The following is a 125998-nucleotide window of genomic DNA, read 5'->3' as shown; positions in this document are numbered from 1 at the left end:
TTACTAAAAAAAAAAAAAAGCTAAAGTGAAAAATTTTTTAATGTATTGGCCACTGTATTTATAGGACATAGTTGCAGAACACAGGCATGAGTAACAAGCAACTGATTCTTTTATATTTGATAAAGGACCTGGTAATGCGTTTGTCACATTCAGCTTCACTATATAATTGTGAATGTACCCTGAAATAAATACTACATCTTTTCAGCTCTGCTATCCAACAGGAACAATTGATAGTTGGAGAAAACTCTGCAAGTTCGTAGGGATAAAATTAGAGAATTAGGGTTGTTACTTTATTAAGACAGAATCATTAAGTTTCTAAAACTCACAATTTTTTTTTAACATCTTTACTGCAGTATAATTGCTTTACAATGGTGTGTTAGTTTCTGCTTTATAACAAAGTGAATCAGCTATACATATACATATATCCCCATATCTCCTCCCTCTTGCGTCTCCCTCCCACCCTCCCTATCCCACACCTTTAGGTGGACTCAAAGCACCGAGCTGATCTCCCTATGCTATGCGGCTGCTTCCCACTAGCTATCTATTTTACATTTGGTAGTGTATATATGTCCATGCCACCCTCTCACTTCATCCCAGCTTACCCTTCCCCCTCCCTGTGTCCTCAAGTCTATTCCCTATGTCTGCGTCTTTATTCCTGTCCTGCCCCTAGCTTCTTCAGAATCATTTTTTTTTTTAGATTCCATATATATGTGTTAGCATACAGTATTTGTTTTTCTCTTTCTGACTTACTTCACTCTGTATGACAGACTCTAGGTTCATCCACCTCACTACAAATAACTCAATTTCGTTTCTTTTTATGGCTGAGTAATATTCCATTGTATATATATGCCACACTTCTTTATCCATTCATCTGTTGATGGACACTTAGGTTGCTTCCATGTCCTGACTATTGTAAATAGAGCTGCAATGAACATTGTGGTACATGACTCTTTTTGAATTATGGTTTTCTCAGGGTATATGCCTCTCACTTACAATTATTGATGGTAACTCCATTAATTCCAGATGAAGAGGTCTTTTTCTTCTACATTTTTCCAAATCACGTCTATGAATAGCAGGCCAATTAAAGCTTGAAAGGAAAAGAGACCATTAATATATATCCATCCTTTATTTTCCAAAGAAAATTGTACAATTTTGGGCTTCCCTGGTGGCACAGTGGTTAAGAATCTGCCCGCCAATGCAGGGGACACAGGTTTGCGTCCTGGTCTGGGAAGATCCCACATGCTGTGGAGCAACTAAGCCTGTGCACCACAACTACTGAGCCTGTGCTCTAGAGCCCACAAGCCACAACTACTGAGCCCGCAGGCCACAACTACTGAAGACTGCACGCCTAAAACCCATGCTCTGCAACAAGAGAAGCCACTGCAATGAGAAGCCCGTGCACTGCAGCAAAGAGTAGCCCCCGCTCACCGCAACTAGAGAAAGCCCGCACGCAGCAACGAAGACCCAATGCAGCCAAAAATAAAATAAATAAAATAAATTTTTTAAAAAAGAAAATTGTACAATTTTGCCATAAATTGCTTTCAACAAAGGCTTAGTCTACACATAAAAAGATGGTAGGGAGGTGAGCACGGGGGTGGGTTGGGGGTGGGAATAAAGAGATTAACTAATAAAAGAAACCCAAAGACTATATCTAGAAAAGCTACATGGCAGAAGAAAGAAAATATAAACACTGACCTTTCTCTTTAAGAGTAAAGCTTCCACTGACTTCTTACGTCCATCAGTCAATGCTTATCCAAACTCCAGGCTGAAGTATTATCTCATATAAGTCTCACCTACCAATAGAAGGCCAATTTTTCCCAAAGTAGGTAAAGCACCCAAAACCAAATTTCTGGGCTGCAAGATGCAAATGCTGACTAAATAAGGTGTTTAGCTAAGTCTTTGAAGGTAGAGAAGGGACTTCCCCTGGTGGTCCAGTGGGTAAGACTCCGTGCTCCCAGTGCAGGGGGCCTGGGTTCAATCCCTGGTCCAGGAACTAGATCCCGCATGCATGCCACAACTAAGAAGCCCACATGCCGCAACTAAAAGATCCTGCATGCCACAACGAAGATCCCACATGCTGCAACTAAGGCCTGGAACAGCCTAAATAAATAAATAAATATTTTTAAAATAATAATAATAATAATAAATAATAAAATAATAATAATAATAAAAATAAGATAAAGGTAGAGAAAACCTGAGATACTCCTCAAAGTACCAGATTCACACACCAAACATTCACTCTGAAGTTTTTCTACTTATTGGCTGAGTCTCTATCTGAACTGTCTTAAAAATATATGTTATAAAAAAGCAATTGCCTCTGCTCTGCCCTTTAAAAATTGTTACAGTATTCCTAGGACCCAAAGACTTGTCCATTACCCTAAAATCTTCTGCTTCCCTCATGCTAAATAATTTTTTCTTGATATTTTACTCTGCTCCCCTGAACATGATTCCCAAAGATCTTTTCAAATAAACAATTCAGTATTTTAGGAATAAAGATAGGGTATATTTTCAGCAGAGTCAAAAGGTAATTCAAACACTACTTTGTGAGGTTTAACAAAACATCACTCATTCATTCAAAAAAAAAAATTATAATTCCGATTCCTTTCCATTGTTTCCATTGGGCTATGGTAGTTTCTATTGTAAAGACAGATATTATCAATCACTATTTTTTCGTAAATTATTTTCAAAGTATTCTGTAAGTATAAAATAATACACGGGCTTCCCTGGTGGTGAAGTGGTTAAGAATCCGCCTGCCAATGCAGGGGAAATGGGTTTGAGCCCTGGTCCAGGAAGATCCCACATGCCGTGGAGCAACTAAATCCGTGCGCCACAACTACTGAGCCTGCGCTCTAGAGCCTGCGAGCCACAACTACTGAGCCCACGTGCCACAACTACTGAGCCCACGTGCCACAACTACTGAAGCCCGTGCGCCTAGAGCCCGTGCTCCGCAACAAAGAGAAGCCACCGCAATGAGAAGCCCGCACACTGCAAGGAAGACAGGCCCCCGCTTGCCGCAACTAGAGAAAGCCTGTGCACAGCAACGAGGACCCAACGCAGCCAAAAATAAATAAATAAATAAATTTATTTTAAAAAAATAATAAACACACAAATATACAAGGGTATCTTTCATTATCTTAAAATAAAACTATCCCAGCTACTCCCCCATGGTATCACCCCAGGAAGTAAAAATCAGGAAATACAATTATTTTTTCACCATTCATCAATGGCAAAGATGGAAAGAGAAAGAGAGAGAGTGCACAAGCTAAAGTTGTTCTTGAATGGTAAAAAGGCAAAAATGAGGAAATAAAGAAGATCCAGGTGACTGACTGACACGAACTGAGAGCTAAGAAAAAGATAAAGGGAGGAAAGAGAGAGTGAGGTTGACAGATAGACCCAAGTCCATAAATTGGGCTGTAGAAAATATAAGGTAGAACATGGTAGAACATGGATACTGAGATGGAAAGACCAGTATCCTGGGAGTCAGGATATTGCATTCATGCCACATCTCTGAGATATCAGCTTTATGATATTAGCCTCTGTTTCCTCATCTGAAGTATAAGGAGACTGAACAAACTGCTTCTGATATTCTATCTCTAACTTTCTATGAATTGCTGGATGGATCCCAGGTGGCAGAAGCTAATATAAGCCAAGATGGAAATTTGGAGTAATTTGAAGCCTAGAAAGAATCTCACAGAGAGTGACAGGACAGAGGAACAGCCAGGGTAGGAAAAGAAAGTGAGAAGTTGAAGATTCAAGAGCAGAAACCACATGAACTATCTCCATTTTTCTACCAATTCCATAAGAGACGAGAAAACACATCACTACCTAATAATATGCTTACTGCTATCAGGTTGAGCCATATGAAATTGTTGACATTTAATTGTTACTTAATATTTTCCATTATCTCACTTGGAGACAAGGCATCCTCACACTGATGACAATTAGCTGATTTACACTGATTTACATGGAAAATGATAGATCTGATTTCTTAATTTTTTGATAAAGCTGATTTACTCAGTAACTAGTAAAACTAGTAAATGGCCCCCACCATCTATACTCGTGGTTAGATTAATCTCCATATTTTAAGACTATAATTCTGAAATGCTATATTCCCTTTTTTTTTGGCATATTATGTCTTAATTTTCCACCAATTAAGGAAACTGAGTCATAGAACCACAGAAATGAAAACATACAATTTTATTTAGAATAGATAATATTGAAGAGACCTTGAAATGGAGTGGCCTATGGAAAGAAGTTTAAACAATAATACACCATCACTCTATGGGGGACAGGGTACAAATAATACCATATAAAAGAAGCTGACCATGTACAGAAAAAGACTGGTGATAAGAAAGATGTTAAACCTACAAGAGGAAAGAGATATCCCAACTGTACAGCTCAAAAATTTCAGATTGATCCTTGCCTAATCATGAAGGAACTGAAAGAAGCATTTAGTTATGTTAGTCTGGTTCTCTAGTAGAAGGAACTAGCTCTAAGGAACCAAGAAACTAAAAAGAGAAGTAAAAAAGGGGTGGCTCAACCTTTGCCATCCAAACAGAAACACCAAACAATTCAGTTGGTGTTGTAAAAAGACGACTGACATCTGGAGATCTGAGTTTTGGCCCTAACTCTGTCACTAACTTGTTGTGTGACCTTGAGCAGTCTTCACCTTCCCAGATCTCAACTTTCACCTCTTCAAAGTGAGAGGGTGGAACAAATGATCTAAAGTAATGTAATTTCAAACTTACAGAAAAATTTCAAGAGTAGCAGAAGGAACTCCCCTAAGTCCTTTATCCAAATTTTAAAATTATTTACATTTTTTCCATTTACTTTATTATTCCCTCTTTACATATAGACTTACATGTATTTTTTCCTAAACCATCTGAGACTTACAGACATCATACACTTTTTAAACCTAAATACTTCAGTGTGTTATTTATTAAGAACAAGGCCATTCTCTTATGTAACTACAGTGTGTGTGTGCGTGTGCGTGTGTGTGTGCGCACGTGTGTGTGTATATACAAATTAGGACATTTAACATTGATACAATATTATTGTCTAACTTACAGTCTATATTAAATTGTGTAAATTATCCTAAAAACATTATGTAGAGATATATTTTTTCCTAGTTCAGGATCAAATCTAAGGTCACACACTGCATTTAGTTGTCGTGTCTCTTTTGTCTCTTTTAATCTGGATCAGTTCCTCAGGCTTTCTTTTGTTTCCTGACCTTGACATTTTTGAAGAGTACAGGCTAGTTATTTTGTAAAATGGCCCTCCATTTGGGTTTGTCTGACATTTCCTCATGATTAGATTCAGTTTGTGCATTTTTGGCAGGATGACCACTGAAGTAATGTTTGGTCCTCAGTGCTTTTTTTTTACATCTTTGCTTTTTATTTACTTGTTTATTTATCAATGCATAGAACTGATTAGCTTTTATTCATGTTACAAAGAGTTTTCTTTACAAAAATTACCTTTCTGTCTTCTTTTTTTTTTAACATCTTTATTGGAGTATAATTGCTTTACAATGGTATGTTAGTTTCTGCTTTACAACAAAGTGAATCAGCTATACATATACATTTATAGCCATATCTCTTCCCTCTATGTCTCCCTCCCTCCCACCCTCCCTATCCCACCCCCCTAGGTGGTCACAAAGCACCGAGCTGATCTCCCTGTGCTATGCGGCTGCTTCCCACTAGCTATCGGTTTTACATTTGGTAGTGTAAGTAGTCCATGCCACTCTCTCACTTTGTCCCAGCTTACCCTTCCCCCTCCCCGTGTCCTCAAGTCTATTCTCTAGCAGGTCTGCGTCTTTATTCCCGTCCTGCCCCTAGGTTCTTCATGACCTTTTTTTTTTTTTTTTTTGGATTCCATACATATGTGTTAGCATATGGTATTTGTTTTTCTCTTCCTGACTTACTTCACTCTGTATGACAGACTCTAGGTCCATCCACCTCACTACAAATAACTCAATTTCGTTTCTTTTTTATGGCTGAGTAATATTCCATTGTATATATGTGTCACATCTTCCTTATCCATTCATCTGTCGATGGACACTTAGGTTGCTTCCATGTCCTGGCTATTGTAAATAGTGCTGCAATGAATATTGTGGTACATGACTCTTTTTGAATTATGGTTTTCTCAAGTAATATGCCCAGTAGTGGGATTGCTGGGTCATATGGTAGTTCTATTTTTAGTTTTTTAAGGAACCTCCATACTGTTCTCCATAGTGGCTGTATCAATTTACATTCCCACCAGCAGTGCAAGAGGGTTCCCTTTTCTCCACACCCTCTCCAGCATTTATTGTTTGTAGATTTTTTTAAATTTTTATTTTATTTATTTATTTTTGGCTGCATTGGGTCTTTGTTGCTGTGCGCAGGCTTTCTCTAGTTGCGGTGAGTGGGGGCTACTCTTGTTGTGGTGCACAGGCTTCTCATTGCGGTGGCTTCTCTTGTTGCAGAGCACAGGCTCTAGGCACACGGGCTTCAGTAGTTGTGGCTCGCAGGCTCTAGAGCGCAGGCTCAGTAGTTGTGGCACACAGGCTTAGTTGCTCCACAGCATGTGGGATCTTCCTGGACCAGGGCTCGAACCCATGTCCCCTGCATTGGCAGGCAGATTCTTAACCACTGTGCCACCAGGGAAACCCTGTTTGTAGATTTTTTGGTGATGGCCATTCTGACTGGTGTGAGATGATATCTCATTGTAGTTTTGATTTGCATTTCTCTAATGATTAATGATGTTGAGCATTCTTTCATGTGTTTGTTGACAATCTGTATACCTTCTTTGGAGAAATGTCTATTTAGGTCTTCTGCCCATTTTTGGATTGGGTTGTTTGTTTTTTTGATATTGAGCTGCATGAGTTGCTTGTAAATTTTGGAGATTAATCCTTTGTCAGTTGCTTCATTTGCAAATATTTTCTCTCATTCTGAGGGTTGTCTTTTTGTGTTGTTTATGGTTTCCTTTGCTGTGCAAAAGCTTTTAAGTTTCATTAGGTCCACTTGTTTATTTTTGTTTTTATTTCCATTTCTCTAGGAGGTGGGTCAAAAAACATCTTGCTGTGATTTATGTCATAGACTGTACTGCCTATGTTTTCCTCTAAGAGTTTTATAGTGTCTGGCCTTACATTTAGGTCTTTAATCCATTTGGAGTTTATTTTTGTGCGTGGTGTTAGGGAGTGTTCTAATTTCATTCTTTTACATGTAGCTGTCCAGTTTTCCCAGCACCACTTATTGAAGAGGCTGTCCTTTCTCCATTGTATATTCTTGCTCCTTTATCAAAGATAAGGTGACCATATGTGCGTGGGTTTATCTCTGGGCTTTCTATCCTGTTCCATTGATCTATATTTCTGTTTTTATGCCAGTACCATACTGTCTTGATTACTGTAGCTTTGTAGTATAGTCTGAAGTCTGGGAGCCTGATTCCTCCAGCTCCGTTTTTCTTTCTCAAGATTGCTTTGGCTATTCGGGGTCTTTTGTGTTTCCATACAAATTGTGCAATTTTTTGTTCTAGTTCTGTGAAAAATGCCATTGGCAGTTTGATAGGGATTGCATTGAATCTGTAGATTGCTTTGGTTAGTATAGTCATTTTCACAATGTTGATTCTTCCGATCCAAGAACATGGTATATCTCTCCATCTGTTTGTATCATCTTTAATTTCTTTCATCAGTGTCTTATAGTTTTCTGCATACAGGTCTTTTTTCTCCTTACGTAGGTTTATTCCTAGTTATTTTATTCTTTCTGTTGCAATGGTAAATGGGAGTGTTTCCTTAATTTCTCTTTCAGATTTTTCATCATTAGTGTAAAGGAATGCAAGAGATTTCTGTGCATTAATTTTGTATCCTGCTACTTTACCAAATTCATTGATTAGCTCTAGTAGTTTTCTGGTAGCATCTTTAGGATTCCTCAGTGCTTTTTATTAAGAGGTACATGCAGTCAGTTTATCCCAGTATCAGTGATGTAGGCTTGATGACTTGGTTAAAGTGGTGTGATGAGGTTCCTCCACTATTGCTCTGTAACTATTAAATAATTTATGGAGAGATACTTTGCCATGTAAATATCCTGCTCCTCATCAAACTTTCACCCACTAGTTTTAGCGTCCATGAATGAGTTTCTTACTCCATCATCCCATCTGTATTTATTAGTTGTCATCCTCCTAAAAGGAAACGCTTTCACTTTTCCTACATTTATGTAATGATTCATTTACTTATTTATAACAGTGTGGACTCAGGGATTCTTATTTTATTCAGTGGTTTATAACCCATTACTAATAGTATTTATTTTGATTAAAGCAGGGGTTCTTAATCTTTCTTTGTACCATGGATCCCTTTAGCAGTGTGGAGAAACCTATAGACCTTTTCTCAGAATAATGTTTTTAAATGCATAAAATAATTACAGAGGATATTACATTGGTTTACAGAGGAAACCTAATATATTGAAATAGTTATCAAAAATTTTTAAATGTATGATACATTAATAAATGTATTTCTTTTTATTCAAACTAATTTATTTATTTTTGGCTACGTTGGTTCTTCATTGCTGTGTGCAGGCTTTCTCTAGTTGTGGCAAGCGGGGGCTACTCTTCGTTGTGGTGCGCGGGCTTCCCATTGCGGTGGCTTCTCTTGTTGCAGAGCACGGGCTCTAGGTGCGCGGGCTTCAGTAGTTGTGGCACACGGGCTCAGTAGTTGTGGCTCGTGGGTTCCAGAGCGCAGGCTCAGTAGTTGTGGCACACAGGCTTAGTTGCTCTGCAGCATGTGGGATCTTCCTGGACCAGGGCTCGAACCCATGTCCCCTGCATTGGCAGGTGGATTCTTAAACACTGCGCCATCCGGGAAGCCCAATAAATGTATGTCTTTATTAACACATTAAATAACAAGATCTCCTAGTAATGAGTACAAACTATATCAATGTGTCTGCAACAACCGCAGTGTGATATGAAATTATCTGTGATTTCTATCAATGACAGTCACAAGTACGGTACTGCTAATACAGTAGTGCTGTGGTTTTGTTACTAACATTCAAACTAAAAAGAAATGTTAAATTTCAATTACAAATTAGTGAAAATAAAGATGTGATTTCCCCCAATCCATGTTCATGGACCCAATGCATTCTCTCCTGGATGCCAGGTTAAGAATCCCTGAAATAGTCTCTTTGTTCCCCTAACCTCTCTAAGACCTTCCCTTAACATCACATTATTTTTGGAGCCCAAAATTTCAATCCCTCAGTGTAAAACTTCTCTCATCAATGTATAAAAGCTAAATAAGACTAGAAAAGACAGATTTGAGTAAAAGAAGAAATTACTTTAAAAGTCCAGGGTCCTGCAGCACTAAAGCAAGGAAGTAACCTTCTGGAGAATGACCTGGAGCAGGTTGTGGGTTCAGCAAGACCCAAGGTAGAGAAACTGAAGCCCGAATAAGAGGAATGACTTACCCAGGATCCCAGAAAGAATGGAGTCAGAGGCAGTGGCCAGAAAAATCATCTTTAGAAAGCTTGATGATAAAAAGATTTAGCAGGCATCTATTCAAACTGTGGCTTCTAAAATGACTAAAGAAATGGAAGCCTTATGACTTCCAGCTTGGATGCAAGACCGACAATAAGGATCTATTTATGCTCTATGACACAGAGGTTGACAATAAAGGGGAAAGCAAGGCCTGAATTCCATTATGATAAAGCTGATGACTGTGTCAATTTTTATATAGGTTTTAGTCTATAGTATGATTTTCCCTTAAGAAATCAGATAGTGCCACTGTTCTCCCAGTTCAGTGACAATAACCCACAGCAGTTTGACTCTAATGCCTATGGGGCACTGCTGCAGGTTATGAATAGCAATACAGTCACATACAAGAGTTCAGAGAATTATCCCTAGATTTAATAAGAAGTAGTACATTTTCACATGTAATTTCTTCATTTTACTTAAGAAAGACTATGTTCTTGGGGTTCTTACAATTTAACTTCTGAATCTAAATGTTAGAATAGGATTGAGCTGAAAACCTAGTTACACTATCTTATAGCACCAACACCATGAAAGGCATCAGTTTGCAGACCAGGATGTAACAGCAAGGTTGCAGTACCTCTGGAAGCAGAAGCAGGAGCCCAGCAGAAACATTTAGAGTAGCAGAATGAAGCTAAAGCTTATAAAATCACTGTAGAAGGGAAATTTGAATAATAAAGTTCAAATGCAAGGCTTTCTAAATTGGTCAAAAATTATTTAGATTTAAGTTATATGTTTAATCTCAACTGTAAGTGATTTTCTTTAGGGGTGGGGTGGGTAAGAGTTTTGGTTCTGTCTAACCTAAATCAAAGGATTCTCCCCTTCTCCTACTATAGGAAGTTTGAATTCCATTGCAAACTAGATTTTTTCTTCTCTATCACTAGTCTTGCTTAAAACTCCTCACCAAGGAATTCCCTGGCGGTCCAGTGGTTAGGACTCCACACTTCCACTGTGGGGGGCACGGGTTCATCCCTGGTTGGGGAATTAAGATCCCACATGCTGCGAGGCACGGCCAAAAAAAAAATTTTCTCACCCAATCTGTGCACCTAGGCAAGTGCTTAGACTTAGATGCAAGACTATTTCATCCTTCCAGAAATAAAAGCTACATTTGTGAACACTCACACAAAGTTAAACAGCACATAATTGCTAAGGCCTTCCATCCTTTTTCAGTATTTAAAATCTGAAGACCTGGACATCCTTACACTTACACTTCTCTTTCTTGCCATTCCTACAGTCTTATTTTTCAGTATTGAACTGTGTGATTATTCATATTCCCATTAAATCACTGCCCACTCCTGATCCTTTCTGTTTAGATGCTTCTTAGCTCTTCATTTCTCCCATCCCTCAATCTATATGTTCAGAACCTGAGAACTGCACATGAACAAGGGGAAAAATTTGGGGAAACCTCAAATCAATATATAACTTAAGTGGTTAAAAAAAAAAGTTAATCTAGAAATAACAATGACTTTCTACTGATTTGAGCCTGTGGTGAAGAATTTTATCTCCACTACTAGGTTGCTTCTTAAGAATAGCCTTATCTTGTCCACCTTTATATCTCACAAAAGACCTAATATAGTGCTATGCACATAGAAAACATTTATTTACTGAACAAAAGTTCAGAAACTGTTATCATGCAACACTCAGTCAACTTAACAAAAAAATTGCCTTGTAACAAACATGGACTGGTTCTTCAGACCATCATTGTGCTTAGAAGACATCAGTCCAATAGATTATTCAGAAATATTTGCAATAGAGGAAAATCATGATAAAAGTCATTTAAAAGAAAACAAAGTAACAAAACAGACCCATATTTACAATGCTTGGAATGAGGCTCAAAACATTTGAATCTGAAATAATGAATCGTTAGATATACATAAAAGTACACGTCTATTTCCTTTCATTCCCACTTATAGCTTTAAAGTTTGTGATACACAAAAAGTTTACAGAAGCAGTACCTCAAGATTCTCTATGACATCTCTTGCAAGCCTCTCATCGACTGAAGGTAACTTTAATTAGAGCTGAAGCCCAGGGAAGAATTGACTTTGGGGATTGAGGTGTGGAATTTAGGAATAATAATCAACCATATTAACAAAAAGGAAAAGTTATCCTTTAAAATGAAATGGTAATTTTTTTTTACTGGAGGAGACAAATTACGTCAAAATGTTTTCAAAACCAAAAGAACGATCTCGAATGGGGGAAGGAATAAAAGAATTACAAAATCTAAAACATTAAACATCGTGTTAAAAAACGACTTCACATTGCATAAATAACCTGCAGCACCTCTAAAAGCCTCTGTGCCTGCTAAGATCTCCAACTGGCCCTTCTAATTCAGTAATCGCTACATAGTTCATTTGGGATCAATCGTTTCTCTGGCTTTTGCCAACTGGGCTGGCCTGCAGGATTGAGCGTGCAAAGGAAAAGACTGGGGACTGGCTTCCCACGGCTGCTTAAATTGTAGGAAGTCAAGGGTTACTCTTAACAGTGTCAATTACCGTGTTTGATTTTGGGGACAACTCAAGGAGCCTTTAGAGTCCAGCCTGTCCGAGCTCTGGACCTTAACTTCCTCATCTGTAAAATGGAGCAGGCGCTAGCCTGCTGAAGGAAAAATACAGGATTACTACCCGCAGCCCCACCAACGTGAAAGCAGCCACCCAGTTAGGGCCGGGAGGAGGCGGCGCCGAGAGGAGCGAGAACAGGGCAGTTTGCAGGAAGCGCTTCAGGCTTGGGAGGGGACGTAGAAGGCGGAGGCGGGAATGTGAAAGCTGAGTCCTAGCTGCGGAGTTTGTACCGAAGCTCCGGGGAGGCGGGGCGAAGCTGGGGTGAAGGGGTTAGTCAGTGGATGGGCAAGACGGGCCACCTCCCCCGAAAAGAGAGGGCTGGGTGCGGGGGAGGCTCTGAGGTGGCGGCTGAGGAACGTGGGGGGAGGGGGGAAGCTAACGCGCTCAGGAAAGGGGCGGAAAGCGCGCGCCCAGTGCACGCATGCGCGCGCCTAGCTCCTCCAGGTCGCAGGCCTGGGCTTACAGACCGCACGCCCAGCGCCGACGGCGCGGACGTTACAGGAGGAGGAGACTTGCGGCCCCTCCCCGCCGGGACCTGACGGTCCTTCTGCGCGTCTCTCGAGGTGGCGGGTCGCCACTTGTTTCTTCAGTGGGGATTTAGGAAGCACGGAAAGGGAACACGTTTCTCTCCCTTGCTCTTTTCGTTCCCCTCCCCCACGAAGAGTGGGGCGGGAGGTTCTGGGCGTGTCAAGGAGAGTCCGCTCCGGGTTTTCCCGCCCACATTAACTCTGTGAGCGCTTTACTCCACCCGGCGCGTCCGAGCCCTCCGCCGGAACTCGTTCCGCCTCCCCCACACATCTTTCTCCAGGAATGGAAAGTGGGAGCTCGGACCTCCTTGCTTGAGCTCCTTAGACCAGGCAGCCACTCCTTATCTTTTCGGAGTTTCAACTCCGACAGCCCCTGGTAGCTAGAATTCTCCTCTAATCCGGTCGCTCTGAGGGACTACTTGACGTCTTCGTGCGCTCGGTGGTGCGGCCGCGCTCTGAGCTCTTCCTGGAAACTCCCGCCTCGGGGAGCCAGGAGAGCCCGGCCGGGGGGGGTGGGGCGGAGGGAACGCACACGCCCCCTGTCCCGGGGGAGGGCTCCGCGCCCCCGCCCTCCTCCCCGCGGGGAGGGGAGGGAAGGCGCGAGAGGGGGAGGGGAGGGCTCGGGGCAAGGAAACGGGGGGGGGGGGAGCGGCTTCCCGCCCCACCCTACCCCCGCCTCGAGAACAACGGGTTCCCGCTGCTGCCCCCTGCCGCCCACAGAGCCCCGCACCCCGCGGTCCTGCCCGGCCCCTAGAGGGGCGTCGGGGGAGCCGCAGCCTCCGGGGCCGTGGGAACCCGAGCCGAGGCTTATAAGAACTGACCGGTTTCCTGTCAGAAAACTTCCAGTTACTTTAGAGAAGCCCTTTGGGCCAACTTGGTCCCAGCCGGAACTGGCCACATTTCACTACAGCCCGGTGACCTCCCTTCTACTTTAAAACAACGGGGAATAATCTTGGGGGAAGCAGTCGGTTGGTAAAACCAAGAGCAACATTACGTTGCACCGCTCTGACTCAAAGGAAATTAAAATACTGATTGTGGGGAATTTTTAAAGGACTACCAACAGAAGGGACTCGGGTTTTTGAAGTGAAAGCTTTTTTCCCTTCTGTATGTACACAAAGATTTAAGTCATGAGAGTTTATTACAGCAGTACATCTGCTTGTAAGCGTACTTGAGTTTGTGGTTTAAAAAAACCTTCCTGAACTTTTTAAAAGAGAGGGGTTTGTTTCTGAATCCAACAGGAAAAAAACCAATTCGAAAAAGCCTAAAAAAGTTCAATTAGAATAGCAGCCACATTTCAACATTTCCCAGATTTTGCAATATTAAACTGTGAGGGTTTGTGCCAAGTTTTAAGGCAAGAATTCTTGCTGCCAAATTACAAATTTCTCAAAATGAGGGGTGTTCAACCAAATTGCTGCCAGACCCCATAAACAGGCACTAACAGCACTGCTATAATTACACCTTATTATCTCCCTCGCAGCCTTATTTGATTCACTGCCGGATAGAATCCTCATCCCGGGTGTCACTAGCTGGCCTTTTTCTGGGGCTGAACAATCACACACCTCCCATGCCTCAGTTCCTCCAACGCCTCTCTAGCTGTACAACCAATCGCCTTCTAGTTCATTCTTTATGGTCCATCTCTTCCAAAAATGCAACCCAATCAGATAGGTTATTTTCACCCCAGCTTCCCTAGAGACTAAGAAATGAAGAAGATGAAAACACATTTATCAGAGTTACTCACAAGAAAAATTTCTTCTTTGAAGAAAAGGATTTAGGCCAAGAAACCAAATTTGTTGTTTAACTCGAGCCCCCTACGGGGATTTAGCATAGTGGGTTGAATGCAGTTAAATCAGCTTAATCACTTTCTTTGTTCTGGGCTCTTTGCATTTATTTAATGTTGTATTTTAACATGATTTGACACAACCTAAACTAATTTCTTCTGTTAGTGTAGAGTCTACACTGTAGACCGTGTAACTTAACCAACCATAGCTTTCTGTGGAACCTTTGACGTTTTTGTAGAATTCTGTACGAAACTGCTATATGACTAAGACTAAAAAAGTGGGGGTTTGGTGGAGGAGGGGTGGGGAGGAAGTCATGTTTTCTTTTTTTTTTTAATCCAGAGATTTTAAAAACACAAAAGCGTGGCCATTGTAGACCACTTAATTCTTTGGTAAGATCTATAGCTCCACAGCCCTTTCTAGGAGCCTTTACTCATTTTTGTCTGAAAGTGGGTTTGTTTATTTGTTTGTTTGTTTCAATAGGTAAAAAAGGAAGAGACCATGCTGGATCTCATGCCCAATAGATTCTAATTCTAGCCTTTACTCTCCCTCTTTAACAATTCTACCCTGCTTCTCATCAGCCCCAGATTGAGGGGCATTCATTCACAAATGACTCTTGAGCTTCCTTCTGAGTGTCTGCTTCCTTATAAAGCCAAAACCTCAATACTAAGACTCAATGAATTAAGGCTTGTAAAGATTCAGGCAGAAAACCTAAGTGCCTGCGAGAAATAATCTCTTTTCTGTTCTAACTTTAAATTATTTTGCAACGTGCAGGAATAATAATATCTGTCCTTTACTGTGTGCGAGACAAGCACTCTTCTAAGCTTTTTCCATGAATTAACTCCTTACAACAGGCCTAAGAAGTGGATACAGTTTTGCCACTATTTTACGGATGAGGAAATTGAGTCATAGAAGTTAAGTAACTGGCACAGGATCACCCAGGCTGAAACCTACAGAACTAGGATTTAAACCCAAGCTGTTTCCATTGTGCTCCTCATCATCCAAGCTGGTTATCAGCTCGACTGTCCATAAAGTGAAGAGTCATCATTAATTCACCATTGTTTGCTTTCAGGGTGTCCCCTTTATGACCAAGTCTTGGGCTATGCTTTTTCCTCTGGAACTCCAGGAGAGTGAAATTGTTGAGATCTGCTTAGGAAAAGCATTCCCAAAGCAGATTACTCTCTTGGAAGGCAGCCTCAAACTGTCAGCATATGCATTGTAAATGCTAACCAGGACAGACACATCCAACCTCACCAGATGCAGAAAGAAGCAAGATGGTTAGAAAGTGATTTGGATTCTCTGATGTTGAAACAGGTAGAAACAAGGAGATGAAGTGGAAAGAGATAAGACAATGGAAACTGAGAGAAAATAAATGTAACATATGTGCACAGGGAGAGATCAGTCTGACACTGCAAAGAATGAGGATCGAGGTCATGCAGAAAAGAAGTGTATGGGCGTGTTATGAGAGAACTAGAAGAAGAACGTGAACATGAAAAACAAGTACATAGCAAGGAGAGGTGGTGGGGAGTCAGGTTGGTTTTTTCCACATATGGAGCTTCAGATGAATTAAATACAGTTTTAGGCTGGATTAATAGAAATATAGCAACTGGAACAGGGAAAGAAAGAACTCCATTTCATTCTATGTTAGACCACATCTAAGTAATGTGTTCACTTTTAGAGGGAGGTAAGAAAGACAGCAACCAACCAAGATGGTGAGGAGACTTGAAACCTTGGCTTACAAGGAAGAATTGAAGAATTCATAAGTGATCGAAGAGCCATCTTGAAATACCTGAAGAGCTATTGTGTAAAAAAAGAATTAGACTTGTCCTGGGAGGCTCCAAGATTCTAGAACTGATGGTTAGGAGCTTTAGCTCAGAATACAGAAGAAGTCACGTAAACATGAAATAGATTGTCTTAGAATGTAAGAAGCTCCACGTCCATCACTAGAAGCATTCAAAATATATGTGGTGGCTGGACCGTACAATGTTGAGGTGCCTTTCATCCTTGCTACCATTCACTTGGACACTGTAAAAAGGGGGAAAACAATATAACCCACCTCATTAGTTTGTTGAAAAGCACTTAGCACATAGTGATAAGTGATAGCACTCACTAGAAGTCAGCTGATAATAACATCCCTGAAGTTCTAAGATTCAGGATTTCTCAATTTATCAGTGGGCAATTATCTAAGTCCTGTGTTTATAGATGACTTCTTTGGCATTATCAATACTATCCTGAATGATGGCTTGGGTATCAACTGTCACCTTTAGGAGATCTTGGTGCAACTAAAACTTATTTAGTAGCATCCAGGGGCAATATTGTGAGTTCTACACCATGAGGATCTTTAAAATTGAATTGTAGTGCCACACAGCAATTCCAGAGGCAAACAACACAGTAAGATAATGTGGGGTGACTGTAGGAAGGGTGGATAAAATAAACTTAATAAAATCTGGCAGACCAAGAGAAGTCAAGCGGTACAGCTTTGTTTTGATGGTTGAAAAGCAATAGCAGCTGAGGTCAGCCTTACATCTCACGTACAAGAGTCAGATGAGATGGCTCATCTTGAGGAAAACATGTCATGAAACCCATGAAACCAACTGGGAAAGCTGGGTACAGAGACAAAGACAAGCCAACTAGTGAGCTGGTTACCTGCTCACCCCAGGAAAGTAGTTTGGTAAAGACGTTGCTATTTCATGTAGAGTAAGGCTGACCTCAGCCACATCTTCAAACAAAAAGAAAGCATACATGACTGTTAAAAGGGACAATGAAGCTGTCTTAGCAATCAGACTTACTTAAATTATTTTTTCCTCCAACCAAAAAGGAAAAATGGAAAGGAGACAGGACTGCTGCAGAGTAGGACAAAACTGGAACTAGAATCCCAGCTCTGCCTCTGCTAGATGAGCAACTAGAGCAAATGACTTTACCTTTCTAAGCCTCAGTTTTCTCATCTGTAGAATGGGAATAATAGTAACACCCACCTCATGGCATTGTTGTGAGGATTATATAATATATTACCAGTAAAATATAGTTAGGACAATGCCTGACACATAGTGCCTAATGTATTACCAGAATAAATGTTATTGGAGAAGCAGGGAAGAAGCTGTGGCCATCTTAGTATCTGTGATATAGATTCTGCCATACAGAGATAGTGACATTATACAAAGGGAATGAAAAGCCATGACCACTGCACAACCCTCCCATCTTAGGTGGTTACTAAAGGGCCTAAAGCTTAGAACTTGCGTAACTTATAGGAGAAAGCCAGCTGGAATGGAATTGCAAGTGTCCTTGCTCCAAATGCAAGGTAAATTATTTCCCTTTTCTCTCCTTTGGTTCTGCTTTTCTCTTCATGCTTTAATCATTTTGACACCAAGCTGTACAAAAGTAATTTAAAATTAACATGTCTGACACTTGGAAGCTAGCAGAACCTGATTCTGAACCCTGCCCCCTCTCCAGGGCAGCCAAAAGTCTTCTTTGATTGGCTACTGGTCCTGCAGCAGCTGATGAAGGGCCCAGGAAAACACATCCAACAATTAATTTGCTAATTTAGTTTTCTGTTTAATTTGAAACCAGAAAATCCTCAATAACCCAAGAGCTTGGCTTTCTGGCTTGCGCATCGGCTTCTGAAACTTCTTTTTCAGTAGCGAGCAAAGAAACAGAAGAGAAAGGGAGAAAGCTTACCTACTTAGGTACATACCATACCTCCTGTGCCCTTCTGTCTTCACAATGGTTTTCTATAGGATCACAGTTCGCAACTCCTTTCACCAGGAGAATTGGGAGCAAAACATTAATACTCAGTGTAGGTAAACTGCTTCATGAGTTACAAGGAATTTCCAGGCCAATATGTGTTCAGAATTTAGAAAACTACCTTAGGGTGACAGACAGACCCAGATGGGTGTCTAGCATTAGAAGTAAGCATTGCTCTAAATTTTGAAGCAGCTTTCAGGTTCCCTGGGAACTTTTCTGCTGATTTCAAAAGGAAGGGGCAAAGGGAATTTGTATCAGAGATTGAAAAGATTTATATTAGAGAGTTGGGTGAGAAGAAGGACACAAGTTTCTTCCCACAGATCCCTCTGATAGCTTGCTCTTGCTGGAGAGAGTCTCAGAATTAAGAGGCAGAGGGGTAGGCTTAACCCTCGAGTATGCACCAGAACCCATACCCTTTCTGCCACTCAGAGTGGATTTTGCTCAGCTGGTGGTTTAATTTTACTCCCAGTTTTCCCACCTCAGGCAGGTTAAACTCTTCTGCCTGACTTCCAAGACCTTCTGTAATCTGGCCTCACCCTACCTATCAATCCCTGTTTCTAACTCTTCATCAAAGTGTATTTTCTAATTTGGCCAGACTCAATGTTCTGAAAACATGCTGCTATGTTCCTGCCTCTGAACCTTCGTTCATTTCGCCACTGATTTTCCCCCCACATGCTCCTCTCCCCCTTATTTAAATCCTATCCAAACCTCAAGGCCCACCAAGATATTATTTACTCCATTCAATTTTCCCCACCACTAACTTCTCCCCGTCTGTCTTCAAATTGGTAACATTTATATAATGTACCACATGTTGACCACTCTGATGAAACCATATTCAGTTACTTCTTATCTCAGTTCTAACTTTCCATGTAAACTGTCAAGTTCTGAAAGCCAGGGTCCATATCATATACTTCCTTGGTATCCCTAAATGGCCATCCATGATAATCATCAGTGCTTGTTTAAAAACACAGATTATCAGGTTGTACCCTCCCTGAGATTCTGTTTTGTTAGGTCACAGATGGGACCCAGGAGTCTGTATATTTTACAAGTGCTTCAGGTATAGCCAGTCCCTGATAGTAGAGAATCACTGCTCACAGCACATGGCATGGCAGTCACTCAACTTGACTATGAACATTTGGGTATAAACTACAGTATATGTAGTTATTAATATCACATGGTGACCTAATTGATGGGCACTCCCACTGCCAAATTACACCTCAGGGCACAGGTTTGGAGGCAGATAATCTGGTATATCTTTGGTGGCATCAGTTTGGTATGTTTAGAATCCAGATCTCCTCTCCACCTTATGATCTCTTTGTAATTACAATTACAGAGATTAGGTTGACTGAATTGATGGAATTGTAGCTGGTTAGAAACATTCCCATCTTCATTGCCCATCCTCTTCAATCAGTTGCAATCTATAGTATTTGTTTGTGGAGTACTATTTATGGGCAAGGGGACTTTGGTGTGTGAAAAAAGCTCCAGGCACAACTGCAAAATTGGTAAAATACCCCATATCCTAAATCCAACTCAAGTGTTAAATGATGAAGGATTAAGCTGTGATCCCCTCCTGGGGTATTTGTGTTTCAGAGGGAATCCTCTGGAAGTAAGAGGAGGGGATTATCTTAATGACTCCCAATCTTACTTGACAGGCAAGCTGCCAGAGCCCAAGATTTGGGTGCGCATTTTCTTAGCAGATGACCCCCTGGGCACCCCTCTGCTTCTTCCTGTACTCTACCATCTTCGATAAAGTAAACAGTGACCATAAAAGTTTCCGATCATTGTTCTCAGAGCTGAGAACAGTTTAAATGTGGACATGTTGGTCTGCTGTGGCTGGTGTTAGAAGAAGCATCTGAGACAGAGTCCCATCTCTGTTTTGACAAAACACCATATTCTGGATTTTTCACATTCTTACATTATTAAATTCAAAAGAGAAAACCCTTGAAGTCTTCTTTTATTCATCCAACAAATGTTGATCTAGTGCCAAGTACTGTCCTATATTCTAGAGATACAGTAATGAACAGATAAAACTCATAGGGGTTACATTATAGTGAAGAACAGGGGTGGTGAAGGGCAAGATATAAACTAAATAAATAATTATATTTTAAATGATGAATGCTGTGGAGAAAAAAATAATCAGAGAATGGAAATGAGAAGTGTTGGGGGAAGGGTTAAATTTTAAATCGAATGGACAAGGACGTTCTGAGAGGGTGTCATTGGAGTAAAGACCTAAAGGAGGTGAGGAAGCAAGCCGTGTAGATATCTGGGAAAAGAGAATTCCCAATAACTGGTTTAATACCTCTCAAATCATAGGTTAAGAGTTAAGTCTTGCAAATTCTAACCAAACTCTAGTGCCTTTGCTAAATGCACAATAACTTCCCCTTGAAAGTTATTCAGTCCTCAAAACTATAAAGTCTTTTAAGGCTTAGTTGAAAATTTTGTATTGAAAAGCAAAAAAAAAAAATGTTTCCTGAAAGCCAAACAGTACTACCATAGTCACTTAGCGGCATGGAAGTCCACCCAAAAACCAAACAAACCAACAAATAGTTTCTTGTAATTTTCAGCTGAAAGATTCATGTTAATTAATTACTTTAATTAAAAAAACATTATTCACATAAACAATTAGACATTGGATTTTAAATGGATTAGTTGTTTTTAAAAAATGAAAAATAGTTCTTCTCATTTGGTTCTCAGAACAAATTGTGATATAGGCAAAACAGGTATTATGCTCAGTTTACACATGAGGATGCTAAGGCTCAGAGAGATTAAGTGCCTTGCCTTAGGTCACACAGCTAATAAATGGTTGAGCTAGTGTTAAAACTCAGGTCTTTTGACTCTAAATCCCATGTTTCTTCCCTCTATCATAGCTACCATTTCAGTTCCCAAATTAGGAAAACAGCTCCAGCACAGTATTTACTTACAGAATTTAAGCAACCTCTAGATGCCCTGTGAAACCACATCTGTCATACAAAAAAGAAAAATAACAACAGTATATTGGAAAAGCTAGCTGTGAAGTTAAACTTAAAACCAAAAGGGCAGATAGCTGGCACCAGTTCCTAAGGCCTAAGTCTTAAAGGCTGGAAGTCTAAATCACAGCAGAAATATTATACCTTTCTACCACTGGGCTCTGGTACAAGAAATGCTTTCCACCTAGGGCAGAGTAGATGCTGAGAAGCAGCACAATGTTCCATTAAGTACTAAAATTTATCAATACCCTAGTTCAGGCAAAAGGAGATATAGATAAAGAAGTGGTTATATTTCTGGAATTTGGTTCTTTCCCCTCATTTCCAAAACCACTCTAGTCAGGGCCCTTGTCACTTATTTCTCATATTTCTGTAAAAGCCTACTATCTGGTTCTTTCACCCCTGTTTCTCCACTTTCCCTGACCTCTTTCCCAAACCCTTATTTTACATTCTTCAGTACTGTCACTCTTTTGCATAAAAACCTTTAATGACTCCAAAATATAGTTCATTTCAAGAAAATAAGATTCAGTCTAGCATTCAAGACGTTATCTAATACAACTTACTAAAACTGACACAAGATGAAGTAGAAAATGTGAATTGCCCTATATCTCTTAAAGAAATTGAATTTGTTATCAAAAATCTTCCCTAAAGTAAGCTCTGGGCCCAGATGGTTTCACTGGCAAATTCTATCAAACATTTAAGGGAGAAGTAACACCAATCTTACACAAATTCTTTTAGAAAATAGATGAGGAGGGAATAGTTCCAGCTCATTCGACATTATATAGCCAATCTGATCTTTGATACTCCTGCCCAACCACCAAAAACTATGCATGTTTCCTAATTATCTTCCACACAACATGCTGTTTGCCTTTGCTGACGGTTTTCGCCTTTCTTGGGATTCCCTCCCCACTCCCTTTGCCTACACAAGTACTTTGGAAGGATAAGAGTGAGGATTCTTAGATGATCTGAAACTTAGGTCTATTCTTTTGTCACCTGCCTCTAAAGACAAGTACAGCCTTGAGAAGTGAGCACAGAAAATAAAACAAATCACTGTTAGTACTATACACAGACGTTAAGCCCAGCATAGTGTACACCAAAGAAGAGTCAAGGGCTTTTCTGATTCAACAAAGTGGAGTGTTTCCACCCAGCAGTGAAATGCAATATAGAACTATGCAAAATGCAGGAAAAAATGAGACTTTTTTTTGAAGAACAGAAACAGAATACCAGTAAGAGTCTTACATGTCACTCAGCTTTTCAGCAAACATTTATTAAGAGCCTACTATGAGCCAAGATTTTGCCAGGCATTGTGTATACACTTGGTGGTCCCTGCCTTCATGGAACTCACAGTCTAGTGGAAAAGACAGACAATCAACAGGTGAACAGAATTATAAATTGTGTTGTGATTAAGTTTTCTGAATGAAAAGAACAATCCCCCGCCCCCTGCCTTTTTTTGGTCTTGCCATATAGCTTGCGGTATCTTAGTTCCCCAACCAGGGACTGAACCTGGGCCCTGGCAGTGAAAGCGCTGAGTCCTAACCACCGGACTGCCAGAGAATTCCCAGAACAAACTCTGAAAGAAAGAATAATGGTGGGAACCTATTTTAAAATTGATGGTCAGGAAAGGTCACTCTGAGGAAGTAAAGTTTCCTGCAGGATGAGAAGGCACCAGCCACTCTGGTGAGGGCCACTGCAGGCAGCGAGAAGGGAGTGTGTGATAGTTCTGAAACTGGAAAGTTGTTAAGTTCTCTTAGCAGCCGAACAGAAGGTCAATGTGGCTGGTGGGTTGGACAGGTAGTTGAGGCCAGGCCATGATGGGTCTTCCTGGTTTTGGAAAGAGTTTGAATTTTATTCTAAATATAGTGGAGCCCTTGGAGGATGATAAGTTAATGAAGAGAGAATTGAGAAGACCCCAGATCCATAATATTTCAAAAGGCATTATTTGCTCCCAGATTCAACTGGCATTTATTGAATATTTCTGTGCCAGGTACTTGTCTCAGCATTTTAATATCCCATTCAGTTCTCACCATAGACCTGTAAGTGAGGTATTACATCATTATCACTTTCTCACTTATGAAGAAACTGATGCTCAGAGAGATGCAGCGACTTGCCCAAGATTATACCAGCCCAAAGCTATGGATTTGAAATTTAGTCTCACCTCTGATTCGAGGCCCCTGTTCATTCCACCAGATTATCTAATCGTTGCTCAGGCCCAGACATCCACAGTATCCTTGACTCATCTCTATTTCTCCTATAACCCCCCAACCCCACGCTGATGTCCATCAGCAAATCCTGGTACATTTACCTCTAAAATCTAACCACTTGTCACCACCTCCACTGCTGCCATTCTGACCTGAGCCATCATTGTTTTGTGCCTAGATTCCTGCAGTTGCCTCCTAACTGTTCTCCCTGCTTCTGCCCTTGCACTCCTATCTTCTTTTTTCTACACAGCAGCCAGAATAAACCTTTTAAAACATGTCATATAGTAAAACATAAGTCATTCCTCTAGTGACTTCCCATGTCACTCAAATAAAAGCCTATAATGACTTCCAAGACCTTACAAAAGTCTGCTCCCTGCACTCCCACTTCCCTGTCCTATCTTTTAAGTCTCTCCCTGGCTCACTCTATGCAGCTACACTAGTCTCCTTCGACAAGGAAACTCTTGTCTCAAGGCCTTTGCATTTGCTGTAACTTCCACCAGGAAATCTCTTCCCTGTCATATTTATAAAGCTTCCTCCATTCTTTTAGGTCTTAGCTCAGGGAGTCCTTTCTGATTACCCTTTATAAAATAAATAACTCTGTCCAAACCATAATCCCCATCTCCCTTAACTCTGCTGTCTGATTCTCCATAACCCTTATCACTATGAGGTAGACTGTATGTTTACTTATTTGTTTATTGTTTGCCTCCTCCCACCCTTCAGAATGTAAGTTCCACGAGGACTTTATTTTCTGTTCTTAGAACAGGGTTTTCAGCTCCTAGAACACTGCCTGGCTTGATGAATAGAGGTAGGTGAGTAAAGAACAGAGCCTATTTGTTCAATGACTGAATGAACAGAAAGACAAAATCATTCTCCTGAGGATGGGAAAGCAGTTTGTAAACTAGGAAGTTATGTAGAGGTTTATTTCTTCCAGTTGGTTCTTTAGTTCCTAAGCCTTAAGAATCACTTCTGAAAGCCTTGACTAAACTGAGTGGACCGAAGTAATCTTGGTTTATGCAGTGCTGACTACCAGTGACATAGGCTACCAGTGACATAACTGGGTATCTCCAGGGAGCCCCGTCTTGCCTCATTTGCCTTCTCTGGTTCATTGGCAAAGCTAGTGAGGACCCCTTCTCTCTTCTAAGATACCCTTATATGCCTTTGGCTTTTTCGAGTTTTTATTGTAGGCAATGGGAGTGATGGTTGGTCCCTATCTGTGGTTGGGATTCCATACAGGGAAAGTCATTGAATTAAATCAAGCAGTACTGAATTCTTAATTGACACAAATGAGACAGACAGACAGCTGGAGGAGGGGGGGAGGCACAGGGAGCAGGTGCTCTGCATAACAGAGAAAGAAGAGGGGCAGAATATAAACTGAGCTCACTTGTAAGTCTAGGTTTTGTACTACAAGAAAGGTAAGTTTGCCACAACTTACTTTACATACAGCGGAAAGGATCCAGTGGTGTCTTTGCCAAGGATAAGGCAACAGGTTCCAAATGCTTGTGCCATTTTGGCTGCCCTGCTGGCCAAGTCTGCCTCTTGTCAGGTACTGTCATTTATGAGAATCACTCTGTAAAGCCCAGGTTTTTTCCAGATAACTTTATCAGATAATGTTTGAATAAAAGAAACCACTTTTTAAACTCCATTTTTCAAACAAAGGGATTCTTAACACCTGAGTTAGGAAGGTGAAGGAAAGGCTGTTTCCAAATCGTCAAGTCAAATGCCAGATATACGGGCATTCCTGCAGAGAAGGCATGTCCCTTGACAACTCTGGAATTTCCCTGAGAATGTTGGGGGCATTTTTCCTCTCAAGCCCCCTCTTGATCGGAGCTTTGACTCCCCAGCTCAGACAATTCTTCTCTGTATCCATGGGAATTGCTCCCATAATTAGCAGTGTCTCCTGCCTGGAACACAGACAAGTAAATGTTCAAACCTGGCAGCTGATCCTGGGAAGGAGAGCTGATTAAATCTTTCCTGTTGAGAGGCACCTCTTTGATTTGAATGTGACACCTACATCCTCCACCTCAGGTGTGTCTGAGGGAAGCCGTTTCATCCATACCTTCATAACCGGAGATCCTGATATTTAAAGACACATTTAATCTTAAAAAGAGCCCACTGGTTTCCTAAGTCAAGTGACCTAGGAAAAAGCACAGGTTTCCCCCCACCCCCTCTCCTGGCCACTTCCCCACAAAACACCACCCTGTATTCGGTATGATGAAAGCTCCTGCTGCATAGGTCTCATCATATGCCAGCGGCCTTGAGAAATAAAAGGAGTTCAGAACACTACTAAATACACATAAGTATTAACTACAAATGGAAGAGTGAAAGAATGGGCAAACTATTTCTTTAGAAGTTTTAGTAAGACAGGCTGGAACCATCAAGCCCCTAAGTGAATACTCTTGGTGATATTCTGTTCCAGAAAAGCTTTCTATGGGAGGAGGTGTATTCTTATCTGGATGTAGCTAGGATTATGTACTATCATTCAAATGTGTTCAGGAGAGACAATATCCATTTTCTTCTGACATCAAGGCAGCCTTTTAAGTCTATCCAGATTTATTTTGGCTAGTGTAATAAAAAAGCCAGGTTGGAGAATTATGTCTAACAACCACCACAAAAAAAGCCATTGTATGCTTAAAGTTTCCCACTGGAGGCCTGCTTTTAAAGCAGTTTGCTACTCCACAATTCCAGTCACTTCACAGTATTTGCATTCAGGCAGGTTGGCTGTAAACAAAGCAAATTTGCTTCACAGGCAACAGCCCTAAACCTACTCTCTCAAGACAAAAGTTTTTCTTAGCAATGTTTTCTACATGGCTCTGGTGAAGGGCCATTCACTTACCTCCAACCTCTTTCTCCCGGGAGACAAAGACACCTTTGGGCTGCACTGACACAGGAGAGTTAGAATCAGATTTGTTATCGACATTGCAGCCTTCAATTTCAGTAAGAGCCTGAATCTGTCTATTCCAACTACAGGAAGGCAGTCTTTATAACCCCTGGAGCACTTGGCCAATTATGCACCTGCAAATATACCATACAGGACATTTCAGGTTCCTAAGCACTTTGAAAACTGATACTAAAACAGTCTCAAGGGATCCTATCACCCACCTCAAATAATAGCTGCTTTGGAATCTGTTGTTGGCACCAGAAAGAGTCCTCTGAAGTCATTCTAAAGCCATTTTTATTGTGCATTTTCAAACAAAGAACCTCACCAAAAGAACTTCTGTTACAAAATCAGGGTAGAAAGTCAAACTCATCTAAGAGTCAATTACCCTGGCAATTTTGTGAAGGGATGGGAAATGAGGGCTAGGGGAGAGGATTGTGGGGAGGGGGTGGGATTGGCTTTATAAAATCCCCTGTGGGAGAAGTGTGTTCCCATTGGCTCTAAGCTCTAACAATTACAACAGAAGGGCCTCTGTGACTTTCTGGCTATAAACTTTTTATGATTATTAACTGGGGAAATCTAGAATATGTGGTATTTTAACAATCGGCTTTCAACCTCCATTTGCTTCTTTCTGAGAAATTTGTTTTTGCACAGAGTGTAGTAATAACCTAAGGCTCAGAATTTATGTTGACGACCTGATATTCCTTGCTGAAAAGCCACCTTCTTACATATCTTACTTCCAATAAAGAGGCAGATGCCCTGAGTGCTGTTTATCTCCGGAAAGAAATACATGTGGGAAAAGAAGCAATTTTCTTCTTGCAATTAAATTAAGTCATGACCACCTGTTGTGGGATTATCCTGCCATCTGCTGTTCAAAAGAGAAACAACAGCAGAGAAACAGGTTGAACGAGCTACAATGTCCCTCAGTTGATGAAGGGTTTCAGTACAGTTAAAATCTTCCTTCTTTTAAGGTATCACTGTCTGTTTTTATTATTGTGAGGTAGAGCAAAACTGCTGATGGAGGGTCCAAGAAATGGGGTACAATCCTTTCTGAAAACAATTGGCATTATTGTTTCGAGTCATAGAATGTTCTTTTTTTTTTTTAAACATCTTTATTGGAGTATAATTGCTTACAGTGTTGTTAGTTTCTGCTGTATAACAAAGTGAATCAGCTATACATATACATATATATATATCCCCATATCCTCTCCCTCTTGCGTCTCCCTCCCACCCTCCCTATCCCACCCCTCTAGGTGGTCACAAAGCACCGAGCTGATCTCCCTGTGCTATGCAGCTGCTTCCCACTTGCTACCTATTTTACATTTGGTAGTGTAGATATGTCAGTGCTACTCTCTCACTTCGTCCCAGCTTACCCTTCCCCCTCCCCGGGTCCTCAAGTCCACTCTCTACGAGTTGTAGAATGTTCTTTACCTTGACTTAGTCAAGCCACTCCTAGAAACCTCTTCTAATTGATGAATCCAAAATTCAGAAAAAGCCATGTGTGCAAAGATGTTTATCACAATGATCATGTTATATTGAAAAAAAAATTTAAAGACGTAACTCAAATGTCCACCAACTAGCAAATGGTTAGAACCACCTACTTGGTGGAATATTCTGAAGCTATTATAAATACTTATATTAAAAATTAGTGACATGATATAGTGTTTATATTTTAATACCACATGAAAATAAAACAGATTAAAAGAGCAGATTAAAACCTAAGCATGAAAAATAAGTATTTTTTGGGAAAAAAAGCCACACCAAAATATTACCAGTAGCTCTTTGTGAGGCCATGAGGGACTAAACATTTTTTCATACTTTTTAGTCTTTTCCCAATTGTCTTTAATCAGCATATATTAAGTTGCGGAATGGAGGAAAAACTTATTTCCCCTAAAAGATGACTGGGTTCTAATTCCATATTTTACTAAAAAACATTGAAGAAACAAACCCTGTGTGACCATGGGCAACTCACTTCAGCTCTCTGGGGCTCAAGCCTTTCATCTGTCAGTTGCTTCCCTCCCTTCCCAGGGTTGTTTGAGGATCAACCCAATAATGGTTGTGAAAGAACTTTGAAGAGTATGATATTCCATATGATTTATTATTAATAATTTACTTTGTTTACAGGTTCTCCCCAGTCTTACCCATATCCCTGGTTTCTTGTCTGGGATTAATAGGGAAACTATAAAAACTTTTATTTCCCCTCACTCTTGGCAAAATAATAATTTATAATCTTGGTAAAAGACACCACTCTCCACCCAATAATCCAAGTCCTATGGGTGTGTCCCTTGAGCTCTTGATTTGGCCACTGTAATTGTCTCCCATCTGACCTCTCTGTCTGGTCTCTCTTCCCCCGCGGCATTGCTTACACTACTGCCAGCCAGAGTGATCATTCTAAAATACAAGGTTGATCAAGCCATTCCCCAGCTCAGAATCTTTCAACAGCTCCCACTGCCTTATGGGATTAAGATCAAACTCCAGGCTATTTCACACCTCTGTGATTTGCTGTTCCCACTGCCAGGGATGCCCTTTCTCACTATCTGCCTGACAAACTCCTCCCCATCTTTTGGGACTCAGTTTAGGCACCATCCCCTTTTGAGACCTTTCCTGACACCCGGCTCCATAGGACTGGCCACACCCTCCTTTGTACCAGTGGCTCCCTTCCCCACCACACTTTAGTAATGTTGCTTATCACATAGTCAGGTAATTTTCTATTATTTCCTTATCTGACTCCCTTATTGGATTAAAAGCTCCTTGTTTATGAATCTTGTATCAAGGTGTATATCCCAGCACCTAGTACTGTGTCTGGTTTATAATAGAAGTTCTATAAACACTTGCTGAATAAAGAATTCATCTAACATTTTGTTTATTTATTTATTTTGGCCACACCATGCAGCTTGCAGGATCTCAGTTCCCCGACCAGGGATTGAACCCGGCCTCGGCAGTGAAAGCTTGGAATCCTAACCACTAGTTCACCAGGGAACTCCCACATCTAACATTTTAATTTCCAGAAGGCTTTCATTATAATGTTCCATTTGATCCTGGTAAATGGCAAAGCAAGGATTTGAACCCAGGTTTTCTAAAGGGAAGAAAAAAATCCAAACCCTGTAGCAGATACTATTCTTGCTCATCCCAGATCATCTTAGATCTCTTGCCACTTCCTCCCCACCTCCCTTGGCTGCTGTTTGTTTTTGTTTCCAATAACCAGTACCTGTGCCTCTTCTGAGGAGGATGGTCCTCAGGCTACCAGAATAGCATTGATTCTTCTCTCTTCCCTAGTCTCTAGCAAATGACTAACTGGATATGGGAATTTGCAAACCCAGTTTACTTGTCTGCAGTAGAGTTTATACTCCTGAGTTCCCTAAGGGATTAAGCTACCCTCTCTTGGACTGCCTGAAATTTCATTTTTGCTTGGCTTCTTCCCCTTCCTTGCCCTGCTTTCCCTGTGCCCTTACTGGCTTCTTGGAGGACTTCCTTAATTAATCTCCTATCCAGGAATCATTATCTCAGTGTCTGCTTCAAAGGTTCCCAAAACATCCAACTAAGCATGTCCTTAGTTCCTACTATATGTTAAAACCTGTTAGGTGCTCTTACAAAAGCTAGATTATTTATACTTCACAAACTCTCTGTGAATGAAGTACATGTATTTAATTTTTTTATATACCTGAATAAACAGGCTCAGAGAGGCTGGGTAATTTATCCAAGGTCACACAGCCATTGGAAGAGTCAGAAGTTGAACCTAGTTGCTTTTACTCCAAAGACGTGTCCTTTCCACTAAGTCTTGATGCCTCTTGTAAACTCTAAATTTAATGTTTTTCTCTTTGTGAAGACTGCATGATAGGCTGACTAAGGTAAAATCATTTGGTGGGAACTCTTATTTTGGAGCTTTATCTACACATCTAGTTGACTCATTTCCCAGTTTGTATAATTTTTAGTAATGTCAGATGAGTGGCAAAAGCAGGTAAGAGACAAAAAGACCTTCATCAAAATAGGCTCTCTCTTTTTTTCTCCTCCTACAAGATTCCCCTAGATTAACTATAAATCATTCTAATAACTTGTGATCTTTGCAAGTTTCCTAACTCTTTGGGCCTCAATTTTGTCATCTTTAAAGTGGGGAAATAAGATTATAAGAATACCCACCTTACAGGATAGTTTAATGAAAAACACTTAGAATAGTGCCTGACACAAAGTGTGCATTCAGTAAATGTTGGTTACTATTATTATTGTTATTAAAACTTCTACTTATTAAACAGGTTATTCTCCAAAAGGTTGTTTGTAAGTCCTTTTGGTCACATGTACATTGCAGTGTAGAGACTCAGGATGGACAAGACACTAACAATGGGTCAGTCACATGGCCCTGGATGTGACGTACTAAGAAGGAGCTGGTTGCTCAGATGTCAGTATTGTTATTTCCAAGTGGGTAGATAAAAAATATTTTTGAGTTGTTCTCACAGTCCACAAGAGTAAATTCCTAGTCCCTCTTGTGGTAACTCCTAGAATTACCATTACCACTTAAATAAATCATAGACTTTATAGGATCAAATTAGCAGTTGTTAGAGACCACTGAGAGACCACTTTAGTTCAGAGGTTACCAAGCTAGAGTCCCAAACCCCTACATGTCAGAGAAGGTCTAATGAATATTTTCAAAATTTCAAAAAGTCTATCTAAAATTGTTCATTTACTTATGACAGAGAAAAAATTTTTTTCACACATATTAACTCAATCCTCATAACAATCCTTTGAGGTAGGTGTCACATTATCAGTCCCATTTTACAGATGGAAAAGTTGATTCATAGAGACATTGAATAACTTGTCCAAGGAAGCAAATAGCAGAGATGGGCTTGAACCCAGGCAGTATGGCTCCAGGGCCTATCTATTCCCCTAATTGCCCAGCTGTATGGTTGCAGTAGTACTAGCTCTATTTTCCCAGTGCCGATTATATGCCAGACCACAAGTTAAGTTCACATCATACATCCTCACAACAGAGCTGCATTTTGCAGATGAAAAAGCTCAGACTCAAAGGGGCACAAGGAAGTTTTGGGCGTGAAGGATAAATACATCACCTATTTGTGAAGATGGTTTCACAGGTGTATACAAATGTCAAAACATCAAATTGTACACTGTGCAATCTATTGTATCAGGCTGTAACATTAGACTGGTAAAACTTAGAAAGCTGGGGAGTGCTAAGTGTTAGGCAAAAAGGGGGGATATAAGGACTCTAGTGGGAATGCAGATTAGTGCAGCCATTCTGGGGAGCATTTTGCCAGTACATAGTCAAATGAATTTTGGCTTTAGCCTATGTCCCAGTAATTCTGTTCTTTTTTTTTTTTTTTTTAATTTATTTATTTATTTATTTATTTTATTTTGGGCTGTGTTGGGTCTTCGTTTCTGTGCGAGGGCTTTCTCTAGTGGCGGCAAGCGGGGGCCACTCTTCATCGCGGTGCGCAGGCCTCTCACTATGGCAGCCTCTCTTGTTGTGGAGCACAGGCTCCAGACGCACAGGCTCAGTAGTTGTGGCTCACGGGCCCAGTCGTTCCGCGGCATGTGGGACCTTCCCAGACCAGGGCTCGAACCCGTGTCCCCTGCATTGGCAGGCAGATTCTCAACCACTGCACCATCAGGGAAGCCCAGTAATTCTGTTCTTGAGTCAACATTTAAAAAAGAAGAGTCACATCATAGTGAAACTGCACAAAATCAAGGAAGAGAAAATACAAAAATATTCAAGATAGGAGGACTTTAAACTACCCAATATTTAGACTTACTATAAATACTATAAAGCTATGGCAATCAAAACAGTGTGGTATTGTATTAAGACATATAGATCAATAGAATAGGGAGTTAAGGGACAGAGCCACATGTATATGGTCAATTGATTACCAACAAAAGTGCCAAAAAAGGATAGTTTTTCAAAAAATGGTGCAGAAACAACTGGATATCCATAAATAAAAAAGAAATATCAACCCTTGTCTCATACCATACAGAAAAAATTAGTTTGAAATGGATCGTAGATCATTAAAAGCTAAAAGCTAAAACTTTGCAAGAAAATAGAAGAAAATCTTTGAGACCTTGGGATAGAAAAAGCTTTCTTAGAACTAAAAAAGAAAATTAACCATAAGAGAAAAACTTGATACATTGGACTTAATCAATAGTAAAATCTTCTGCCCTTCTAAAGACACCCTTAAAAAATTAAAACGGCAAGTTGCAGAATACGGGAAAATATTTTTATTTTTAATATATATTTCTTACAAGGGAACTGTATCCAGAATATGTAAAAAAAAATCTATCAACTCAGACTTCCCTGGTAGCGCAGTGGTTAAGAATCCGCCTGCCAGTGCAGGGGACACGGGTTCGAACCCTGCTCCCGGAAGATCCCACATGCCGTGGAGCAGCTAAGCCCGTGTGCCACAACTACTGATTCTGCGCTCTAGAGCTCCGAGTCACAACTACTGAGCCCATGTGCCACAGCTACTGAAGTCCGCGTGCCTAGAGCCTGTGCTCCGCAACAAGAGAAGCCACCGCAATGAGAAGCCCTCACACCTCAACGAAGAGTAGCCCCCACTCGCCGCAACTAGAGAAAGCCCGCACTCAGCAACAAAGACCCAATGCAGCCAAAAATAAATAAATGAATAAATTAATTTTTAAAAAATCTATCAACTCAATAATAAGAAAACTCAATGAGAAAGAGCCAAAAGATTCATTCAGACTCTTTTCCAAGGAAGATATATGAACAACCAACAAGCACATGAGGAAATGCTCAGCATCATTAGGCATCAGGGGAAATGCAAATTAAAACCACAATGAGATATCTGTATGCATCGACCAGAAAAGCTGTAATTTAAACAGACATAACACCAAGTGATGTTGCTGAGCAACCAGAACCCTTATATGCTGCCGGTGGGATTATAAAGTGGTACAGACAAACATTTTGGAAAACAGTTTGATAGTTTCTTATAAAATTAATCATACACTTAACTTATGACCCAGCAATTCTACTTCTAGATACCCAGTCAAGATAAATAAAAACATGTGTCTACAAAATGTCTTGTATATGAATGTTTATAGCAGCTCTATTCATAATAGCCCCAAACTGCAAATAACCCAAACGTCTATCAACAGGTAAATGAATAAATGAATTGTGGTATAATAATACAATGGAATACTACTTGGCAATAAAAAGGAACAAACTATTGAATATGCAATACGGATGAATCTCCAAAACATCATGCTGATGAAGGAAGCTAGACAAAAAAGAGTACATACTATATTACCTTCTTTTACATGAAACTTTAGGACAGGCAAAACTATAGTAATGGAAAGCATATCAGTGATTTTCTGGGGGTGGAGAGGTTGACAGCAAAAGGGCATGAGAGGATTTGTGGGGCTAGTGTAAATGTTCTGTATCTTGATTGGGGAGATATATATACTCATATATATGAGTATATATATTTGTCAAAACTCAACCAACTGTATACTTTAAGTGGATGTATTTTATTGAATGAAAATTATAACAGGACATTTGATTTTTTTTTTTTTTTTGTCTGCGTCAGGTGTTGAGGCATGCGGGATCTTTCGCTGCGGCGCATGGTCTCTTTGTTGCAGCGCTCAGGCTTCTCTCTAGTTGTGGCGGCGGGTTTTCTCTCTTTAGTTGTCGCGCGCAGGCTCCAGGGCACATGGGCTCTGTAGTTTACATCATGCAGGCTCTCTCATTGAGGCATGCAAGTTCAGTAGTTGTGGCGCACGGGTTTAGTTGCCCCGCGGCATGTGGGATCTTAGTTCCCCAACCAGGTATCGAACCCGTGTCCCCTGCATTGGAAGGACGATTCTTTACCATTGGACCGCCAGGGAAGTCCCTCATTTTAAAAATAAAGAGGAGGGAGACTTCCCTGGCGGTCCAGTGGTTAAGACTTTGCCTTCCAATGCAGGGGGTGCGGGTTTGATCCCTGGTCGGGGAGCTAGGATCCCACATGCCTCATGGCCAAGAGACCAAAACGTAAAACAGAAGCAATATGGTAACAAAATTCAATACAGACTTTAGAAATGGTCCACATAAAAAAAAAATCTTTAAAAAAAAGAAAAAGGAAGATAAGAAGGAGACAAAAGGAGTATGAGGAGGTAGGGGAAGAGGAAAGAGAAGGTGAGGGAGAAACAGCATCACTCAGGCTCAGAAAGGGAAAGTGATTTACCTAAGGTCACACAGCTGATGAACTGTGGAGTTGAGATCCCAGTCTAGGTCTAACTGACTTCAAATCTCAGTCTCTTCCCACTGCTCCCATCAACAAATGTGGTTTGATTATAGACACAGGATTAGTGAAGGAAAAAATAACACAAAGGGGGCTTTAGTGGTTTTCAAACAAACAGTTAGAACCATTGGTTGGGTCTTAGTCCCTCATATTACAGATGGGAAACCTGAAATCCAGAGAGGGAAGTGACTTGCCCAAGGTCACACAGCTGATAAATAACAGAATTGGGACGATAATTTTGCTTCAGTGTTCTTATGATTTCTCCATGAGACACTTTTTCTCCTACCTCATTCTATTATTTTTCTCTGCCTCAAAGAGTTAAGAAAATTAGCTCATAGAGTTAAGAAAAGAGTAAAGAAAGAGTAAGAAGAAAGATGGAAAAGCAATAGTCAAATGAGTGTTGCAAGCAACAAAAATAAAAGGAGACAAGAGCAAGCAATTGGGCTCAAATGATCAAGAAAGTCTTTCTGGAGGAGGTGGGACTTGATGCAAACCTGGAAAGACAGCATAGTGATGTTTGTGAGCAAGAGAGTTTAATTACAGGGTAGTAGGTAGACTTCATGGGAATATGGTCTGGGAGGCACCCTGCCATCCCATTCAGAGTTTTTTCCTCTGGAAACCTGCCAACCCCAAAATGTTATCATTAGAGCCTTAATTTTTAGTTTGAGACCATATGTCTCCAGCAGTCCTAGGTCAGGGAAACTATCCAACACACTGAAGGCAGAGTTCAGTCATCAGCTCTTCCATTATTTGATAACTATGTCTACTTAGTGGGGTTGCAGAGTATGAGGGGGTCTGGAGTGAGCGATACTACCCTAGCTGGGCTCTCTGTGTGGGCTTCTCAGGTCCACAAAGACAGATCCTGGAAAGCTTGGAGGCTGTGGATTGCCAAAGATGAGAATAGACCCTTCCTTGATCTCTTAGGGTAGTACTTGCTGCTATAAGAAACAAAGCCACAAAACAAGTTTATTTCTGGCTAATGTAAAGTCCAGAACAGGTGTCCCTGATTGATATGTGACCTTCCTCCAAGCAGTGATTCATTAACCCAGGCTCTTTCCATCTTATGGCTCTGCCATCTTCACCACATGAAGCCCAAAGTGGCTATGTTTGTCAAACCACAGGAAGGAGAAAGAAATGGAGAAGTCTTCTTAGGAGGATTTTGTGGACAGATAATACCCGCTCATATCTCATTGGCTAGAACTCTGTCACATGGCCACATCTAACAGCAAGAGAACATGGTAAATGTAGTCTATCTGTGTGCCCAGGAAGAAGAGGAAACAGAGAGTCAGAAGTGACACAGGCAAAAGGGACCTTGCCCGCAGCACTTAATAAATAAAATAACTACCACTGATTGAATGTCTGCTTTGTGCCAGACATGGTGCTGGGCACTTTACTTAGTCAACTTAGTCCTCCGAAACACTTGTGTAAAGTAGGTATATTATACCAAAGATGAGAGAGAAAAAAACCGAGGTTCAGAAAGGCTGGATATTTTGCCCAAAGTCATACAGCTAGTGGGTGGTGGAACCAAGTTTTCAAACCTGGATCCGTCTGATACCAGAGCCCAGTCTAGTTGTGAGAATGGGATTCCTTAGACTTGTGTTCCTTATTTACATTTATATCTGATCACCTTTCTATAAACCACTAAAGAGCAACAGATTATTCATTTATGTATCCTCCCAATGCCTCCCGGTATAGGCTGTGCACATAATTGGTGATCAATAATGTTTTTTGATTAAATAATAATACATGTGTAAAGTGCCTTAAAGGTATACGAAATTCTCTTGTGACTTTAAAACAATCCTCATTAAAAAACTTAAGCAAAAAACTAAACTGAGCCTTTCAGTGGCTTGCCTAAAATCACATCGTAAAAACAAAATCTGAAAAAGGGCTACTAATGCCAAGTCCAGTACTGGTACCAGCTTTACCACTTTCTAAGAGGATGACCTTGGGTAGGTAATTTAACCTCAAAAATAATTTAACCTTGGGATTTCCTTGGCAGTCCAGCGGTTAAGACTCCATGCTTCCAATGCAGGGAGTGTGGGTTCAATCCCTGGTCTGGGAACTAAGATCCCATATGCCACGTGGCTAAAAATAATAATAATAATAATAATAATTTAACCTCATACTCATAAGTAAAATGAGTATAATCAAAGCATTCTCTCCATAAGTAAGTGAATAAAGGCAATAATACTTATAAAGCACTTAGTACAGTGGGTGGCACCGATAAGCACTCAAAAAACATGAACTATTGATTAAGGGATTTAAATTCTTCAATATTTCATCTGATTTAAGTTCTCTGACATTCCATTTTTTTCATGTGTGAAATAATAATATCTCTTTGATGTAGTTTTTGATAACTAAATGAGCTAAAGCATTTAAAGCCCCTGGTTAAGTGCTGAGCGTGTGGTAAATGTGAGGAAGGAAGAGCGATTGCCTTTTAACAAACACCAAACCAAAATCATCATTTTTTTTCCTCCAAAAAATTAGATGATGCGTGGGTGCCCAGGAAATGTTGTGGGTTTTTTAAAAAATATTTTATTATTTATTTATTTATTGGCTGCGTTGGGTCTTCGCTGCTGCGCGCAGGCTTTTCTCTAGTTGTGGCGAGCAGGGGCTACTCTTCATTGCGGTGCGCGAGCTTCTCATTGCGGTGGCTTCTCTTGTTGCGGAGCACAGGCTCTAGGCACACGGGCTTCAGTAGTTGTGGAGCACAGGCTCAGTAGTTGTGGCTCACGGGCTTAGTTGCTCCGTGGCATGTGGGATCTTCCCAGACCAGGGATTGAACCCATGTCGCCTGCATTGGCAGGCGGATTCTTAACCACTGCGCCACCAGGGAAGTCCAGAAAATGTTTGTTGACTGACAAATGAGCAGATGCCAACATCACTGCAATGTATAGTGTAATAAATAAATTTCATCTTTCTAAAACATCTTGCCTTTTAGGCAATCAGAACACTTGCCCGTCCCTACTTAGGCTTCCTTGCTTTCTGTGTTGGGGATCAGTAAATCATTTTCTTTTTGCCATAGTGTCCCTGCAAGGCCCTGGGGATTAGTTAAGACTCTCCTTTGATATCCAGATGGCAGAAAGGTGGCTCTATAGGGCTATGGTCAAGGGTACAGCAGCTACTTTTTTTTTTTTAAAACATCTTTATTGGAGTATAATTGCTTTACAATGCTGTGTTAGTTTCTGCTGTATAACAAAGTGAACCAGCTATATGCATATGTATATCCCCATATCCCCTCCCTCTTGTGTCTCCCTCCCACCCTCCTTATCCCACCCCTCTAGGTGGTCACAAAGCACTGAGCTGATCTCCCTGTGCTATGCAGCTGCTTCCCACTAGCTATCTATTTTACATTTCGTAGTGTATATATGTCAATGTTACTCTCTCACTTTGTCCCAGCTTACCCTTCCCCTTCCCCGTGTCCTCAAGTCCATTCTCTACATCTGCGTCTTTATTCCTGTCCTGCCCCTAGGTTCATAAGAACCTTTTTTTTTTAGATTCCATACATATGTGTTAGCATACGGTATTTGTTTTTCTCTGACTTACTTTGCTCTGTATTACCGACTCTAGGTCCATCCACCTCGCTACAAATAACTCAGTTTCGTTTCTTTTTATGGCTGAGTAATATTCCATTGTATGTATGTGCCACATCTTCTTTATCCATTCATCTGTGGATGGACACTTAGGTTGCTTCCATGTCCTGGCTATTGTAAATAGTGCTGCAGTGAACATTGTGGTACATGACTCATCTTGAATTATGGTTTTCTCAGTGTATATGCCCAGTAGTGGGATTGCTGGGTCATATGATAGTTTTATTTTTAGCTTTTTAAGGAACCTCCATACTGTTCTCCATAGTGGCTGTATCAATTTACATTCCCACCAACAGTGCAAGAGGGTTCCCTTTTCTCCACATCCTCTCCAGCATTTATTGTTTGTAGATTTTTTCATGATGGCCATTCTGACTGGTGTGAGGTGATACCTCATTGTAGTTTTGATTTGCATTTCTCTAATGATTAGTGATGTTGAGCATCTTTTCATGTGTTTGTTGGCCATCTGTATATCTTCTTTGGAGAAATGTCTATTTAGGTCTTCTTCCCATTTTTGGATTGGGTTGTTTGTTTTTTTGATATTGAGCTGCATGAGCTGCTTGTATATTTTTGAGATTAATCCTTTGTCAGTTGCTTCATTTGCAAATATTTTCTCCCATTCTGAGGGTTGTCTTTTTGTGTTGTTTATGGTTTCCATTGCTGTGCAAAAGCTTTTAAGTTTCATTAGGTCCCATTTGTTTATTTTTGTTTTTATTTCCATTTCTCTAGGAGGTGGGTCAAAAAGGATCTTGCTGTGATTTATGTCATAGAGTGTTCTGCCTATGTTTTCCTCTAAGAGTTTGATAGTGTCTGGCCTTACATTTAGGTCTTTAATCCATTTGGAGTTTATTTTTGTGTATGGTGTTAGGGAGTGTTCTAATTTCATTCTTTTACATGTAGCTGTCCAGTTTTCCCAGCACCACTTATTGAAGAGGCTGTCTTTTCTCTATTGTATACTCTTGCCTCCTTTATCAAAGATAAGGTGACCGTATGTGCGTGGGTTTATCTCTGGGCTTTCTATCCTGTTCCACTGATCTATATTTCTGTTTTTGTGCCAGTACCATACTGTCTTGATTACTGTAGCTTTGTAGTATAGTCTGAAGTCTGGGAGCCTGATTCCTCCAGCTCCGTTTTTCTTTCTCAAGATTGCTTTGGCTATTCGGGGTCTTTTGTGTTTCCATACAAATTGTGCAATTTTTTGTTCTAGTTCTGTGAAAAATGCCATTGGCAGTTTGATAGGGATTGCATTGAATCTTTAGATTGCTTTGGGTAGTATAGTCATTTTCACAATGTTGATTCTTCCAATCCAAGAACATGGTATATCTCTCCATCTGTTTGTATCATCTTTGATTTCTTTCATCAGTGTCTTATAGTTTTCTGCATACAGGTCTTTTGTCTCCTTAGGTAGGTTTATTCCCAGGTATTTTATTCTTTTTGTTGCAATGGTAAATGGGAGTGTTTCCTTAATTTCTCTTTCAGATGTTTCATCATTAGTGTAAAGGAATGCAAGAGATTTCTGTGCATTAATTTTGTATCCTGCTACCCTACCAAATTCATTGATTAGCTCTAGTAGTTTTCTGGTAGCATCTTCAGGATTCTCTATGTATAGTATCATGTCATCTGCAAACAATGACAGTTTTACTTCTTTTCCAATTTGGATTCCTTTTATTTCTTTTTCTTCTCTGATTGCTGTGGCTAAAACTTCCAAAAGTTATGTATTATGTTGAATAATAGTGGTGAGAGTGGGCAAACTTGTCTTGTTCCTGACCTTAGAAAAAATGGTTTCAGTTTTTCACCATTGAGAACGATGTTCAGCCAGCTAATTCTGAATCTCCCCACCTGTTTGATCCTTAGCACATGAGCTTAGGAAGGACTGGGTTCTGAAAACACGCATGCACATTTTTTAAAAAATTATTTAAATAATTTATTTATTTAATTTTGGCTGTGTTGGGTCTTTGTTGTTGTGCGTGGGCTTTCTCTAGTTGCGGCGAGCGGGGGCTACTCTTCGTTGAGGTGCACAGGCTTCTCATTGTGGTGGCTTCTTTTGTTGTGGAGCATGGGCTCTAGGCACGCCAGCTTCAGCAGTTGTGGCACGCGGGCTCAGTAGTCATGGCTCGCGGGCTCTAGAGTGCAGGCTCAGTAGTTGTGGCGCATGGGCTTAGTTGCTCCGTGGCATGTGGGATCTTCCCAGACCAGGGCTCAAACCCTTGTCCCTTGCATTGGCAGGCGGATTTTTTTTTTTTTTTTTTTTTGGCTGTGTTGGGTCTTCGTTGATGTGCACAGGCTTTCTCTAGTTGCAGTGAGCGGGGACTACTCTTCGTTGTGGTGCGCGGGCTTCTCATTGCAGTGGCTTCTCTTGTTGTGGAGCACAGGCTCTAGGCGCTCGGGCTTCAGTAGTTGTGGCGCAAGGGCTTCAGTAGTTGTGGCATGTGGGCTCTAGAGCACAGGCTCAGTAGTTGTGGCACACGGGCTTAGTTGCTCCGTGGCATGTGGGATCTTCCCGGACCAGGGATCGAACCTGTGTCCCCTGCATTGGCAGGCAGATTCTTATCCACTGCGCCACCAGGGAAGCCCCTCTTTTTTTTTTTTTTTAATTATTATTTTTTTTGATGTGGACCATTTTTTTAAAGTCTTTATTGAATTTGTTGCAATATTGCTTCTGTTTCATGTTTTGGTTTTTTGGCCACGAGGCATGTGGGATCCAGCTCCCCCACCAGGGATTGAACCCGCACCTCCTGCATTGGAAGGTGAAGTCTTAACCACTGGACTGCCAGTGAAGTCCATGCACATACTTTTTCAATGTATGAGTTTGTGACTTTTTTTTTTTCTGAAATCATAGATTCATCTTAGGAAGTTTGTCAAGTATTTAAAAAGCACAAAGAAGAATCATTGTTAATATTTTGTTGTTTATTATTTTTTTCTATTCATATAACATTAAGAAAATAAATCTATCTTATACTGTACTTACACTTGCTTTTTTAAACACATTATATCATGAATATTTCCCCATGTTCTTAATAATTTTCCCAAACAAGATTTTATTCATGTCATATATCACCATATAGCTGTACCATAGGTGCACTTGTTATCTCATTGGTGTATATTTAAGTTTCACCAATTTCCCACCAATAAAACAACACTGAGAGTACACTTGTGCATAATTTTTATATTCATCCTCAATTCTCTCTTTGACATAAATTTAGTGGGGTCCTGGATCCCATTTGTCCCAGCTCATGAGAGCCAATTGTGCCCATCTCTTCCCAACTACATGTGTGTGTTAGTGCTTGAAACTGGCTATTATGGGAGTATTTACATCACAAAATCAGTAAAGGCTACAAATTGGGGACCCCTCTCCCTGCCCCTATGAGTTGTTAAACATTTTCCAGCATGCCACTGTATAAGTTCCTCAAAGTAGTATTTCGGAAGCAATAAGTATGTGTATTTTACACACCTTTTAAACCTTTTGTTATTGCCACATTGCCCTCCAGAAAGATCAGGCACTTCTACTAGCAACTCATGAGAAAGAGGCATGACAGAGTTGGTTTTTGAGTCAGCTTCCATTGGAGGAGCCAGGATAAACCTTGCAGATTTTAAGAGTAGAAATCAATGAAATAGATGACAGAAAAACAATACGAAAAACTGATTAAGCTGAAAGCTAATTCTTTGAGAGTATCAATAGAATTGATAAACCCTAACCAGACAGATCAGGAAAAAAAAGAGAAAAGACACAATTACTGATATCTGGAATGAGAGAGGAAACATTATTATAGACACCACAGACATTAAAAGATAAGGGAATATTCTGAATAACTTTACACCAGTAAATTAGATGTCAACAATTTAGATGAAATGGACAAATTCCTTGAAAGACACAAACTACCAAAGTTCATTCAGGAAGAAAGAGATAATCTGAATAGCCGTCTATATCAGGAATGCAATGCTGGTTTAACATCTGAAATCAGTCTATGTAACTCACCACCTTAACAGATGAAAAACAACAACAATGAAAACAAACAAACAAAACATGATCATCTCAATAAGTACAGAAAAGCATTTGACAAAAATGTAACATCCATTTATGATAAAAACTCTCAGCAAACTAGGAAGAGAAGGGAACTTCTTCATCCTGATAAAGTACATCTAGGAAAAACCCACAGATAACATCATACTTAATGGTAAAAGACTGAGTGCTTTCCTCCTAAGATTGAGAACAAGGCAAGGATGTTTTTAAATTTAATATTGTACTAGAGATTCTAGCCAATGTAATAAGCAAGAAACAATATTATTTTTTAAAATATCAAATTCTTAAGGATAAAGTCAGCAAAAGATATGGAAGACCTGGACACTGAAGTCTACAAAACATTTCTGAGGGAAATTAAAGAAAACCTAAAAAGGTGAAGATATACTGCGTTCTTGAATTGGAAGACTCAAAATTGTTAAAGTGTTAATTCTCCTCAAATTAAGCTATAGATCCAATGCAATCACAATAAAAACTTCCTAGACCTTTAAAATTCCCAGATTAACCATCATTTGGGTTTAAAATTATAGAGGCATGGGACTTCCCTGGTGGCACAGTGCTTAAGAATCCGCTTGCCAATGCAGGGGACAGGGGTTGGAGCCCTGGTCCAGGAGGATCCCACATGCCGCTGAGCGCCTGGGCCCGTGCACCACAACTGCTGAGCCCGAGTGCTGCAACTACTGAAGCCCACGCGCCTAGAGCCCATGCTCCACAACAGGAGAAGCCACTGCAATAAGAAGCCGGCGCACTGCAACCAAGGGTGGCCCTGGCTCACCGCAGCTAGAGAAAGCAACGAAGACCCAAGGCAGCCAAAAATAAAACAAAATTAAAAAAAAAAAATAGAGAGAGGCAGTAAAGCAGCAAAGGTTAGGAACAGGCAGTGTCAAGTTAGATAGACCTGAATTTAATCCCAACTCTATCTCTTACTAGCTGTGTGTCCTTGAGTAAGTTATGTAACTTCTCACTGCTTAGATTTCCTCATCTTTTCTTTGTTTTTTTTAATATTTATTTATTAATTTGGCGTGCCGGGTCTTAGTTGCAGTACGTGGGATCTAGTTCCCTGACCAGGGATCGAACCTGGGCCCCCTGCATTGGGAGTGCAGAGTCTTAACCACTGGACCACCCAGATTTCCTCATCTTTTAAGTAGAGATAATAATTTACCTTATGGAGGTAACACTGATGATTTAGCATAGTGCTTGGTGACAAAGGCTCAGTGGTTGTTAAGTATAATCATGGATTAAAATTACAGATTTCCCTTAAAAGAAAATCTTTGTGACCATTAGATAGGTAAAAATATGAAATAGAAAAAAATGAAACTAAGTTGAGATTTGAGAAATAAATTATATTTCATCAAAATGAAAAACTTCTTCAAATGAAATGGCAAGCCACAGATTGCAAGAAAATATTCACAGTATATATATCTGATCAAAGATCTTGTATCCAGAATATGCAAAGAATTATTTACAATCTATAATATAAATAACCCAATTTTTTAAATGGGGCAAAAGTTTTGAACAGACAAAAGAATATATGGGGATAACCAGTAAATACATGAAAAGATATTCAGCATCAATAGTCATTAGAGAAATGTAAATTAAAACCACAAAGGGAAACCAATTCACACCCACTAGAATGACTAAAGTTAAAAAGACTAATAATACGAAAGATTGGCAAGAGTATGAAGCAACCGGAACTTTCACACATTGCTAGTCAGGGTGTAAAATGTACTTTGGAAAACAGCTTAGTTATATAATTAAACATATACCTGGGACTTCCCTGTGATCCAGTGGGTAAGACTCCTTGCTCCCAAAGCAGGGGACCCAGGTTCGATCCCTAGTCAGGGAACTAGATCCCACATGCTGTAACTAAGAGTTCACATGCTGCAACTAAAAGATCCCACATGCCACAACTAAAAGATCCTGCATGCCGCAACAAAGATTCTGCACGCGGCAGCGAAGATCCCGCATGCCGCAACTAAGACCTGAGGCAGGCAAATAAATAAATATTTTTTTAAAAAGACAAAAAAAACCCCATACACCTACCCGGGGATGCAGCAATGCCACTTCTATATGTTTACCTAAGAGAAATAAAAACATATGTCCACACAAAGATCCTACATGAATATTCATATGAGCCAAAACGGGAAAAAATGTCTAACAGCAGATGAATGGATTAAACAAATTGTGGCACATTCACTCCACGGAATGCTACTCAGCAACAAAAGGGAATGAACTCTGGACACAGGCAACAACATCCACGAATCTTCACAGACATTATGTTGAACAAAGGAAGTCAGACACAAAAGAGCACACCCTGTATGATTCCATTTATACAAGTTCTAGAACAGGCAACACTAATTTATGGTGACAAAAAATCAGAATGGTGGCTGCCTCTGACCTTGGGGGAGATTGAGAAGGGACACAGGGAAATTCTCTGGGTAATAAAAACATTCTGTGTCTTGAGAGTGGTATGGGTTTCACAGGTGTACACATTTGTCAAAACTCATCCAATTGTACACTTAAAATCTATGCATTTTATTTTCTGTGAATTAAACCTCAACATTGATATAAATATACATGTGGAATTGCTTCATGGTCTGTCAGCCTGTGTTGGAATTTAGGAAGGGAACCCCCCTCCATGAATCAGCTCAGAATAGGGCTGGTCATAGTCAAGGATTTGTCACCTGCAGGCAGCTCATCAGCACCCCCAGGAGGTGTGCCTGCACCTCAGCTCCCTCATTGTGACCCCAAGGCCTTTCTTATGGAATGCTGATCCGGCTGGTCTTGGTTAACCAGAGGGAACTTGGGCAAGCCACAGACCTGGGGGACCCCTCTACTGAGACAAAAGTGGCCAGCTTTGCAGTCAGAGATTTGGGGTTCCAATCCCAGCAGTAGGCTTCCTTCCAATCTCAGAATTCTGTGACCTTGGCTAAATCACTTATCCACTCTGAAGCCTAATGCTCCAGAAAGGCAAGTAGCATTCATCTTTGCATCTTCAGTGCCTGAAACATACATGTCTACTGAATGAACTACTGCGCCGTGCTGGGACAGGAAGGCTGTTCTACATACTTGTAAAGTAAAAGTCTAATTATCTGCTCCCCTGGACACAATGCTTCTTAACATTTTAGGGGATCACAAACCCTTCTGATAATCTGATGAAAACCCTGAACCTTCTCCCTGCAGAAAACTACACATGTGTATACCATTTTACATATCATTTCCACATTCCTGGGAAGCCCATGGACCTTGAGTTAAGATCCTTGGTTCTGGAGTGTTTCTTTCACCTCTGAAGGTTCTATCAATCATTTTTGCAACACAGCTACAATTTGTTCTGCACTTAATCTCTGCCAGAGCCTCTACTCTTATAACCCTCTGAGGATGGTTTACAGATAAGGAAAATGAAATTCAGAGAGGCCAAGTAACTTGCCCAAGATCACACAGCTAGTCATGGCTCATGTTGAGATTTGACTTCATTTGCATGCCTTCTGATTCTAACCCTCTGCTCATTCCTCCAGGTGAGGATTTAGACCCCTTCAGATGCTCTCTGAAGCTCATGCAAAGGGTCTGGGAACTGTAAAGCTCTGTAGTAACAGCAGGAATGACTGCCCCAATCCAGTCCTCTGGTAAGAAGATTCTGCAATGGGTGAGCAACTCCAGGCTCATCCCAGGTGCAGGCCTCAGGCCCAGCTCAAACGTGTGTCATCTGCCCCTTTATTTCTCAATTCAGCCCACAGCCTGGGGAGTGGGTATGGAGCGGAAGAAGGGAAGAGAAACAGAGGAAATTACTTATAAAAAGAAGTTTCAGACTGAGTCATAAACATGAGTTATAACTCAGAGAGAGGCTCTGAGGTAGGAGAGGAAAAGAGAGAGATGGTCCTTATGAGAGGGCTCCTTCTCCTCGTGGGACAAAGAGGCTTAGATGAGTTGACTGGTATCTCTGCTCTAGAGAGAGAAAGAGAGAAACTGAGAGGGTGGAGTCTGTGCTTGGGGAGGAGGGAGTGGGTAGTAGCCAACGTGTGTTAAGCATTTCCCATGTGTCAGGCCCTGTGCCTTGTGCTTCTGATACAGTGCCTAGTTTACCTTCACCAAAGAGTAGATACTACTATTAATCCCCATTTTATTTATTTATTTATTTATTTATGTAACACTTTAATGGAGTATAATTACTTTACAATGGTGTGTTAGTTTCTGCTTTATAACAAAGTGAATCAGCTATACATATACATATACATATATTCCCATATCTCCTCCCTCCTGCGTCTCCCTCCCACCCTCCCTATCCCACCCCTCTAGGTGGTCACAAAGCACCAAGCTGATCTCCTTGTGCTATGCGGCTGCTTCCCACTAGCTATCTATTTTACATTTGGTAGTGTATATATGTCCGTGCCACTCTCTCACTTCGTCCCAGCTTACCCTTCCCCCCTCCCCGTGTCCTCAAGTCCATTCTCTACGTCTGTGTCTTTATTCCTGTCCTGCCCCTAGGTTCTTCAGTTAATCCCCATTTTAAAGATAGGGAAATTGAGGCAGAAAGTTTAAGTGACTCGCCCAGTGTCACACAGACAAGGGGTCAAAATTGGATTCTAACCCAGAAATGCTTATACTTCAAGAAAAAAGTTAAACAGCAAAACCAGGACAGCCCTGACCCCAGAGTCCATGCCTAACCACAGCTCTAGACTTCTTCCTATGTCCTGGTTGCCATTTGCTTATAACCAAATGGCTCTGTAGACATACCCTCTCCTTTAGTGCTCACAGCAGCCCCATTTTGACAGTTGGGGAAACCTCAGGGCAGTGAAATGACTCTCCCAAGGTCACACAGCAGGTCAGCGCTGGGGCTGGGGTGTGACTGCAGGTCCGTCTGACTGCAGGTCCAGCACTGTTCCCACCACCACTCCTGCCTTCCCAGAGAGCTGGGGTGGGGTCCACTGCACAGCCCGAGGGACGGGGATGGCCCACAAAGCCCGCCTGCTCACCTCCACATCTTTCTCTCTTGACAGCACAGCCTTAACAGCTACCCTTTGCCTGTGGCTGCAGCTGCCTTCACTGGGGGTGGGGCTGGGAGTGTCATTTAGATTTCCCTCCTGCTACTGCTGAGTCATTTCTCCCTCGAGTCCTTGGAGTTAGTCGGAACCCCCCCAAGAAATGGAAGCTACTCAGAAGACCTCAGTTCAAAGTGGAGGAACTTTCCAGCCATACGGGGGACTGCCTTGTGATGTGGTGGGGTCTCTGTAGTGGTTGGCCGTATTTGGGCAGAAACTGGATAACCATCTATGGGAGATTCCTGTCATGGGCAGAGACTGGGTCTAGACCTTTAGAACCCTTCTAACTGTGAGATTTTATGAGTCACTGTAAGATGAAGTTTAGCCCATGCAGCAAGGTGGCTTAGTATGAGCTTTGGGGCCAAATTAGACCTGGGCTCAAAACCTGGCTCAGCCACCTCGTTGCTGGAGACCCGTGGGCAAGTTTCCTCTCTTAGCTTCAGTTTCCTTGTTATAAGCTGGAAATGATCATACCTACCTCACGAGATTGCTTTGAGTATTAGGGGTGATGTATATATTGTGCCCCGTAAAAAGTGGGAACTCAATCATGCCTACTACCATAGCCATTAAATGAATGGCCAAATCAAGGATCAAATCCATGTGTTAACCAAAGTACCAAATGTTTGGATGCATAACATTTGGGGGAAACCAGATTTTTCTCTGAGGGTGCCTGTCTCAGAAATAATCATGAAAAACACAAAACGTAAGTGGGTGAAAAGCAGGAAACAACTAGGGACTTCAATGCCTGTGCCAACAACTGAGAATTGGCATCTCTGACTCAGACGGGGTGTGTAAAATCATCTAAACAGTCCCCGACTGGGAACAGGAATATTCTCTAAGACCTTGACAAGTCTCATTAGTTCTCTGCATGTGCAGCCCAGGCGATGGGGAACTCACTACCTTATGAGACTGTCCATAGGAAACTCCTCAAATTCCCTAAGGTGTTTTCTGCTGTTTGCCAACTGGTAAATGTAACTTTCTAACAACTACATCTTCTAATTGAGACCAGACCCCAATATTATAGGAACCTTTATGACCACATGGCTGGCTGAGGGGAAAAGTGATAACCAGACAGGTCTGTGGAACATGTAAGTAGATCTTGGGCATCTTGGAAGCAGAGAGGTGGGACATCACCCTGTTAAGAGTGAGTTTCAGGGACTTCCCTGGTAGTCCATCCAGTGGGTAAGACTCCGTGCTCCCAATGCAGGGGGCCCAGGTTTGACCCCTGGTCGGGGAACTATATCCTGCATGCATGCCACAACTGAGTCCGCATGCCACAACTAAAGATCCCGCATGCTGCAACTAAGACCTGGCACAGCCAAAATAAATAGATTAAATAAACTAAAAAAAAAAAAAAAAAGGGTGAGTTTCAGAACCACACAAACCTCGATTTGAGTTCTGCTCTGCCACTTAGCTGTGTCCTTGGGCAAATCACTCAACCTCTTAGCCTCAACTTTCTCATGTGTGGAATGGAATTAATCATATCTCTGGGAAGTCCTGGTGATCCAGTGGTTAGGACTCTGCTCTTCCACTGAAGGGGGCACGGGTTCGATCCCTGGTCGGGGAATTAAGATCCTGCAAGCCACGCGGTGAGCCAAAAAAAAAAAGCATATCTCCTTCACGTGAGGATCAAATGAAATAAAGCCTGGAAAACACCTGGCATCCAGCGTCTCCACATAGTATTTGTTTAATAGACTGGAACGGGGACTTCCTGGTGGCGCAGTGGTTAAGAATCCGCCTGCCAATGCAGGGGACACGGGTTCGAGCCCTGGTCCGGGAAGATCCCACATGCCGCAGAGCAACTAAGCCCGTGTGCCACAATTACTGAGCCCGTGTGCCACAACTACTGAAGCCCGCACGCCTAGAGCCCGTGCTCCGCAACGAGAGAAGCCACCGCAATGAGAAGCCTATGCACCTCAATGAAGAGCCACTCCCGCTCCCCACAACTAGAAAAAGCCCATGCGCAGCAATGAAGACCCACTGCAGCCAAAAGTAAATTAATTAATTTAAAAATATATATATTAAAAAAAAATAGACTGGAGCGGATATTTCATGGGAAGGGGCATCCTACAGGGTGGGAGCTCAGGCATTCTTATTCGAGTGTTGAAGGGAAGAGTGACTCTGGAACTTGGGGACATCTGGACTGACAATTTGTTTCCCCAAGCCGGGTAATTTCTATTAGTGGGTTTTGCCCAAAGAGTCAGCACTCAGGGAAGTTCCTGGCTGAGATGTTGGTGGCTTGGAACTGTGTTTCTGGAGCCCATTGAGTTCCTGGGGGGCCGTCCTGACCTTATGAAAGTTAGAACAAGCTTAACTGTACAAGCCACACTTTTTACCTTCCAAAACATGTTCAGACTCACTTGCTCATTTGATCTTCAGGTTATGCTGTGAGATGAGCACAGATTATGATCCTCATTTAGCAAGTGAGGAAACTGAGGCTCAGAGAAGGGAAGTAATATTTGAGTTTTGGGGTTTAGCTGCTGAGAAAGCAGTTGTGGACTCCCACTCTACCCATCACCGTTTCCTGGTTCTTGAATCTTCCCTCTGGTGCCTGGGGCAAGACACTGCTTGGTGTCTCAGAGCATCAGCTTCCTTTCCTCCTCCCTAGATGCCTTTCCAGGCTCCTGCAACTCTGTGGGTGAAGTTTCTATACTTCCTCCAGCACTACGAAGTACACTGTTCCTGCATTCTCTCTTGCTCACCCATTCAACAAACACTAGCTGAGGACCAATATATTGTGTGCCAGGCCTGGTGCTAGGTGCTTGGGATACAGAAATGAACAAAACACAGCCCATACCTTCGAGTTCACAGACTGGGTAGGGAGAAAACACATCATCAGCTAATTCCAAAGCTGTGTGATATACAAAGAGATGGAGTGAGAGCGTCTGGGGATCCCAAAGGAGGACTGCCAAACCCTGTCTGGGATGTCCTTGTTGGCTTCCTGGAGGTGTCATTTGAATTTTCCTAAAGGATGAGTAGAAGTTAGCCAGGCAGAATCCAGTGGAGGCAGGAACATGTTCAGGTCTTGTGAGCAGTATGGGGATAAGTTATGAGAGCTGATGCTGGGGCTCAGCAGGGACCAGATCACACAGGACACTGCCTGTCAGGCTAGGATGTCTGGGCTCTCTCTGTGGGCAGAGAGGAGCCACTCCAGGACAGATGCTGGGTCAGATTTGTGATTATAATGGCGTATGCTGGGGACACAAAAGACTGAAGGGAGGACTTCCCTGGTGGTGCAGTGGTTAAGAATCCACCTGCCAATGCAGGGGACATGGGTTCAATCCCTGGTCCAGGAAGATCCCACATGCCGCGGAGGAACGAAGCCCATGCGCCACAACTACTGAGCCTGCGCTCTAGAGCCCGTGAGCCACAACTACTGAAGGCTGCGCACCTAGAGCCCGTGCTCTGCAACAAGAGAAGCCACCGCAATGAGAAGCCCACGCACCGCAACGAAGAGTAGCCCCCGCTCACCGCAACTAGAGAAAGCCTGGCCCGTGCGCAGCAACGAAGACCCAACGCAGCCAAAACTAAATAATTAAAAAAAAAAAAAAAAAGACTGAAGGGAATTAGTAGCCTGTGGCAAAGAACAAAAAATGCGGTAATCAGGGAGAATGGAGAGAATGGGATGGATCCCACAAATATTTAGGGAACGATATTGATGGGACCGGGAGGAAGACTGGATGTAGGAAGTGGGGGGAGGGGTCAGGGAGGATGCTCAGGACTCCAGCTGCGATGATGGGGTCCAGGGTGGACAACCTAGGGTGGCGGGTGGGACAGGAAATGTTGGTTTCACTGCGCAGAGAAGTGGAACGCACCCAGGTCAGGGACTCAGTACTGTGTGTGTCAGTGGTGTTCACCAGAGCTCCAGTGCAGCCTTCCCTGCTCCTGTGGGGAGGCTGCTAGCTCAGAACCTGCAAGCCGAGGCCAGCTCAGAAGCTGAGCTGCTAGAGTCACAATCTCCTTCCATCATAACAGGACTTACCTCTTGGGCCCTTACTTTCTTATCTATAAAGTGAGGAGGTTGAGAAATAACAGAAGCAAAAGACCCTGGTTCATAAAGCTTTGAATCCTGCCAGACTGGCAGGTCCCCACTCACTGACTGTTATCTCACAGTTTCTTTTGCTGGTTCTCCCTCCTCCAGGTCGCCTCTAAACGCTAGTATGTGCTAGGGCTCAGTCAGTCTCCTCCTCTGCTCTCAGTCCCTACAATAGCACTTCTCAAACTTTAACGTGCACACAAATCACATGCAGATCTCATTAAAATGTAGATTCTGACCGAGCAGGTCTGGGGATGGGCCTGAGATTCTGCACTTCTAACAAGCTCCCAGGTGATGTGGATGTTGCTGGTCCATGCACCACACTTTGAAAGTCCAGCTTCCTGGCTCTACAAACTTCCTCCAAACTAATGACTCCCAAATTTATACTTCCAATCCAGACCTCTCTCCAGAACTCCGACTTCTAATTACAACTCTTGGTTGACACCTCCATTTGGATATTTTAAGGCAACTCCCAGAGTTCTCACACCTGCTCCTTCCCAACTTCTCCTTCAGTACTCAGCTGCTCAAGTCAAAAACCTACAAGATATCTGTGCGTCTCCTTTTTCTCTTAGCCTCTACATCCAAACTGACAGCAAGCAAGTGCGGTCTACTTTACCTCCAAAGCATATCCGGACCCTGTCTACTCCCTCCCCATCTCCACTCCCACCACCCTAGTCCAGGCGGCCTCCTCTCTTGTGTGAGCTACTGCAGAAGCCACCGACCTGGCCGCCCTGCTTCCTGCCTGCCCTCTCCCTGCATCATTTCTCTACACATTAGTTAGAGTGGTCTTTTTAAAATATAAATCAAATCATGTCACTCTCCTGCTTAATTAAATTCTTTTAGGGGCTTGCATCTCATCTAGAATTAAATCCTAACTCCTTACCCTGGCCTACAAAGCCCAGCATGCCTGGCCCCTGCCCTCCTTCCGAACCTCACCTCAGGCAAACCCCTGGCCCTGACACCCCAGCCTTGTCAGCTTCTCTCCAGTCCCTGAGCATGGCCAGCCTGTTTCCTCCTTGGAGCCTTTGTCCTGACTCTGCCCTCTGCCTCCTGGTCCTGGCTGGGCCCTTCTCATCATTCAGATCTCAGCTTGTGGGTCACCTCCCCTGAGAGGCCTTCCCTGATCACCCCATCTCTCACCCCAATTTAACTCTGCATGTCTCATCAGTAGCTGACCTTTGTTTACTTGTCTGTTTCCCCACTGGAAGTAAGACCCAGGAAAACAATGACCTTGTTTTCTACTTGGTTCACCAGCATCTGGAACAGGGCCAGCACAGGTACTCAGAAAAAAATTATTGTGTTAGGAAATGTCATTCCCCCTCTGAGCCTCAGTTTCCCCATCTATTAAACAGGGATAATAATATAATAGCATCTTCCTCACAGGGTTGTTAAGATTAAATGAGAAATACATGTAAGGCCCAGGCACGGTGCCTGGCACTTGGTCACTAGTGGCTAGTAATCCCATTACTATGATCAATACCATATTGGAATCCCTGATAGGAATGTGTGGGCAGAGCCAGCGGGACTCCCACATGCTCCCCAACTGAGCTCCAAGCAGCTGGGCTAATTGGCCCTGGCCCACTACTTGTCACTGCCAAAGTCCTCAACACCCAATAGCAGAGGGAGGGCAAATCCAGGGATGACAAGTGGAGACAAGTGAGCTTCAACTCAACTGTAAGTTTATTAGAAAGGCCGTGGACAGATGAACCCTGAGTTACCAGCTGAGGAAGAAATGAAAAAAGCCCCTGCCCTCTTGGCCTGCCCCACAGGCCTCCTGTGAACTCTGTCCTGTGGCAGACTCCAACAGAAGTCAGCCAAAAAAGTGCTTTCCAGATGCTCCTTCAGGGGCTGCCCAACCTGACTGCAGAGGACCCAGTGGTACGGCCAGTGTGGATGCTGGTGCCTGGAGCTGGGAGCCACGTGGCCTTGGTCCTCTCCTCTAGCAGAAAGTGGTTCCAGAACCCCCAACAGAACAGAACAGAAAAGGAGCCGATGGGGATAGAGCAAGTTCTGCTAAACAGCCAAGGGCTCTGGAGGGTGACGCTGGACTGCCTTGGAGGTGGGTGCAGATGGCTACAGATGGCCAATTGTACGGGTCCCCCCCGGGGGGACCCTAAAGCTGCTCTAAGGAGTCTCAGCTACAGACAGCCCTGGTGTGACTCAGTGCCCCTCCTGGGGCTGCACTGGCTATTTCTGCTCCCAGAAAGGCAAATGGATCTTGTAAAAATCCATGGTGGTTGGTGCCATCTTTTCCTTAAAAAAAGACAAGAGTTTGTACAGTGAATCGATTTCAACCAGCAGAGCCTGAGCCGAGAAGAGTGCATCCTGGGGGAGGAGAAGGCACTTCTCACGCCCTCCCCGGGGTGATCTGGGCCCCCTCGGGGCTCCACTCCCTCTGGCCCTGTGACTCAGGCCCGCTCCCTCTGGGAAGTATGCTGCCTCCGTCGAGCTAGCACTGCCCTGCGGCCTGGATGCTCTGGCCCCTCACAGGGTGGTGGATGGCAGCTTCCTCACTCGCCGCTGGGCCAGGATAGACGACTCGATGGGCTTCAGCTGAGGGGTGGGCTTGGAGCTGTTGAGCGCAGAGTATGTAGCTGCCATGGCTCCCTGGGGGAGGAGGTGGGAGTCAGTTCCCGAGGGTGGGAGGGGCATGTGCTCCAGGGCCAGGCCAGCCCCTCCCAGTATTCCACAGCCCCCACAGGCCCCTGTTAATCCCGCCTTGGTGGTTCTTCATGGTCATCAGTCCTGCCTCATCCATCAGACTGGAGGCTTCAGAGCTCAGGGGCTGGGCCCCCTAGAGGACCGGGGGGGCCATGAGTGCACTGTAGACACCCCTGCATGTCAGACTGGGGCTCCCTGGGAAGAGACACACATGGCATCTCCTGGCTCTGCTGCCCCAAGTCCCTGCCCATGGAACCTTGGCCTGGCAGCCTGGGTGGCTGTACCTTCACAATCTGCAGGTCCTGGTGGGATAGCTGGCTCTGGGGGAGCTTGTCTTTCTGGGTGATCCACGGGTGCTGCAGCACCTGCTTAGCTGTGAGGCGCTGGTGCGGGTCCACATGCAGCATCTTGGATACCAGGTCCTGGGGGGACAGCAGGAAGGGGTTGGTGGGAAGGGCTAGCAGGGGCGCACACAGCTGTGTCTGTAAGGCAGCCATCTCCTGCCATCTCCCACCTGGACCCTTGCAGTGGCCCCTTCGATCCACTCTCCACCCCACTCCACGGCCTCCCCGAGCACACGCCCTTCTTCAGGACTTCTTCCTGGAAGGCCGTTTCCTTTCTCTTTCACCTTCTAGAAGCCATGCAGGAAGGTGGGAAGAACCTAAGGCTGGGGTTGGGCAGGTTCAAAACCTGACTCCCCTGCTCACAACTGCATCTCCTGGGCAAGTTACTTTAACTCTCTGAGCCTCAGTTTCACCTCTGAGAAACGGGATAACAAAAATACCTGACTCATAAGGTTAATGCAAGGTGGTACTGTTCATTAAGGGCTCAACCTCTGTCTGACACAGAGGTTCCCATGACTGGAACCCATTGCTAACAGCGAAAGCTCAAACGTACCCTCTGCTGAGAAGGCCTCTCTGCCCGGTGGCCCGGGGCTCTGCTCATGTCTCCACTGCCTGTACCCCTGACCAGGAGGACCGGCCTCTCCGCACCTGGCATCTCTGTTCCTTGCGTGCAAGCCTGTCTCTCACCTCACACTAAGTCTCCCCAAGACAGGGGCTGTGATGATGCAGCCGCTCTGTTCCCCTACAGGGCCCAGAACACGGGACGGGCCAGTAAATGATCACCAAGTTGTGTCCAAACAAGGTGTGGGGGGCAGTTTGCCTGGGAATCTTCCACTTGGAGAAATATGGCAACAGAGATTTGTGGGACATTCCACTTGGAGAAATGAGACTGCAGGTCACCTGTTCGGGAAATGCTGAAAAGCCCTGGGATGGGACCCTGCCTCCCCACCCCTAAATGAGCAGGGTCCAGGCCTTACAGACTCACCTTGGCTGTGTCTGAAACCGTGTTCCAATTTCCCCCGCTGAGGGTGAACTTCCCACTGCCGATCCGGGTCAGGATTTCCTCTGGTGTGTCACTGGGTCCATTGGCAAATGGAGTGTATCTGGGGAAAAGTCCACCCAGTCTGGGTATAGCCTCTGGCCTCCATCCTGGGGCCAGGGGTGGGGAGGGGTGGGGGACTGTGTCTCCCCCTTCAGACGGGGTGCTCCTAAGGGTGGCACTTCCTCCTCAAGGTGGAGCTCCCGAAGGCAGGGCCATGTCCCTGTCTTCAGGTCTTCCTGAGGCAGGGCTGAGTCTCTCCCATCAGACAAGAACCACCCCAGCTACACTAGGGCTGGAGGAAGGGGCGGGGGACCGAGGGGGGCAGGCCAGCGGGGTACTCACCCTGCCAGCATGGTGTACAGCAGAATGCCCAGGCTCCAGATGTCGCAGCCCTCATCATAGCCCTGGCGCTTCAGTACCTGGCAGGAAGGCAGGCAGGGGAGGGTGGTCAGTCCGAGGGGCAGTGGCGAGCGGCCCCATATGCTTGCCTGCTCCTCCCCAAAGGGTAGGACAAGGGTCCCAGGCCTGGGCTGATCCTCCCTTGGTACCTGGGCCAAGGCCACAGAGACGGGTTCTGGACAGCGTGGGGCCTCTGGAAGGGACACAAGGCTCCCCGTGCCAGGTCCCCTCACTCTTGCAGCTGAGGAGGCCAGGCCACTCACCTCAGGCGCCACGAAGTTGGCGGTGTAGCAAGGTGTCATGAGGAGCCCATTCTCAGCCCGCAGCTGCTTGGCAAAGCCGAAGTCGCAGATGCGCAGGCACTCAGGGTTCCCAGACTCGTCCACATACAGGATGTTGCTGGGCTTGAGATCCCTGTGCACAACCTGGGGGCAGAGGGCCTGGGTCAGTTCTCCATGTGGGCAGGCTGCCGGTGGCCCAGGTCAACTGCCAGGGATGGGAGAGTTAGAAGATGGGCCCAGAGAGGGGGCAGAAGGACCCAGAATCTGAGAGGGGAAGGGGCTACAAAGGGGTCTTAGTGCTGCTGGTATTGCCGACTTGAAACTTCTAGGTCAATGTCTGTGAGGCAGCTCTAACTTCACTGTCCACACGGAATTCCTCAAATCTGCCATCACACAATCTTACCTAATGGCAACTCCATCCTTCCCATTGCTTGGGTTGAAATCTTAAGAGTCATTCTCAATTCCTCTTTTTTTCTCGTATTCCTCAATCAATCCATTAGCAAACTCTGCTGGCTCTACCATTAAAATACATCCAGAGCCCAAGCACTTCTCAGCCCCTCTCCTGGCAGCACGCTGATCCCAGCCACTACCATCCCTCCCCTGGGTTATGGCAACAACCTCCTAACTGGTCTTCCTGCTTCTGACCTCACCCCCTACAGCCTGTTCTAAACAGAGCAGCCAGAGTGATCCTATTAAATGTAAGCCAGATCATGTCCTCTCCAAGGGTTCCACTCTCAAAAGGAAAAGTCTTTACGATGGCCTGATGGCCCCACCTCATCTCTCCCCTGCCCCCTACCCACGTCGCTTGCGCTCGCTGGTCCTCTAGCGCTCTCCTCCTTGCTCAGTTGGCTTCGGCCACACCAGCCTCTTTGCTCTTCCTTCAACATGCCAAGCACACTCCTGCCTCAGGGCCTTTGCACTTGCTGTTCCCGCTTTCTGGAATACTCTTCCCTTAAGCATCTGCCTGGCTCATTCTCATTTCTTTCAGGTTTCAGCTCAAATGTCACCTTATCAGTGAGGCCTTCCCTAGACCATTCCATATAAAATAGCAATCACGGACCAGTACTCCTTAGTCTCCTCACCCTGCTTTATCTTTATCCACAGCATTTACCACCATTGGATATTTACTTAATTGTCTTCTGAACCCACCCACTGGAATGTAAGCTCCACGGGTGTTTGGCTCACTGCTGCATCCCAGCATTTAGAATAGTTCCCAGCACAGAGTAGGTATTCAATAAATAACTGCTGAATGAATGGATGAATGACACTTAACTACTGAGGCCTTAAGCAAACGACTTTCCTCTGGCCCCATTTGCTCATCTGTAACCTGAGGGGGCTGAACCACTCCACGTACTTTTCATCCACCCCCTCTCCCTTGGCATGGTTCTATTCATAGTCATTCCTCTAACTATCACCTAATTATCGACAACTCTCAGATCTCTGACACTAACCCATAGCTTTCCAGAGTCCAGGCTCATATAGCTGCTTACCAGATGGCAACCACTGAAGGTCCCATAGACCCTCAAACCCAACACATCCCAGACGAAACTCATTCTCACCCTCCTTCTCCTCCTCCCATGAGCTCATGGTACCTCCTTGAGCACTGTCAAAGACCTTCAATGGCTCCCTACTACTTGCAAGATAAAGCCTGAAGTCCCCATCCTGGTGTGGAAGGCTCAGCTGTCCGTTCCAGCCTTTGTCCACCACATCCCTCAAGCGCCCTGAGCTCAGGCCAGTGGGGGTTCCTTCAGCCATAAATAGCCGTATCTCTCTGTGGAACGCTGGCTCACCCCCAGCACCCAGCACAGGGACTTGCACAGAGCAAGTGCTACGTGAACTCTGTGCAATGAATGAATGAATCACACCTCTGAAACACACAGAGACCTTGCAGGTTAGATCAGCTGAGTCTCGCAGGTTAGTTGGCTTTATGAGATGGTCCTTGCATATTCCCCGTAGAGCCAGGCCAACAGGCTCAAGGGGCAGCTGCTGCTCACTCCAGCTGACAGTCATCATACAGCAACTCGGGCCCAGGTTTCAAAAGCAGCCAAATTACCAAACCAAACCAAATCCCAAACAAGAAAACACCCGCACTGTGGAGGCCAAATGCAGCCACCGAGTCAACAGGCTGTGGCTCTGGTAGAGTTGTGATTTCAGTCAGGAGGCAGATGGGCCAGAGTGGCTTTACCAGCAGTAGCTGTGTGATCTTGATGTGTCACTTAACCGCTTTAGTCCTTGGTTTTCTCACCTGTAAAATGGGGCTGATAAGAGTGCTCGGCCCCCAGGGTTACAGGAAGGAGCATATGAGTTATGTACCAGAAATATCTAGCACAGGGCTTGGAAAATGGCAGCTGCTGTCATAGTAACGCCAGCACTCCCTGGGGCTGAACCCCACCATCATGCTGGACATTAAGATACAGTGAGTGCTTGTTAAGAAGCCCTTAAAAATTAGAAGACAAGAAGGGTAGGAAAATGAAGGGACAGATGCTGTCCAAAGCAGCATCTGATCACACACAAGTTAGGGGCACAGACTCTGGGGCCAGTGTAGCGATGAAACTTTTACTTAAGCTCCCAGAGCCTCAGCTCCCTCACTTATAAAATGGGCAGAATAATACTAATAACTTCTTCATAGGTTCGTTGGAACAGTTCAGTGAGTTGATGTGCAAAGTGCTTAGACTCTGTCTGGCCTGTGGAAAGCGCTACGTGGTACAGCAGCAGCATGTCTGTCATCACCAGCACCATCGGAGGATGTGCATTAGGGTGCCTGTGACCAGCCACACACACACAAAAGGGTGAAGTTCTTCTACATAAATCATCTGGCTAAACAGAGAAGTCAAAGTGTGAAGAAGCCCTGCTGAGTTCTCAGACAAGCTGTCCCCGGCACGCTGGGGCCCTTACAGAAACAATATGAGGGAAGCAAGAGACCTGAAAGGGCCCACTATTAAACAAAGAACTCTTGCAAAATAGATGAAAAAGGCAGACAACCCAATTTCTTTAAATGGACAAAAGACTTGAACAGACATTCCATAAAAGAGGCTGTCCAAATGGCAATAAACCCACGAAGAAGTGATCAACTTCATCAGTCATCAGGAAAATGCAAATTAAAACCACTATGAGATACCATTCCTCATCTCCTAGAATGGCTGTGATTAAAAAGATGGAAAATACCAAGTGTTGGAGAGTACCAGAACTCTCACACGCTTCTGGGAGGAGTGTAAGTAGGTAAAACAACTTTGAAAAACTGGCAGCATCTACTAAAGATGAATATACACTGCACTATGACCCAGCAATTCCACCGTTAGGTTTACACCCAGCGTTCAAATGGGCAAGTGTTCACGAAAGACAAGTGTAAGAATGTCACGGCAGCATTATTTGTCACAGTCAAAAAACTGGTAACAACTCCATGTCCATTAACGGTAGAAAGGACAGTTAAATTGTGGTCTATTCATACAGTAGAAACCACACAGCAACGAGGAGTGAACTGCAGTCACACAACATCGCAGGTGAATCTCAGAGAGTGCTGAGTGGCAGAAGTGAGATATGAAAGAGTACGTTTATATAAAATTAGAAGTTCACTTAGAATGGTTATCCTTGGGGAGGGTGCAGGGACTGGAAAGGCTCATGGCGGTTGGGGGGAAATGGAAATCCTTCAGTTCTTGATCTGGGTGCTCGGTTATGTGGGTGTATTCACTTTTTGAAGATTTATTGAATTATACATGATGATTTGTTTATGTGATATTTCAATAGGAAGATAACATTAAAACAAACAGGAGGTCCCAGTGGACCCTGCTCCTGGTCAGCCCCTGCCCATTCCTCGGCTGTTATGAGATTCCCAGCTTCTAGACCACAGATGCCGCCAAAGTATAATCAGCCCCGAGAATCTCCCTCCAAATACCTCCAAGAGAGCTTCCCATTTCCTCATCATCTACCCCTGGTATTTGGAAAGGGCCAGAAACTTTACAGCCCACAGATTCCAAAATCCCAAAGATTTTCTTTGGGCAAGAAACAATATTCTCCCATGACACCCCGCCGAGCAGACGTCTGTACTGGAGCTCACTACTCCTCACGGAGGGGCTCACGACCCCTCACGGAGGGGCTCACGACCCCTCATGGAGGGGCTCACTACCCCTCACGGAGGGGCTCACTACTTTTGGAGGCAGCTCCCACTCTATAAAGCCCTTCCCTGCTCTGAGTTTAGGGGGCCCACTGGAAACGCACTGCTTCAGCTCTGTCTTCTAAACCTTCTTTGGGTAACATCAGCTAGTACTCACGTGAGAATAAAACAGGAAAAGGAAGCACATTTACTGTCTGACCTGCCATGTTTCCGTATCAGTCTGTTTGCACTGGCCATTTCAAAAACAAAACCACTTCAAACACGACCATTAACAGTACATGTGGTAAACAAACTGAAGCTCTGGTTATGAGGTAAAGATCTTTTTCACAAAACTTTTACTTTATTTTTACAAACCCTAATGAAAGGATTGATTCAGGCCAAGGTCCTGAAAGGCTGAAACCATTGCATGAAGGGCTGGTGAGGACCTTTATGATACACCTCAGGCCCACCCACTGCCTGCCACCCATTCACGCATCCCCAGACTGTGACCACCGACACGACTGATGACTAACGGGGGCAACGAGACGCTGGCTCACGGACATGATGCTTTGTGAAGTACACTGTGCCTCCCATGGAGTGTTTATTGACTCCTTGCTCCCAAAAAGAAGTTGAAGCTAAACCTAATTAAGACTTTGGAGCACCTTGCAGTTTACAGGAAATATAGGCAATAGAGAAACAATTAAAATGATGCCACGAGGAAGCAAACAGACACATTCAGAATGTGGGACAGGGACTTCCCTGGCGGTCCAGTGGTTAGGACTCCACGCTCTCACTGTCAAGGGCCCAGTTTCGATCCCTTGTCGGGGAACTAAGATCCCGCATGCCATGCAGCACAGCCAAAAAAAAAAAAACCAAAAAAGATTTGGTGAATCTTGGGACTTCCCTTGCAGTCCAGTGGTTAAGACTCCGTGCTTCCACTGCAGGGGGTGCAGGTTCAATCCCTGGTCAGGGAACTAAGATCCCCCATGCCTTGTGGCTCGGCCAAAAAAAAAAACAAAAAGGATTTGATGAATCTTAAAGGGAAATGTTTTTCCTTGTACTATTCTCTTTTTTTTTTTTTAAACTTTTTATTTCATATTGGCGTATAGTTGATTAACAATGTGTTAGTTTCAGGTGTTCAGCAAAGTGATTCAGTTATACACATACATGTATCTATTCTTTTTCAAATTCTTTTCCCATTTAGGTTTTTACATTATATTGAGCAGAGTTCCCTGTGCTATACAGTAGGTCCTTGTTGGTTATCCATTTTCAATATAGTGGTGTGTACATCCCTTGTACTATTCTTTTAACTTTTATATAGGTTTGAACTTTTTCCTCAATAAAAAGTGGGGAAAAATACTCCAGCAACAACAAAAAAGAAAGTAAGAAATTGAAAGAGGGAGAAGGAGGGAGAAGGAGAGGGAAGGAAGAAAAGAGGGAGGGAGCGGGGTAAAAATCTTGACAATTCTTGAATCTGGTTACCAGGGTGTTCGTTATTCTATTCTTGTACTTTTTGTATATGTTTGAAATTTTTCAAACTAAAAAGTTAATGTTAAAAAAAAAAAAGGCATGGCAATGATCTGTTCTTATTTCCCTGTAATGCTTATGTGGCCTTTTCCGGGGGCCTGCGCTGGACCATGGTGCTTCCCCAGCACAGCACCTCACTTCATGCCTCATCCAACCAGTGAAGGGGCAGCTCTTACTGCCATGAGTTTGCAGATGAGGAAATGGCTCAGAGAGGTGGGAGGCTTTCCCAACCTAACACGCAGAACTGGACACAGCCAGTCTCATTCCAGAGCCTGCGTCCTTAACCCCCATACTGCCTGACCAGAAGCACCCTAAAACATCATCTCGTCCAGAGAGAGAGAAACTCACGCTGACTCTGTTTTCAGCTTCGATACCCTATAAGGACCTTCTCTAGCTCCGCCTTGTGCAATGATAAGGACAAGTCCTACGGCTCGGACACACACTCTTCTGTAGCGCCTGCTGTGTTCCCAGAAGCATTTCCTCTTGCATCCACTTCCTCTGTCCTAATAGCCGAACCCATGGCCGGATTCACCTCCCTGAAGCCTTGCAGCTCCCACAGTGATCCTGCTCCTTCCTCACTTAAAGCCCCACTCCCCATCTGTAGCCCTGCACCCAAATTCCCCAGTCAGACATTCTGGCTCCATTCTTCCTGGACTGTGTGACCTTGGGCAAGTGAGCTCACATCTCTGAGCCTCGGCCTTCTTACCTGTAAAGTGAGGCCAATAACAGCACCTACCTCACAGGGTTATTGTGAAAATCAACTGAGATAATGCAAGGAAAGAACTCAGCATGACGCCTGCCTAGGTCCTGAATAAATGTTCCTTTTCACGGTTTGGCCTCATCTCTCCCTCCCTCCCTTCCTTATGTCCATCCACTCGCCCCCTCACCCATCCCAAGTCTCCCCTCTGTCTGGCTGGTTGAGGACTGCCTGGGCCAGTCATGGTTCATACACTCTGTTTATGGTATGACCCTTGGCCGCCCCCCACGCCCACTTGGTGCCCCCTACCCAAGACTTACCCCCTGGGAGTGCAGATACTCCACGGTCTTGCCGATGGTGTGCAGGACGAAGCTGGCCTCACGCTCCGAGAAGAATTTCTGCCGTAGGATCTTATCCAGCAGCTCCCCTCCCCGCATCAGCTCTGTCACCAGGTACACGTGTTTGCCATCATCGTACACCTGCCAGAGACCTCACCATCAGGCCCCTCCCCTTGATGCCAGGCCTGGGCCCCTTGGCCACCAGCTCACCAGGACAGGAAGGAAGGAATGACATGAGGCTTGCGCGTGTGTTCTGCTCTATGCTTCAGTCACCCTGGCAGGGCCTTCACCTATCTGGGCCCCTGGACAGGATGCTGGCTCTGTCCTGATGGGCAGGAAAGCTCTCAGAGACTGCCTGGGTCTGAAGCGGAGGGCACTTGGGTGCAGCCGGATCAGAGGCACTAAGGGGTCCCCCCATCCATAAGCAGAGGAGGAGGATCAGAAGTCAAAAGAATGGCAGCCCTGAGACCAGTCCTAGAGTCGAGGGCCCCCGTCCCCAGCCCACTCTCAAGGACCCCCACTTACATCTTTCAGAGTGATGATGTTGGGGTGCTGCCCGTACCGCAGAAGAATCTCAATCTCTTCCGAGGGATCTCGCTTGCTCTTGTCGATGACCTGAGGAGAGGGGTGCGTGTGGTGTCGTCCGAGGGACCGACTCCAGACTCCCTTCCCGCCACAGAGCCCACGCTGCAGGGCGTGGAGTCTCAGCCGCACACCTTTCACCCATCCACAGAGCCTCAGGCACCAACCCTCCCCCACCAATGGGCCAGGGCTACATAGCCCCCCACCTCCACCCCGCCGAGCGGCCTCGGCCGAGACAAGGTCGAGAGGCCTACCTTGACGGCATACTCCATGGTGGTGGCCTTGTGGACACAGCGCTTGCACTCGGAGTAGGAGCCCACACCGATCGTCTCTTTTACCACATAGCCGTCGCTAAAAACCAGGTTCTTTCCGTGTAGTTGCTGCAGGAGACCAACAGGTGGGACTGACCCCGAGCTCTAGTATGCAGAGGTCATCCCCCCAGAACCCAAGGCCTTGGCACTGTGGAGATGGCACCGGGCAAGAGGCTGGAGGCCCAGGGTAGAATGTTGGCTGTGTCACCCCGGGCAAGAATCTGCCCCTCTCTGGGCCTGTTTTCTACACTATATGATGGGCACACTCACTCTCTCCAGGGTGCCTGGCTGCAGTCTGTGGTTAGTGGGTGCTGGAGGGGGCAGGCAATAGGCCACAACACACATGGAGTGGTCTGAAGCTCCGAGAAGCCCAGGCAGGACTGAGAGGGATGCAGGAGTCCTGAGCCAGGTTCCAGCTCTGCCACTTACGTGGCCTTCAGTGAGTTGCCTCCCCTTTCTGGGTGACACAGCCCACCTCAAGGGGTGTCTCGAGGCTCTGGGACATTAACAGTATCAGATGCTGCTACGGTGCTGAGAGTGTGGCAGGCACTATTCCGAGCACTTTTCACCAGGTGACCCACAGCCCGTGGACGGCCCTGGTTCATGTCTGTTGTCCTCACATCCAGTCTGGTTTAACGTTTGTCCGTGACCAAGATATCCCAGGTGGATAATAAATCACATAGTCACCTTAACTTTACACACATTAACTCACATAATCCTCGGAGAAAGGTTTTATCATCACCCCCATTTACAGATGAGGAAACTGAGGCACTGGGAAGGTGAATGTCCCCTCCACAGTCCCTGACCTTGGAAGCTCTGACCCAGGCAGGGAGCTCCAAAGTCTACATTCTTTTTTATTTTGTTTGTTTGTTGTTGTTGTTGCTGTCGGTTTTTTTTGTTTTTGATTTTGTTTGTTTTGTTGCTGTCGTTTTGTGGCCGCACGGCGCAGCATGCAGGATTCTAGTTCCCCGACCAGGGATTAAACCCACAAACCCCTGCAGTGGAAGCATGGAGTCTCAACCCCTGAACCACCAGGGAAGTTCCCGAAGTTCACCTTCTTGCCTCTCGACTCTAAATTTCCTACAGAGCCGGGAAAGTGTGCAAATGGGGGACAAGTGGAAGGAGACCTGAGTGGCACGCCACCCACCCCCGTCAGGACCAGCCACTCCCCAGCAGCACCACCCTGGGCACTCCCTGGCATTTACCCAGGCCCTACAATGTCCTGGCTCTGTGTCAGGAACCTCATAACCGTGTTGTTATCCCTGTTTTACAAATGGGGAAACTGAGGCTCAAGGAGGCTGGAGGCCCAATGGGCTCCACAGTGGCATCAGGGTTTGAACCCAAACCTATCCAAGTCCAGAGCCTGTGTTCTCAGCCGTTCTGCCTTGTGGCTTCTAGGTGGAAAAGGACAACTGAGCAGCAGCCTCCTGCCCCTCACCTGTACCACCGAGTGCAGGGGCGCCTGCGTGGCCCGAGGCTTGCCGTCATCCTCCATCAGGCCAGTGGCCACGAAGCTGAAGCCACGGAACAGCTGATGGGCACCAGCGCTGGGGGGGATGCCTGGGGAGTCTGCAGGGGCAGGAGAGGGATGTGAGCCAGAGGAGGTACCCTTGACCCGAGGCAGCCCAGCAAAGTGGACCCCAGGGGCTTCCAGGCCTGCCTCAGCAGCTGGCCGTGGTGGCAGCCTGGGCAGGGCCCCTCATCCCTGGCCTTAGTTAGCCCATCTGCCCATGTGTGTTTAGAAGAGCCCAGCCCTGACACACAAGGAACAGAAAGACCCTCACCTCCACCACCCGCCCAGGCCAAGGCACTTTATCCCTTCCTGGAGGCCTCCCTGCCTCTGGTCTGCCCCTTCAGGTCCATCTTCTGTGCAGCAGCCAGAGGGATAGTTCCAACCACAAGTCTACCCCCTGCCTGTACCCTTCAAATGCCCCCCTCTGCCCTCAGGAGAGCCCAGCTCCTCAGCCTGGCAATGAGGTGCTTGTGAGCTTAGCCTCCTCTCTCCCCACTCCACAGCTCAGCCACGCCAAGCTTCTCAGATCCTTAAGGAAGACTCTGAGCCCCTGCACATGCTGTTCCTGCTAACTACAATCCACTCCTTGTCTATCCTTTGAGGCTCAGCTTACACACTGTCCTCTGAGAAACCCGGCCTCATGCTGCTCCTCCAGCCCCTCGCCCCATTAAGCTGCACTTGTCGTGCTGCCCAGAGCTGTCCTCATGTCTCTTCCCCCACTACAGCCTGAGCCATGTGAAGGCAGGGCCTGGGTCTGTCTTGTTCACCATCAATGCTCCCATGGCTGGCACACAGTAGGGACTTGGTATGTATTTGTCAGATCAACAAATAAAGATGGGACAGACTGCCTGGAGAAGTGCTAAGCTCCCTGACATCAGAGATGTGCAGGCCACAGTGAGAAAAGCACCCCCTCTGCTAAACCTGCCCTTCCAGGAGACCTTCCAGAACGAACACTCTTCCCCAATATCTGGCCAAAATGTTAGGATTTACCAAGTTCCCTCCCAGAAGCCCCCTACTTGGCTTCTAGCAGTAACCCCAGAGACTGAGTGGGTCTATGGCTGAGCCCATGTTTCAGATGAGTCACTGAAGCCCAGTGGTCAGAGTAGCCAAAGCCGATTCCCACACTCGCCCCTGACCTGTGGGCACTGTCACCCCTGCTGCCAGACCGTCTCCACCTCATGTGTTTGCCGGGTCAGATACTTTAGCCCTGACGTGAGTGTGAGCCTGATGTGTCTGGTCTTCCCAGTGGGCTGAAGATGCCCGGGGCAGGGGTCCTGACTTCTCTACTGTGGCCTTAGCAACCCACTCACCCCCACCCCCTCACCCAGGCACAAAGAGGCCCAAGAGCCCTGGAGTGGGACGACCAGGCAGAATGAGATAGAGACAAGGAGTCAGAGACCCATCCACCTGCCTGCCCACACACCTGGGCCTGCCGCAGCCCTGACCACCCCTGTGCCCCAAGAGGCCCCTGACTCCCTGCTTCCCTCCTGTACCAGTCCAAGACAAACCGGACAAAGGGCGCACCCTTGGGCGTGCGGGATGTGAACTCAGTGTCAAAGTAGAAGGTGTCATCGGGTTGTGCCACAGCCGGCTTGAAGGGTGGCTTGATCTCGCGCCGGTACAGCTTCTGCAAGGCGGGGCGGGCACACTGGTCACCTCGGCACCTCCACAGCCTGCCAGCGGCCCCGTGCAGGAGTCAATGGCCTGGACGGAGCACAGGCTATGCAGACAGCGCATAACCGCTTGCCCTTGGGAGGCCAGCCCATGCCTCCAAGGCCATGGTGTCACCTCTGCTTCTTATGGGAGGCCCTAGGCAGTAGAAGCCCCCTCCGACCACAGGTGAATCCCTGACTGGGGCTCTGGGGTGGACAGACACACTCACATTCCAGTCAATGGTGGAGTAGAAGACATGCCGCTTGATTTCCTCTGCCCCATCAGGGCCGGAGCCTGAAAAAGCCCAGATGAGAGGTCTGCCCTGGGATGCTCCCACCCGCAGACACCCGCCCTGTCCTCCAAGCAGCCTCGCCTCACTGTGGTCTGGGACCAGTGGCTGAGCTCACGCTGCCCCAAATCCATCCAGCCATCACCCTGAGGCCTACTGCCCACTCAGCATTTTCCACTGTCTGGAGCCCCTCTATGAACAAGCTCCAATGTACTGACAGGAGAAGGAAAGCCCAGAGAAGAGAGGCCAGGCAACTTGCCCAAGGCCAAAGTCAGGACAGGCCGCACCTGTTCCAAGATCTGCAGGGGGCCCCCACCTCCCTCCCAACTCAGGCCTCATTTCTGCTGCTCTTATCCCATTGCCCTTGTCAGCCACCAGACAGGCTCTCACTCCATTCAAGCCCAGGGACCTGGACGGGACCTTACAAAGCTGGTCATGATCCAGGTGAACCCAGGAGCCAAGGAGCCAACACATACTGAGCAGCTGCTCCAGGCACATTCGCGTGACTTCATTTAATCAACAGAGCTTGAGATCACTGTCCTCCATGGAGACGAGGACCTAGGGCTCTGAGGGGAGAAGTCAACTGCCTTGGGTCACTTCGCTCACAAATGGTACTCACTCGATCAACAAATATTTGTGGAGGGACCACTGTGTACCAAGCAGTGGGGTCCTGTCATGGGGCTGGGACTGGGACCTGAGCCTCTGGCGCCTGAGCTCGTGCTCCTCCCGTGCGGGGCCTCTGTCCTCATCCCCCGGGGGAGCAGAGATGACTCAGTTCCTGCCTTCCCCCTACACACAGGTCACCCCACTGCCCCAAACGCCACACATGGAGCCAGAAAGCAGGGTGGCCGGGGGCATTGTCTCCCCACACAAAGGACAACGGCCTCTTTCAGCCCCAGATGTGGCCCCGTGGCCTAGGCCGCAGCTGTACCCTGCTCCCCTCCCCTGAGCTGGGGCTGCTTACCGAGTCGGTTGGCAGGATTCCGCTTGAACAGGGACCGCAGGAGGCTCTGGGCTTCTGTGCTCAGAAACTGCGGCATGCCTAGCTTTGCCCTGAAATGGCCCGCGGGTCTCATCAGGGCAGAGCCCCGCCCCAGAGGCTCCGTATCACCTCCCACCTCTGTCCACGTCTAGTTTCCAGCTCAGTCCAGACAAGCCATCCTCAAACTCCCCTCCCAAAGATTCAGGGATTCCCCTCCCACAGGCCCCTATGGGTGAAAAGGGAGCCCTAGGAAGCACAATGCTCAACCCAGAGGAGTGTCTCATTAATGGGGAATCTGAGGCAGATGCAGGGTGTTACTCTGGCCCCCAAACTGGGGCCAGGCGTGGAGGAGACCCTGAGGTGTCAGAGAGGGGCTGGAGCTTACTTCAGAATCAGTGTCATGGTCTCCTTCCGGTCCTTTCCCTGGAAGGGCAGGGAGCCCGTCAGCATCTCAAACTGCAGAGAACAAGGGTCTGTTCAGGCTCTGGTCCCATCTCCCATGCCCCCCCACCTCCTCCCACCCCGGCCACTCAGCTCCATGCCTAGGAGGTCCACCTGGATTAAGAACTGTGTCTGTCCCTCCCCGTTCTGTCAATCAGACCACGAGGAACAGTACTAGGGTTCCAAAGCCGGGGAGAGGCCCAGCACAGGGCTGGGGGCACCCCAGGTGGGGCTGAGCCCGGAATCCTTCCAAGGAAGGAAACTGCAGCTGGGTGGAGGGTGAGGCCAGCTTAGCTGTGAGAGGACAAGAGGAGAGCCTTAGAGACCATCATCCACCCCCTTACACAGATGGGGAAACTGAGGCCCAGGGCCTGGGCTGGATGCTTTATCCCTGCCTGGGCACTCACCATCAACACCCCATAGGACCACCAGTCTGCACTGTGGGTGTGGCCCTGGCGGTTGACGACCTCGGGGGCCATGTACTCCACCGTCCCACAGAAGGAATAGGCCTTCTTCTCGTGGTCAATGGCTTCCTTGCTCAAGCCGAAGTCTGTGGCAAGGAGGGCAAGAAGACACATTTTCAGGACCCCCTGCCTTCCTCGCTGCCACTCCCTGCACACCTATCCCTCTTGCCCAGAGGCCTGAGGGCATCACCCCCCATCACACTCAGGAGGAAGCTGAGGCTCAGGGAGGTTAGGTGACCTGCCCAAGGTTACACAGTGGGGAGCTGGGATTCAAACCCAGGGCCTTTCAGGTCTGGGACCTGGGCTTTTGACTGCTTCCAAGCGCCTGGCATAGCCTCTCAGAAAAAGCGGATCCCCTGGCACTCAGCCCAGGCCCATCAAGAGCCCATCCTGCCCTCCCCTGAAACCGGAGGAGTCAGGTGCCCTCCACTCACCAGTGAGTTTGATGTGGCCTTCCTCATCCAGAAGGATGCTGCAATGGAGAGATGGGAGTCAGGGCCCCTCAGCTGTGGGCCCTCGGTGGGTTCAGGGGACACCACGGGGCCTGTGGGGGTCGGGTCCAGCCCAGAGAAGGGATCCACCCAGGGCCGCTCATCTGATGAATGGGTAGGTGGAGCAGGTGTTGGTGGTGCCCTGTAGGTGGGTTGCCTACCTTCTTGCTAATTCTTGAAACAACTGTGTGAGGTAGGTACTTTCATGGCCCCATTTTAACAATGGGGAAGCTAAGGCTCAGGGAGGTTAAATAACTCCCCCGGTCACAGAGCTAGTAGGTGGTAGAGACAAGATTTGAATTCGGGTCTGCCTGACTCTAAAGCCACATCTCATTCTACCTCAGCACCTGCCCCTGGCTCCCAAGTTACCACTTGAGGATATTCAGATGTTAAGGAAAATTCTAGAGAGGGCCATATCAAGGAATGACCTTCAATGGTGGCATCTCAGATGTCACACTGGATTAGCAAAAAAAGTAGGCAACACCCAGGCACAGAGGTACCTGGCCCTTGGTAATGGCAGTACTAGAGATCAGGCAGCCCCTCGGGTGAGCCTGCTGCCTCCACCACTCTGCTCCACCCACCCGTCCATGGGGCAGCCCGTCAGGCTGGCTCTGTCCCCCAGCGGGCTGGCTCTGTCCTAGAAGAGGCCCCAGGGCCTGCCTCTGCACACCCTAGGGAGGCCGGGTGCGGCTGGGCCTTCACTCACTTCTCAGGCTTCAGGTCTCTGTAAATGATGCCCAGGCTGTGCAGGTGGTCCAGGCCCAAAGCCAGCTCGGCCAGGTAAAATTTCACATCCTCCTCCGTGAACATAACCTGCAAGAGGCGGGAGAGGGCTGCAGCTGGGATCGCTTCTCGCTCAGGAGCTGGGGCACTGGGCAGTCAGCAGCTTCCCAGTCCTCCTTAGAGATTCCAGTGCCGTACACCCTGCTCTGTATGAAGGGGTCTGAAGAATAAAATGACTAGCATCCAAGTCACTCATGGTAGCATTGAAATGCAAACAGCGAAAGGCTGGAAACAACCCAAGGGTCAAGCAGTAGACTAGAATAAACTCTCTCCCCCACATAACGGAGTGCTATGCAGCCATAAACTAGAACAAGGATTCCTCCATGTTCTGATATGGATCCATCTCCAAGATACACTGCTGTGAAAAAAGCAAGATACAGAACAGCATATACAGAACAGTACTTTGTATGTAAGAAAGTAGGGGTCAGGATTCAGAACACACAATGAATTGGTTTGTATTTCCAAAGAAACGTGGGAAGCTTAGATAAAAACCAATAAAATGTTTATCTGTCGGGGGGGTGGTAGAGGGGGCTGGAGTGGGAGGAAGACTTCTCAATGAATATTTTTCTTTTCAATCATGTATTATCTATTTAAACGTTAAAATAACATTTTAAAAATTTAAAAAGTTTGGTTCTCTTCTAAAGTTTAAGTTGTATTAATGGTCTCATTTTTATATTTGGCTTAAATTCTTTTTTTTTTAAATAAATAAATTTTTAATTTATTTATTTATTTTTGGCTGCATTGGGTCTTTGTTGCTGCGCGTGGGCTTTCTGTAGTTGCGGCAAGAGGGGGCTACTCTTTGTTGCGGTGCGCGGGCTTCTCATTGCAGTGGCTTCTCTTGTTGCGGAGCATGGGCTCTAGGCGCACGGGCTTCAGTAGTTGTGGCACGCGGGCTCAGTAGTTGTGGTTTGCGGGCTCTAGAGCGCAGGCTCAGTAGTTGTGGCACACGGGCTTAGTTGCTCCACGGCATGTGGGATCTTCCCAGACCAGGGCTCGAACCCGTGTCCCCTGCATTGGCAGGCGGATTCTTAACCACTGCGCCACCAGGGAAGTCCTCAATTTCTTTTATGTGAGTTCAAAATCCTTTTGGTTAACTGGACATAATGTTAAAGCATCTAGCTTTCTAGGTGGATTTGGGCTTCTCTGCATCCCTCATAGCCCTGCCCAGAGAAGCCCTGAAAGAATGGAGGTGAAGAGGTGAGAGCCACCCTTAGCTTCCTGGAGTCAGGGCAGCATCAGATCCAGAGCCTGATTCTCCTCAGACCATCTTGGGGGAAACTCTCAGAGGCTTTGCCAGGGAATGGCCTCTGTCCCAGGGTGGGTCAGGGACGGCTGGGTAGGTCTGAGGAGTCCCAGGTTGAGGTCTCACTGTCATGCCAGCTCCATCCTGGTGCCCTGGCAGTGGGGTGTCAGCTCACCTCTTTAGAGAGCCGTGTGAAGAGGTCCCCGCCACGCAGGAAGTCCAGAATAAGGTAGAGCTTGCCCTCGGTCTGGAAGGCTGGGGAGAGGGGAAAAGGCCATGGTGGAACCAGCTGGGCCCTGGGCCCTGCCCTGCCCCTCTGATCCCAGCTCCCTTAGCCTGCTGGGTGGCAGACAGGGCAACATACAGGGAAGGCAACAGCCCACCAGCAAGGGCAAAGGCTGGCAGGTAGGGTAGAAGCTCAGGTAGGGTCTGTGGTCTCACCGTAGTGCAGCTTCACCACAAACGGGTGGTTTACATCAGCCAGGATGTCTCTCTCCATCTTGGTCCGAACGCGGTCACGCACTGGTCAGAGGAAGAAGGCGGTTACCAAGGGTCTGGCCACCCAACACAGCTACCTCCAGCCCTGGCTAAGAAGGACCCTCTTTTCTACTTGTTCCTCACGTCTCTCGACAGGGCCCAGAGCTGGCCCTTGGTGCCCTGCCCATCTCTCTAGCCCTGTCTCTTGCCATGCTCCAAGGAGGCCATGCAATCCAGCCAGTTTAAGCAACCTGTTCCTTGTGTGCCCTTAGCCTCTGCCCCCGTGGCTCCCCCTGGGATGCCTTCATCAGCCCCCTCTCCATCTGGCATAAAAATCCCCAATTCTAGTCCAGGGCAGATTCTCTGGGCCTGAAATTCAGACTCATGGGTCTCAGCAGGCATCCCACAAACACTTTTCTTTTTTTTTTAAAGAGTAAAAGTCCTGGGACTTCCCTTCCCTGGCGTTCCAGTGGTTAAGAATCCGCCTGCCAATGCAGGCGACAGGGGTTCAAGCCCTGGTCCAGGAAGATCCCACATGCCATGGAGCAACTGAGCCCGTGCGCCACAACTACTGAGCCTGTGCTCTAGAGCCCTCAAGCCGCAACTACTGAGTCCACGTGCCGCAACTACTGTAGCCCGCGCACCTAGAGCCCGTGCTCCGCAACAAGAGAAGCCATTGCAATGAGAAGCCCACGCACCACAACGAAGAGCAGCCCCTGTTCGCCGCAACTAGAGGAAGCCCGCACGAGCAACAAAGACCCAACACAGCGAAAAATAAATAAATTAAAAAAAAAAAAAGGCTACTCCCATGTGAGCCCACACCCTGTGAGGCTACAACCCACGCTCTCCCGGGCTCCCTGGTCACAGCACCAACTGCACCGCGCTGCAGAGTCTGCTCAGCCTCTCCCGCCCCAGCCTGGGAGCCCTTCGCAGCATTTTTCTCCTCCCACCATCCCTCCTGGGGAAGGACTCCCATCCCTACCAGGCTGGCCTTGGGGTACCACAGCTGCATCACCCCACAGACAGCCCTTGTGGCTCCATGACCCCAAGGCCAATACCTCCTATTCTCCCCCGCCCCCCACCCCAGCCGGGGCCCGCTTCCCCTGGTCAGTGGCCACACTGGTTCCCAGGCTGGTCAAAGAGACACTACCCAGCCCAAAGCCCACTCCCAACCACACTCACGCCCTCTGCAAGTCCAGGGGTTCTAGACCTGGGCTCAACTCCCTTCTCTGAGCCCATCCATCTCTGCGGCCTTGCCTTGACCCACCCTCTCCTACCCACCCAGCTGCCTCCTTTCTCGGGTTCCCTCCTCTCCTCTCACGCCCTTCTCCACCCCGAGACGTCTCCCTCTGACTCTCCTAGCATTGCAAAGCAACTCTGCTGACAGAACAAGGCCCCCCGCAAACACAGTGCACTCACCCCCTGCCTCCTTCCACTCACCTTCAGCTACAGTCAGCACCTGGCTTAAGGGGAGCGGGAAGGGGTGGGGTTAATCCCCAGAAGTCCGTTCTTCTGAATGGACCCTGTCTTTGCCATCAGGTGAGGTGGGGGATAAGGAGCGGCTGAGAATAGGCCTGTTTCTCTACCTTCAGACCAGGTACTCCTGGTGACAGAGCTATCTCCTCCATCAGACCCAAGGCCCTTGAGAGCTGGGCTGTCTCCTTCAATCTGTGCCCAGCCTGGGCTCCGCATGGGGGAGGTACCCCCCACTCACCTTTCAGTGTCGCCTTCTTTAGTACCTTCATGGCATACAGGTGCCCACTGTCAGGCCGGGTGACCTTCCGCACCAGGAAGACCTGAGAAGGCAGCGGGGGGGAAAGCAGGGGAGGAGCTGGGCGGGGGGCCGAACACATCAGCTCCCATGCTCCAGGTCCCAGGCTGACCTCCGACTTCCCTAAGCACCAAGTTGACCTTGTGTCCCCACTGGGTACCACGGTGACCTCTCTCCTCCTCCCCTTAGACCCATCAACCCTTGCCCTCTGATCTTTTGAGCTCCAAGGTGACCCTCCCCCCTGCCCTCTGACATGACCAGTGTTGCCCTTCCAGCTGTGGGCTCAGGACTCACTTTGCCAAAGGATCCCTGGCCCAGAACCTTGAGGAGCTCAAAATGGGATGGGTCGGCCTTCTCAGAACCAGCCTTGACATGGTGCGTGATGGAGATCTCCTTGAGGACGTCCTCATCCTGATGGAGGAACAGAGCTGGTGAGCACAGTGGGCCCCATTCAGGTCAGCATAGGGCATGTCCCCCCATCCAAGTCTACTCCCACCGGATCTCAGCAGACAGTGTCCTGCAGGCCCAACCAGCCAGCTACCCTGACAGGGCCTCCGAGTTCATCAATAGCAAAAGCCGGGGAGGGTCAAACTACCAAGGTGCCAGGTCAGGTGAGCTCCTATTCCTCCTGCTGCTCCCGGCTGCTCAGGCCCAGAGGGATGCCCAGGCTCGGCCAGGTGGAGGCAAGCCCAGGCTCTGGCTGAGGCCCACGAACCTGCCCCAGGTCCTCCCTGTGAGGCTCCCCTCCCCCTGCTGCAAAGGTTTTGGTTTTGCCACAATAGGAAGTAGGGTTTGTTCTCATACTGGGAAGGCACAACTGGGCTTTCGTTCCTGGTCAAGATGGAAGATGGGCTCTCTCTGGCTAGAAGGACAGGGCTGAGATACACGAGAACCCAAGAGTCACCTAAGGCTCCCCCACCAACCGGGTAAGTGCCAGTCTGGGGTGGGTAGGAGCTAAGGCCAGAGACTCTATGCTCCACCCTCTGAAACTTCCTTCATACAAGTCTACTAGAAACCCCTTGCCATGTCCCAGTTGTTCTAGGACCCCTCTGCTCTCCCTCCAATCTGTCGATATGGCCCTGGAGCCCTGCAGTGCCTCCTCACTTCCCCAGGAAGCAAGTCTGGGCAGGGTCCGGTCACCCAGTAGGGACAGGCGTGGGCAAGGAGAGCCCAGAGCCAGCTGAGGCTAAACTGGCTTCCAAGGCACCTGCTCCAAGGGCCACAGTCAGGCCAGGCCCAGACACCTGGGCACACTCACCGAGTCCTGCCCGGGGCCAGAGCCAGGGCCAGGGGCAGGAAGAGAAGTCTGGCTGATCCTGGGCCGCTGCTTCCTGGGCAGCCAGGGGAGCAGGGCCCAGAGCCGCAGACGGGGCAGCTTGGGATCCTGCTCCATCCGCCCGGGCCGGGCCGAGGCACCATGGCAGGAGCAGGCAGCGTCCGGGGCTGCTGCGGAGGTGGCCAGGCCCAAGGCGGATGTGCAGGGTGAAGGCGGGGGCTGGGCCCAGCCCAGGACTGCCAATCACTCAGGGCCTGTGGTTTCCCAGCTCCCTTACCACGCTCCCTTCCTCTCTCTTCCCCCTCCCCATTGCCTGAGGGCTGCCCTCTGGCCCTCCTCCCCATCCTCCCTGTGGGCCTTCAAAGGGAAAGCCCCACGCCAACCCAGCTACTGAGGAGTAGATAGGTACCCAACAGGGAGAGACAGGCAACTAACATGTAGAGGCAGATAAAGAGGGACACCCAACAGGCAGAGGCAGGCATCCTACAGGTGAGGACAGATGGGTACCTAGGAGTACCTAGGAGTAGATAGGTACCCAACAGGCAGAGGCAGGCATCCTACAGGTGAAGACAGATGAAGGCGGGCATCCAACAGATGGGTAGGAGAGTCCACATGCCCAACAGGCAGGGATGGATAGGGGCATGTGCCCAACAGGCAGAGGTAGGAAGAACACACATCCAACAGGCAGAGACAGATGGGGACACGTACCCAACAAGCGGAGGCACGAAGGGGCTCATACCTAATAGGCAGAAGTGGACAGAGGCTCATACCTAACACGCAGAGGCAGATGGGGACACATATCCAACAGGCAAAGGTAGATGGGGACATGTACCCAACAGGCAGAGACAGATGGGGATCCAACAGGCAGAGGCAGATGGGGGCTGCATCCAACAGGTGGAGACAGATGGGGACATGTACTCAACAGGCAGAGACAGAAGGGGACACGACCCAACAGGCGCCCAGCACGTGACATGTACCCAACAGGTGAAGACAGACACTCATGAGGTGGAGACAGAGACAGGAGCTCAACAACAGAGGCAGGTGGGCAGCAGCCACCATCAGCGAGGCCCAAAGAGACTGACAGATACCCAGGGCAGACACACAGGCAGGAAAGACACACAGACACCCCGAGAGTCAGACCCTGGGCTTAAGGGAAGACCTCCAGGTTCTTGCTGGTGTGCCTGGGGGCAGGAAAGCGGTGAGGGGACATCACCTGCAAACTCGCAGCGCTTGGGAGAGCACTCTGGTATTTGTGGCAGACTCATCTCTGAGGAATTCCATTTCTTTGGAGTTTCCTTCCCATGCTATGGCCTGAGAGGCCCAGGATCAAGACACTGGAGACCGAGATGGATGTCTCCTGAGTGCAAACTGATGGCTTTGATCCAAATATCCCAAAGCTGTCATCCTCCACTTCAGGAACAAGAAACTGAGGCCCACAGGACAGTGACTCACCCAGGCTCAAAGTGAACAGGTGGCAGAGCCAGCTCAAACCCAAGTCCTTCCCCTGGTTACTGCCTGGCCTGGGGTCAGCAGACCTCAAGTACCAGGAAAGCGTGGGCAGGTAAGTCAGTCAGAGCCACACCCTGCCTTTCCAATCCTGCCCGCTCCCTTAGTACCAGGACAGTCTGGGGACTTCCCATTCTAGATGTTGACCCTCAGAGACACAGCCCCATCTTCAGGGGACCCTGAACAGCCACAGAAGCTGCAGTCACAAAAAGCTGCAGGCTAATCAGGCCCCTGAGTGTAACCCCGTGGGTGGGACAGGCAGAAAGCCCAGCTCAGAGAGGGGCTGGGGAGGGCCAAGACCACAGAGCAACCTCTACCCACCCCGTCCTGAGGTCTGAATCTCCACCTGTCTGTCTGCCTCTGACTGAGAACACTCCCTGGGGACACAGGCAGTCACCCGGAAACCTCAGGGGACACAGCCACCCCCAAACCCATTCCTTGCCCAGAGTCATGACAGACCCCGCCGGAGGCAGGCCAACCCTCTGCTCACCTTTCTGGGACAGGGGAGTGAGTCTCTCTCAACTCTGGGGAAATCTGCTGGGGTCTGCATGGTGGGGCCCAAGCCGGCGGCCACAGGGCCCAGTTACTCCCCTTACTTCTGCTTTTTCAGCTTTCCTGGCCCAGAAGGCAGGGTCCCTGACCCCCCTCCTTCTCACTTCCCCCTCTGCAGGGAGGAGGGACAGAAGATGGCTTAGGCTCCCCTGCTAAGGAGGGGACAGTGCAGACCCCAAACCCAGGGCTCCAGGGTGGGCCCAGGGAGACACCCCTCATCTCCTCTGATCCTAAGGAAAGGAGACTAGAACACAGACAGAAGTTACAAGGAGATGAGGCAGTGACACAGTGGGTACCCCACACCTGCCAACATCCCCTGGAGAGAATGGGGGGCAGAAGTCACCAAGGCCACCATCTCTGACCGTCCCGGTCCAGAGCATGGGCACTCCTTCCTCCGTAGTGACCTTCCCATGGCTGGGCCCACCCAAAATGGCAGCCCACAGAGCAGGCACCACCCTGCCCTAAGAAGCCTGCCAGCCCAGGGCCCTGGGACGGGCAAGGGGGCAGAAGGCCCTAGCATGGACCTCACAGAGGCCTGAGAGGAGGAGCAGGTAGCCATGGGGCAGGGGTTGACCAGGCCCCCAGCCCTTTGCCACATGGCCTCACCACATCACTCACACCAGTACACCCACAGAAACTGACACACACAAATGCACACAGTCCGATGATCGGAAACCATTTCCACAGACATCCCCTATGTGGAAACGCTCCCACGTACACCGAACTTCCCCTTCCAGTCCCCACAGGGCCTCCAATAACTGTCTGATGACGGCCTGCTGGGTGTTGTGAAAGATGCTTCCTTAGACTTGAGGCCTCTCACTATACTCCAGCTTCTTCTGGAGCGTCTGGGGTCTGGAGGCTGGGGCAGTCCTGAGAGCCCCAAAGCTCTCTGGGCCAGTGCTGGCTGGGCCCCCCCAACCCTTGCATCCCTCAGAAGCAAAGGAAGACCCTCCATGGCTAGCAGGGTACAGGAAGGGACAACAGGAAGGAAACTACCTCGGAACTGTCTTCACTGAAGGGAATGTGCAGGGCCTGTGAGGCCGCTGGTGGCAGGAGTAGGGAGGACAGCACCAGACCCCACCCCCTGGTCCCTGCCCCATTCCCCCTATAGATACTTCCTCTTATTTACTTCCTCCCACAAGGCAGCTGGAGAGAAGCCCAGATCCCCCCCACCTGATCCCTGGCCCATAGGGTCCCCACACCGGGCCTCCCTCCAGCAGCTGCAGCCCAAGCCCACCTGCTGATCTCTGGCCCTAACGGACACCAACAGCCCCTCCCCCAGCTGGCATCATCTGCAGGGCCTCCCAGGACTGCCCCCTCTGGTGGGACAGATGTCCCCAGACGCCTCTCCCAGCATGCCTCTGGGCAGGCGAGGAGGGATCTACATTTCCCAGGCATCCTTGATAGGGGAGCTGGCTTTGGGCCCGAGGCCAGGACTGGCATGGAATGACAATGAGAATTGTGCCTATTAATTGAACATTTATTGCATGAAGTCATTCTTTCCCTCAACTTTTGCTGGTGTGGATTCTGCCAGGCCCTGTGTCCTAGCTCCAAGGGAAGTACTGTCATCCCATTTCAGAGAGGAAAAAACTAGACTCAGATAGAAAGTGACTTGCCCAAGGCCACATGGCCAGAAAGGGGGAGAGCTCAGGGCAAAATCAGCCTGTTTACTTCCAAAGCCCACACTCTAAGCATTTCATTATCACCTTCCTTGCAAGGCCTGCCAGCCTGCCTCCCCTCTGGAAACCACTCTCAGCTACTGGCCCGCTGCTCTGTCCTCAGGCCAGGAACAGACACTAGGAGGCGCACATGTTAAGGCAGACTCTGGCCTTGTCCTCAGGCAGCTCCCCAAAATAAATACACAATAACAAAACACAACTATCCTGGGACAGAGTGCAGTCAAGGTGCTGTAGGTGCCCAGAGGCTCTAACTATCTGCCTGGGGTGAGGTCCAGGAAGACAGGGCAGTCCAGCTGGACCCTGAAGATGAACAGGAGTTGGCCAGGCAGAAAGGAGGAAAAATTTAGACACTCCGTGTAGGAAGAGACCAGCGTGGAAAAGAGGCTTGAGGCCAGGAGTACAGCGTGGGAAGTTAAGAACCATCTACTCACTAGCTGAGTATTCCCAGGCAAACCTCTTTCCCTGTCTGAGCCTCAGTTTCTTCTTCTATAAAATAGAGGTCAAAACTAGATTGTTCCACCCTCAAAAGGTTGTTTCTAGAAGCAAAATGGGCCACAGAAACAAAGGGACGTGGTAAACAGAACTCCCTGGATTACACGGGCACTCTTACTGCCGCAGGGTCTCCTCTGGGAAGGCTGAAGGGACAGAACCCAGCAGGTCTCAGGTGCTGGGAGGGTGGGCTAGCCTGCCCTGGCCAGTCCCAGGGAAGTTCCCCCCAACACCTGAAGCTCCCAAGGCTCCCCGAAGTCCACAGTCACATCCTGCCTGAGCTCCAGCCAGGGGGAGCATGAGGGATCCGGGAGGGATCAGGGTTTCATAAACAGGAAGAGAGGAGGGGAGGGGGGAGACGCTCAGCTCTCAAAATAGACCTGCAGGAGCTTCAAAGGGGTCCAGCTCCGGAGATAGCCGGGGAGGGGGCCTGGGGCACCCAGTCCACCCCCAGGAAGGGAGGGAGGGTGAATGGAGCCCCAGCATGCCTGAGGGCACCAGGTGCACTCCAGGAGCTCTCACCCTAGACTGCAGTCCTCACTATGGCTGCTAAAACCCCAATCTCCCCTTCTGCCTGAAATGGATAAAATAAACAAGCATTAAACACCAATATTATGCCTCACACCCTGTTGGATTCTTCACTTTATACACATCACATTCCCTCCTCTGGGTGGCCCTGAGGGGTGGACTCTATTCTTTTACAGAAAAGACATGTGAGCCTCAGAGGGGCAAATCACTTGCCCAAGGTAACACAGCAAACAAGAAAGAGGGGCAGGATTCTGAACTCAGAGCGCCTGCCTCCCAAGTCCCCCTCCAAGTCAGGCCTCTCCTCCACCTGGAAGGCCCACTTCTCTCTCCAGCTGCCCAAATCCTGCCTTTTGAGGCCCAGCCAAATGCCAGCTCTGCAGGGAAGGTGACCTGGTGCCCCACGGCCCACGCCAACTCTTCCTCTTCTGCCACACACAGCAGTGACTGTCCTTCTGGTCCACGCTCAGCCCTGAGTTCAGATGCCACTGGCTGGGTTCCCCGGGATGCGCTCATCTCATCATGCCCCCAAGAGACATGTAGGAAGGTGGTATATTTCACTGCCCACTATGAGGCCTGGCGCAGAATGGAGGTCTTAGGTGCCCACAGCCTGTTCTTCCCCATCACAGCGCCCTCCACACAGCTTTCCTGTTACTACCATTCCCCCAACACTGGGAACTCCCTGAGGGTGGGTGTTGAATTCATTTTGGGGTCCCCAGTGCTACAGCAGGGTGCACTGAAAGTCTGATGTTGCAAAAAATAAACCAGCCTGCTGCCAGCTTGTTCCACTGAACAAAGGGATGAGGTCCTGACCACAGGCTGAGCGCTCCCTGGTGTGTTGAGCCCAGAAGTGGGCACTGGGGATGCTAGGAGGTTCTGGAGCAATGGAGAAGGTGAATGAGCAGGTGCTGAGGAATGATGGAACTTGGGGTCACAGGGACCCAATGCTCCTCCTCTTCAGCACTCAGTGTGTTTCCTGGGCTGGGAGGAGTGTGGGTTCTCTGGTCAAGCAAGACCTGACCCTATCGCCCACCAGCTAGTTGACCTTGGGCCTCAATTTTCTCATCTGTAAAATGGGGAGAGTTAACCTCCAGGGGTGTTATGAGAACCAAATGCAAAGCTCCTGATATGGTGCTTTCTCTCCCTTAACATGGCATTCGAGGTTCTCCCTGACCCATCATGTCCAGCCACGTCTCCCTTCCCACCCCAGGATCTGCTCTAGAGCAAGAAGGAGTCACAGGCTTGGGATCAAATGTAGGTTGCCCGCCTGGGTAAGTTCCTGCCCTTTCCCAACCAGCCTCTCTAGCACTGAGGTGAGAAGCTGCACTCACCACCAGCTCCCTCAAAGCTGCAAGCACCTCTGCAACTCCCAGAACCATAGCCCCAAGATCTGAACATCCTGGGTCTTCACTGGAGACCTACAGCCCCTTCATTCTGTTACTAGGCAACCAGGGGCAGCTCCTTTGTGGGAAGAGATTCTCCAGACATGGGGCTGAGATAAGCCAAGGGGCCCAGTCCACACCACTTGGCCTCCTTTTGGTGGTCCAAGGTTGCCATAGTACCAAAAAAAGGAGGGGGTGGGAGCCTACTTCCGTCAGCCTGCCCTACCCCGGGTAGCTCAGCTCCCTTATCTTAGGAGGCTGAGTCAAGGCAAACAACATCAGGACCAGCTCTGGGTCTATCTCAAAGGTCGAGCTCATGGTCTGGTGCCCAGGCAGACCCAGGCCAGGAGGGTGTGGCCACTAACAGGCAGTGGAGCTGAGCAATACAGCAGGGCGTTCACGCTGCTGGTGCTGAGGTCACTGTGTGGCAGGCAGTTGCTACCTCATTTGTCCTTCATGTCACTCCTGAGAAGTAGGTTACTATTATTCCCAACTTACAGCTGAGGAAACTTTTGAGAAGCTTCTGGTCAAATGGTGATGGTGGAGCCAGGACTCGAACTCAGGTTGGCTCTACTGCCAGAATCCACACTTTGTCCTGCCTGGCGGCTTCCAAAGCCCCTCCACAACCAGCAGCTCTGTGACCTCACAGCTCCTCGAGAATTGGAGGAGCTCAACGTGGAGATGAGAAAGCCCAGGCCCAGAGGACACAAACGACCCACCTAAGGTCACACAACTGTCACCCAGACCTGGCACTTCTGTCAACACACAAAACCAGTAACAGGAGCTGAGGGGCTGAAGGGAGGAACCGAGGGGAAGCAGAGAGAGCAGAGAAGAGGGAGCCAGCCTGGGGCTGGGAGGTGGGATCCCTGAGAAATGGCCTGTGTGCCACATGCCAGGCACTGGGCCCTGGTTAGATTTGAGGCCACCAGGTTCCCTCCAGCACCAGGTGCCCAGATGATTGCAGGCCCACGTCAGGCCCAGCAGACCTGAGCCTCTCTCAGCACCCCTTCACCCTCTCAATACAGTCGGCCAAGCTGCCATGAGTAAATAAACTGAGGAAGTGTCCTGGTCTGGGTGATGGGTAACCAGAGTTCTAGCCTGGATTCTGACCCTGTCTGGGCCACAGTCCCCTCACCTGAGAAATAGGAAGGTTGGAGCAAGTAATCCTGACACACAGCGATGCCTCGAGGATTAGGTGGGACCAGAGAAGGAAGGCTGAGCTGGGCCAAAGGGCCTCACACCCGGGGGGGACGAGGGCAGGCCTCCCTCCTCTTCCACTCCATGCAAACGGTCCCCCCACCCCTGACAGTCCCTAGCTCTGGTGCTAGCCCTGGTCCTTACCATGGACGGCTGAAGTCCAGCTTCTTCCCCTGAGGCTTGTCCATTCTGGAAAAGAGAAGGGAGATGAGGGAACACTGTCAAAACTTACTAGAGTGGCACAAAGCAAAGATAGACCCCATGGGGCACCCCCGCCCTTGGCTGCTCCCAGTAGCTAGGGGGCCATGGAGGTGAGGGCGGGAGTTCTGGCTGTGTCCTCTCTACCTCCACTCTCACAGGGAGGGCACAGGCATCAAGGCTCCTGCAACAGTCTCTCACAACTCAGACAGACCATTTCCCGGCATCTCTCCCTCAGGCTCTCTGCCTGGCAAATACCTCATCTTTGAAGGCTCAGCTCAAATGTCACCTTCTCCCAGTGAGAAGGAAAGGACTCCCAGCTCTGCCACAGACAAATTGTGCATGCCAATTAACCAACTCAAGAGGCCTCAGTTTCCTGATCTGTAGCAGGAGGGTATTTACATCACCTCCCAGGGTTGATGCAAGGGCTGAAGGAAACAAAGTCTGGAAGAGTGTCCAGCCCAGTGATGGTGGCTACCCTGGCCCTGCCTGCTCTGGGACCCCTCCCTGTCCTCGCAGAATCACTGCTGCTCCACTACGGCCCTGCGATCCTTCATTTTACCACTTACCACAACGCAGGGACTATTTACACACGGGCCTGCCCCTCCTAAAAAACGGGGAGCCCTGGGAGGGCAGAGATTAGGGCTTGGTGCTAACAGCTTTTCTCTTCCGAGCCCCTGCCACATGCCCGGCACTGGGCTCAGTGTCTCACACCTGTGGCACCATTAAACCCTCCTGACCTGGGATGCAGGCCCTGGTCCTACTTGGCAAAGGAAGAAACTGAGGCGCAGACGGGCCTAGTGATGGCGCATAAGGTTACACCGCTGGTAAGTGGGGATTCCAAATCCGGTCTCTGACACCAGAAGGTGCTCAAAAGAGGACTGAGGAAAGGCAGCCCACTGCCCAGCTAGGGGAACTACCTGCAGAGAGGCAGGCACTGGAGTCCGCCCCTGGGCAGTCCTCCAGCCCCCAGACCTCACCCTCAGGTGGGTGCTACTCACCCTGGGGTACACCATCCCTTTCCTGTGTGATATGAGGTGAGTAACCTACCCCATCTGGGCCTTGGGAAGCGGAAAGAAGCTGTCCCCACCCCTCCTGCACAGCGAGAGTGTGGAGAGGCCAGGAAGATCCAGGACTTTGGAGCCAGGGGCCGGGTCCACAGGGCAGCTGCGGCTTTGCTCGGCAGCAGCAGGCACAGCTGTGCTCTGCCCGTTACATAATCTCCCTGCCCCTGGAGCAGCCCTCCCCTTGTCGCTCCCAGGACATCCTGCCCCCTGAGCCCCTTTAATGCCCCTAATCCTCCCCAGGGGCCAGTGTTCTACAGGCCCCACCACGCACGCATACACATACCTGTCATCTCTCAGAAGCCTGGGGAGAAGGACCAGGTCGACCAGGGCTGGGGGGAGGGGGAGGCACGATGCATTTGTAGATGGAGTTCCACTTCACCCAGCATTCTAGACTCTTGACATAATTCCCCCAGATGGTAACAAAGGCCTATACACCAGCCTCCCCATTCCAAATTCTCACCCTTCCTAAAACTCAACTGTAATCGTTACACTTGAGTGATCGACTCCCCTGGTCACTCACTCACTCCTTATTGAGAACCTTCTACGTACCAGGCCCCAAACCCTTCCATGGCTTCTCACTGCCTGCAGGATAAAGTCCCAGCTCCTTGGCATGGCATTCAAAGCCGTCATCACCAACTGCCCAACACAGGTGATTAATGTGGGTTCTGGAACCTGACCTTGTGGGTTCAAATTCTGGCTTCTACCACCTGCATGACCCTGAGGTTACTTCATTTCTCAAGGCTTCAGTTTCCTCATCTGTGAAATGGGGATAAAAGTAATGTACCTCATTGGGTAGCTGTAAGAAGCAAGCAAAATAGTGTCTGTAAAATACATATACCTGGCATGTAACTGGCCCACAAACAATCCCCATTATTACTATCAGGCCCTATTATGGAGCTAAACTGAACAACCTGAGACCCTGAACAGACCAGCTTGTTTCACATCCCCACGCATTTGCACGGTGGCTCCTCCTACCAAGAAAACCTTTCCTGCCTGGTCACTTTGGCAAACCCCTGGTCTTCTTTCAGGACTCAGTTCTAATGTCATCTCCTCTGTCTACACAGTCTCAAGTCCTTTCCTCCCTCCTCTGGGCCTCACAGCACCGAGCAAACTGCAGATTAACTCAGGGAGGAGCCATGACTTGTCCAGCATCATCTCCTTGGCACCCAGATCAGGGTCCAGCATGTAGCCTGTCAAATGAAAGCTCAACCCAGCAAAGAGAGCAAGGAGGCCAGAGCAAGTTTTTTTTGTTTTTTTCTTTTGCCACGCCATGCCGCATGCAGTATCTTAGTTCCCCGACCAGGGATCAAACCCATGCCCCCGGCAGTGGAAGTGTAGAGTCCTAACCACTAGACCGCCAGGGAATTCCCCAGAGAAAGTTCTATCACTCCCATTTTTCAGACGAGGTTCAGAGAGTTGAGGGACTTACCTGTGGTCCCTAAGACATGGGGCCATGACCCAGAGTCATGTGGCTGCAAGCCTGAATCCCTGATGAGGGAGGGGAGGGGGTGGTGGGTGCACCCAGAGGTGTGTGCTTACAGAGCAGTATCTTGGAGGATTCAGGGGGCTCCACAGGCCCTATGTGGCTGCCTCCAGTCCAGGGGTCTCTGGCTTGGATGCCATCCTCATGGAACCCCATGCCTGTAAGAGCTGTTGCACAAGGTCTCTAGAGGGGAATGGGGAGCCCTGGAGAAAGGACTGGAAGTGCAAAGAGGACCACAGGTGAGCTTCCCCCCCTTAGAGCCAGGGTCCTGGGAAGCCAGGGCTCATTTGCCCCTCTGGCCTGACTGCTGCACAGATGGTGGAAAGAACACAAGTCTGCAGCCACAAAGACACAGCCACTAATGCTAGCTCTGCCAGCCTCTCACTCTGACCTTGTGTCTGTCACATTACTTCTCTGAGCCTCGGTTTCCTCATCTGTACTGTGAGGGCAGGCCCATCTTGTTCACAGCTGTACCCTGCTGCTTGGATTAGTACTTGTCACATGATAAGTGCTCAATAAATATTTGCTGAATGAATGAACGAAAGAGGACAATGATACTGACCTTGTAGAATACTGAATGAAAGACCTTGTCTAAAAAGTCTGGTACAGGAAAGCCTTTTGGCCTCTTGGAGGATGGAGACCCACTCTCCTCCCTCTTCCTCAGAGAGCACTACTCATGGGGACAGCTGCGGAGGGCCTCCAGACCACTGTGCCCCCTCCCCAGAGGTCAGAGTTGGGTTTCACCAAGCATCCTTCCTTCCCACCCAACCAGATCTGTCTCGGGAAGAGGGCCAGGGCAGCGTCTGGAGAGGCCGGGCAGCAGATGGACAAAGACAGCACATGCCCCACAGGCAGGAAGCAGCCCCAGGAGTTGGGTTCAGAGCCCAGCACTGGCAGCCCTGCACGCTGCTGGAAGCTGGGGGCCAGGTGCCAGGGCCGGCTGGTACCACCAGCCCTCAGCAAAGGCTGGACAGGAGAGTCTGCCAACATCCGGAGCCTCTCTTGGAGTACCTTCCACCTGGGCCAGTTTGATCCCAGCTCTTCCCTGTCCTTAAGCCTCCCCCAACTAGGCTGGAGACAACAAGAGATCTGGGTTCCAATTCCGACTCTGACATTAATTCACAGGCCAGTTCTCCTCTCTGAGTTCAGCTGTTCCATATTAAAATGGGGGTAATAATCCCTACCTTGAGAAGTTGTTTTGAGAGTTGTTTTAATAAGGTAACAGTGGTGAAGTGGGGTGGGTGGCACATAATGAAGCTCTGTACACAGCGAGGCTGGGCCTGGGGTCAAGGTTACTGCTTTCAGCAAGGCCAGGGAAGGCCCAGGCAGAATCGTCAACCACACTTCTAATGGGTTTACTCCACCTGGGCCACACCCCAGACTGGGCCCTGCCTCCCAGCAGCCCATTTTCGGCAGCGTCATGGGGAGGGCAGGGCAGTCCAGATCCCAGGCCTCTGCCAAATGCCCCCGCCAGCCCCTCTGCCTGCCTCCTTCCTGGCCAGGAGCCAGGGGCAGCGCCTGTACCTGCAGGTCAGGCTGCTGTATCACTTACATGTCACCTGGGCTAAGAACAGCGAGGCCCTGTTCTCCAGTGAAAACAACCCAACCCGTGCCCTGGCTGCCCCATGGCTCCTGTTACCCAAACAATAACACCCAGTCGCCTGGCACCTCCACGGAGTGGGGAGGAGGAAACTGGGCAGTGGTACTCGGGACTCTGTACCCTCTCAGGCCCAGAAAGCAGGGGCCAGAACCCAGCCCTGGCCATTGGAGAAACAAAGGCCCAGAGAGGCTAAAGACTGACTGAGGGTCACACAGTGTTTCCAAGGTGAAGCTCCTAAAGAAATCACAGCCCCCCTAATCCTAGGAAATAAGCCAGTCTCTTCCTCTCAGAGTTCAGCTGCAGCAGTACTAAAACTGAGTTGAGTTTCCTGTTTAAACCTGGCCCCTGCCCCAGGATTCCCCAAAGAGAAACAGGAAGTAGTGCCCTGGACTGGGAATTGAGCTCCTGGGTGTCTTTCTTCCCTACTAGTATAACCCATGGTAAGTCCTCAGATTAAATCTCTCCCTGGCCCCTCCCAGTCCGCCTTCCTCTAGGGAGGCCTAGGTCTCAAGGGTATGCCAAGGCAAAGGAATCCACCTCTGAGCACCTCCCCGACCCTCTGTGCCCCAGTCCTTGGGGGGTGGGCTGCGGTGGATAGGGGCTGCAGAGGGCAGTGTTCCTCACCTCAGAGGGTGAGTCAGCGAGAGAACTTCTGAACTGAGCAGGGCCCGTAAAAACCCCATGGCAGGGATCCCAGAGCAATTTACTCCAAATTGCGCCTTCAGGTTGGCTACCTAATCCTGCCGTGCGCCCACCCTCCAATAGCCAGTGTCAGCCATGACCATCCCTTTAAAGGGGCAGCACACCCTGGGTTCTGGGGACCAGGGATCCTCACTCTGATCTCAACCTGTGGCCCTGAGAGGCAGGGCACTTGGTGGTTGCCCCAGTTAAGAGAGGGCAGAGGAGGGGATCTAAGCAGGGGCTCCGAGCCCAAGCCAGAAGAAAATCACCTTGGCTCCCAGGCTCACTGAGGTTTCCATACCCTCCCTGCATATCCCCACATCCCCTCTGGAAAGGCAGTATCACCTACCTCCTTCCCAGAATGAGGCTGAGGGAAAAGTTTTTTTTCTCCATCTGCTGGCAGATGGGCTTGACCTTGACCCTGGGAGTCAAAGGGCACAGGAAGAGCTGGCCTTCTGCAAGCTTAGGGCCTAGCACCATAGAATCCTCAGAGGGCAGGAGGTGCTTCTGGGAGAGGCTAGGCAGGCAGAGGCCAAACTCTCCAGGGGTCCAGTCCTTCCTATGGGAGGGTGCAGGAACCAACGTCCTCCTCATCTCCAGGCATAATTTTCACAACGTCTAAGGGCTTTTCCCCATTCCCTTCTCCCCAGCCTGGAGCAGGTGACACAGGTGTCCTCTGACCCTAGGCTAGGGCCAAAAAAACCAAGAGTTTCAGCCCCAGACGGGCGGTGTCACCCCAAATTCCACAACTGCTAGGGTCAAGAGGGACAATCCTTCTAGGGTCAGAAGCCGAGAAGCGGGAGCTCTTGGGGTAGGGCGCTGGGAGACATCAAGGAGAAGTGGGGGGGGGGGTCCCATGATCCTTGTCTCTTGTAGAATCCGAGACATCTGACACCCCAGCCCTGGCCGTCTGCCCTAACGAAGGAAACTCCGACAGCTCCCGGTACAGGTCCTAGGTGTGTGGGGTGAGGCGGGGGTCAGATCTCAGCGCACCACGGGATCCCCTCTCCGGGCTAAGGGGTTTCTCGGCGCTGTGGCGGAATTGTCCCTCGCGCACACACACCCGGGGCAGAAGGGGGTGGAGCCGGAGAGGGGGCAAGAGATCGGAGGGCACTCGCGTCCTCGCGGGCGCCCGCAAGGCTACAGAGGCGCCGCGGGCCGCCCCGCCCCTGTGGGGACTCGGGCTCGCCGGCCGCCAGCGCCCGTCCCCCGCCCAGCTCACTCACCTCCGGGTCCAGCGGCACCAGCTCCATGAGCGGCCAGGGCTCCTTGAGCTGGGCGAGCGGCATCGCGCCGCCGCTGGGCGGCCCGCGCTCCACCGGCGGCCCGGGCCGCCTCGCCTCCCGGGTCCCGAGGTCCCCGGCTCCGCGCCCCCGCGCCCCCTCGTCCCCGCGCCCCCTAGCCCCCACGCCCCCGCCGAGACCCTCTCGCTCTGGCTGGGCCGTCCGCGCCGCCGCCGCCGCCGCCGCCGCCGCCGCCGCCGCCGCCGCCGCCGCGGCACTCGCACTTCGGCTCCCTCCGTCACCCGGCGCCGCCGCGCCCATTGGCTACCTGCGCGAAGGGCGGGGCCAACGAAGCCCCGCCCCGGCCCCCGCGGCGCGGCATTCCCAGCGCGGACCCCCCGCCCCCGCCGCGAAGAGAGTGCGGGCCCCGCCTTCACCGCGAGCCTTGGGCCCGCGCTCTGCTCAGCCCAGAAGAGGCCCTCCTGGCTCCTCCCTCCCAAACCTGGTCCCCGGAGGGGACCACGCCAGGGCCACCCATCTCCCCCACTCACCTCGTTTGGAATAGCTCCCCAGATGTTCCTTCTCCCCCCAGCGGGGGCTGTTTCCCCCTGACACACACACACACACACACACACACACACACACACACACACACACACACTCACACACTGAATGTCCTGGGCCTGACCCAGGCAAAGGCTAGAAAGGAGCCTGGGCCCTACTCCCCCCATTACAAGACCCTAGGACTCCCCAACCCCGCCCCGGAAGGCGACACTGGGATCTTCTGCGCCCCGGCTCCAGGTAGGGTACAAGTCTTTCGCCACCATCAGGACCCACAGTGCCTCCAAAGTGATGTCTTAATAACGCATGTTTTGCGCTTTTCAAGCCGTCTCCCCCGAATCTCTCCCAACTGCAGGCCCAGCTCTGGGCTCATTTGGGCTTGCGCCCCCTCTGAGGAGACCAGGGACCAGGTTCCCAGGATTGACCGACACTTGGGCTGCACTTGGAGTGCAGGGAGGCCAGGGAGAGAGATTTCCCCCGGAGACATTCAGCCTCCGTCTAAAGAGGTGTTAAGTGTTCAGGTGTGATGAGATTTATTCACGCGTAGGGGAGTGGAGAGATGGGCTTTCGGGTTTCATGGGTGGGGAAGAATGTCCATTTGCAAAGCTGCTCTAAAGCAGGATTGTTTATCAGAAGCCTTCTTCCCGTCAGGCTTCACCAATATATGATCTCCTTGGATCCTGACCACCACCTAGTTTACACATCATAAAACAGCCTCAGAAAGATAAGGTGACTTACCCAAGGTTACACAGCAGATGGGGAACAGACTAGGACTTAAAAAAATCAAAGTCAATGAGGATTTCTCCTAAATCCAGATGCTCCTGTTATTATTCCATCACTTTCCAAGGGTAGCACCTCAGATGTTAAAGTGAATTTTTGAGTGGAAAAGACTTTGGAACCGAACAAATCTGGATTTGAATCCTAGCTCTGCCACCTCCTTAACATTGGAAAACTCATTTCATGTCTCTAAACCTGTTTCCTTATCTGTAAAAGGGGAATTATTAATACAATTCCAATCTTTCAGGTATATCCTGAGGACTAGATTTAATTCAATAAATATTTATGGCTATATATTACAAGCCAGGCCCTCTTCTTGAGCATGCATTATAAACCAGCCCTGCTCCTTGTTCCTGTGGTTATAGCAATGAACAAAAGAAAGTCCCTGTTCTCATGGAGTTTACATTCAGTCTGGTGTGATTAGATAAATTATTAGAGCTAACATTAACATAGCACTTACTATGGACCAGGCACTATTCTAAGCACTTTACCTGTAAACTCATTTAATCCTCACAACAGCCTTATGAGGTAGGTGCTGTTATTATCTCCAGTGTACAGATGAGGAAACCAAGGACAGAGAAGTTAAGCATTTCATTTTCTGGGTCCCTCCAAGGTCACACAGCTGGAAAAAATGGCAGAGCTGAAAGACAACCCTGGTAGTCTAGGCCCAGTGTTCATTCCTTTTTTTTTTGGCTGCATTGGGTCTTCATTGCTGCGCACGGGCTTTCTCTAGTTGTGGCGAGTGGGAGCTACTCTTCATTGCGATGCGCCGGATTCTCATTGCGGTGGCTTCTCTTGTGGAGCACGGGCTCTAGGTGTGCAGGCTTCAGTACTTGAAGCACACGGGCTCAGTAGTTGCGGTGCACGGGCTTCAGTAGTTGTGGTGCACGGGCTCTAGAGCACAGGTTCAGTAGTTGTGGCGCATGGGCTTAGTTGCTCCGCGGCATGTGGTTGCTCCATGGCATGTGAGATCTCCCCGGGCCAGGGATCGAACCTGTGTCCCCTGCACTGGCAGGTGGATTCTTAACCAGTGCGCCACCAGGGAAGTCCCTAGAGTTCATTCTTTTGATCACTCACTCTATTACCTCCTTAATGAGGGCTAAACTGGAGGCAACCTGGGCCAAAGTTGGCAGCTGTTATTGACATCAGTGTTAGTATCAGTTGCCTGGAGCCAGTTTCCGATGCCCCAACCCCTGCTGATCACGGTTAGCGTTGTAATGTTTAGACTAAAAATTAGACGAAAAAATGGTTGTTGTTTATCTGAATTCAAATTTAACTGGGTGTCCTGTTGATTTGCTAAATCTAGTCATCCTACTCAGGGCTCAGAACAGATTGCACACAGGTGCCAAATATCTGGCTGCAAGCTGGTTTAAGTTAAACTTGGGAAGAGACATTGAGACCTAGAGAATGAGGGCAAAGGACTGCTGGGCGAGGAAAATGAGGTGGATGGGTGGGAGGGGCATGGGTGAGGGGAAAACTGGAGTGATTCTACCTTCAGTCTGCCCCCTTCCTGGGGCTCCTGGTCTCTTCCTTCCCCTTCTTACAGGAAAGGATTCCATATCAAGTGCATCATCTCAACTTAAGGACCCAGTAGTGACTGTGCTTTCCTATGAATGTTTCACTTCCTGTGTCCTCTCTCCCAAGAGTATTGGGTTATGAGTGGGTTATGCTGGAAAAGGGGGTTGCCCAGAGGACACCTGGGCCCTGCCTGGGAGCTTGGGCAGGTCAGCTTGCCCATCACTGTTGAAGGGATGTTGCAGTCACTCAGCAGAGAGCTATAGAGACCAATCATAGCCTACAATGTGCTGATCCTGCTGCAGCCTCAGCTCACAGTTTTCTCTGTTTCTCTCTAGGCTGCAGCCGCACTGACTTTCCTTCAGTTCTACTGCCCCAGGGCCTTGCTCCTTGTTCTTTTTTTTTTTTTTTTTTAAACAGAAGTGACTCACTTCTGTGGTTTTTCTTTTTCTTTTTTTTTAAATTTATTTATTTATTTATTTATTTTTGGCTGTGTTGGGTCTTCATTTCTGTGCGAGGGCTTTCTCTAGTTGTGGCAAGCGGGGGCCACTCTTCATCGCGGTGTGCGGACCTCTCACTATCGCGGCCTCTCTTGTTGCGGAGCACAGGCTCCAAACGTGCAGGCTCAGCAGTTGTGGCTCACGGGCCCAGTCGCTCTGCAGCATGTGGGATCTTCCCAGACCAGGGCTCGAACCCGTGTCCCCTGCATTAGCAGGCAGATTCTCAACCACTGCGCCACCAGGGAAGCCCTTGCTCCTTGTTCTTGAAACTGTCTTCCGTCTTCCTCAAGCCAGTTTATCTCCACAATCACTTCCTCCAGGACATCTTCCCTTACCTGCCTGTTATATACACTCATGGCAATGGATACTTCTCCTTAGTGCTCCTCAAGGTGTACTTTTACATTTGTTTTTGTGATTACCTGATTAACATGTAGCTCTCCAATTAGACAGGAAGCTGTGAGAGGGCAGTAATCGGGTCTTCTTGGCTCTTCATTGTCTTCCTGGCACCTGACACACTGCCTGGCACATAGTAGATGCTCAAAGAGGCTAAGTGATATGTACAACATCATCTAGCTACAGTACAGTAAATCTAGGACTCAGACCCAGGCAATCTATCCTCATGCTCTGAAATGCTACACTCTGAGTCGTGGATAAATGCTAGCTATTATTATTATTCATAGTGGGGTGAAAACAGGCTGTTCTGGGCAGTCACTTGAGGTGTTTGTTAAGGGAACGACTCATAAGTGTGAAAGGGCTCTGCTGGACACAGTGAGGTTCTTATTCTGTACCTTGTGGAAGAGGTTATTCTGGCGTGAAGCAGGGGGCTGAGCTGACAGGGTGAGCACTGGGTTTTAGGTCCTTCTACTGCAACCTGGGCATGTGCTTGCTATAATGTTCAAGAGCACAGGTCCTGGATGGGCCCTGCCCCACAGGAAGAGAGTCTGTCATTATTCTTTCTTGGCCATTCAGTAGAGGAGGGTCTTGGCACACGTGTCTCCTGGCAGCAGGTGGAACAGCATGAGGGGAACAATCATAATGGCAGTTTCCTTTAACAAGTGATTACAAAATGCCAGAACTTGGGTCAGCATGTAAATAGTAATCATCATCAACTATGACAGCTGATTGAGAGAGAACTATGTGACCTGCCTGGCACTGTGAGTGTTTTAGAGGCAAGAGCTCATCCAGTCACCCCAACAACACCATGAGACAGAAATTATTGTCCCCATTTTCCAGATGAGAAAACTGAGGCTCAGGAGTGATGAGATTGCCCATGGTCCAACAGCTAGTAAGTATTACAGCTAGGTTGGGAACCCAATTCTCTCAGACTCAAAATCCAGTGCTCTTATTCACCTCACTACACTGTCAGCCCAGAAGGGGCTTCACGGGTACTCAGTATGCAGAGGTGGGTAGTGGTGAACAAGTAAGGGGGTGGATTCTCTTGTCTGCCCCATCCAGGTCTGAGGGATGGAGGTGCTTGAAACCCTGCTGTAGCTCCCCCATCAAACGAACTTCAAACAAACTCCAAGGACTTTGCTGAGCCTGCAAAGTCCCACAGGATCTGGCCCCCTACTCCCCCTGCCCCCTCCTCTCCTACCACTCACTCACTCACTGCCCCCCTGCCACCAGGCTTGCTGCCTGCTCACTGACATGCCACATACACTCCCACCACAGGCTTTGCTCCTGCTGTGCCCTCCACCTGGAACGTTTCTTTCTTCAGCTCTCAAGAGTTTGCTCCCTCACTTCATTCGCACCTCTGCTCAAATGTCACCTCTTCAGAGAGGACTGACCCTATCTAAGATAGCTCCCCATTGATAGTATCATCTTATGTTATCTTTTTTTCATGGCATGCCTCTCTACCAGGGATCATATTGTATATTTACCTGTTTGTTTATTGTTTGTTTCTCCCACTAGAACAAAACTTCATGAGGTAGGACTTGTCTATTTTGTTTATTGCTATCTCGCTGGCTACAGCTGACATATGGCAAGCCTTCAAAATATGCTTGTGTGGGGACTTCCCTGGTGGTCCAGTGGTAAAAAAAATCCGCCTTCCAATGCAGGGAACGCGGGTTCGATCCCTGATCGGGGAATTAAGATCCCACATGCCACGGGGCAACTAGGCCCACGTGCTGCAACTACTGAGCCCACAGCGCAACAACTGGAGAGCCCACATGCCACAACTGCGAAGCCTGCGTGCTCTGGAGCCTGCACGCCACAACTAGAGAGACCACCCACTGTAACTACTGAGCCTGCGTGCTCTGGAGCCTGCTTGCTCACCAAAACTAGAGAGAATCCTGCACGCCGCAACGAAAGATCCCACATGCTGCAACTAAGACCCGACTCAGCCAAAAACAAATAAATAATAAATAAATAAATACTAGAAAAAAAAAGTTTCCTACTCAAAAAAAAAAAAAAAAGAATGAGGCCAAGGGAATTCCTTGGTGGTCCAGTGGTTGGGACTCCATGCTTCCACTGCAGGGGGTATGGGTTCAATCCCTGGTCAGGGACTAAGATCCTGCGAGCTGCGTGGCAAGGCCCAAACAAAAATAAAAAAAGAATGAGGCCAAGAGCTAGGACAGCTACCTAAGGCTGTTGGTCAAGCTGTACAGGTTTCTGGCCAGACCAACCAACTCCTTCAGTCAAGTTGTGCTGAAGAGGTTGTTCGTGAGTTGCACCAACTGGTGGCCTCTATCCCTTTCCCAGATGATCCGGAAGATGAAGCTTCCTGGAGGGGAAGGCAAAACAGCTGTGGTTATAGGGACTAAAACTGATGCTGTGCATGCCCAGTAGGTGCCCGAACTGAAGGTGTGTGCACTGCCCCCGGAGCCACATCCCCAAGGCCTGGGGCAAGATCCTCACCTTCGACCAACTGGCCCTGGACTCTCCCAAGGGCTGTGCCGCTGGCCTACTCTCTGGTAAAGGCCAAGAGGTGTACAGGCATCTCGGCAAGACCTCAGGAACACAAAACCCTACGTTCCAAGGGCTGGAAGTTCAAGCGCACCAGAGGCCGACAGGCCAGTTGCCACTACAAAAACCAACCCCAGATTCTGCCTTGTTATTAAAAAGATTTTGGATGCTGAAAAAAAAAAAAAGAAGGAGAAGAAGAATGAGGCCAAAGATAGGGTAGTCAGAGAAGAAGAGGAAAAATGGGAGCATCCAGATGGGACAGTCCCAGGGCTACTGGAGAACTAGCTAGTGGGCTCCTCCACTGACCTGGAGACAGGGACAGGGGTGCGGGGAACAGAAGCTTGTTGCTGCTGGTTACAGAGAATGGGAGCTGGAAGTAGAGGTGGATATAGTAGCAGCAAGAGATGGGAATGGAATTGGAGGCAGAAGAGGAAGCAGCTGGTCATCAACAGATACTTATGGGCAGCTATGTGCCAGGCAGTGTTCTGGGCACTGTGGACACAGCAAAGGAATACACAGAGAGGGTCTCTGCCCTCTAGAATAAGGGTGGGTAAACTATGAACGGCCTGTGGTCCAAATCTGGCCTCTTTTTATGTGCCTATGAGCTAAGAATGGCTTTTACATCTTTAAATGATTGAAGAAATCAAAAGAATATTTCATAATGTGCAAAAATTATATGAAATTCAGATTTCAGTATCCATAAATAAAGTTTTATTGGAGCACAGCCACGCTCCGTTTACGTATGGTCTAGGGCTGCTTTCACACTACAACAGCAGAGTCGAGTAGTTGCAACAGAGACCATATGGCTGAGAAAGCCTAGAATGTTTACTAGCTGGCTCTTTAGAAAAAAAATTTGTCAACCCCTGCTCTAGGAACTTACATTCTCTTTGGTTAAACAAGCAGGTAAGCTAATTTCAGAGTGCTTCTGAGGACAAGAGCCAGCTGGCATCAGTAGTTTCTCACACCCTGCTTCTGCCTCAGCCACCTTCCCCTGGAAGCGAAGTGCTCCATCCAGCTGGGATGTAATACAGCAGCAGAGGAACTGGGGTCATTGTGATCAGCCCCCTGCTTCTGGGCCAAGAGGATCAAGACTTGTCCTGGAAGAAAAAAGTCATTGTCAGTGATTTGCAAAGTCCAGCACCCACTGGTTCCCCCTCCCCTAACCCAGATCCTCAATCTAGGAACAACTTGTTTATGACTTCAGAGGAACATCATCACCTTTGTCATCAAGGCCTGCCACCTGTGTTCCTGCCACTTGTGTGCAGTGCCTTCTTCTTTACAAAAAGTCTTCTTCCACACTACCTCATGGAGCCCTCATGGGGTAAGGCATGGCTTGGGGTTATTGTTCCCATTTCACAGATGAGGAAACTGAGACTTGGAGAAATGACCTGACTTACCCAGGGTCACATAGCTTGAAATAGCTTGCAAAGCCAGAATTAGAAAGTAGTGCAATGTCAGCTTTGGAAGGGCCTTTGGGACTGTCTCATCCAGAGATAGGAAACTGATGGCCTGAGGTGGAGGTGAATCAGTTAAGGGTGGTGGCCAGTCCTCCATGTGCAAGAAATAAGGCATGCATTATCTGTAGAGAAGTTTAAAACATTAATGAAACTGGGTGGGTCTGCTTTTTTTATCACTGTGCCCTGGCAATTCTAAACAATGTCGTTGGTGATAAAATCCTCCCTCCTGAAGAGATCTTTCTTGGTCTAAGTTCTAAATAATTGCCGCGATTATTATGGGAGATATATATATACTTCAAATTAGTACATTTTATCACCTAACCTTTAATAACATATTCTACATGGAAGCTAATTTGAAGAACTCTCAGTTACACAACTGGCGCCAACATATACCTTCAATCTGAGAGCTCATAGCAGGTCAGCATCATTGGAGCTCACACCAGGAGCGTTCATGTCCCCATGTCCCTGCATTTAAACAGCAGATTTGAAATCAATGGTGATAGCACAGTGATTGTGAAACTGTTACTGTAGTTCTGTCATTCTCTGTGCAAGTCATTCTCTGAACCTGCCAAGTTGCCTCTTTTAGAGGCATTTCTTCATGTGTGTGTGTATGTACCTTTTTGTTAAAAAAATACATTAATATAACCATAAACTATTAGTCCTTTACTTTTTTCCCATTTGTACTATAATTTTTATTTTATTTAAAAAATTTTATTGGTCTGAGTATATATATGAAGTTCAATAAAAGCAAGTTTTTACTGTCTCTGTTGCTTTTCTGCCATTATTATTATTTGTTTTATTTCATGATTATTATCGAAGATAACTCTTGTCATGTTGGGATTAAAAAAATGATCTTTTCTACACAAACTACTATATATAAGATAGGTAACTAACAAGAACCTACTGTATAGCAGTAGGGAACTCTACTCAATATTCTGTGATAACCTATATGAAAAAAGAATCTAAAAAAGAATTAATATATGTATAACTGAATCACGTTGCTGTACACCTGAAACTAACACAACATTGTAAATCAACTATACTCCAATACAAATAAAAATTTAAAAACATCATTTTTACATTACCAGAAAATCTAAGAAGAAATTCAAGAAAAATAAAATTTGATAACTTGGAAAAAAACCCCACATTCTGGGTGTCAAACACACTAGGTTCACCATTGGCTTAAAGACAGAATAGGACCCACAATGACATCATTATCTTCTTAATTATAATCATCATTATTTTTTTATTGAGCACCTACTTGGTGCCAGGCACTGTTCTAAGGTTGGACATGTATCATCCCAATATTTTCCCCATTCAACAAATATTTATTAAGATCCAACCATGTGTGAGGCACCATTGTAGGTGCTGGTGATATGGCAGTGAACAAAGTCAAATGCCTTCTCTCTCTTACCCGTGAACCACTGGGCCTGGAGGTGGGATGGGTGTTCTCCTTGTGCACCATCCTATTTTAAGAATAAAGCCAGGACCCCACAGACCCAGGGTTAGGGTGAGGTGAGTTAAGGCCAAGTCACACAAGTGCAAGGTCATATCCTATCTTCACTTAAAATGTTGCTATTTTGGTCATTATGGATTTTTTTTTTTTTTTTTTGCATTACTTTTTTTTCCTTTTTTAAAATTTATTTATTTTTGGCTGTGTTGGGTCTTCGTTTCTGTGCGAGGGCTTTCTCTAGTTGCGGCAAGTGGGGGCCACTCTTCATTGCGGTGCACGGGCCTCTCACTATCGCGGCCTCTCTTGTTGCGGAGCACAGGCTAGAGACGCGCAGGCTCAGTAGCTGTGGCTCAAGGGCCCAGTTGCTCCGCGGCATGTGGGATCTTCCCAGACCAGGGCTCGAACCTGTGTCCCCTGCATTGGCAGGCAGATTCTCAACCACTGCACCACCAGGGAAGCCCTTTGCATTACTTTTGACTTTTGAAAATATATCTTGATTGTTGAGTTTTTTTTGGCACCCCCTTAAATTTTGCACCCAAGATGATTCCTCATTAACCTCATTCTGTTAACCTCTCCCTAGTCCTGTCCTTGCTCATGTGATCCTCACAACAATCACGTGAAGTAGGTGCAATAATTACCCCCATTTTACAGATAAGAAAAGTGAGGCACAGAGAAGATAAATGACTTGCTCAAGGACATACAGTTAATTAAGTGGTAAAGCTGGTGCATGAACTTCTCTTACTTTAGAATCCATGCTCTTAACCCTACTTTACATTTTGTTTAGTCCATACAGGCTGCTAAATATCTCAAATAACTTGCCATCACTTTAATTTAAAATTAAAAATACAGCACAGTGCAGTCCGCAGCCCCTCAGGACCGGGGTCGGGTTGGGAGACCCCTTGGTCCTGGGACACGGGGCGCGGCCAGAAAGGCAGCAGCCCTCTCACCTATCACACAGCACACATTGGTGGGGAACCTGGTGCTAAACCACTCATAGATGGCCTGCTTCTGGGTCAGGGTTTCCTACATAACAGAGCAGCTCCCTCGCTGGGATCTATTGAAAGTCAGCCCTGGACAGAGGGTTTGTAAAAAGAAGGTATTAAAAAAAAAAAAAGGAAGAAGAAAATTTAAAATACCGCTTTCCAGCCTCTTTAAAAGTCAGGCCAGGGACTTCCCTGGTGGCGCAGTGGTTAAGAATCCGCCTGCCAATGGAGGGGACACAGGTTTGATCTCTGGTCCGGCAAGATCCCACATGCCGCGGAGCAACCAAGCCCATGCGCCACAACTACTGAGCCCACACGCCTAGAGCCCATGTTCCGCAACAAGAGAAGCCACCACAATGAGAAGCCCACGCACCTCAATGAAGAGTAGCCCCCGCTCCCCGCAACTAGAGAAAGCCCGCGTGCAGCAAGGAAGACCCAATGCAGCCAAAAATAAATAAATAAATTTATTTTTTTTAAAAAAAAGGCCACCTGGGCTCACATTCCAGTTTTGTGACCAGCAGCAGAATGGAGTGGCAGCCTCTCTCAGATAAAGCAAGCTCATCAGATCACCACAGTCTCCACCACTATTATCTCACTGCCTCCCCCATTTCATTCACTTGCTACCTGTCTGCTCCTGGGGGCGTTTAGATTTGGACCCCTAATCTGGCCATCTCACAGATGGAAGAATCCAAGCCCCAGAGAGGAAGAGGTTTACCCAATTCACGCAGCACTTGGAGCCTGGGCTCCAAGCCAGGCCTCACACATCCCTTCAGTGACAAGAGACACTTGTAACTTTACACTTGATGGGAGCTCAGAAAGGGAGTTCCCAGACAGATCAAGCTAACTCCTATTTGCTGAGCACCGCCCAATTTTTGCCTCCAAGGTGGGCATTTCCACATCAACATCTCAGGTGGCCCTCCCAACAACTCTGGCAGGTCAGCCTTGACAACCTCTATCTTACACGTGAGAAACTGTTGCTTGGGAGGTTAAGTGACTCTCCCAGGATCTCACTGCAAGCTTGTGGTAGGTCTAACTTCAGTTAACTAGCTCTTGACATAAGACCAGAGGAATCCACCTCCTGCTCTCTCCCCAAGACACCCTCTCTGACTCTTACTAGGATTTTCTTGGACTGAGGCTGGAGTCTCCGCTGGCTAAACTTACTCTCTTCCAGAAGGATTCTAACCCAGGGCAGCCGGAGAGCCAAGCTGGAGTTGTCAGAAATACCGACTATAGGCCAAGCATATGCTAGATGCTTTTCACAAAGCTTATATATTCTTTGTGTTTATCTGCATCCTCTAAATTTTCCACAGTGACTATATTTTACTTCCTATACAAGGAATTGCTTGATCTAGGCCTGAAAATGATTCTACTGAAAGTTTGGGGAAGTTGAGGACATTGGTCCCCAGCTTGCAGTTAAGGAAACTGAGGCTCAGATGGATGGCCCAAGGTTACACAGGTAAGAAGTGATGGAATCAGGATTCTGTCCGAGTCCAAAGCCTGTGCTCTTTCTATTCCACAACTCTGCTTGCCCCTTTTTTTTTTTTTTTTAACAACTTGTTCCACAAAGGAGTTCAGGCAATTTATAAAACTACATGAAAGAAATCAAGCATTTATCCTGTCTTTCTTATACAAACTATTTCAGGAAAATCAAATAATGAATGAGGAAAAGTTATTCTTTTATTTTTTCATTTAAGTTTTATTTTTAAATTATTTTTGTAATTTAATTTTATTTTTAAAAATAATTTTTATGGAAAAGTTGTTCTTTATGGAAGAATTCCAGCTAATGAATGCAAAAAGAATGACAGAGGGACTTCCCTGGTGGTCCAATGGTTATGACTCCGTGCTTCCACTGCAGGGGGCTCGGGTTCTATCCCTGGTCAGGGAACTAAGACCCCACATGCTGCTGGGCGCGGCCAAAAAAAAAAAAAAGAATGACAGAATTAGAAAGTCGTGGGGAATTCCCTGGCAGTCCAGGACTTGGCGCTTTCACTGCCAGGGCCCAGTCCCCATTTTGCGACACCTAATGAAATAATAGATCATCAGCAGATGCTAAAACCAACAGATAAAAGGTTGATGGGGAATTCTATAATGAAAAGAGCAGGCCAAGAGCCCTGAAACCATGGATCGATCAATAAAAATATTTCAACTGAATATGTGCCACTAGATGAGACATACTAATAAGTAGACAGCACCATCGCCAATAAGGTATTCTTGCTAAAGACATTAAACCTGAATCTAATCAAGCTCTAGATCTAACTTTCAGTTTACTGGAAATACAAGAGACAGAAGAACAAGTTAAACTACACCATCAGGAAGCAATCAGCCAAATCTTCTGGGATATGGGAGCCTTTACAGGACAAATGCTCTGGTTTCCTTTACAAATAAATAGCATGAAAAAAGAAAGAAACGTGAAACTGTTATAGATGAAAAGTTACTTATGACACATATCAACCAAATGAAATGTGTGAGCCTTATTTGAGTTCTTATTGGAACAAACCAACTATTAAAGAAATTTGAACATGAACTAGGTATTAAATGATTTTAGGGAATTTGTATTAATTTTGTTAGGTATGATAGTGGCATTGTAGTTATATTTGAAAAAGCCCTATCTTTTAAAGATATATGCTGAAATAATTCCAGTGAAATGATATGGTATCTGGGATTTGCTTTATAATACTTCAGAGGGAGGGAAAAGTGGGGAGGTAAGTGAAACAAGATTGGCAAAATGTTGATAATTATTGAGGATGGGTTACAGGTACATAACAGTTTATTACATTCTCTCTACTTTCATGTGTTTGAAATATTCCATAACAAAAAGTTTTTTTAAGGCTTAAAGTAAATAATTAAGAAAATTGGGACAAAGAGGAAACACAGATCCAGAAATAGAATAGTTCTGAGCTTCTTAGCAGCCAAAACAAAGAGGGAAACAAGAGTCATGATGGCCAAATGTTGAGAAAGACAGTCTCATGCCTGCAGTTTTTTGACCCTTACTCAATCATGTAAGAATGGGCCCTGGGCCTGGAACACTTCCTAACCAAGAGATAAAGAGCCCACACAGCCTGTGCTGGATTTATCACCTTGTGTGGGAGTATCTTTCCTTGTTTCAGGTGTCATGAGTACTCTTTTGTCTCTGCTTAAAGCATGTCGGTCATATGGCATCTAGCCAACCCCATGGTTATTATCTGTCCTCCTCTTGGAGGGGATAGGGTCCTTCCACTATGGCACAAGAAGGGTGAGCATAGGTGAAATGCCCTGTGTTGATCACTGGGAGAGATCCCCCGGCAATGAGGGACCAACACCCACTACTGAAGCTGATCCTGCTCTGTCTCTTCTCTATGTGAGTAAAGCGTTGTTCCATCCGGTGCTTGACTGCATTGTGTCTTCCTTGACTACTCAGATACCAAGAGGAAATGGGTAGAAGTGTTTAGAGTCTTCCCCTGGGAATTATAACTGGTGCAAGGGTACTCCACTTGACACAAAGAGATTTCTAAAACCAACAAATCAGCACAGTTTCTTGTAATCAAAGAGATTCCGGTGGTGGCAAAATTCCTACTCAATATGGCCTATCAATAGGGGGCCAGTCATCTGTCCTGATTTGGGGTATAATGAAGGACTTGCAAAGAGCTAGGGCCAACAGAAGGAGGGGAAAGAGGTGGAGAGAGGTGGACCTTGGAGGATGAGGGAAATGGAGAAGGACATGGGAAAGGCAGGGCATTCTAGGGGGAGGGTACTGGGTGAGCAAAGGCAGAGAGGCTATTTCACTTTCATAAAAGAAAAAATACAAAAAATGTATGTGAACCTGAAGAAAGCTGGTCTTTTATTTGCTCCCTCTTCGCCAAAAGAAATCGATAGGAAACAAAAAAAGCACTGATAGGAAACAAAAGTCTTTACCAAAGGTCTCTGGAGGACACTGCAAAGGGATTACATGGCACAGCTCACGGCAAGACATCCTTTCAGAATCCTCCTAAATCTCTCTTCCTCAAAGTTCCACACTATTACAACAGCTCCCCAAACCTCTTCCTTCTTTCTCTTTTTCCAAATTCCTGACCACCCAAACTCTGCCAGCTCCCTCACTCCCCTCCCTTCTCTCAGAAGCAGCTTTTCCTGATTGGGACTGGGAGGAAATTCCTCCAGGTCTCTCCACTCTTTTGCTTAGGTCTATTTCTTTCCCTCTGCCCTCCTTACAAAGGCTCCTAAGCCTGGGAAGGAGGAAAAGCAGTGCATATTTACATGTGAGTATTTTTGTCCCTTTGCCTGGAAAAAAAAAAAAAAGATTGGAAGGAAAGACACCCGAATGTTAACAGGAAGATGCCAGCAAAGCTTTGGAATCAGATAAAGCTGGGTTCAGGTCCTGGCTCTGCCACTTTCTAGCTGTGTGACCTTGGGCAAGCCTCACTGGAGACATTTCTCCAAACCTCAGATTGCTGTTCCGTGAATGACTTAGCATGGTATCTGGCATATAGCAAACGTTCCATAAAGTGTAGCTTACAAAATAAAGGAGTTAGTTACCTGTAGATAGTAGGAATATGGTGAACTTTATTTTGTCTTTATCCATATTTTTTGCCTTTATCAGTATTTTATTTAAAAAATTTGACAATAAGTACATATTTGTAAAAATAAAACAAAATAAAGATCATTATAAACACAGGCGTAAGATTAAATGTTTATCAGTAGAAGATCAAATGAATTATGGGGTAAGGTTTGCTGGAGCAGAGAAGAGGGCAGGGGCAAGAGAAGGCCCTGGGGCCTGACGACCTTTCTAGATGTATGTGGCCTGTGACCCCCAAGACTTCCCCGCTCCCCCAATCTTGTTGAAACTGAAGATGTGGGGTCGGGGGGGGGGCGGGGCTCTGGAGGGACCGCAGGGCCTTGCCGGGTTCTCAGGGTGGGACCCGCCCCGCAGCGTGTGGAGGGAGGAAGCTGCTGACCCCCAAACTCTTGGGGGACAAGCCTGAGCAGTTCCCGGAATGTGGGGGAAATGGGTGCCCTATCAGCCATCTCTATAAAAACCACTTGGGGGCCCCTATCAGCCCTCTCTATAAAAACCGTCGCCTACAGAAGATCAAGCCCCAAGATTGAGTCCCAGGATTTCCTGACTAGTTCCAAGAACCCAACCTAGAAAGTGGGCGGGGTTCCTGCCTCCTCTTCCCCTCCCCACTCAGGCCCCTCTCGCTTTGGCGCCCCAGTTCAGGCCCAACCCCACGGCCAGACCATTCAGCTCCCAAGTCTAGTCTGCCCTGCGCTCCCTCAAACCACCCCCAGTGCCCGCCCCGCCCCCACTTCTGCGCCTCCCCCCACCCCATTTCCGCTTAGTTTGCACTCCCGGCACCCCGCGCGCGCCTCGGGTACCTCCTCGGCCCGCGGGAACCCAAGCCCCGAGGCCCCGCCCCTCTGATGCCCCGCCCCAAAGCCCCGCCCTGGCACGTGCCCGCGCTTAGCTTGTTTACCTCTCAGTGCCTGTAAGGGGACCCCTATACAGGACAATCCCTGACCATATTATCAGCCCTTGGGACCTGCATTCGAAGTGTTGGGAAGGGGATTCGCGGCGTTCAGAGAAGTTCGGAGAAGATGCAGGCCCGGAAGCGGAAGCAGTGAATGGAGAGGGCCAGAGGTCGGGGCAGTGAGGACCACAAAGCTAGAGCGCACGCCCACCTCCTTCCCTCCGGGCCGGCGCACTTGGGAGTGGGATGAGACGCTCGGTCTGGATCTGGCGGGCTCGAGCCTGAATCGGAGCAAGGGCTGGCCCTGTACCCGCCAGGTGTGCTGCGCAGGACTGGCGGCAGGGCGGGGTGGCCCCGGGAGCCATTGTCGGGGGTGGAGGGCAAGTCAAGTGAGCTGGGAGTGCCCGGCCTAGTATCGGGAATCGAGGGTCCAGCTGGAGGTATTGAGGTGAGGTGAGATTAGGCCCAACGGCTCTCTCGGCCTGGATGCCGTGCGTGACCTGTCCTGGCAAGGGTGGAGAGCAGGAGGCCCAACCGTTGGGGCTGTGCCTCATCAGCGCTTCCCAGGTGGGGCGCGGAGCTCGACTCTACGCCGCCACCGTGTGGCCGCAGGGAGCAGCGCCTGCCTGGACCCGGAGACTCCTCAGGGCTGGGGCGGGGGACCAGGTCCTGGACACCTTGGGAGAGCCGCCCTTGGGGAGACTGACTTTCGATACCCTGCTCCTCCCGAGCTGGGTTCCAGGAATGGGGTTGAAGTTGCTATGGCGGCGGCGGAGCAGTCGCCGGGACTTCCTCCAGCCGCTGTGAATCCTCCTCAGGACAGCGTGGGATTGTGGTGTGGACACCCATTTTCCGCCAGCATCCTGTTGCTCACTGAATAAGGAGGTGTGGAGATGTGGATGAGAATGATCCCTCCCAAAGGCAGCAAGGCCTCCAACAACCAACCAGCTTTTCCTAAGCATCTACTATGTGAAAGGCGTACAAAGATGAATAATTAAAATAAGTAGGGAAAGCCCTCTCATATTTGTGGCTCCCCACTCTCATGAAAATAACAGGTAACTTTTAGGAAGGCTTACTGTATGCCAGACATTTACTGAGTACTTTTATATGCGTGATAACATTAAATTCTCACCACAATCCTCTAAGGGTAGGCACTATTATTCCTATCCAACAGATGAGGAAGTTTAGGTTCAGAGAAGTTAAGTAACTTGCCTAAAGTCACACAGCTAGATCGAATTTCTAAGCCTTGGCTTGACTTTTTTTTCTTTTTTTGGCCGAGCCGTGGGGCTTGCAGTATCTGAGTTCCCCAACCAGGGACTGAACCTGGCCCCTGCAGTGAAAGCCCAGAATCCTAACCACTAGGCCACCGGGGAACCCCCTTGGCTTTTTTTTTTTTTAATAGACTTTATTTTTTAGAGCATATTTAAGTTCACAACAAAATCGAGCAAAGATGCAGTGTTTCCATATGCCTCCTGTGCCAACACACAGCTTCCTCTATCAACATCTAACACCAGAGTGGTGCATTTGTTACAATTAGTGAACCTACACTGATACATCATTATCACACAAAGTCCAAAATTTACGTTTGATAAGCCTTAGTTTTTAACCACTATGTCAATCTCCTACCCTAATTATAAGGCCACTTTCCTGAGCAGGGATTCAACTGGGACTTTGAAGGGTATGTAGAATTTCCAAAGAAGGGGGTAAGGAGGACATTTCAGGCAGAGAGTGGCATAGAGAAAGATGTAGAGGGATTTTCAGGGTACTTGGCAAGTTTGACTTGAGCAAGAGGCCCCAAGCTTTAGTCAATTGAGTATCAACCTCATGAAGTTTGTCCTAAGCAATAATAGCCATGAAATCATGGGTTTAGAATGCAAGTTTTATTTTTGAATCCCCATTGAAATAAATATGTTAATCTTTGAAAAATATTTGGTTATATGCCACTAAAATTATCCCTAGAGCCCCCGGTGATAGTCATGCCCCATTCTGGAAAACACTACCATAGGGAATTACTGGAGGTACCCTGGGGAGGTAGGATGAGGCCACTGCTTGCTGAGCAAGGGTCATCTGTGTCCCAGGTAAGCTGCTTGTTGCTGTTCATAATTCTCTGAGCCCCAGACCTACCAGCATATTTGATCTTATCTTTCCTGGCTGGCAACACTTTGGTGGCTCCTTATTCTCTTCTAGATAGAAGAGTAAATACCTTAACATAACCTACAAGGTCCTTGGGGATCCTGGGGTAGGCCCACCATGACCCCATCAGGCTGGTGAAGAGAGGGAGATAGGAGACAGGATCTCCTGGAGGAAGTGACAACTGAGCTGAAGTCTAACGGATTTATGGGAGAGAACTAGGTGATGGTGGTGAAGAGCTTTTTCAGGTAGAAGGAACAACAAGTGCAAATTTCCCGAGGCAGGAAGGAACAATGTGCATGTGAGCACCTGAAAGAGGCACTAGAAGAAGAGTCCGGGAGAGGAGTTTGCAGGGGCCAGACCCTGCCTGCAGTCCCTGGAGGCAACACAAGCATTGTGATCTTAATGCTGTGCCTTACGCAGAGCCATTTAGGGCCTCAAGAACGGTGACTTCAGTTACTTGAATAACATACTTTTTGAACACCTACTTCAGGTGGAGCACTGGGGATTTTAATAGAAGACTCTCGTGGTCCCTGCCATCAGGAAACTTACATTCTTTTACAAATAAAAGTTATACATATGCATGGTTTAAAGAAATAACCAGTATTATAAGGTTTTCTATGAAAACAGAAGGCAGTCCACTACCTTTTCCCCCATTTCCACTTTTGCAGAGGCATCTATTTTCAACTTTTTTAGCTGACTGTATTTTAGATTTATCTCCATTATCTCTAAGTAATCTTGGTTTGTTTGTTTGTTTTTTGAGATTTTGAATTTTATTTAATTTATTTTTTTATACAGCAGGTATGTATGTCAATCCCAATCTCCCAGTTCATCCCACCACCACTACCCCACCCCCCTGCCACTTTTCCCCCTTGGTGTCCATACGTTTGTTCTCTACATCTGTGTCTCTATTTCTGCCCTGCAAACCAGTTCATCTGTACCATTTTTCTAGGTTCCACATATATGCATTAATATACGATATTTGTTTTTCTCTTTCTGACTTACTTCACTCTGTATGACAGTCTCTAGATCCATCCACATCTCTACAAATGACCTAATTTCGTTCCTTTTTATGGCTGAGTTAATATTCCATTGTATATATGTACCACATCTTCTTTATCCATTCGTCTGTCGATGGGCATTTAGGTTGCTTCCATGACCTGGCTATTGTAAATAGTGCTGCAGTGAACATTGGGGTGCATGTGTCTTTTTGAATTATGGTTTTCTCTGGGTGTATGCCCAGTAGTGAGATTGCTGGGTCATATGGTAATTCTATTTTTAGTTTTTTAAGGAACCTCCATACTGTTCTCCATAGTGGCTGTATCAATTTACATTCCCACCAGCAGTGCAAGAGGGTTCCCTTTTCTCCACACCCTCTCCAGCATTTGTTGTTCGTAGATTTTCTGATGATGCCCATTCTAACTGGTGTGAGGTGATACTCATTGTAGTTTTGATTTGCGTTTCTCTAATAATTAGTGATGTTGAGCAGCTTTTCATGTGCTTCTTGGCCATCTGTGTGTCTTCTTTGGAGAAATGTCTGTTTAGGTCTTCTGCCTATTTTTTGATTGGGTTTTTTTTTTTTTAATATTGAGCTGCATGAGCTGCTTATATATTTTGGAGATCAATCCTTTGTCCATTGATTCGTTTGCAAATATTTTCTCCCATTCTGAGGGTTGTCTTTTCGTCTTGTTTGTAGTTTCCTTTGCTTTGCAAAAGCTTTTAAGTTTCATTAGGTCTCATTTGTTTATTTTTGTTTTTATTTCCATTACTCTAGGAGGTGGATCAAAAAAGATCTTGCTGTGATTTATGTCAAAGAGTGTTCTTCCCGTTTTCCTCTAAGAGTTTTCTAGTATCCAGTCTTACATTTAGGTCTCTAATCCATTTTGAGTTTATTTTTGTGTATGGTGTTAGGGAGTATTCTAATTTCATTCTTTTACATGTAGCTGTCCAGTTTTCCCAGCACCACTTATTGAAGAGACTGTCTTTTCTCCATTGTATATCCTTGCCTCCTTTGTCATAGATTAGTTGACCATAGGTGCTTGGGTTTATCTCTGGGCTTTCTATCCTGTTCCATTGATCTATGTTTCTGTTTTTGTGCCAGTACCATATTGTCTTGATTACTGTAGCTTTGTAGTATAGTCTGGAGTCAGGGAGTCTGATTCCTCCAGCTCCTTTTTTTCCCCTCAAGACTACTTTGGCTATTCGGGGTCTTTTGTGTGTCCATACAAATTTTAAGATTTTTTATTCTAGTTCTGTAAAAATTGCCACTGGTAATTTGATAGGGATTGCATTGAATCTGTAGATTGCTTTGGGTAGTGTGCTCATTTTCACAATATTGATTCTTCCAATCCAAGAACATGGTATATCTCTCCATCTGTTTGTGTCATCTTTGATTTCTTTCATCAGTGTCTTATAGTTTTCTGAGTACAGGTGTTTTACCTCCTTAGGTAGGTTTATTCCTAGGTATTTTATTCTTTTTGTTGCAGTGGTGAATGGGATTGTTTCCTTAATTTCTCTTTCTGATCTTTCGTTGTTAGTATATAGGAATGCAAGTGATTTCTGTGCATTAATTTTGTATCCTGCAACTTTACCAAATTCATTGATGAGCTCTAGTAGTTTTCTGGTGGCATCTTTAGGATTCTCTATGTATAGTATCATGTCATCTGCAAACAGTGACAGTTTTACTTCTTCTTTTCCAATTTGTATTGCTTTCATTTTTTTTTCTTCTCTGATCGCCGTGGTTAGGACTTCCAAAACTATGTTGAATAATAGTGGTGAGAGTGGGCAACCTTGTCTTGTTCCTGATCTTAGAGGAAATGCTTTCAGTTTTTCACCATTGAGAATGATGTTTGCTGTGGGTTTGTCGTATATGGCCTTTATTATGTTGAGGTAGGTTCCCTCTATGCCCACTTTCTGGAGAGTTTTTATCATAAATAGGTGTTGAATTTTGTCAAAAGCTCTTTCTACATCTATTGAGATGATCATATGGTTTTTATTCTTCAGTGTGTTAATATGGTATATCATATTGATTGATTTGTGTATATTGAAGAATCCTTGCATCCCGGGGATAAATCCCACTTGATCATGGTGTATGATCCTTTTAATGTGTTGTTGGATTCTGTTTGCTAGTATTTTGTTGAGGATTTTTGCATCTATATTCATCAGTGATATTGGTCTGTAATTTTCTTTTTTTGTAGTATCTTTGTCTGGTTTTGGTACCAGGGTGATGGTGGCCTCATAGAGTGAGTTTGGGAGTGTTCATTCCTCTGCAGTTTTTTGGAAGAGTTTGAGAAGGATGGGTGTTAGTTCTTCTCTAAATGTTTGATAGAATTCACCTGTGAAGCCATCTGGTCCTGGACTTTTGTTTGTTGGAAGATTTTTAATCACAGTTTCAATTTCATTACTTGTGATTGGTCTGTTTATATTCTCTATTTCTTCCTGGTTCAGTCTTGGAAGGTTATACCTTTCCAAGAATTTGTCCATTTCTTCCAGGTTGTCCATTTTATTGGCATAGAGTTGCTTGTAGTAGTCTTTTTTTTTTTTTTAATTTATTATTTATTTTTGGTTGCATTGGGTCGGTTGCTGTGCGTGGGCTTTCTCCAGCTGCGGTGAGCAGGGGCTACTCTTCTTTGCAGTGTGTGGGCATCTCATTGTGGTGGCCTCTCCCGTTGCGGAGCACGGGCTCCAGGCACACGGGCTTCAGTAGTTGTGGCTCGCGGGCTCTAGAGCGCAGGCTCAGTAATTGTGGCTCATGGGCTTAGTTGCTCCATGGCATGTGGGATCCTCCTGGACCAGGGCTCAAACCCGTGTCCCCTGCATTGGCAGGCAGGTTCCTAACCACTGCACCACCAGGGAAGGCCATGTAGTAGTCTCTTATGCTGCTTTGTATTTCTGCAGTGTCTGTGGTAACTTCTCCTTTTTCATTTCTAATTTTATTGATTTGAGTCCTCTCCCTCTTTTTCTTGATGAGTCTGGCTAAAGGCTTATCAATTTTGTTTACCTTCTCAAAGAACTAGCTTTTAGTTTTATTGATCTTTGCTATTGTTTTCTTTGTTTCTATTTCATTTATTTCTTCTCTGATCTTTATGATTTCTTCCTTCTACTAACTTTGGGTTTTGTTTGTTCTTCTTTCTCTAGTTCCTTTAGATGTAAGGTTAAATTGTTTATTTGAGATTTTTGTTTCTTTCTTTTTTTTTTTTTTAATAAATTTATTTATTTATTTTTGGCTGTGTTGGGTCTTCATTGCTGTGCGCGGGCTTTCTCTAGTTGCGGTGAGCGGGGGCTACTCTTCGTTGCGGTGCGTGGGCTTCTCATTGTGGTGGCTTCTCTTGTTGCAGAGCACAGGCTCTAGGCGCGCAGGCTTCAGTGGTTGTGGCACATGGGCTCAGCAGTTGTGGCTCACGGGCTCCAGAGCTCAGGCTCAGTAGTTGTGGCACTCGGGCTTAGTTGCTCTGCGGCATGTGGGATCTTCCCAGGTCAGGGCTTGAACCGCTGCCCCTGCATTGGCAGGTGGATTCTTAACCACTGTGCTACCAGGGAAGCCCAAGATTTTTCTTGTTTCTTGAGGCAGGCTTGTATTGCTATAAACTTCCCTCTTAGAACTGCTTTTGCTGCATCCCATAGGTTTTGGATCGTCGTGTTTTCATTGTAGTTTGTCTCTAGGTATTTTTTGATTTCCTCTTTGATTTCTTCGGTGATCTCTTGGTTATTTAGTAATGTATTGTTTACTCTCCGTGTGTTTGTGTTTTTTACGTTTTTTTCTCTGTAATTGATTTCTAACCTCATAGTATTGTGGTCGGAAAAGATGCTTGATATGATTTCAGTTTTCTTAAATTTACCGAGGCTTGATTTGTGACCCAAGATGTGATCTCTCCTGGAGAATGTTCCGTGCGCACTTGAGAAGAAAGTGTAATCTGCTGTTTTTGGATGGAATGTCCTATAAATATCAATTAAATCTATCTGGTCTATTGTATCCTTTAAAGCTTGTGTTTCCTTATTACTTTTCTGTTTGGATGATCTGTCCATTGGTGTAAGTGAGGTGTCAAAGTCCCCCACTATTATTGTGTTACTGTAGATTTCCTCTTTTGTAGCTGTTAGCAGTTGCCTTATGTATTGAGGTGCTCCTATGTTGGGTGCATATATATTTATAATTGTTATATCTTCTTCTTGGATTGATCCCTTGATCATTATGTAGTGTCCTTCCTTGTCTCTTGTAACATTCTTTAAAGTCTATTTTATCTGATATGAGTATTGCTACTCCAGCTTTCTTTTGATTTCCGTTTGCATGGAATATCTTTTTCCATGCCCTCACTTTCAGTCTGTATGTGTCCCTAGGTCTGAAATGGGTCTCTTGTAGACAGCATATATATGGGTCTTGTTTTTGTATCCATTCAGTGAGCCTGTGTCTTTTGGTTGGAGCATTTAATCCATTCACGTTTAAGGTAATTGTCGATATGTATATACCTATTACCATTTTCTTAATTGTTATGGGTTTATTTTGTAGGTCCTTTTCTTCTCTTGTGTTTCCCACTCAGAGAAGTTCCTTTAGCATTTGTTGTAGAGCTGGTTTGGTGGTGCTGAATTCTCTTAGCTTTTGCTTGTCTGTAAAGCTTTTGATTTCTCCATTGAATCTGAATGAGATCCTTGCTGGGTAGAGTAATCTTGGTTGTAGGTTCTTCCCTTTCATCACTTTAAGTATATCATGCCACTCCCTTCTGGCTTGTAGAGTTTCTGCTGAGAAATCAGCTGTTATTTGTCAAATATAATCAAATGTTATTTGTCATTTTTCCCTTGTTGCTTTCAATAATTTTTCTTTGTCTTTAATTTTTGTCAATTTGATTACTATGTGTCTCGGAGTGTTTCTCCTTGGGTTTATCCTGTGTGGGACTGTTTGTGCTTTCTGGACTTGGGTGACTATTTCCTTTCCCCTGTTAGGGAAGTTTTCGACTATAATCTCTTCAAATATTTTCTCGGGTCCTTTCTCTCTCTCTTCTCCTTCTGGGACCCCTATAATGCAAATGTTGTTGCGTTTAATGTTGTCCCAGAGGTCTCTTAGGCTGTCTTCATTTCTTTTCATTCTTTTTTCTTTATTCTGTTCTGTGGCAGTGAATTCCACCATTCTGTCTTCCAGGTCACTTATCCGTTCTTCTGCCTCAGTTATTCTGCTATTGATTCCTTCAAGTGTATTTTTCATTTCAGTTATTGTATTGTTCATCTCTGTTTGTTTGTTCTTTAATTCTTCTAGGTGTTCTTTTTTTTTTTAATTTATTTATTTTTGGCTGCATTGGGTCTTCGTTCTATGCATGGGCTTTCTCTAGTTGTGGCAAGTGGGGACTACTCTTCGTTGTGGCACGCGGGCTTCAGTAGTTGTAGCACGTGGGCTCAGTAGTTGTGGCTTGCGTGCTCTAGAGCGCAGGCTGAGTAGTTGTGGCGCACGGGCTTAGTTGCTCCGCAGCATGTGGGATCTTCCTGGACCAGGGCTTGAACCTGTGTCCCCTGCACTGGCAGGCGGATTCTTAATCACTGCGCCACCAGGGAAGCCCCTAGGTGTGGTGTTTGTTCTTTAATTCTTCTAGGTCTTTGTTAAACATTTCTTGCATCTTCTCAGATCTTTGCCTCCATTCTTTTTCCGAGGTCCTGGATCATCTTCACTATCATTATTCTGAATTCTTTTTCTGGAAGGTTGCCTATCTCCACTTCATTTAGTTGTTTTTCTGAGGTTTTATCTTGTTCCTTCATCTGGTACAAAGTCCTCTGCCTTTTCATTTTGTCTGTCTTTCTGTGAATGTGGTTTTCCTTCCACAGACTGCAGGATTGTAGTTCTTCTTGCTTCTGCTGTCTGCCCTCTGGTGGATGAGGCTATCTAAGAGGCTTGTGGAGGCTTCCTGATGGGAGGGACTGGTGGTGGATAGAGCTGGGTGTTGCTTTGTTGTCAGAGCTCAGTGAAACTTTAATCCGCATGTCTGCTGATGGGTGGGCCTGGGTTACCTCCCTGTTAGTTGTTTGGCCTGAGGCGACCCAGCACTGGAGCCTGCCTGGCTCTTTGGTGGGGCTAATGGCCGACTCTGGGAGGGCTCACACCAAGGAGTACTTCCCAGAACTTCTGCTGCCAGTGTCCTTGTCCCTGCGGTGAGCCACAGCCACCCCCCGCCTCTGCAGGAGACCCTCCAACACTAGCAGGTAGGTCTGGTTCAGTCTCCTATGGGGTCACTGCTCCTTCCCCTGGGTCCCGATGTGCACACTACTTTGTGTGTGCCCTCCAAGAGTGGAGTCTCTGTTTCCCCCAGTCCTGTCGAATTCCTGCAATCAAATCCCACTAGCCTTCAAAGTCTGATTCTCTAGGAAGTCCTCCTCCCGTTGCCAGACCCCCAGGTTGGGAACCTGACGTGGGGCTCAGAACCTTCACTCCAGTGGGTGGACTTCTGTGGTATAATTGTTATCCAGTTTGTGAGTCACCCACTCAGCAGTTATGGGATTTGATTTTATTGTGATTGTGCCCCTCCTACCGTCTCATTGCGGCTTCTCCTTTGTCTTTGGATGTGGAGTATCTTTTTTGGTGAGATCCAGTGTCTTCCTGTCGATGATTGTTCAGCAGTTAGTTGTGATTCCGGTGCTGTCGCAAGAGGGAGTGAGCACACATCCTTCTACTCCGCCATCTTGAACCAATCTCCTAATAATCTTGTTTTGCCACTTCTAGACATTTCAGTTTTAAACACTATCTCTTGACTTTCTACTATGGAAGGTAAAGTTTTAATTGTCTTTCCCCATCACCTGCCCCACCATACACATAATCCCCACATCCTCAAATTGCCAACATAATTTTGGTTCGTCCAGTAGTCTTTGTTTACATTATTATATGTAAGCTATGATTACTTTTCCTTTCCTGTGCAACTTTTTGTTTTCCCCAGAGTCAACAATTGTCCTGTTGTGTCACTTGCTTAGTTTCTATGTATTCCACCCTCCACCAGTTATCTAAATCTCTTCTCGAGAGGTTCCTACATATCAGGTATCTCAGATTGGTGTCTCTGGAAGCAGAGGTGGAGATAGAGATGTTTACTAGGGATCAACACCTATGAAAGGAAGTGGGCGGAAGCAGGATTGGGCAGAGGCAGAGGAACGGCACTGAGACCTGGAAAACCTCCGCCCACCTGGCAGGGAGCCCTGGAGCGAGTATGGCCCATCATGAGTGTCCTGAGCCCTGCTGAAATGGCCAGGCCTTTATACCCTGCCTGGTTCAGTCCTGCCTATGGGCTACCCCAGGAAGGATCTGATCTTCGGCAAGGTAGGTCTCTGCATCGGAGACCGATCCTGAAGGAGCTGACAGCTGGAGGTGGTCTGCTGCCCAAACTCCCCACAGCTGGGCCACAAGCCCTTCCTTGAAGGGGACTCTGGGAGGCAAACTCCATGACTACCACATCATGTGTTCTGTCAATTCCATCTTTTTTTTTTTTTTTAGTGTGGATCATTTTAAAAGTTTTTATTGAATTTACAGTATTGCTTCTGTTTTATGTTTTGGTTTTTTGGCCGCGCGGCACGTGGGATCTTAGCTCCCTCTGCACTGGAAGGTGAAGTCCCAACCACTGGACCACCAGGGAAGTCCCTGTCAATTCCATCTTCTTGAGGAAACTTTTCTTCTGCTCCAGTCTGGAGCATTTGCCCTTTATATCTGGTGAACAGCTATTATTCTGGGCAGGGAAAGATCCAGACTTTGTAGGGTTTAAAGTTTATACAATCTGGGGGCCCTTTAAAAAAAGGAATACAAAGTTAGCTGTAATTTATTTGGATTGATAAATCAATAAATTCCTGGAGCTTGAGATCCCTTAGAGACTCAGGACCTTTTCTTCTGAGCTCTCATTGAGCAGTCTAGCAACAGTGCTCTCTGATTGGTTTCTCCCACCTGCCTAGAGAACCCTCTACAACTCCCAGCACTCCCAGCAGCCCCCGGAATGTGCAGGAAGCAGAAGCTTAGGCTTCTAGGTGAGCCCGCCTCTGATCCTGGGGTCTTCATGAGCATCTGTCACCTCGCTCCTGTGTTGGATTTCCCTGGGACTGCTGCTTTCTTTACTCTCTCCTTTTGGTGGAGCACCTACTCCAACATTTTCTTGGGAAAGAGAGTGTGTGAGGTGACATTTTTAAGACCTTGCAAGTCTGCAAATACCTTCATTCTACCTTCCCCTTAATAATGTGGTTCGGTACAGGATATATGAAAACTCTTAGAACGGTGCCTGGCACGTAAGAAGTTCTATAGTTGTTTTGCCATCATTATTATAAAAAACTCTCATTGGAGGGACTTCCCTGGTGGTCCAGTGGGTAAGACTCCGTGCTCCCAATGCAGGTGGCCTGGGTTTGATCCCTGGTCAGGGAACTAGATCCTGCACGCATGTCACAACGAAGGATCCCACGTGCTGCAATGAAGAGCCGGCACAGCCTAAATAAAAAAAAAGACAAAAAAACAACTCTTTTTGGAGATTATTTTCTTTTAGTGTTACTATTGAGAAGTCCAAAGCATCCTGATTCCTGGTGCTTTGTGTGTAGTCCCTTTTCTACTTTGGAAGCTACAGGGTCTTCTCTTTGTGTCCCCCTCCACACCTCCCTGACCACCATGGTTCTGACATCTCACGTTGGTACCTCTGGGACAGGTCTGTTGCTACCCATGGCACTGAGCACTTGGAGATGCCTTTCAACATGGAACCGTATGTCCTTCAGTTCCATTTTTAATTGATGACTCCTCTCTGTTCTGCTTTCTCTTTCTGTAATATCCATTATTCAGATGTTGAGTGTCCCAGACCAGTACTCTAGTTTTCTTTTCTTTTCTTTTCTTTTTTTCTCTCTGCTTTTCTATCTCTTTTTCTCTTTGTTTTACTTTCTGGAAGATTTCGTCAAATTTATCTTCCAACCCTTCCATTGAATTTTTAATTGCAAGGGCTTTTTGTTGTTGATGTTTGTTTCTTTTTTTTTCTTTCTTTTTTTATTTTTTTAACTGTGCTGGGTCTTAGTTGCGGCACGCGGGACCTTCCTTGCGGCGTGTGGGATTTTTAGCTGTGGCATGCAGGCTCTTAGTTGTGGCATGCGGGATCCAGTTCCCTGACCAGGGATTGAACCCGGGCCCCCTGCATTTGGAGCTCGGAGTCTTAACCTCTGGACCACCAGGGACGTCCCTTGTTAGTTTCTTTTTAAAACAACATCCTGGGGCTTCCCTGGTGGCGCAGTGGTTAAGAATCCGCCTGCCAATGCAGGGGACACGGGTTCGATCCCTGGGCCGGGAAGATCCCACATGCCATGGAGCAACTAAGCCCGTGTGCCACAACTAGTGAAGCCCGCGAGCCACAACTAGTGAAGCCTGTGCCTAGAGCCCGTGCTCTGCAACAAGAGAAGCCACCACAATGAGAAGCCTGCGCGCAGCAACAAAGACCCAATGCAGCCAAAAATAAATCAGTAAATAAATTTATTTTTTAAAAAATAAAATAACATCCTGTTCTTGCATCCTGGATGCACTATGTTTTCTTATCTCTCTGAAGATGTGACCATATGTCCTTCCTCTCAGCCTGGTCAGATTAGCTTTGAGAGAAATTTTTCTGATCCTCTTGCCCAGAGAGCAAAGCCATGGGTGCCAGCTTTCTGGGAGGAAACAGGTTGGGGGGTGTCTCAGCCATCACAGTGTATATGGTCACTTCATCGCCTGATTTGGGAAAGATACCTCCGACCTCCACTGTGCCTGCAGTTTCCCATCCCACTGATTGTTTAATTCTCTTTAGAGATTAAACCTCCAGTGTCCTGCCAGGATTGGGGAAGGGACGTAGGGACCTAACAATTCTGATCCCGGAACATCTTCCAACCTCTTCTCCTTATTTAATACTCCCACCCCCGTTTAAACAGGTACCTGAGCCTTTTGGGGGAGTCTGTGATCTAAATTGGGTTGGCTCTCCTTTCCCACGTCCAGGTTAGGCAGTAGTTGCCTTGGGTTTGCTGTGTAGTTACCACCCAACCATCTGTTTTCCAGTTTCCCTCATTCTCCTCGTCTCAGTGGGTTTGTGCTTTTTTAAAAAATTTTTATTTATTTCTATTTATTTACTTTTGGCTGTGTTGAGTCTTCGTTGCTGCCCGCAGGCTTTCTCTAATTGCGGCGAGCGGGGGCTACTCTTCGTTGTGGTGCACAGGCTTCTCATTGTGGTGGCTTCTCTTGTTGCGGAGCACAAGCTCTAGGTGCGTGGGCTTCAGTAGTTGTGGCACATGGGCTCAGTAGTTGTGGCTCGCGGGCTTAGTTGCTCCGCGACATGTGGGATCTTCCCGGACCAGGGCTCGAACCCGTGTCCCCTGCATTGGGAGGCGGATTCTTAACCACTGTGCCACCAGGGAAGCCCTCCTTCTGTAGTTTTAGTGGAGTTTGGGGAGGGACTGAAATTAGATGCATATGTTCAATTTGCCATAATTTTCAGAGCTTCAATTTTTACCTAAACCAGTAAACAGATTAATAATTACAGACTGTGAGAGCTACAGAGGAAACAAACATGAGGCCAAGACAAGAACAATGGCAAGACGACTCAGACTTAAGAAATGCAGAGCTGTATCTTTAAAATATGCACCTTGCCTCAGTGTAGAGGGACTTCCCTGGCAGTTCAGTGGGTAAGACTCCGTGCTCCCACTGCAGGGGGCCCAGGTTCAAACACTGGTCAGGGAACTAGATCCCGCATTCATGCCGCAACTAAGACCCATCGCAGCCAAAATAAATAATAAAATAAATAAATAAATATTAAAAAGAAAATTAAGACATATCTTGCGTCTACTTTAAAAAAATAATAAAATATGCACCTTGCTTCAGTGTAGAGAAGACACGTGAGGAACATTCATGGAGTCGGAGACAGTGAGGAAGCTACTGGAGATCAAGGTGAATGCTGGCTGGATTGGAAAGGTGATGGCTGTAGAGCTGGAAGGAACCATGTAGAACGTAGACAGACTGTAACCTGCAAAGGGCAGGCACCATGTCCATTTTGTTGCCTGCTGTATATAAACCCAGATATGCGTATTGTGTATATATGCCCAGCTGTCTGGTTACCAGAGACATTTGATAAATGTTTGTGTGTGGACATGGGTGGGTGAAGAGGGGAGAGGAGATGAGAATGACCTTTCTCCCTCTAGTGTAGACCTCAGAGGCCAACTAAGGGCCGTGGAATGTGCGGCCAAAGGGAGCCACAGAAGGTCTGGGAGTAAGGGAATGACCAGCAGGTGAGAGCAGGTCTTCACCTGCACACAGGACCTGTATCACATGACCCCTCACCCTCCAGCCTGTCTTCCATCCATCACACTCCACTCTGGCCCCTCCAGCAGTTTCCTCTGCCTGACATGTCTTCTCCCCAGCCTCAGCCCCTCACCTGGCCCCTCCACACTCCCATACCGGCCTCAGGAGGCCACAGTCTGATTCTTTTTTTTTTTTTTTTTGTATTAATCATGCTTTTCTATTCTATTTTTAAAATAATTTTTATTGGAGTATAGTTAATTTACAATGTTGTGTTAGTTTCAGGTGTACAGCAAAGTGAGTCAGTTAAACATATACATATCTCCACTCTTTCTTAGATTCTTTTCCCATATAGGTCATTACAGAGTACTGAGTAGAGTTCCCTGTGCCATACAGCAGGTCCTTATTAGTTATCTATTTTATATATAGTAGTGTGTATATGTCCATCCCAATCTTTCAGTTTATCCCTCCCCCACGCACAGTCTGAGTCTTAAACCATATTCTTTTTCTGCAGGCCTCTTACATCAGTTTGCAGTTGTATGGCCATTGAGGGGCTTCTGGATTTAACGTCAGACTCCCCCATAGAATATGAGCTCTGTGAGGGATGGAACCTGGCTGTTTTATTTGCTATTGTATCCCTAGCACCTGGGACCAAGCCTAGCCTGCAGAAGGGGGCTTGATAAATTTTTTTAAATGATTTATTGAGATATAATCAACATACAACCTTGTATTAGTTTTATTTGATTCAATATTTGTATATATTGGCAAATCATTACCACAATAAGTTTTGTTAACATCCATCAGCACACAGTTACAACGATTTTTTTCCCTGCGATGAGGACTTTTACCATCTACCCTCTTGGCAACTTTCAAATATATAATACAGTATTGTTACCTATAGTCATTTACTGTACCAATAATTGTTGAAGGAACCAAATGAAAGTAGGTGTCATCTCGCCGAGATGGTGGGATGGAGAAGAGTTTGAAGGAGAGACCACGGAGGAGGTATGGCAGTGACTTGGGAGGGAGAGGGTACAGCCAGAGCACAGGCAAGGGGCAGAAGTCCTGAGAGAGGAAGTGACAGGTCTCAGTGCCTGCTGGGCTCTAGTTGAGTGAAACGAGCCCTGAGCCTTTGTTTGGTGCTGGGCCTGGGCCTGCCCCTGGGCTCTGCAGACTCAGGTGAATGTGAATGCCTGTAACTCCAGGCTTGGTGAGATAAGCTATGAACTATGCTGGTGAGGGCATCAGGGAAGGCTTCCTGGAGAAGGATGCCCTGGAGATGGACTTTGAAAGCTGAGGGAGACATGGCCAGGAGTAGGGGAGTGATTCAAAGGTCTCTAAGGTTCTGAGCCTGGCTGAATGGCTGAAGAGTGGGGCCACAGCCAGAGGCAGGGGACTTGGGCTTTAGATACACTGATCAGTGACCAGGATCTTGGAGGATGGCTAGGGACCTGTGAGGGGGCCCAGGGTGAGGGACGGAGTATGGCATGCGTCTCAGGCTCACTCCTGCCACTGCAGAGCCCTCAGCCAGCCCTGCCATCCCACCACTGCACACCCTAGCCTGGGTTCCAGGCCACTGAGACCAGGCTGTCCTGGCTCCATGCCTCACCTCACTCCCTGTCTTCATGCAGCCTCTCCCCAGCCAAGCCTGCCCTCCTTTTCCACTCAGGAACCTCTTTTCCTCCCTTCAGCTCCCCCAGGAAGTCGTCTAGGATTTTTTGTGCTGGGTACTTTTACAGACCTCTCCTTTACCACCTTGTGTTTGGTCGTGTACCCCATATTTTAAAGACGGGAAACTGAGGCTCACAGAGGCAAAGTGCCCATAGTCATGATCAGGGAATTAAATCTGGGTCTGCCGACTCAAGCCCACTCTCCTCACTGCACCCCAAAGGCTGAGCAGGCAGACAGAGAGCCTGGGGGATCAAGGCTGCTTCTCTTAGCCAAAGCTCTCTTCTGGGTGCCCTGGGGTTGGTCATATTGTACTAACAGGAGAGATGCAATAGAGCACAATGGTTAGAAGCATAGATCTAAGAGTGCTTGGGTTCAAGTCAGCTCTGCTGCCTCCTCCTATACCTCAATTTTCACTTCCGCAAAATGGGATGATAATAGTACTTACCTTATAGGGTTACTGTGGGATTAAATGAGGCACATAGAAAACACTGTTACTGTTATTATATATATATCTCACATCTTTATCCATTCATCTGTCGATGGACATTTAGGTTGTTTCCATGGTTTTCATGGTTGAAACCAGCCATGGTTTCTTGGCTATTGTGAATAGTGCTGCTATGAACATAGGGGTGCATGTATCTCTTTGAATTATAGTTTTGTCTGGATATATGTCCAAGAGTGGGATTGCTGGATCAATCCAGCAACGCTGGCAACTCTATTTTCATTATTTTGAGGAACCTCCATACTGTTTTCCAAAGTGGCAGCACCAACTTACATTCCCACCAACAGTGTACGAGGGTTCCCTTTTCTTCGCACCCTCTCCAGGATTTGTTATTTGTAGATTTTTAATGATGTCCATTCTGACCAGTGGGAGGTGATACCTCATTGTAGTTTTGATTTGCATTTCTCTGATAATGAGTGATATTGAGCATTTTTCTGAACATGTCCCTCATTGTCTCATCTCTGGCCTTGCTTATGATCTCAGACCTGAAGCTTGTCTCTTTTCAACATCTTATATTTGCCCTCACCCACAGTTTACTTGTTCTCATAACATTTATTGTTTCGGTCCTGTATACAGGACAGTAGAGGCCTGGTTGAATAAATTATAATACATTAATACTGTATAATACCGGATATCCATGGTTGCACAGCAGTTTCAAAATTAACCTCAATGGACTCAGAATGCTTGAATTCAAATCCCAGCTCAACCATTCATTAGCTTTGTGACTTTGGGGAAATTATTTAACTTTTCTGTGCCTCAGTTTCCTCATCTATAAGATGGGCTAACAATAGTATCTACCTGGTATAGTTATTGTAAATAATTTGCAATCTAGAATGGAAGCTCTGTAAGGGCAGGATTTTGGTCTGTTTTATTCATTGCTGTATCCTCAGTGCCTAGCCTAGTGCTGGCACAAAGAAGCTATTCAATAAATATTTGTTGAACAAATCTGTGGAATAATGAGGTAATGTATATAAAGCAGCACTGTCCAACTGAAATATAATACAACCCACATATATAATTTTAAGATTTCTAGTAGCCATGTTAAAAAAGTAAAAAGAAACAGGTAGAATTAATTTTAATAATATATATTTGAACATAATACTGTATATCCAAAATATCATTGTAACATGAAATCAATATAAAAATTATTGAGATATTTTCCATTCTTTTTCTCCTACTAAGTCTTCGAAATCTGGTATTTTACACCTATAGCACATTTTAGCTATACAACAATATCTTAAGCAATGTAATAAAGTAAAACATAGTCCTACCAAAAAATAAAGTTGTATTTAGCAGACAAATATTTTTAAATTTAATTAAAATTAAATAAAAATTTAAACTTAGTTCCTCAGTAGCACCAGCCACAGTTCAAGAGCTGAGTAGCCACATGTGGCTAGTGGCTATCAGGTTGGGACAGCAAAGATCTAAAGTGCCCAGCACAAGCTAAGTTCTTAAGAAGTGCAGCCATTATTACTGGTGATCTGGAAGATGTCTGTGCTTTAGGTTGAGTGAAACCAGCCAGTCGCTGACCACTGGATACAACATGATTTCACTTGTGCAAACAAAACAAAACCCCACCTCCAAACTATTGATATATGTTAAATATGTAACCCAGATGTAAGCAGAAGCCTCCTAATGAGAGCTCCAATCCCAATCCATGAGAGCAGCAGGAAAAAATGAAACGTACAACCACAGATGCCTGCTGAGGAGGGTGGGCCCAGGACAATGGAAGGCCTTTGTGTTGGCTCCACGAGGAGCTGGGGAGCTGAACTGCTTGGGTAAGGGAAGGAGGAGAATTTGAATTTCCCGAGTCAGGGAAGGATGGGTGAGGGGCAAGATGGTGGGATGTATGGGGCAAAGGACCAGGCAGGGGGTATTTCTTATCGGCAGGGGTGGCTGAAAGGACTTTGAACCCATCACAGAGATGATGCTTAAAATTGGTTGCCGCATGGGGTACAATGTGAACCCTTCAAGGAACCCCCGAACCCTTTGTGAAGTCTACTTGGCTGACCGACCAATGTTCTGGGTGCATGAGTTTCAGGGTAGAATCCAGAAAGGGGTTGAGCTTCTCACCTGGGTCAGAGAAAAGAGACGGCAAGGGTAGAACCAAGGGCTGGAGAAGGAGGAGACTGGAGACTGGACACATTCGGGCCCACCTCTTTCCCCCCGTGCCTTTCTTGGGGCTCAAGGGCTCCACACCAACATGGTGGTGGCTGCCTCTGGGAGGACAGTGGATTTGGGGAGGTGACGGGGATTTTCACGGTTCCTCTATGTTTCTAATACTTGAATTGTTTCAAAGAATATTTCTATAGTGAGCAGGCAATACATTTATGTTTAGAAGGCAAAGAAAACACTCCCCTCACACCTCCCTCCCAGCCCATTCAAGGAATACACGGGCTGCGTGGAAAATTTAGAACATACGGGAAGGCAGGTAAGAATAAGAAACAAAAGTCATTGTTGACTCCACTGCCCAGCAGTGACCACTGTGTCCTCAACTGCTAAAACTCTCTGGGGAAGCATCCAGCCTCTGGCTGGTCCCCTGCCATGCAGGCTCTGTCGGGGCCCCACCATTTCCCCCAGCTCCAGAGCAGCCAAAGGTCAGAGTAGCCAAAAAGGTTCCTTTTGGGCCCAGGGACTGAGAGGGATCTGGGCCCCTGTGCTGGGAGTGGAAATGGGGCCCTTGCTTTGGCATGGTGCCTGCTGGGCTCAACTGGGGCTATGCCAGGAGCATGGGAGCAGTGCCCACCTGTGGCACCGCGGACACTGCCTTCTCCCAGCACAGAGGTCAGGAGTTTGGACAACTTACTAACTGCTCTGGGCTTCAGTGTTCTTTTTTGTAAAATACTGTTGTGAGGGTTTGAGATAACGTATGTCGTACGTTTAGCACAAAGTGATCTTAGTAAGAATAAAAACATTCCAGAAACCAGTCTTTGCTCAGCTAAACCTCCAGCCCTGGTAAAGGAAGTGAGAGGGGGTAAAGTTTTTTTCTGTTAAACATAGTGGGTAAGAGATCGGGTCCCAGGGGCCAGTTTTGTCTGATAGCAGCAGCAGGAGACAGAGTTACTGGAGACCCCGTGTTGGGTGGTGGCACCAGCAGGGAAGCTGGATACATTCAGAGGTTCAGTGGTAGAAAAATGGTGGGTGGTGGGGTGGGAGTTGGCAGCTTTAAGGGCTGGGGCATATCATGCGGACCAGACCAGTGAAGGCAGGTATAGATTCTGGTCTTCACTCTGCCATCAGTGTGGCCCAGGGAGAGCTCCTGGGGACTCAGAATAGTGTGGAGGTTTCTAATGCAGCCTTCTGGCTCAGACCACCCAAGTTCAAGTCAGATTTAGTCACTTGCCAATTATGCAATTTTGGGCAAGTTACTTAACTCTCCTGTGCCTCAATCCTCCTATCCGTAAAATGGGAACAATGATGTTACTAGGTTGTAAGAATTAAATAATTCAAATAAAGAATTTAGAAGAGTATCAGGCTTATAGAGGCCTCAGTAAGGATGCAGAGTTGTTGCTATTTCCTGTATGCATCATCAAGAGTGGAAGGTGATCCTTGGGGTTCTTTCTGATTCTTTCAAGTGTTTGACCCAGACTTCTCAGAAGGTGATTTAAGATCCGTCCCTCCTGTTCAGTTCTACCTGTGGCCCTGAAGAAGATAAAGTTTTTGAATAACTGAGAAAAACGTTCTCTACTCCCTGCATTTTTGTGGGAAAATGAAGAGGACGTTTCTGCTGTGGTCAGTCAATAATGCTTCAGCCTTCCCGTCTAGAGCTCAGTCCAGGCTGATAGTTTACATTCACATTTCCAAGCTCAACTCGTTCATTCACGCTGCAGATTAAATGTTGTCTGAGCCAGTTTGCAGGACAGAGCCATGGTTTGGGATACAGGGGCTCTGGAGCCAGATGGGCCTGTGCTGGACTCCTGGCTGTGCCACTATAGCACGTGTGACCTCGTAAGGCCTCAACTTCTCCGAGACCCAGTTTCTTCACCTATAACATCGAGAAATTAATTCCCACTTCTCATTAATGTGAGGATAAAATGAAACAATATATGGAATCAGGGCTGTTTTCAGCTGCAAGTAACAGATTACCCGACAAAAATAAAGGCGTCTCATTATCTCACAGAAGTATCTGGAGTTTAGTAGCTCTAAAATGAGCTCACCAGCTCAGTGCTGTCCCAGGCTTTCTGCTCTGTCATCCCCTGTGTATTGGCAACATTTGGCTTTATGGTCACAAACTAGTTGCTGCAACTCCAAGATTCACATTGTCATAGGCCACCACCCAAGCAGGGAGTAAGCAGGGGGAAGACAGCAACAAGTTTTTCTCCTTTAGAAACTTTCTTCCTCAAACTTTAGTGGACACGAGAATCACCTGAAGAGATTTTAAAATCACAGAGTCCTGAGCCCCTTCTCCAGCAATCTGAGTCTGTGGGTCTGGGGTAGGACTCCAGACCTGCACTGCTCACAAGTTCACAGGTATTCTGAGGCACTGCCCCAGAGAGTGTTAATAGTGGCTTGGACTGGGGTTGTGTCTTACCCTGGCATTAACCTTCCTTGAGAAAGAAAAGGCTGAGGAAAGGATTAAAGTGCTGATCCTTTACTTGGGAGATGCAAGCCCAGGGTGACGAGGGTGAGGAAAAGGAAAGATGCAGAGCCATGAAATGGGATGCGTTACACACTGGCTACTGCTTCCCAACAAGCTGCAGAGACACAGCAGGCCATTCAGAGGGTGTATCTGCTTGGCACAAGAGCCTTTCCTGGAAGAGCTGAAAGGAGGAAACTTGGAGGCAGACAGAGGTGTTTACCAGCCCAGTTCCCTCCCCTTTCATCGCCTGTTTGCTATCTTTCAACTTCTGCCTCTGGGGAGCTAATGACTCCACAGTTCTGGACCAAATCAACCAGCCACTTGGCTGCCTTTTAGGAAGCCAGATCTCATGGCCCAGGAGTGGTCTTTCATCCAAGTCTGCAAGTGGAGGGCTGGCTTGGTGCATATGGGATCCAAATGAGAGCTGAAGAGGCAGCTGAGAAACCTCATAGAGTCTGCGTCCACTGTAGGTAGGATGATGCAAACTGGTTGGGTCCAAAACAGATTTTAAAAATTGAGCCAATAGAATTTATCAATGGATTGATCATGAATGGACTAATGGACTGGGAGATAGAAATTGTTTTGGTGGATGATGGTGCCACTTACTTAGATGGGGAAAGCTTGAGGGAAAGATTCTTTGTTAGGAAAATTAATAAATTTTTGTTAGACTGGTGAAGTCTATTAAGTGGTCTAAGTCTGGATCTGAGGGGAGAGGTTCTGTCTGGAGATAAGAATTTGAGTCACTGTCACGTAGGTGGTACTTAAAATCAAAACACTGGTTGTGGACACCTAAGAAAAGAGGTTGGTGGAGAGGAAAAAGGAGATGAGGGAGAATTTTTGACTCTGGCAAGATGAACACCACTGTGGCCTGTTTAACAGGTGGGGGAGAGGCAAAAGCCTCCTTACTGGAGTGGGTTGAGGAAAGACTGTGGGGAGAGGAAGTGGTGATGGAGAAAACAGACAACTTCCTTGAGTAGTTTTGCTGTAAAGGGGAGCAGAAAAATGGGGTGGTGGCTCAA

General features: G+C 46.8%; 1 protein-coding gene, 1 long non-coding RNA gene and 1 pseudogene across 8 annotated transcripts; 1 reads left to right on the top strand and 2 right to left on the bottom strand.

The window, feature by feature from the left end:
* Positions 1-52708: 52708 nt before the first annotated feature.
* RPS6KA1 (ribosomal protein S6 kinase A1) lies at positions 52709-88398 on the bottom strand. Of its 7 annotated transcripts, none has more exons than XM_068539222.1 (23): positions 88278-88367; positions 83571-83616; positions 82167-82211; positions 73711-73827; positions 73360-73441; positions 71610-71690; positions 71344-71423; positions 69849-69955; positions 69086-69123; positions 68595-68737; positions 68132-68202; positions 67729-67817; positions 66705-66769; positions 66347-66449; positions 64748-64878; positions 63253-63378; positions 62942-63031; positions 62399-62557; positions 55747-55908; positions 55427-55503; positions 55028-55145; positions 53983-54120; positions 52709-53644 (listed from the first exon to the last, which is right to left on the bottom strand). In XM_068539222.1, the coding sequence occupies exons 3-23, from the start codon at positions 82167-82169 to the stop codon at positions 53522-53524; spliced, it is 2103 nt and encodes a 700-aa protein (XP_068395323.1). In that variant the 5' UTR covers positions 82170-82211; positions 83571-83616; positions 88278-88367; the 3' UTR covers positions 52709-53521. The 7 variants fall into 7 exon arrangements, with proteins under 7 accessions (XP_068395323.1, XP_068395321.1, XP_068395324.1 ...); XM_068539220.1 differs by lacking the exon at positions 83571-83616 and adding an exon at positions 83837-84043 and having other exon boundaries at positions 88278-88347; XM_068539223.1 differs by lacking the exon at positions 88278-88367 and adding an exon at positions 83965-88263.
* A 5151-nt stretch (positions 88399-93549) lies between these two features.
* On the top strand, positions 93550-94686 carry LOC137760534 (large ribosomal subunit protein eL18 pseudogene; annotated as a pseudogene).
* Positions 94687-95254: 568 nt separating this feature from the next.
* LOC137760913 (uncharacterized) lies at positions 95255-103990 on the bottom strand. Its single transcript, XR_011073380.1, has 3 exons — positions 103872-103990; positions 96382-96453; positions 95255-95628 (listed from the first exon to the last, which is right to left on the bottom strand). It is a non-coding gene; the product is annotated as an uncharacterized lncRNA (long non-coding RNA).
* Positions 103991-125998: the final 22008 nt, after the last annotated feature.

Source organism: Eschrichtius robustus, chromosome 3 (assembly GCF_028021215.1).
Source record: "Eschrichtius robustus isolate mEscRob2 chromosome 3, mEscRob2.pri, whole genome shotgun sequence".
Lineage (NCBI taxonomy): Eukaryota > Metazoa > Chordata > Mammalia > Artiodactyla > Eschrichtiidae > Eschrichtius > Eschrichtius robustus.
Note: the sequence above shows the minus strand (reverse complement) of the source record. Positions and strands in the feature narration are given on the sequence as shown.

Bases quoted from the DNA above. Each gene is read 5' to 3' on its own strand.
- RPS6KA1 (XM_068539220.1), bottom strand. From the start codon at position 83,917: ATGACGGCTTTGAATGCCATGCCAAGGAGCTGGGACTTTATCCTGCAG. The intron at 67,818-68,131 runs GTAAGCTCCAGC...GGGCCATTTCAG, and splicing joins ACCATGACACTGATTCTGAA to GGCAAAGCTAGGCATGCCGC. The intron at 63,379-64,747 runs GTGAGGGGCAGG...GGTCTCCTGCAG, and splicing joins CCCTGCACTCGGTGGTACAG to CAACTACACGGAAAGAACCT.